Genomic DNA, 144,179 nt, shown 5'->3' with positions numbered 1-144,179 from the left:
TGGGTAAGTGGCGGCGGCGGTGGCGGTGGTGGTAAAAACATTTACTGCAAATTTTGACGCAGGTTTGTTTGGCGCGGAGCTTTAAGGGCCTCGGCCTTACAATACTGGGCCCTGTCCCTAGTCAGGGACCCCAATGGCGGTTGCCGCCGCTCGCGCACGCCGCGTTAAGGCCCTTTTGGCCTGTAGGTCGCAGCAACCGAGCAGGGTTGCCTCCCAGTCCCCTTTGTGCCTGTAGGTCGCAGCAACCGAGCAGGGTCGCCTTCCAGTCCTCCCGGGAAGGATTAGGGATGGGGGAAGGGATGAGTTTTGTTTGCAGGCTCATATCATGCGGTAGGTGTCAGCTACAGAGCGCAACACCGTAACAGTCACTTTGTTAGGAGCAACATGTTAGGAGACCCGCCACTTGTTAACAAAGGGACTCGAATGCCAAAATATACGCGGGGAGAGAGTATAGGGCGACCGTTATATCATGGGCGCTGCCATTTTGTGTATGTGGCGCCATCTAGCGGCCGAGTTGTGAACAACCGCCATGCTGGTATGTGGGGTCACATCCGCGGAACAGGCGACAAGTAGCGGAAATCGGCATTTTGGAGCTTTCGCTTGCAAATGTTTGCTTTCTGAAAATACCTAACTGAAAGAAAAAAAAAGTTTTCAGTAGCGGAGAAGCCATTCGGTAAGAAATTACAAAAAATTATGCTCCTGATCAGGTCGGCTGAAGGCTACAATCCTGATTACAATTAGTGTGTAACTTTTATGTGGCACAGAGAGGCGGCGGCGCACCACTAGCAGTGATGGCAGCTTTTGATCTACTTTTTATTCCTAAATGATTTCTAGAGACGGCTTACCGCAACAATTTGAGGAAATAAAGAAAGCGAATGTAGCCGTTTCATGTCACGTTTAGGAGCAATGCTAATCGCGCTAGATATATTGGGTCAACCGATCATTCATATACTCTTTACTGCTTGAGCGGCTACTGCGGAAGTTCCCACACCTCCATTGGGGTTCTATTCTTAAGTATCCGTTATCCATTTCGGATCCATTTACTCTACCCTGGCTACTTTTGTTGGGTGACAATCAGGTAGGGTGTTCAAGCGTCCACTACCAGGCAATCAGATTTCAGCATTGCCTACATGACTCAACCACCTGTTTGCCGGTATGTGCGGGGAGTGGCGATGGCTTGTCAACAGCGGAAACTGCTATCCTGCAATTTCTCTGACTGGGCGTTAGTTGCGTTTTTCTGACGCTGCCGTTATGCTGACATTAGGATACAAGATAAAATGGACAAACGATACCTATGGAATAGGGACCTTAAATTACGTCTCATCGAAAGTTGCTTTTATCAACAATTATATCGTCCATTTTTCGTCGCTAGGTTTGCTTACTGCAAGCAATCGCTGCTATTCCTACGATCATATTCCCATTTATTATCGGCAGCAAAATCTTACGAGATGCGTGTTTTCAAAAAAAAAAATATTTTAGCGCTGTTTCACTGAATAAGTTGACAACTAATTTATTAGTATATCGTTGTCTTCAAGTGGGACAGGTTCTTTCACACTTGCATTAACCTCAGGTGACTGAATCGAAATAGTTCTTCTTTACCTTACGGTACCTCGTAAATATTTGCCGCAAGGAATATCATCCGCTTGTTGCCCAAAGTCTGCCGTTGTTGCACGGGTATTCCCTTACTCTACAAACACAGTGTTCGGAACTCGCACGAAAGGCTGCCAAAGCGAAACATTTTCGGCTGGGGCTTGAAATTCAGAAGCTGCTCGTCTTCGCCCAATTGAGTGAGTTGCAAGTTGAACACTGTAGAGCAACACATGCGCATACCACCGCTGTTAATCTTTTATCTTCTGTTAATAATCTCCTTTTAGTTGTTATTCTTTTGTTAATGCAAACAACTGAGTAAAAAAAAAAGATTGCGTTAACCGCAGCAGCTCTTAGCAGCTAAACTGCGTCCGGCGGAAATGAAACGATCAGGGAAATGAAGGAAAGAAAGGGGCGAAAAAAGAAAGAACAGGGAAAGAAAGCACATCGCTCACATCGGCTAATCGGCTTAGATACTTTGCGGCTACTCAAGACACTCTGTGTGCAAAAGACTGCAACGTGTGCCCTTTCTCCGTAGAATGCCCTGCCGCCCCCGCTGCTATCCCCGCGTCCCCACATACCAGACAGGAGGAGCCGTGCAGCGCGTTCCAATTCGAGGCTATTTTCCTCCTCGCCGCGAAAACGGTCTATAGGCCGCGCTTTAGAGTGGCAGCGCATAAAATCCCAACGCCATGCGGACTCATGTACAGCGTGTCCAGTATTTATCTGTGCGCGTTGTGAAAAATTCCACGCAAACTACTGGAGTATTCGGGCTCAAACGCCGACGAAAGGTAATTTGCTATAGTATAATCGGCGAAAGCTGCAGTCGTTTGCGGTGGAACATTTCGTCGTGGTACAGTGTTCTAGTACACTATAGTCGTGGTGAGCAGATCAGCCGATTCAACAGGGGGCGCCATATGCTGAACTGCCAGAACCGCCGCGCCCTTTGCAGAATATTGGTTGCCTCACAGTTCGCCAGATGGCGCAGATGGCACAGCGTGTTGAATCGGTTGATCTATTCGTCACGACAAAAGTTCCGCCAGAGGGCTGCAATTTTTCGCAAATTCCAGAAAATGCAGGGAACTTCAGATATTAGCCCTGAGTTACATTACCCAGAAACATAGATTATCACAAGTTATCTTGCGGTCCCCGTTTGAGCCTGAATAGTCCAGTAGTTCGCGTTGGAGAATTTTTCACAACTCGCACAGACAAATACGTAATGCCCTGTACATCAGGCATCTACGTTTGAAAGAACATGTAAATAACATGGGCGCAAGAAAATCTTTTGATCTTGTTGACGGCGTCCTTGACTGCAAATATTGTTCTTTCTGGCAATGTTGTCATATTTAATAAAATCACTCGACCCGCTTTAGCACGTAAAATCATGAAAGCGTACCTCATGAAGAAAAAACGGTTGTATGTGAGCAACCAATTCTATATTTGTACATGACGGTGAGGTGCATGGTTTAATTGCACGCAGTTAACACCTGCGTTTTTGCCTGCTCCTTGATAGCTTGGTCACTTATTTCCTATAGTGTGAAATTTTCAGGTAATACATAATCAGTCGTGAGTCAGCGCTTCATCCTGTGGTCTTATTTTTGCGCTCATTGGCATTTATATTCATTTTTAATTAGAGCTAAATGCTCGTAACTACAACGTCTAATTACTGGAGACGAGTAGTCGTGTCACCATGCACCAGCCAACATAACAACACACAAAGCGAGACGTCGCTGGCTTACTAAGCACCAGTCGCTGGCTTACTAAGCACCAGTTTGACCTTGACTGAGCTTAGAGGTCATCCGGAGATACTAAATTGGTTCCCAAATTCGTACCTGGTGTAGTAGCGTTATTGCTCTGAAAATATCCTATGCCGGCGATACCTGCATTTGATCAGTGCTTTAATCGGTCATTTATACGCTATAAAAGCCCAGTTTGTTGTCAGAACATTCCCTGCCACCAGAATCCGCTGACTTTTCGATATAGATCGGAATCATTCTGGTATTTTCGCAGTAATTTTATGCATCCACCTGATAATTTAGGAAGTTTTGCGTCATTCGCAGCAAACCTCCACGAAGCATGCACCGTGGTGTTGTTGTGTTGCTTCGGAGATATCGGTTCAACGGGGTACTGATGTACTGTCAAAGCAAGATTAATAAGGCGCCACTGCTGCGCGGTGCGGCCCATTTGCGGACGGGCCAACGTTATGCGAATTTGCTAGTCTCTGAACTTACGGATTAGTGCTTTCCTACTAATAATCTCAAGGCTCAACAGTGCTAATTGTTTCACCGAAAGAAATTGTGCAAGGGTTTGGTTTAGCACATTCGTACCACACCTGGACATTCTCGTCTTCAATTACATGAGCAATGCTTGCAGGACGAGCACTTTTTTAGATCATTCAGCTATATATCCATAAGCAGTTGCCTACCTGTGCACCCTGTGGCAACCGTGGCAGCACTCTTGTTTGGCATGAGGCGTCCGCGAAAACTACGGCGCCTTCCTGGACATTGGGCTTTGGAGACTTCCCCATATCGCCCTGTTGCGTCCTCTGCCGGAGGTACCACCGCTGGAAACTAAGGCGCGAGATCTTCCTCCCCAGCAAGACTCTGGATTTGAGTCCGAGGAGCTCGTGCTGCTGCTCCTGTACCACGTACCGGGTCCAACGGCGTTGGTTCGTGGGGGCTAGAACGAATGTATGCCGTAAAGTCATGTTGAATACAAGTGGCAAAAGTAAACGAATTATGTATACTTGGATGCGCAAATATAGAGAACATGATGTCTCGATGAAGAATTAATTAGTTTGTCTGGCGATCCATAAATATAGAATTCAAAATAGTTTAGAGGAAATTAAAGACGTTGTATATCACACACATTTCATGAGACACCTGAACTGTGCGTTAAGAAATATAGATGGTCTCTTAGATATCTCAAGAAGAGAACGACGAAAGCATAACCTTCCTCCCCTATCATTTGCCCTCTCACCGTTTGCCTCTTATAAGCGTTCATTGGAGTGCTACACATAATTATAATTGGTTTACAGCGCAGTATTTATCACTCTTTCTCCACTAAGGATGAGTTTGGACTGTACACCTCGCTCCTTTCTCGTGGAGTTCCTTGGCGTGCGTTCAAGTGTTGCATTGCAGATGGCAGCAACGCTAGACAAGAACAAATCTCGTGGAATCTCACGGAATATGACAGATCTCGCCCAGAAATCTCGTCCACAACCCTCGCACGGGATTGCGTTCCATGAGCCTAGAAGGCTTTTGCCCAAAAGGAAAAGAAGGTGAGAGTGAACCAAAGAGACGCCTTACCGCCGTATTCACAAACACGCCTTCACTAAAAATTCTCCAAGCGGCCCCCGAGACCACTTTTTTCTGGAAACCAGCCTCCACATGGAGAAAACTAGAGAATATCCAGTCAGCAATGACGCTACCATGGGTGCTCCTCGACCGCCATTCTACTTGTAAACAAGGTGGACGTGGCATCGTTCGCTTGCTGTGTGCACTTTGTTCTACCCGTATACAAAACTTTCCACGAAAATGGATACAACCAGGATGCATCAAACCTTTCTCTAAAGCCAAGGCTGAAGCGACAACGATCCAGAACTTCTCACACGTTATCGTTTTGCGGGTGTGGCCATGCCAATGGCCCTGCTACCGTCCCTGCCGCTCAGGCTGAACATGAATAATCGTGACTGGCCACCGACACTAGTGCTACGGTTGATCATCGCATTAGGTTTCTGCGGCACAGGGACATTTCAAGCCATCACTGGACAACTTATTTGAGCTCACCGAGTGCAAAGTTGAGGCGCGTATTTGACAGTAAATGGTGAGCTTGCACTGCGCGATGGCTTTCGCAAACGGCGGCGAAATAGTCATGAAGTAAGCTGGGGTGACCCGCAGGCACGGTTGAGCTGCGCGGACATCTGTGCTGTACCCCACGCATCGATAGCTTCTCCCTCATCTTCATCTTGTACTTCATATATTTAAAATCGTCTAATGAAAAGGCGGTGTCACCTTGGTTTAAGTTCAGGTTTCCAACGAACGAAAAGTGAGACCAGCAGTGCGCCTTCATTTTTCCTCAAAGCCGACTGAAAGAAAAAAAAATATTTAAAGATTGTCGAATGAAAAAACGATGTTAAACGGTGCTATTGCGTTTACTCTTAAGGCGAATCTAGAGAGTTCTCCTAATTACAACCGTTAAACCGTGTATAAGCAGGGTAAACAATACAAAATCATACTTGTAATTAAACAATGGTTGTATTGTGTGTTGGGTTTTGTGAAACTCATGGTAATGCAGTTCTTATTTAAAATAACTCAGTTTGTTTATTAGCTTTACTTCTTTTAAAAAATCAAAAATAGAAGAAATTTCGACAACGGCATTCTCTTAGCAAAAGACTTGGGCAAAATGGAATGTGTTTATTATAGAAACACATCAAATGTTTCCTCCAGATTTCCTCATATTTCGTGCATGATATTAAAATGTGGTTTACTGTCAGTTGTTCATTGCATGTATCACATGTGGGTTTTTCTTGTCCGAGGAGCATGAAGTTGTTTGTGAGATGTGTATGTCCAATGTGGAGGCGACACAGGATCACTTCAAAAAAGCGCTCTTTTTGACTCGATGACTTCCATTCTCATTCTCAACGCGCGCCAAGCAACGCCAAGCGGCGGGAGCGAAGGTGTGCCGTCCAAACACACTTCCCGGAGAAAGTGTGACAGACACTGCGCCCCTCCTTTCCTATAAACGAATTATAATTATAACTAGCACTGAAACGAAAGCCAATTAAGAGGCAAACGCTAAGAGGCAAGTGATAGCAAAGGAAGGGTAGGCTTTCGCCATTCTCCTCTTAAGAAACATCTATATACCCTTTGTTTTTACCTCGACTGGAAGCACCCTGCCCTCATTCAACAGTGATGGGCAACTGAATTGACCAAAGCTTCCATGAGCGTCTGGGTTCGGTGCGTCAGAGAAGCGATCGGTTGGTTGGTTTATCGGGTTTAACCACCGAAAGGGACTGAGGCTTCGACAGACGCCGTAGTGGAGGGCTTCGGAAATTCGACCACCAGTAGTTCTTTAAAGCGCGTTGACATCGCACAGCCCACGGGCGCTTGACTCTTCACCTCAGTCGAAATGCGGCTGCAGCGAACGGGATTCGGTACCGCCCCTTTGGGTTCAATGTCAAGCGCTGTAATCACTGCACCACCGTCGCGGGGGCCGAAGCGATCGTCCGTGTTCACCGAAGTGGGTCCACTTTCCAAAGACTCCACAGGTAAAAAGTACTGCGAAAGAAGGCTTTCTCTGACATGACATCAGCGTCGTAGTGTGCGTGGATGGCACACTGATCCTAAAGTAGCATTTAAGAGCCCCAAGAAAGCTGATTGTGTGTTTAAGGTTGCTGCGCGATTAATGTCATGTTTGCAATGAAAATGGAAAATAAGCGCACTGAACAACAAACGGAAGGAAGAAAACTACAGGACATGACCTAACTCCAATCTCAACTGCCATCAGTCCTGCCGTTCTCTTCCTTCCGCGTGTGTTTCTCAGTGGACTGGTTTTTCCTCTTTCAAAGCCAAGTACCACCTAGCCTAGGTACAAGTTTGTGTTGCGTTGCCAAGTTAACAAGCAAGCATACCATTTTGTGTCGTTTTATAAGCGTGTATGACTGCTTTACGGCTGGCGTTTCTCGGAAACACCTGCCCAAAGCTTTGCGACGCTGTCATGTGGATTTCACCATCGATGCGCGACGACCAAACTTTGCGGACGACGCTTTCGTCTGGAGGTGTTGAACTGCCAGACCGATAGCAGATTGCAGAGTTCTTCGCAGACGAGGGAACCTCAAGCAGCATCGACCGCAATAAATCACACTCTGCTATGTTCACAGGAGCGCTAAATTAGTAATATACTTGGAGGCACCAGCTTATCCTCCACTAACATGCTTGATTAGTAGGCCGAGGCAGCAAACTGAATACCGAATTCACTGATGTCGACTGTAAATGTGACTACAGGTGTTTAAGACGACTTCTGCTTATAGTGTGGGCTTCTTAAACCTTTACTTAAATAAATGGACCTCAGCATCTATTCTTATGTATCGTATTGTTTCGAAAGTTTTGTAAAATGAACCTAAAAACTTCATATAGGTTGTCTGCAAAGAAAAAAAATTACCGACGATTACGTTACTCCCTAATGCGAAATTTGAGCGCAGCAAATAAGCTGTTTCACCTTTTCGATAGATTGAGGCAAAGAAATCGAGCAACACATGTATGCGCTATCACAGATTTTTTTTTTATTTTTCACACGTATTCCTTCAACAAAGACTCCACTAACAGTTCTTGAAAGTCATGAAGGAAGCTTTGTGGTCGGAGAAATAGACTGATATATGTTCGACTTGGTACACCAATGCTTGATTCTCAAAGACGAGATCTATACAAGTGCCTCGCGAGGTTGTCACAGCCGTGGGACGCGTTACGAGCGAGAGGAACGGGATGTTCTTGACCCCATTCCCAACCCCTCGGAGGAGCAGTGGGAGGCTATTCTGCTCAGCGATGATCCTGACCGTCAGCACCGGCTGGTGGGGAGGGCCAGCGCAGCAGCAGCAGCCAATGGACTACCGGACTAGGCGGCCCACCCACATGTTCTGAGAATACTGAATAAATAAAGATGTTTTCAATCAATCAATCAATCAATCAATCAATCAATCAATCAATCAATCAATCAATCAATCAATCAATCAATCAATCAATCCCGCATAAGTGTGAAGAAATTCCTGTTTGTCTTTATGTCAACATTCGTCTCTCTCATGGCTCAGAAAGAACTGGCAGGTAATTTTGCAGTGGCGAACGGCAGCGGCAATTTCGGCTCGGGCGGTGCATACATACAGATCCGCCGCCACCGATCTGGCTCTCCGATTGCCACCGCACAGGGGTTGCATTGGAGGAGGAGCGAAGAAAGGAATTAAGTTCGAGCCGGCGCTTTGACAACCGGAGACTCGCAGGAAGAGGGGGGAGGGGGGCGGCGTGTACACCCAGCGGCAAACGATGGGGGCAGAAGCGCGCGCAGCAAGCGGACAACGCGATAAAGGGAGGAGGGAAAAGATAGCAGCGACTGACTGATGCTGCTGACGCCGATAGTGAGTCAACCCCAGCTGCGGAGTTGGTTTCAGGGACAACGCCGCCAATGCCGACGCAAACAATATGATACCCTCGCTTCCGCAGGGCCAAGAACCAGGTCTAGCCGTGGGAAGGTGGTCACGTATTCGTCGACGTGCCGGGGCCTACGTGAAATAACCGGCGCGTCGGCAACTGAAGAGCACCCTATCCGCCACACAGGAACAGGGGGGGGGGGACCCTCCCCTCCTCTTTCTGCATGGCGGCGACGGTGTTCTATGCAGTCACGTTATCTTGACTCTCTAGCGGCGTCAGCGGCATCCAGCGGTATCAGTCGGTCGCTGCTAGCGCTGGGGGGATGAAAGGGGGGCGTAGCTGGTTACGAGGCCGACGACGACGCCGACGAAACCCAGGAACGGACGCCAAAGAGCTGCGCTCTAAAAAAAACAAATAAATAATATGACCGTGTCACGTACCATCCCAAAAGCTGTTTTTGTCAAACGCGTTGGTGTCATGGTGAGGGCTTTGTCGTAACCTCATATGCTATTGCGACGTCATCAATAGCATAAAATTGATTTTGGAATTATGTCATGCGCCAGAAATGGGAGGGCCCATTTTTTTTCACGCTTATATTAATTTTAACAGCGAGATCAAGCATGGCTTTTTTTTTTAAAATACCATTAACGCATTCTCAAGCAAGCACTCTATGGCCTCAACTAAGTGAGGTGTAAGTAAGCAGCCTCCATAGGAGGAGGGCTCTTCATGGCCCATACATTGTAGGACTGGGGGCGGCCAACAACACTTGGTTTGGTTTTTGGGGTTTAACATCCCAAAGCTACTCAGGCTATGAGAGACGCTGTATGGAGGACTCCGGAAATTTCGACCACCGGGGGTTCTTTAACGTGCACTGACATCGCACAGCACACGGGCACATAGCTTTTCGCCTCCATCGAAAAGCGGCCGCCGAGGGCGGGATTCGATCCCGCGTCCTTGGGCACAGTAGTCGAGCGCCATAACCACTGCGCCACCCCCGTGAGGCCCAACAGCACTTCTTGGTCCCCCGGCGGCCGCTTTTCGATGGAGGCGAAAAGCAAGGCGCCCGTGTGCTGTGCGATGTCTGTGCACGTTAAAGAACCTCAGGTGGTCGAACTTTCCGGAGTCCTCCACTACGGCGTTTCTCATAGCCTGAGTCGCTTTGGGACGTTAAAACCCACAAACCAAACTTCTTGGGCCTCCTTTAAGTTGGTCCTCCTTCAAGTTGCTTCATTGCGTGGCTACGCTACGCACTGATGCTCTGCCATCGGGTTGGGAAACGAATTCCTGCCGGGGAACGCTGACAAGAAGGGCGTTGCCTTGTACGAAAGGAAGTGTCCGTCGCATGCAGGAATAGCATCGTATAAATCCTAGGCCAAATTCATGGCCAAATGACGCGACGGTCGAACTAGCGGCGAAGGAAGTAATGTCTTTCGCTTCTAATTACGCGTTTGAGCTCAGGGTAATTCGCTTCAATTTAAGCGTTTGAGCTCAGGGTAATTGGCAGAGGCCAGATGTATCTTATTTCGCAGTTATGGGCGCACTAGCTCCAAGCTATCTTTTAAAGGCAGCAAATGTTAGGCAACTAAAACGTGATAGTCCTGATGCTAGCTCCGCCGTGTCGACTGAGGGCTCTCGGCTATAAACCTCGACCGAGAACATAGGATTGATCCCCGCAAGGCAACGTGCCTCGAATGAGGCGGATTGCCGCGGTGGTGGAGCGGTTATAGTGCTCAACGTGTGTGCCCAAGGATGTCGGATTGAAACCCGGCAGCGGTGGCTGCTTTTTGACGGAGGTGACAACCAAGACACCCGTGTGCTGTGCATGTCAGTGCATGTTAAAGAACCCCAGGTGGTGGAAATTACTGGAGCTCTCTGGTACAGCGTCTCTCGTAGCCTGAGTTGCTTTGGGACGTTAAACCCGATAAATCAAACCAACCAAACAACCTGAGCCGGACTGCATGTCGCCCACAAATTAGGCGCCATTGCATGCTATATATGCTACAGGCGGTCTAGCATTTCACTACGGCATCCCAGACAGCACGAGTGGAATCGGAGCACATAACGCCATAAACCGCATATAATTTACTCGAACTCTACAGAAACCAGGTTCGTCATGTTTATTTCGAATAAGAATTCTTAAGGTAAAAGACTTGCGCAAAAAGTAGATGAAGAAAGAGACGTGACACCAAGACATTGCGCTCTGTCTTGGTGTCACGTCTCTTTCTTCATCTACTTTTTGCGCAAGTCTTTTACCTTTTGCTAATATGAACCAACTCGCCCAGAAGAAAGTACTTAAAGAATTCTTAGCGTTGCGGAAATGGAATGCCAGGGGTAGAAATAGGAACCAATATGAGCTCGTACATGGTAGAGCTGATAGCCCAGCGTGTTCCTAGTCCGTGTATTACGGCATGCCCTCCGTGTCTATGAACAATGAAAAAGCAATCAAAAGCAAAATTCTTAATTTTCAAGCTCACCGACTATAGTAATGTCTTCCAAGCTGCTAGCGAACTGCAGGCGTTGGTAGCGCCTCCTCCTCGGTAAAAGACTCCGCTACAGCGAACGCGGAATTACTCCAGGCTCTATCCGAGGCGAAGATTGCGAAGGCCCCTCCGTCTCGACTGGCTGCGTCCTCTTACGGAAGTTCAGGCGGTGGAAGCCCGGTCTCTGCGCCGAACGTAGAAAGAATGCGCTGTCGCCGTTGGCCTCTGGCTTCCAGTTCCGGGACCTCGCCTTGACGGAGCTGCTGCACAGAGGTCTCAAGCTGTCATCAACCATAACGACGCCGCTGAACTCGCTACTGTCCCTGTGCGCCTGAGCGTCGCTCTGTGCCTTAATTGTGCAGATCACGCTGAACTGAGTAGCGAAGCGCCGGAAGCGTAAGCAGAGGTTGCCTCTTCGAGTCCTTCCTTGACTGGTGTGTGTACTATGCGACACGTGCAGAACGGAGAGCGTCGTACGAGCGCTTTCGGCAGCCTTTCTATCCGGCTAAATAAATGTTTCTTCTCTCTCTCTCTCTCTAGGCTCATGGAACGAACTCCCGTGCGCGAGATCTGTCACATTCCGCGATATGTGTTCTGGTCTAGCATTCCTGCCATCTGCAATCCCACACTTGAACACGCGAAAAGGAACGCCAAGCGACCGAGCGATGGTGTACCGTCCACACACACTTGCCGATTCACAGGAAGGGAAAGGCACAGTATCTGTAACACGCTTTCTGTAGACACCTGACCCACGCCGCAAGAGAAAGGAAGAGGTGGGAGAGAAAGAGAGAAAGAGGAGTCTTAGTGGAGGGTTACGGAGTACCAGCGGATGTTTGGATGGAGGCGATATGGAGAGGCGTTGTTGTTGAGGCTGTAGGAAGAAGGAAAAGAAAATGCATGGGCCTGCTACTGGCTCTGAAGCTGAGCCACCTTCGCTGCCTTGTACGGACAGAAGAGAAAATAAAGAATAAAGGAAAAAGAAGAGGAAGAGAAAGACGCGCGCCGCCACAACAGCCGTCGTCCACCACCGAAGCAGTGGCGGGTGCAATGACGGCCTACAACAGATACAGTTCGGTGGCTGGCTAGCCCCCGCCGCAAGCGGTGTTGACCTACCGTCCCAGCCCCGTAGGGCCAGGAACTGCCACCCTTCACCCCCTCCTGTCCCCCCCCCCCCTGCTTCTTCCAACAGGAGGGGGAGGTGGAGGGGGTCCGCTATCAGCGGATCACAGTGCGTGCATCCCGTTCTCACTCGCTTCACTCGCTAGTTGCGTCAGTGGCATCAGTCAGTCGCTGCTATCTATTCGTCGTGCAACATTCCTACGGGCCCACGCATTGCTTCCCACAACCTCTCGATAACTCAATTGCTCTCCATTTCTCCGACCACAAAGCTTCTTTCATGATAGCCAAGAACTGCAAGTGGAGTGTTTCTTGAAGGAATACGTGTGAAAAATTTTAAAAAGTTGTCTGTAATTGTACATACGTGTCTTGCTCGAAATCTTTGCCTCAATCTATCGAAAGGGTGCATGCAACAGGTGATTAGCTGCGCTCAAATGTCGCATTAGGAAGTTACGTAATCGTGGGTAATGTTTTTGTTTACGGCTTTGCGGTTCATTTGAAAAGGATTGTGAGCATAGTTAAATGCGGCGACAAGTCTCAGATAATTCCGGACTAACTGAAAAAGCTCCCAAACTAGCAAAAACAGGTAGGGATATCACTAAGTTGTTTTGAACCGAACAGTTTGTACAGCAATACATGCACTGGCGCTCCTTAAGTACCTGAGTGTTAAAGTGCGATTAGGATACCTTATGACGGAGAGACCGTCTCAAGACCTTTAAGACCAGCTGATTGGAGTCCTCCATCAAATATTGACAACAGATGATGATAGGACGCCCGTACAGAGTCTATTAAGGCGGTAAAATTCATGAATCTGGCGGACTCCCGAGCCTGGCAAAGTGCCTGCTGACTGATGCACCTTACTCTATGTCGGCGATGAAAATGGGCACATGTTGAAACGGCAGAGGAAGGTGAATAACCTAATGGACGTTGGGAACCTAGGCCCGTATTCTGAGTTTGCCTAGTTATCGAAAGTGTCTCTAGGTCACGTGAGATAGCGACACTTTCGATAACGAGGCAAACTCGGAATACGGGACAAGCAGCACATGTAGTGATGAGTGCAATAAGAATGCGACCAGTACCATAGCACAGAGAATAGTGGCACGGAGCTCATTTTTTACGTTGCTGGGCATGTCAAAATAAATTTTTTCAATAAAATAATATGTGCAACTTGCTCAGATATCTTGTTGACCCCAAGTGAATATGTGAGTGTCGACGTTTCGATCGGATGCTTTTGCTTTTTGAGCTCGAATATACTAGTTTTAACGTACCGCATTTACTATCGTTGCTTCAGTGATAAATGTAAGTATTCCCTGTTGTTTTCGTTTCATTTAGTGCACCCCTCCAAGGAAGAAAAAGTTTGATCTGTGTTATCATTAAACATTGCGGTTTGTTTCTGAATTAGAAATGGCCCTCAGCAATGTGAAGAAAAGCAGAAAGCGTAAGTGGCGCACAGTCCAGGCTTTATTCGACAGCGTACAATGCTTTTTAAAACAATTTGTCGGCCTATGTGTGAAGTGTCTTCAAAAAGAGCAAAATGAAAGGTAAACGCCTTCTCTGCCTTCCATATTCGAACCACAGAATGGCTTTTTGAACCTGTTTTCGTTTTACGTGCTCAACTGATGCCAGTATTGGACGATGCTTAACGTTTTCTTGACTATACAGTGAAGCTATATCACCTCAATAATATTGCGAAACACGTAGCGTACTTTTGCCTGGCTGCTCCCTCTTGCCGACCGGAAGAGGCCGGGCAACACAAATCCTTTGATTTGTGACTTTCAAATCCCTGGAGCAAAAAATAGTTTCTAGAAGCGGCTATCTCCGTTATTTCTATAGGTGATTTCTTTATCCTACTTGTATCTTACTCATCCCGGTATCGAATAATTAATCGGCGTTGCGAGCATACGACGCACACCACTTTATGATAGGTCACTCTCCGCAGCGCCATTTTTGTTATCATGAGGCGGAGAATCAGTGAACTATGTTTTTCTCCGGGCGGTCGGCCCATCTACTTATCTAGGTACCATACTCACATCTCTGAGGTGTTTGAGTGGCCTGTGTTGTAGTGGGTACAGGTCCACGTCATGTGTATGAGTGGCTGGAGTCATAGAGCTTCTTACTCTTACGAGGGAAAACTGTGCTGCCGTCTATGGGAGTTTACATGGAGTTTCCAGACGGCCAGTTCAGCCACCATGGGCGCTCAAAGCATCATGGGCCGGAGAGCTACCGAGTGCAGAACTACAACTTTTGGCCAAAACTAATGCAAAGATAAACGTTGTTCTACCGTAAATAATGTCCTATCATTCAATATTATGGCTATAAATTGCAAAAAGAAAAAGAAAGAGTATGTCAGTGTGACATTTATCCAATATAAGCGATGGCTCTTTCTCCTATTGGCTTAGTTTTGAGCAGCACAAATACCAATATTTTGCACTTAGTAGGCAAAATTTTAAACAGAGAAACGTTATGAAAATATTTATGGTTGTGCAATCACTTAAGAAAGTCTTTATTGGCATTTCGGGAAACAGAAACCATTTATTGGCGACGTCTGCTTTTGCGCCTTCGCTACTATGGCTTTCGCGGTCTATGTACGCACCTGCAGATGATGATGATGATGACGAAAAAGAAACATCGCAGTAACGCCACTTCACGTAACCGAGAAAAACCGACTGTACCGCAACATGTAGCACACCGGCCCATGATTCTTAGCGCGCCCATGGTGGCTGAAGTGCAGCGCCCTCAGCTTTCCCTCTACTTAGTGTAAAGAATTGTATGGCTGGAGTTGAGCAGTGTTTGCCCTTGGGAGGTATCTGTTGTGGAAAGATCCTGCTGTATAAGAGATGGTGTGGAAAGCTGCCATTTTGTAGTTTGCGCCATTGGGCACCCTCGCGTCTTGTTTGATTGCAGTGTGCGGGAAGATATGCGCATCTTCCCAGTCCGTGTAAGTGTTGAGTAGAGGAGTGTGGGAGATATTAGTGTCAGGGGAAGCAAGGCAGCCGATCGTACACTCGGCTATGCAGAAGAGATCTCGGGTGAGTTTGCGCGCCTGGGCGTTTCCTCTTAGCGACTCATGGGCTGGAGACCAAATGAGTTAGCGAGAGGCGGAAGAGGGGGGAATCGAGAGTAGAATATGTATCGCCTGACAAGAGTTACGACCGGCAGCGTAATTGCGGATAGCCTGATGAGAGTCACAGATGACGATTTCGCTATTAGGGTCGGCTAGCGCTAGCGCAATGAAAACCTCCTCTGCTGCCCTGACTGCTTCTGCATTGCGAATGCTGTAGGCTGTGTATCAGCTGCGGTGAAGCTGCGAGAGCTACCGCCACCGTCACTAGCTTTGAGGGTGATAAGATGCGTTCATATACGTGACGTCCGGACGTCCGCTGAGGCCTTTCTCGAATTGACGTGCATGGTGAATGGTCGGCCCGTCTCTTGACGTGGTGTTCCGGATGCAGCTGCTTGGGAATGGGAGGGATGTGGAGACAGTCAATACCCCGGGGTAAGGTTCGCAAAAATGGGGGTCGGCCTCGGCGGGTAGATTACAGTTGCTGCAGTACCGCTTGGACAGCATCTCTGGGTGAGAGCCGCTCGTATTGGACGGTGAGGGTTGCTTCGATCAGTTCGATCACTGTGTTGTAGGTTGCGAGAGCCATGAGCTTATGAGTAGCTGTGGACATGGGAAGGCTCAGGGTCGTCTTGTATGCTTTTCGAAGCAACGCAGGTAGCCGCTCGCTTTCGGCACGAGTGATACATAGATATGGTGTAGAGTAGGTTATGTGGGAGCAGATGAAGGCTTGAACAAGGTGCAGGAGGCTGCACTCTTGCATACCATAGTGCTTGTTGAAGACTCGTTTAAGAAGGCATCTGGTCTCTGTCACCGACTGGTCAATGCGTTCGAGCGTACTGTTGTTCTGCCGTTGGCCTGTAGGAGCAGGCCCGAGATCCTGATGTGAACTATAGGAGAGACGGGGTTGCCTTGCACCTGGAGGTTGCTCTCAGCAAGCGGCTTTAGAGGGCATCATTCCAGTAGGGGTGTGGGGGGCGTCTGGAGAGTTTCTTCTATCTGGCCGTCACTGCTATGCGTAATCTGAAGCGTGAGGTCGTCAGCAGAAATACTGTGATGTAAGGGGGGGGAGATGTCGGCCAGTAGCTTGGGCAGGCCTATCAGTGCAACGTCAAAGAGCACCGGCGAAAGCGCGGAGCCTTCATGCATGCTACGGTTTCCTGGAGAGATGATGGAAGGATCTCCAGTGCCGGCGTTACGTTGTACTGTGCGGTCGGCGAGGAAGGCTCGGAAATACGCATATGTGCGATGTCCGACGCCGAGAGTCTGAAGTTGTAAAAGAGTTCCTTCTTTCAGGATGTTATCGAAGGCATTGGCAATATCGAGTCATAACTCGTCGGCCTCCGATGCGGCTGTGGCGTGGTGCACCAGCAATGTTGCTCGTGCTCGTGCGAGTCGTCCAGAAGGCGCTCAGTCTTATCAAGACTCAGGCTGTCTGTTTTTGCAATTATGGGGATAGCCCTCCATTCCCATGTTTTGTGATATAATGTAGTGGTGTCGCCGCATCAGACACATTCGCTTGTATGTCATGTGGACCATATCTTGGGATATAGTGCTTTGTTTCGATACGCAATTGTTTAACGGCTACTAAGTGTAGTGGATTACTTTGCCGATAACGTGCCACAACATCCGTCCCACATCTCGTACCACGTGTGTGGGAAAAGTTATGGAGAAGATGGCGCGGGATCGACTGTCTGACTACGCTGAAACACAACACGTCTTCGCAGACACCATGTGCGAATATCGTCCGCACAGATCCGCGCAGGATTTTCTGCTTCAACTACATAGGGAAGTCTTTCTTTCTCCAGTGCCCTTATAACGACAGGGTCGTACTCGACATGGATCATAATGTGGCATTCGACAATTATACTCACTCATTTAAGTGAAACCAACTGCGGCCATAGTGCCTTTCAATACATGCGCCATGTCCTGGCGGACCGCCACTCTTGCATCCGAATTCACGGTTACTAACACAGACTCTTCTCTTTAGTTACCCCGGGAACGCCGCAGCGGCATTGCTTGTCCCCTGCTATTTATTTTGGCCATGATGCACCTGCCAGCCCAGTTGGATGCTGTCGCGCGCTGCGGCATGCTCTGTACGCCGAAGACGTCACCCTGTGGGACACGCAGGGCTCACTTGGGGACATTGAGGGAAACCTGCAGCAGGCTGCGATTATGTGCAATTTCAGCAATCTATGCGGCACCAGGCGGCCAAGCCATAAAACGAGCTAAAGAGGTCTAACTAGCAGACGTTCCTGGCTTGCGCTATGGAACCCCGCTATGACATCGCTCGTAGCTCCGCGAAAAAGAAAAGAAAAAGAGCAAACGAGAAACCAATTTTGCATCCTTCCGGAGTGCGTTTAAGCGCGGGGGCACATAGTTTCATATATTTCATTCGTGCTTAAGCGATCGGTGCCGGGGAATCGAAAATACCAAGACTGTACACAAACTATGTAAACAGCTGTCGTGGCTCTAAATTCTATATTTAATAGATTGCCAAATGAAATCGTGCAGTCGGCTTCTCTTGCAGAAGTTAAACGAGGAGCTAACCACAGGTTGCTTACTCAACCTACTCAGCGCGCAATGTGAACGTATTTTTGCCATGTAGTGTAACTATATCTGAATGCTATAGATCTGGATATCTGAACGGTTTCACCCCTGTTGGCCTTCTGCTCATGTGGACCCACGCCCGGCCAAGGCAAAATTTGCTATCAGGTTTACTTCGCTACACTGAAACTCCAGGTAGCTAAAAAAACGAGCTTCAAGTTTCTGTTGCAGAAAAACATTGACACTGCAGTGGGAGCAGGATGCGAAAGTAATTTTATTAGGAGCTTTTATTTCCTCCAATGTTCGCCAACAACCACGCCAAAGAGCAGAACAATGGCCGATGTGCGAGGCTATAACGACAGAACGGGTGCTTATCGCTTTTTCGTTTTGTGTTTCACGCTATTTTATGGGCTAATACATGCCTCGCCCAGGATCTCACCCCAACAAGAGGCTGAATTTAGCTTCACCACACTGAATAAAACCGCTATCCTTCAACAAGTCCAGCTCGGTCCAAAACCTGCGCTGAACACATTGTTCATCCGCATCATGAACAGGATCGTTCCATAGAGGGCTGTTTTTGGAAGAGCATTCGTTCAGTAAAACCATTTCAACAGGTCGTAACAAGCGAGATGTTGGTAGAACGCCATGGCATCTTACCTCCGCTTTTAAGCGTGGCCGATTAGGCAAGCCACTGCCTTCAGTTATGAAAAATACAACAGTAATGTAAGTATCCCTGCGGTACCAATTAGTTACTTCTCCGATAATCACTCCGTCAGCCTTCTCTATCATTTCGAATAATGTATCAGCGTCCCTCAGAGTCAATCGATACGTTGGTCCCGGAAGAAACTGCATGGGCAGTTTGGAGACAATGCGTTCCATATCCATGTTCCAAAGATGCAGGATGCGCTCACAACAAAGAACAGGGCGCTGTGGATGCGGCTGAACACAGTGACGTAACTGCTCCGCTGCCCTCAGCGACGCACTGGTCAAGACTTCCAACTTTCGAAGAATGAGCTTTTTTTCTGTACTCCACGGAATAGCTTCGCTGCCACCTCCTTCCGATACAACGCCTTGTATCGGCGGTGCTGAAGTTTGCGGTGACAGAGAAGCAAGAAGCTGTAGTTCTTGCCTAAGTGTAGCAAATAGATTTTCCGATATCTGCGCCACCTGGTCTTTTAGGTGTCTTTCGCACTCCTTCAGTCCTCGGTCTACGGCGTCCTGAAGCTTAGATGTCTGGTGTCTTGAATGTTCGACAAGCTCGTTAATTTGACTCTGGATGGCCAGCATCTGGTCATGGTGCGGGTCATTCAAAAGTTCTTTGAGATCCGCCAGCGCGCTGTTCACGTCGTGTATAGTGAGCACGCTGGTCTGCACTGACGGCTGGTCTGTGTTCGGCGAAGCAGTGGCAGCCGTGCAGCCAGCCATGTAATGGGCCGGGAGATCTTTGTGAAGAGACGTCTCTCCGCACCGCGGGCATTCGAGTGCGTGGAATACGCAGTCGTCTTCATAATGACGCAGGACGGCGTCCATGGTGCCCACGAACTCACAGCCATGATCTTCATTCCAACAGTGTGCCTGAAAAAAAAAAAAAAAAGATGTGCGACGCGAGATTTTTATAACAAATCGTAAAATATAAAAAAGCGGCAATTTATAACTGCGGATACAATGAGCAAAATGTTAAAAACAAATTTGTTGCGCAATTATACCCGCAAAAGCAAACTCAGCAAATGACAATCGAAAAGAAAACAAACAAGCGGCTGACTAAAGAAAAATTTTATGAACAAGGCAAAAAACTCCGTGATTGACGGATAAGAGGACGATCGGTTAAATACGGATACGTCGTTGAGCGCTCTGAATGCGTGTCATGAATGAATAACGAATTGTATGTGTGACCAACTCATAAACAGTGACGTTAACGACCTTCAAATGATCTGCTTTTTCAAATATTGATGATAAATTTTTGAACTGATGAATACAAATGATCCCTGTCGAAGTGAAAAAGAGAGGAGAGACATATTGGCCTTTATGTCATCTTTGCTGGCTGAGCGGTGAAAGTTCAAAAGAATGAATGCATACAGCTATGCTGAACACGCTCTAGGTGGTTGAAATGCCATCGTAATAATCCCAGACTGATGCTTACGACTGTAAACTTGGAGCGCACAAGACATTTCTAAAATAGAAGCTTCCGAAAACTGCGAATGTCAAATTACCGTTTGATGAAAGTACCGCTAGGTGCGATTTTCATTAACAATTACAAGGTCAAGAAGAGGCTAGCAACTTCCTGTATTTTATAAAGCACACCTAATATTGACCTGACAACGGATTCAAGCTTAATGTTGTTTAATATGCAGTTGAGTGGTCATCCCAAACGTCGTGGAACATTAATTATTTCGTATTTCTGATGACTTAGTTGTATCCGAAACCGCCTTCATTAAAAGAAGCTACAGGGCTGGCCTGTCGCTGTTATTGTTTTTCACAGCAATCGGCGTATAATAAATGTCAAATGGGACACAGTGGACATATCTTTATGCTATAATAAAACTAATCCTATTAACAGATCATTGGGAGTCTAATTCGTGAGTAAAATTATTCAGCTACTTATGCGTTGGTAATAAATACAGACGATTACAAACGCTTATGAATTCTATCAGTTGAATACCCTGCACTTATCCTTATAGCAACTGCTGTTCTTTGGCAGCAAACTTGAAGGTAACTGACACAGCTGTACCTGCAAGCACAACAAGCTGTGACTGTGAAAGCACACCAAGCAGAAAACACACAGTGTTCTTTTATCACAGGTCCACCGTGTACCTATATAGAACACCTATGGGCCTGACATCACACCTATTACAACAGTGGGTGTTGATCTCGAGCAGTATCAGTGACAGTTAAACGATCTGCGGTAGTGGTGTGCATAGCGAGGAAGAAATATTAATGCACTAACCGTAGCTTTATTTCGAGCTTTAAAGCTCTGGTACTGTGAGCATCAATCATAAGCAGTCGCCTCGCAATGTTTTGCTCACGCTCAGCTTGGTATCAGCTCTGTAATCATGCATGTATGCATGACACCTCTGAGAATACATTCTATAGTCAATGGTAAGGTACGATGTTCCACATGTTTATCGGCGAGAAGGAGAGCAAAACAAACAAAAAAAAGAACTACAATATTTACTGGTGAACCACATTCACGGAGCTGGCGTACATCTAGGTTACGTGACACAGAACGTTTCCCGAACAAAGCATGCTCGGCCTTCAACAGAGAACGATTACAGGAACGCAACAAGGCGCTGGAGTGATTAAAATTTTATTTTGTGTGCTGATAGCATCGCGATTTCAGTATTGGATAAGCAAGCTTAGCACCAGACTCGAAGATGCTGCTCGGAACAAGGTCAAATCACCGCGGGTAAACTACAGCATTAGTCGCTATAGCAGCAGGGATGTCCGAACAGATTACTTCAATAGTTGAACAACTTAGGATAATAAAAATGTGCTATATGATAAACATACTGGCCTGATCCTGCACATGCATTCCTTGAAATGAGTGCGCTGGAGTGGCGAGATTACGAAGCAGGAAGAGCTCATTACAATAACAAGATTCCATCACGCTTGCTCAGACAAGCTATTCGTGACTGCAATAACTTCAAACAAAAGACTAAATGAAATAGTAGTGCCGGCAAGATATTAATTTCTATGGACGGGTTGTAATTGCAGCTATTCCCAGCCTATTATAAAACCGCTATTTCACGTGCGACACAAGTGATCGGGGTGCCCAGATATATTTCTCCCGATAGCCTCCGCGAACGAATGCCGATAAGTGCGACAACAAAAGCCGGCGTGCTAAGCGAAGACTTTCACTCACCCGAAGCCTGCTCGCCTTCCTCGCAGGCATATGAATCCTTTGGCACTCTTCCTCTTCATAGGGTTCCATATCCATGGGACACACTGCAACGTCATCTTGACGACTGGCTCCTAGACACGTCTCGCAGAGAAAGTGAGCGCACGGAAGGAGAACTGTGCCTTTCGGGATCGTGCGGCAGAGGCAACAGACGTGCGCCAGCGGCACGCTCTCGGCGAATCGTATCGGTCTCCAGTTGACACCGCCGACATGTCCGCGCAACTGATGCAGCGCTGTAGCCTGCGCCGGTTCTTGCATGGCGTTTCCTGCGTAAGGCATACCTCGTGCAATGATCTTGAAGGCCGATTCCAGTTCAATGTTGGCGAAGCCTGCTTCAGTTGCGAAGCGGAGATAAATTCATTCGCGACGGACGCCGGCAGTACAGGCCGCTAGAACAATACAATGTACCGACGCCATTTCTGCTCCACGCGCACCCTTCGCCACCTTTCGGCATTCGAAGGAAACGAGCCACGGTACGGTCTTAAGAAGAGCCGCTACAGGCCGCGGTAGTCGGCGCAGCGGTGAAATACCGAACCGCTTTCGGTAGAGCCCTGCAGAGAGCATTCGCGACAAAGCGGTAGTTTAGCTTGGTTAAGCACGTATATATGATACGCCAAAGCGTTGTTTAGCAGTTGTTGAAGGAAGGTGTCGTCTGAAAGGCGCCGCCTAAAAATCTATTTTGCTTCTTTTGTTCCTTCTACTTCACTATCCCGCCGCGGTGGTAGAGTGGTTAAGATGGCCAACTACCCTGCCGGAGTTGCCGGGTTCGATCCCGACCGCCGGCGGCCGCGTGTCGATGGAGGCGAACATGAGGCTCGTCTGCGCTCATGAAATATCCCTAGATGGTGAAAATTACTCCGGAGCCCTCCACTACGGCTTCTTTTTCTCTCTTTCCACTTTCATTCCACATTCTTCCCTTCCCTCGCGAAGCGGTTTAGGTGTCCATAGACGAACTGTGTCAAATACTGCGCCTTTCATTTCCCGTGAACCGTTTATTATTATTATTATTATTATTATTATTATTATTAATATTATTATTATTATTATTATTATTCTCTCACGGAGCCAGCAGCACTAACGGCTCAGTGACGACGGAATGAGAAGCGCTTATTTGGTTTGGTGTTATGGGGTTTAACGTCCCATATCGACTTAGGCTACGAGAGACGCCGTAGTGGTAGGCTCTAAAAATTTGTGGTTCTTTAGCGTACACTGACATCACATACATCGCATAGGACACGGGCGCCTAGCTTTTTGCCTCCATCGAAAAGTAGGCGCCGCGGCCGGGATGCCATCCAGCATTCTTGGGCATAGTAGTCGAGCGCCGTAACCACAGCGCACCGCGACGGGGCAGAAGTATCTTTAGCTGGGGTTGTGGTGCGTGTTCAGGCGGACACACGAGTGCATTAAAAATGTATACGGATATACAAAAGGAACAGGAGGGCTTTAGCTTCTAACATTTTTTAATGCGGAGAATAGCGTTAATATACATTCCATTACCTGTGCGCCTAAGCGCGAAAACAAAGATTCGGATGTGAAATGTAAAACAGAAAAGAAAATTACAAAAGATTGCAGTGTTCCGCGAATATTTTACATCATTGAGCCTTTTTTGTGCTGCTGTTTCTCTGGACGATGAAGTAACGGGATAATCTTGGAATTAAAGCGCGCTTCATGTGAACTAGGGCGACTAAAATCACAGCATTGCACTTAGCTTCACTTAAGAGCTTAATGGCGAAAGCGTTTTCTCCTTTTTTTTCTGCCTCTTTTTTTTGTGTACATTTTTTCTACATCTCACTTGCATATTTGTGTACTTGTTATAATTTCATTTCTTTATTTTCTTTGAATTCGTCGTCGGCAACATCGGTATCTCCGTTCTTCTCTCGCCGATATGCAAGAATGAAGGCATAGTTATTCTAAAGGGGAAATTATATCGATGTCAGAACCTATTGCGACGTCCTGACCGAGGAAATTATGTCGATGCCATATCCTTATCCTACTTGTCGCGGACACATCTCGTGCAATCTCGAGGAATCTCTCGAGGAAGTCTCACGAACGCTAGATTTTCACCATGAAACAAAAAATGCTCTGATATAGAAGCGGATCATGTTTAGGCGGACCCCGCTATAGCACTTTTTTATTGAGAGCATAAGCGACGTGGCTATCTCCTCATGGCAGGGAAGTTTTTATCATGCTTGCGGTAAAGGCAAGGGCAACGTCAGATTATAACGTCAAAAGTAACATTACAAGAATATCGGTTGTTCTTTGGGGACCCACGTGTAGCTCCACTCATGTCTAAGCCGGTTAAGAATTGCGTAACTAAGCCTGGACGGGTTCAATGAGGCCAATTTGAACGTGGTTGGACTTTGATGTAAATAGGCTTAATTATGAATAAATAGTTCTACCATATAAATGACACAATTGAGAGACTTTAGAGTTAATTAGCTGCAATAAGTCTTGTTCTTTGTTTTGCTTTACTTTCCATGCCTTGCTGTTATCAAGAATCATGCATGGTGGTAAAAGAAGCAATGAGAAAGGTAGTTGGCAGAGTCAATTAGACGATTTCGTTAAAACTGCGATGACTAATGGCATTAAGTGCCATGGAACAACAGCAACACCGCAGTACAATTTTCGCAAGGTGTGGCTCAGAGGACAGATACAGGCTGCCGTTCGAGCTCCGCTACTCTGCATGATTAACCGCTTCCGACAAAGGCGACAGTCTGCACGTGTTTTCGGCCAGGGGAGTGTATCAGTACTCTTCCGCGCTAGCTTCAATACAACGCTGTACACTAGAAAGCCGCTCGACGCCGGGCTCCAAAAATGAAGGACTCCACACAGTACACAAGGCACGTGCGGAGTAAGCACTTGCAGGAGAGCGGGTCGTATCCTCGGGGCTCCGCGCAGCCGGTTATGCTTTAGGAGCGTGAGGTCTAATGCTAATTTTCTTCAAGGTCACATTATCCTGCAATTTGGCCCTGAGAAATAAACCGCGCATCAACAGCGCGTACCACGATAGATGAAGCCAGGAGTTTAGTACAACATCCGTTGTCTGTAGTTGTACATATATGTCTTGCATGAATTCTTTGCCTCAATCTCAATATAGTACTAATGGCTAACTAGTGACTAACCAGTACTAATGATTAAGTAGTCATTATTTACTTCTAATTAGTCATTAGTCATGACTAAGTAGTCATGGTTGGTTGGTTTGTGCGGTTTAACGTCCCAAAGCGACTTAGGCTATGAGAGACGCCGTAGTAGAGGACTCCGGAAATTTCGACCACCTGGGGTCCTTTAACGTGCACTGCACATCGCACAGCACATGAGTAATGACAAATGTCTAAGACGTCATCACATGGCGACGTCATGGCCGGATGTGACGGCATCATGATGTCACATACGGCCATGTCTGATAACAGAAGGGATAATTGCGTCACATCCGGTCATGACGTCATGACGTGATGGTGTCACCAGGAGATTCACGCATATACGAAGGTGACCGCGCAGGGCGTTCTATCCAGGCATCCGTGCGGCGCCTTTCATTTGACTCTTCCTGGAACGCCGCACCACAGAGCATATAGAAATAGACGCAGTACAGCAGGCATCAGGGTTCCGCCTTGAAGCTCTTTAGTGAGCCAAAGTGGCCCCTGAATTTTTTTAATCACTCGACTGGCACATTTGCGCGCCAAGATTGTGCTGCTCTCAGCCGTGGTGTCAGTAAATGAAATCAGCTGCAGCAGTAGCTGTAGAACCCCAATGCAGCCGCAGGCCAATATGTCTGCGATTGCTTCAGCCAGTCGGCACACATAACGCTGCAACTTGCGGTGAGCTCGACGAGCTCGTTGCGCCTATCAGCAAGACACCAGCCTGCAGCTGGAACTCCGCCATCGGGTCATGGCCGCAGCTTACATCGTTCACTCAAACCACCATTGGGAGTACATCTTTTTTCCAAGCTCCAAAGAAAACCTGCTAAAAACAAAAATTATCAAGTGACTACCGCATTCGCGCAAATGCGGTAGTCATTTGATAATTTTTGTTGTTAGAAGGTTTCCTATGGACCTTGTAAAAGAGGTACACATGACGCTTTCTTTGCCACAAATAATCGGAATGAGGTTTTCTTTGAAAGTGGTCTTCAATTTTAAAATCACCTTTATTGTCTAAAATAAATATTCAGCAAATTATCCCGATTACATCTTAACAAAATTTAAAGCCTTCCGCACGTTAGCTGGCATTGTAATCAGTTTTCTTTAGTTCAACGTGTTTGATGCAGAATAGAGTTGTGCAGCGTAGTATAGAACGCGTGCTGCTCATCCCAAAAGGAACACGACTGGCACCAGTATGCAAGTGGTGTTCATCGGTTAGCCTTTGGATAAAGTTAGCTGGGACACTCGATGGCAGGACGCCTGGTCAATGGCATTGATTTGACCATCGGCTTTTATAAGACACTTTGTGCGATGATCCTGAAATATAGCCAAATCAGAAATAAGAATTGTTACCAGTGGCAGAAAATGGTTGTCTATAGATCTTCCCTGATATTCCGCAATTTCTAACCTGTATTTAATTCATCGAGTTTTTAAACGCCGCCGTCGGTACATTTACTCAAAAAAGATGCTATTTTCGGTGTAGAAGTCATATGCGACCGAGTTTCTGGGAAGTTACTTCCTTGAGCAATTTTCGAGGTCAACCATGCCGTACGCGAAAACTGAAGCACATAGTCTACATGTTCGTACTAAGGGACGTGGCTTTTAAAAACCTTCTTCTTTAGTTATTGATTGCTTTACGTCTTTTTAATAACATTGTCAGCGTGCTTTATTATCATCGTCAGTGCCGAAACCTGGCTCGGGGCTGAAAAAAATCCAAATACCACACATTCCCTTACAAATCATTTAGTGCATTTATACCTGACAGTTTTTTTGGAGCACGTGCTTTGCTTATGTGCTGAAAAGCAAATTCACAGTAAACGATACTTACATCAAGGAGGCACACACAGTTATAGCGCAGCGAATTAATTGGATGTGTAAATATCGCTACCCCATCGGCGAGCATTGTGGGACTTCTTTTCGGTATCCGGTATCTATTTATGTATCTGGATAATTATTTTAATCTCTAAGTCACGCTATAGATATAGCAAAACTGACCATGATAAGTCTTCACAAAGTTCTTTGCTGACGTGCACCTTGAAGTTTAAGTTTATCGTCATGAAATCCTATCTTAATATTAGTAGCTTGTCATTTTATAGGTAGTGTAGTTATGCTGAGTTTGCAGACTTTTTGTGTGATTTTCTAATGCCATTTATTGTGTGGCTGGGTCAGCTTCTTTAGAAAGCAGTGTCCAGATATAGACTCCTGCCTCTAATAATTTCTTCACCTAAATAAACTAAGGAATCTTATGCATAGTGCCCTTTTTATACAAAAAATGTTTTATCACACTCGCCATGCTGTCATTATCACAGTTCAGTAAACTAAATGAAGTAACGAACCATTTAAAAAGACAGACCACAAGATACATTTCTTAAAAGGAACACATCTTTAATCCCGCCTTCTAAAATCAGTCGCTCCTTTCCACTTCGACGCCACTGGCATATTTTTGGCGTCTTCAGGCAAAGGGGGCACATTAATCCGCAAATGACAGAATAACCTCGTCAGCAGTCTCAAAAATGGGAAACGACAATACAACATCCCTTTTGTAAACACGTAAAAAGCATGCATCAAATATGTACTGACACACACGTTCAAAAACATACATCATAAATGTTATTAAACCAGTCCTTCGAACAAACGTAGTTGGCGAGAATGGCAGGAAAAACAAACAAGGGTATAATGTTATTGTATACTACGTGAACGCAAGGCCAGCTGGCAGAACGAATAAAAAAAAAAAAATTGAACCATCCTGATCCATTGCCGTTCCTGACGACTGTGTCGCGATGGCAAATGCTCTCTGCTACCATCAGTGATAACGAGGACTAGATATCAAGTTCTGACGAATATATTTGAAACCGAGATGCTTGGATGCGCCAGAAATGATTTTAAGTACCGGCGCAGAATATTTCTTTTATGCGTAAGCTCCGTCAGCAACGAGTGTCAAATTTATAGAGCCTTTGCAACTATAATACTTACCGCTGTCGTCATCTGGAGGCGTAAAACAGTGCATGAGCTAAACAGCATCTTTTACATTGCGCTCCATCAAAGGCGCCCTGAAGGCAGAGAAACGCGCCACTCTTTAACGCACTCCTCGATAAAAAACGTGCCTACAAACAGTGCAGTGTTGTCAAATAAAAGTAGCTGCGAGAAGGCTTACTCTCGCGCTTGCTAAAATGATTCAGCCTTCTTGTTATGAGACTTTCGAAGTATCGCGTTAATATGTAGCAGGGGCTCTGGTATAGACAGACGTAGAAAAGTTGGATGCGCAAGTCCTTCCGAGTACATGACTAACAACTGGAAACGGTGGCTTTGAATGATGACTTCATAATATAGCTATTGTAAAGAAGACAAAGAACGGAAAATGCTGCGGCATCGCCATCACCATCGCTTGGCTCCGGCGCCCATCTCTCGTGCTGAAGCTGTGCCCTGCGGCTGGCAATTCGACCCTGCTCTGCCCGAATTACTGGCAGCGCTAGACGTTCAAACGAACTATTAAATCCACATCTCACTTGGTGGAGGTCAATCTGAGGTTCCCTGTACCCATCTCGCCCTGGAACTTCGCAGCAGAACGTTGACTACACCAATGACGGAGCCGACTTCATTGCACCTACCTCCGCCCGTCACCTGCACAGGTGCGATTCGTCAACGGGACCCCGCTACCTTCAGTGGAAGCAGCGATGACGACGTCGACGATTGGCTGACCACTTACGAACGGGTCAGCCGTCACAATAACTGGGACGACAACCGTAAGCTCACCAATGTCATCTTTTACTTGAGCGACGTCGCTAATCTGTGGTTTAGAAACCACGAGTCGGACTTTACTACCTGGGCGAGTTTCAAGACGAAATTTTCTGATGTCTTTGGCCGCCCCGCCGTCCGAAAACTCCGCGCGGAACAGCGTCTTCGGTCGCGACTGCAGCTGCCCGGTGAAACGTTCACCAGTTACATTGAGGACATTGTTGATATGTGTCGTCGCGTTGACCCGACCATGACCGAGGCCGTTAAGATACGTCATGTCCTCATAGGAATTGATGACGGCGCTTTCAACATGCTCGTCGCCAAAGGCCCCACGACGGTCAAGGAAATCTACGACCTATGTCAAAGCTACGACGAACTCCGCAAGGAGCGTGTTTTGATTCGCCAGCCTCAAGCATCACTTGCTGAACTAGCCGCAGAGAGGGAGTCATCTAGCCTCTCTGAAAACATCAAGGCTTTTGTACGTCAGGAGGTCGCACGACAACTGTCCCTGCAGCCATATGTTAAGGAGTCGTCACCAACTGGTCTTGTTCCGGAGCTTCGCCGTGCAATCCAACAGCATGTATCTGAAGTCCTCCCTAATTCTGTTCCTCAATCACCTCCGGTCGCACCCTCAATGCCGTTCCCCACGCCCACAATTTCATCGTCCGGCGTTGCGCCACTGAGCTATGCTCCAGCATTCGCGCCGGCTCCTCCCCAGGTATTGCGTCGCTCATATGCCGAAGTTACTTCAAGTCCACCTCCTGAGCCAGCATATGCCTATGCTTCGCCCCCTATGCGTTCGGCACCAACAGCGTTTGCTCCCCCCTTGCGTCAGACACCATCTCCATGGCGCACTGCAGACAACAGGCCTATTTGCTACCACTGCGGCATCCCTGGGCACACTACACGCTACTGCCGGCGCCGAATAAATATGGCCTTTGCTGCGCGGCCTGCGCCACCTTATTTGGCCCCCCAATTCCCCGTCCCATCGGGTCCTCCAACAGCATCCCCTGACCCTCCGGACTTCCTGCCTCGTCGTTCGCCATCACCACGTCGCCGCTCCATTTCGCCAATGCGCCGACGACCCGCTACTCAGCCGGAAAACTAACCGCCGCAGTTCGCGAGGCACGAACTGCGTATTCGACAGAATTTCAAAGTCCTCGTCTTAATCCCGCGAATGTTACTGCTGTCATCGTTGAAGGTGTTCATACTCTTGCGCTCGTCGACACCGGTGCCGCTGTATCAGTTATCAGCCAAAAACTCTGCCGCTCCCTCCGAAAAGTGACTACGCCTCTCGAGGGACTATCGCTTCGTACCGCATCCGCTCACAGTATACAGCCGACAGCTATCTGCACTGCTCGCGTCGTCATTGCTGCAGCCTTGTACATCATCGAATTCGTCGTTCTCCCCACATGTTCTCATGACGTCATTCTCGGCTGGGATTTCCTGTCCCAGCATCATGCTATCATTGACTGCGCCAGTCCTCAAGTAGAGCTCATTGAATCGAGTGATGCACCGTCTGATGCCCTGTTCCACGAGCCGTGTCCTCGTTTTGCGACCAAACTCCTCGTAGCTCATGACACAACCATCCCACCCGGAAGCGCTGTTCTGGTTCCCCTCACTGCCTCTTTTACCACCGCCGCGACAGTCCTCTTTGTGCCCTCTAACGTTGTCTGTCGCCGCCGCCACTTACCGCTGCCGTTTGCCGTCCTTGACATGAACAACGGCGCTAGCACACTTCTGGTAGCCAATCCTCTTGCGTCTCCCGCTATGTTGATCGAAGGGGAGTGCCTTGGCCGCATCGAGCCCGTGGACCTTCTGTTCGCCTTTGATGATGTGTCATTCCCTGTTTGCCAAGTTGACGCCTTGACCCCAACTCGTGTGGCTTCCGATCCGCTACAGCGGGACCTTTTTGACCATTCTGTGGACAGCGCTCTAGAGCCGCGCCACCGCGAGCAACTTCTTGACCTTCTACACCAATTCCGCTCCTCCTTCGACATCCCGCAATCTTCCTTGGGCCGCACGACGACCATTTCCCACCTCATCGACACTGGCGCTCATCCACCTCTCCATCAGCGGCCGTATCGTGTGTCGCCGACTGAGCGCCGTGTTATTGCCCAACAATTCGATGACATGCTCCAACGCGGAGTAATTAGAGAATCCTGTAGCCCATGGTCGTCTCCTGTGGTCCTAGTTAAAAAGAAGGATGGCTCCATACGATTTTGTGTTGATTATCGCCGTCTCAACAAAATCACTCGTCGTGATGTGTACCCCCTCCCACGAATCGACGATGCCCTAGACTGCTTGCAAGGCGCAGAATTCTTTTCCTCACTCGATTTACGCTCCGGGTATTGGCAGGTGCCCATGGCAGAGGCGGATCGTCCTAAGACCGCCTTTATTACTCCAGACGGACTATACGAATTTAATGTTATGCCATTCGGACTCTGTAACGCCACAGCCACATTTGAAAGAATGATGGACACTGTACTGCGCGGCCTGAAATGGAACATCTGTTTATGCTACCTTGATGATATCGTCGTCTTTTCAACCGACTTCCCGACCCACCTGACTCGACTTCGCCAGGTCTTCACCTGCCTAACCCGCGCCGGTCTTCAACTGAACCTCAAAAAGTGCCGCTTTGGTGCCCGCCAGCTCACAATACTCGGACATGTTGTGTGTAAAGATGGAGTTCTGCCTGATCCTGAGAAGCTGCGCGTCGTCGCTGACTTTCCGAAACCGACCACTTTGAAACAACTGCGAAGCTTCGTGGGCCTCTGCTCGTACTTTCGTCGTTTCGTTCGGAATTTCGCAACCATCATAGCCCCCCTTACACAGCTCTTGAAAGGCACCCCTAACCTCTCCTCTTGGTCGCCAGCCTGCGATGATGCATTCGCGACACTGCGCAATGTTCTAACGTCACCGCCAATCCTTCGCCATTACGACCCTACTGCGCCTACAGAACTTCACACCGATGCCAGTGGTGTCGGCCTCGGCGCCGTCCTCGCCCAGCGCAAGCCTGGCTTCTCCGAATACGTTGTCGCCTACGCCAGCCGTGCTCTCACCAAAGCCGAGTCCAACTACTCCGTTACCGAAAAGGAGTGCTTAGCAATCGTGTGGGCTGTAACAAAGTTCCGCCCTTACTTATACGGCCACTCCTTCGAGGTAGTTACAGATCATCACGCTCTCTGCTGGCTCGCGTCTCTCAAGGATCCGTCTGGCCGTCTCGGGCGCTGGGCTCTCAGGCTTCAGGAATACGACATCCGTGTAGTGTACCGCTCTGGCCGCAAGCACTCTGACGCCGACGCTCTTTCTCGGTCACCGGTGTGCTCGTCTAACTCATCGTCCCCTCCTCAAACACTCTTGTCAGCACTCACCATTGAGGATATGCCTTTCGAGCAACGACAAGATCCTTGGGTTTCTAACCTGCTAGATATCCTTGGCACTACTTCCGCGGCTACGCATCCTCGGGCACTCCGCCGACAGGCCTCCCATTTCGCCATTCGGGAAGGCCTTCTCTACCGAAGGAACTACAACTCAGACGGCAGAACGTGGCTTCTTGTCATTCCGCGCCACCTCCGCTCCGAGGTTTGTGCCCACCATCATAGTGACCCGCAAAGCGCTCATGCCGGCGTCCTCAAAACATATGATCGAATTCGTCAAAGGTACTACTGGCGGGGAATGTACAATTTCGTACGTCGCTACATTCGCTCTTGTACCGCCTGTCAACAACGCAAGATTTCTCGCCACCCTGCTGGCCCTCTTCAGCCTTTACCGTGTCCAGCTCGCCCGTTTGATCGCGTGGGAATCGACCTCTATGGTCCGCTACCATGCAGTGCCGCTGGTAATCGATGGGTCATCGTCGCCGTCGACCACCTGACCCGTTACGCCGAGACTGCTGCACTTCCCGCGGCGACAGCTCGAGAGGTAGCCCATTTTCTTCTGCACCACTTCATTCTTCGACACGGCGCCCCCCGCGAGCTATTGAGTGATAGAGGTCGTGTCTTTCTTTCCGAAGTAGTCCAAGAGCTCCTGTCGTCTTGTAAATCGATACATCGAGCTACAACTGCGTACCACCCGCAAACAAATGGCCTCACGGAGCGCTTCAACCGTACGCTTGGGGACATGCTCGCAATGTATGTTACATCTGAATCTGGAAGCTCGAACTGGGACCAAGTACTGCCATTCGTAACGTTCGCGTACAACACTGCCACCCAAGCAACAACTGGTTTTTCGCCCTTCTTCCTCTTATACGGCCGTGAACCATCATGTACTCTGGACACAATTTTGCCATACCATCCAGATGCCTCTGAGTACAGTGCTTTGTCAGACATTGTACAGAAGGCCGAGGAATGCCGTCAGCTAGCTCGCACGTTTACCTCCAACACTCAAGGCTATCGCAAAGATCAGCATGATACCGATACTCCTGCTCCCACGTTCCAGGCCGACAGCTTCGTTTGGCTATGCGTTCCTGCCACCAACAAACTAGACAACAAATACCACGGACCTTATCGCGTCTTGGAACGCACATCCCCTGTGAACTACGTCATCGAGCCAGAAACCCCTTCTTCCGACCACCGCCGTCGCGGCCGCGAGATTGTCCACGTTAGCCGCCTCAAGCCATATTACAACCCTCTGGTCGTCTCTTCTCCCTGAGTCGCCAGGATGGCGACTTCTTCACGTGGGGGAAATGTAAAGAAGACAAAGAACGGAAAATGCTGCGGCATCGCCATCACCATCGCTTGGCTCCGGCGCCCATCTCTCGTGCTGAAGCTGTGCCCTGCGGCTGGCAATTCGACCCTGCTCTGCCCGAATTACTGGCAGCGCTAGACGTTCAAACGAACTATTAAATCCACATCTCACTATGAAAAATGGCACTCCATGGTCTTAAGTAGTAGTACACACTAGGGACAATTTAGCGCCCGGAATGATATAAAATTTTATATTTGGCGTCGAACAAATGCACTTATAAACATTTTTCAGCCGAAAATTTTCACCATTTGTCCCTGAAAACTTAGAGCTCAGAGGCATTTCAAATAGTAAATGTATCAAAGAGAGTTTTCAATAAATACCAAATGACGATGTCCGCTCATCATTTTTATTCTGAGCAAAGTGGATTCTTGAGTAACCAAGCAATAAACATTACTTCATTTCTTTGCAAACGTGTTAACCGCAGGATAATTCACTTGCTTTCGGAGATGCAGGCCAGTGGTCTTTGCTGCAAGAATGGCGCTTGGCGATCCACTTTATGGCGATCCATCAATGAATCCGATTGTGCTCAGGTTCTTAACGTTACCTTCTCATCAGTTTTTACCATCGAAGACATTAGCTCATCTCCTATCTTAACTACATTTGATGACATCTGCATGCCTGACATAGTTATTAACGAAGCAGTTATTTCAGTTTTATTAAACAATCTCAAAATTACAAGTAGCTCGGATCACCTTGGCTTTAACAATAAGATACTAAAAATACACCCAGAAGCATCTCCGCTTGTTGTCCTGTTTATTCTCGCAGTCGTTATCGAACGGACTAATTCCTAATGACTGGCGTGTAGCAAAGGTAATACCTATATTCAAATCAGGAGATCGTTCCTCCCCACTTAACTATCGACCCATCTCGTTAACCAGCAACTTTTGCAAACTTCTAGAGCATATCATTCATAGCCAAGTCATTAACTACCTCGAAGATCATAACATTATTTTCAAATATCAGCACGGTTTTCGCAATGGGTTTTCATGTGACACTCAACTAGCTGGCTTTGTTAATGACTTACAATCATCACTTAACGCAGGCTTTCAGGTCGACGCAGTTTTTTTGGATTTTTCAAAAGCATTCGATCGGGTCCCTCATCACAGACTTTTACTAAAACTAGCACAGCTTAACATCCACCCTAATGTGCTCGCCTGGATTAAGGACTTTCTTTCTTCTAGATCTCAGTATACCTCAGTTAATAATTCTAACTCTTTTTCGAGTTATGTGACATCCGGTGTACCCCAAGGAAGCGTGCTTGGTCCTTTGCTTTTTCTTATCTATATTAATGATTTACCTGCCTGTGTAACATCTAAAGTTCGTCTTTTCGCAGATGACTGCGTAATTTACCGTAACATTATTAATGACAGTGACCGCCAATTCCTACAATCGGACCTGAACGCAGTAAGCTCATGGTGCTCATCCTGGTTAATGACTTTAAACGTTTCTAAAACTAAACTTATATCTTTCACCCGTCGTACCGCTCGCATTTCAACCACTTACATGCTGAATGACAATGCTGTTGAACTAACAAACACTTACAAATACCTTGGCGTGCACCTTCAGTTTGATCTAACATGACATCACCATATCGACCTCACCCTAGCTGCTACTAACCGTTCACTTGGTCTTCTTAAACGTACTCTCAAACACGCTGCTATCCATATTAAAAGACTTGCTTATATCACTCTAATACGCCCTAAAATTGAATATGCTGCGGCTATTTGGGACCCTGACCAAGCCTATGTTATCACCAACATCGAATCCTTGCAGAACCGTGCTGTGCGTTTTATTTTTTCAGACTACTCACCTTTCACTAGCGTCACAGCATTAAAACAACGTGCTGAACTGGAAGACTTATCATGTCGTCGTAAACACGCTCGGTTAACACTTTTCCATAAGCTTTAACACCATCCACTACTGCGCAGTGATTTGTTTCAGTCACCTGATGTCATTTTTCCACGACTTGATCATGCCTTCAAAGTTAAACGCGCAAAGTGTCATTTATCGTCTTATGCCAATTCAATCATACCTCGCACTATCATTGAATGGAATAACTTGCCATCGCACATCGCTACAGAAACTAACATAAAAAAAATGCAAGAGCTACCTCGCTGTGACGGAAATGTGTAAAATATTTGGTGTCGTTTTTCTTTCCTCTTTTGATGTAATATAACGGTTCTTATTGTAATTGTTGCTAATTGCATCGTGTTTTTTTACAGTTGTATCCCCCCTCCCCCCCCCCCCCCCCCTATGTAATACCCTCCTTTGGAGGGCCTTTAGGGGTAACCTGAATAAATAGATAAATAAATAAATAAATAATTAAATAAATAAATAAATAAATAAATAAATAAATAAATAAATAAATAAATAAATAAATAAATAAATAATCGATGGCAGGTCTCCCACGATTCCGATAACATGTTACAGTCGTCTGCAATGCAGATGAGAAACATCTCTGCCCTGTTTCTGGGCGCATGCGCACTTCTCGCAGTTGCCTTGCAGACGTCTACGTCTGAGATTGTGGAAATGTTTGTGCATTTGGATGTAATTATATTGAATTTCTTCTCCGTTCAGTTAGAAATACCGAAGGGACGATGCAGATAGCACCTGACGAACGTACTGTTTTCCGATTATGGCTGAAAACCGCATCGAAGAGCCCTTTGAAACTGCCATCGGCGTTGAAGTATATTTTTACCTTGATTTCCGTCCGCGTACGTGAATAAACCAGTCCACAAGATTGAAAGTTTCGACGCGTTTGTGTAGTCAATCCACAATCCCAACCACTCTGGAAAGTTAGCAAATACTGAGTTTTCTAGTTCAGCGCCGATGTTTCCTTTACGAATTTTTGTGATTTGGTTGTCAGAACACAGCGTCAGTAACACCTCTAACGCAATAATAGAGTTAATTTGATAAACCCCAGTTTGTTAGCTGCCGTCTGGTTCGTGACGAACTATGCAAGGTGTAACTGAGCGGCCAGGTATTGTTAAATGCATGTGAGGAATTTAGCACCAAAAATAATTAAGGCATATGACTACCGAGTAACAGGCAGACAATATGATATGCACATATTACGTACAAAGATAGTCTAATCAAGCTGAATTGTGAAAAATTTAAATCTATCACGTTCCATAGAAAACGCCTTATGGAGCTCTTGCTCAACGCGATGCAACGCGACATAATAGAGGGATAAAAGTCCCTCTATTATGTCCTGCTGCAAAATCGTCATCATCATCAGTAAGGAAAACGTTTAAAGCATGCGTATTTAAATAAAGCGTTGTGTCAGTCGACAGAAAAAAAAAAGACTAATTTCATGAACGTTTACAGCATTTGTCATTGCTGATTCGTGACTTACAACTATGGAATCGCTATGGTAAGACCATTTACCTTATACGGAATCGAAGCGCAGTAATCCATAAAACCTTTTTGTAGCCAGTTAGAGAGATACCGAATCTGCACACACTTCTTATATATCAGCCGTGCTAACGATAACTTCCAAGCTAAAATCTATAATAATTCTATGCTGTTCGATCCAGAGAATGTGTCAAAAAAATGTTTGTTCAAAAATACAGATATTTTCTGGCAGTTGTAGTGACAGAAATTTTCTGTCCTGCTATGTTTTCTGTTTTTAATTGTTCTCTGAGTTTCCATTTTTTTTTGTTTAGAACTGAGAAACATTTTGTAAATTGACAAAACGTTTTTGTTATCGGCGTTTTGTTTTAATTTTCTGTCGCAGTTAAAACAATGTTGCAATTATATCTTTTTTACTCATCTTTCATTTCATATGTTTTTTTTTTCCTGTAACAGAAACAAAATTGCGGTAAGCGCCAATTGCTTCAATGAACACTATTCTCAAGGCCACAGCCTTGCTAACTCCTCCTCACGAATATCTCTCAGCGCTGGCAATACTCTATGGCACCCAGAAAATTGGCCGCGCAACAGCTGTTGTCTAGAAACAGAAAAGAGGCAAGAGAAAAAACGCACTGTGGCAGGGAGCCAACCAACAACGGACCTCATGTCCAATTTGTTCTGAACACTATGCAAACTTAGACCATTGCATGTTTTCATGCCCTGTCGCAATTCATTTACCTCGCTTTCCCCACCCTCCTCCCCTAACGTGGCGGGCTTGGTTAGCCTCTAACCAGCTGAAATATCAATTTGCCTTGGCGACCCTGGACGAACACTATCTTGAAGCTTAGTAACGCGTTAAGGAAAGTCGTTTACTTCTCCTCCTCCATGGACCTCAATGAGGCGCCACTAGTTCTCTTCTTTCGAATCGAAATTGTTAAGCAGCCGATCGTCGGACAGCGCATTCGGGGTTGTCATACCACTTCGCTTTCTATTCTGCGTTTGCCTACTATTCAAGTAAACATTAGTTTGTGGTAGAAAATGGGATAGTTAAGCGGGCGAGTTGCTGATACATCATCCAAAAAAAAGCAGTGCGAACAAACGGGGACGACAGGAAAAAGCATCAGGAACAAGCGCTGTGTTCCTGTTGCCACTACAGCGCTTGTTCCTGTTGTTTCTTCCTGTCGTCCCCGTTTGTTCGCGCTGTTTTTTTGGTAGAAAATGGAACAGACGACAGATATATGTCGAATTATTTGCCTTCCAATCAAGGTTTCGGCTGGAAAACAGAAAATTACTGTTCTTTTCGTGAATGTAATCCGGTCAATGAAGTAGAACATATTCTATGTACGGGGACAGAAAGTTTCTCTAAAAATACCTCTAATTTCGCACACATTTTTTAGTCTGTTCTTCTAAAGCAAAGGGCTACCGAAAAGCAAGCCAATGCTTAGCGCCATTCGGAGAAGCAGGATGGTTGCATCTTTGTGACTACGCTTGAATGACACCAGTACTAGATGAGCTGTGCTTTATAAACTATCGAAATCATTGCCTGGTGCGTAGAGTAACGGTGCCATAGGCATTCATGTCTTCCTATGTAACGCATCACATTGTGATACCCACTTCTTTATTTAATCCCTTTAAATGGTTCTCTTGCGCAGGCATTACTAATCTATCATGAAGGGGGAGCATGAGCCAGTTCATTTGCTGAATCGTTTTAAAATTTTCCATACAAAATAACCCCAGTGACTCCCAGGTTAACACTAACAATGACAAGAGCTCAGAGCTTGTGCACTTGTGCACAAGTCAGTTGATCTCTGGATTATAGAAAAATAAAATACACGAAGACAACCCCATTTTCATTTTATCAGCGTTAAACACGCATCCACACCAACACTGCCGTATGTACAAAAATACATCACAGCACACGGGAAGAGATCATGACACGCAGGCCAGTGTCTGCAGCAGTAGATTTACCTTATGAAAGCTTATCGATAAATTAGATGAAATCCAGAATTATTTTACATACAGGTAAATGTACGTGTATATACAATGACGAGAAAAATAATGTTTGCCATCCAACCGCTCACAACAAATCGTAGGATTTGGACAGTGACACTGTTCGGAGTCAAAACCAGGAGCACCATTGCTTAGTCGTCATTGGCAGGGTCAAGAAGAAACGCAGGCGACTGCGCGTGAAACCGCAGCAACAAGCAATTCATTTTCGAGTGTCTCTCTTTTCACATCATATTGAGATAACAGCCTTCAGAAAAAACGAAGTTCGTCATGTATGCAGCAACGACGGGCGAACACGCAATTCCAGAAGCACACGGATATTAGCCTATGCTTGCTCTTGACCAGCGTTCTGTTGCATGAGAGCGAATGGACAAGAGTTGATGACTGTTTCTTTCAGCACGCTGTGTTGTAGGCACTGCTTCTTTCTGGGACATGATCGCAGCCATATCATCGTGTTTCCTCAGGGTGCTGGTGATTGCTGAGGCACTCTTTCTTTGAGCCAGTTGTCGTCCGAGAAAAAAAAATGATCACAGACAACATGACTTGTGACGTCGTATTCGTCAATGCACGACCATTGTGCTGACTTAATTCGCCGTCAGGAAGGACGTCTCTTTTGTGGCTGTTTTCAATGTGCTGTTCAGGTTCAGCCCATGGTCTGAAACGGTCATCTCCTGCGATTTCATCGCTGTCTTCGTCGATGTGTTCCACGAGTGCGGTAGCTTTGGGACCTCGGGCGTGCTGGGCACTGGTGAGGGTCTCTGGAATGTGCTAAATTTTGATTCGATATTCGGCTGGTCTGCTGGAGAGTGGACGATGCCATTTATTGTTATGAGAGCTGTCTCCTCACCGGCGTAGGCGAAACGAATGTGAGCCCTTTGGTCGTTAGCCAAGCTGAGGATGGCCGAACTGCGTGACTCGTGGCCGATGCATTTGAGGGGTGACGGGCCAGTGCTGTGGGTCTTCAATATCTGATTTTCCTGGCCGGCGTAGAAGTCGGGAACGAGAGCAGTTACTTGGTCTTCAGAGGAGTAGAACTCCTTGTGATTCTGCTTTTCACCCTGATCGTCGGCGATTATCTGTGTAGAAGAAATAAAGAAGCTATATTAGAACAAAAGGTAAACAGGACGTCTTCAAATTTTTTCAGACAAGACACCCATTTGGAGTTGCGCCAGTTCAAGGCTGAAAAAAGTTCAGGACTGCCTGTTTCACATTTCAAAACATAAATATTTTCTAACAAAATTGAATTCTTTCGGAAGAGTGGCTAATATTTGAACCTACAGATGCACCAAAAATTAAGCGGGACATACGAGCGGCAGCTATACTTCCTTACAGCGCCCTCTATCAGCGGAAGGTCATGCAGAGAGGGAGTGTCCGCGGTACTAACCCTGCAGTTTTCCTGGACTTATCTCATTGCTTGAAAAATAATGACAAGTGAAGTGCCAGCCATGACAGGCTCACGAGGACTTAATCTGAAAGCGGTCGCAAACGTCGGGAAGCCGTACACTTACGGCACGATGTGTTGGAAGGACTAATTATACTGTATGAAGAACTCAAAAAGACTACCCCTCTCCCCTAGAAGGTGAAGATTAAAATAGCAGTGTAGGCCAACCCACTTCCGCTATTAGAGCGCGCTGAGAAGTAACTGGTTTTTTTCTCGCTCGCTCGCTCGCTCCGTTTCCTGTTGGGGACCCTGTGAAACACACCGACAAACAATAATCAGCTGGTCTGTGTTGCCTACATCGAAATCTTCAAATTGTGGAAACGTTGGGCAATGTGTACCTGAAATTTATTGAATATTGTTACTAAAAATTGTGCAAAAGTCGAGATTTGTATTTGTGGCTAGCCGTTCCCAGAAATATTCTCAGCGTTCACAGTATACGGGTTAAAACCATTCAGATGAGTTAAACTTTGTGTCTTCAATCTTAAACCGAAATCATCGTTCTGGGGTGAGCACACCTCCAATTACCCTCTAGAGTATTCAACCGCGTTGGCCAATTTTGCCGCTCCGTGGGCAACGGCCATTATTTAAGAAGCCATCTGCTGGACATTATGGAAATGACAGGACCTAGGAAATGGAGGAATTCATTTATGCTGATGGCAGAAGAATATAATAAATACAATTCACTGCAATTGCTTGTCGTACGTTTACGTACTGAATGTGTTCAATATTTAGCATTATTAGTTCAGCTAATTGAACTTGCTATCCTTATATGAATATTTAGCGATACCTAAAAAGCTGAAGATACGTTATATGTTAAAAGATACACGTATCACTTCAAATATTGGTGGTCACTGAATTTTAGATGGCGTAATGTATTCACAACCACTTTACCTTTGAAGAATTTTTTTTCCCGTACTGTTCGCCAGCATTATTTTTCTTGTCCTCTTTCCGAAAATTGCAGTTCTTCAGAAAACTGTGGACTCCTGGGAAGTGGGACAGTCGCGTGGGACAGCCTTTGACACTACCCGGACCCCCGATGCCAACGCCTCCTTCCTTGTTCTTGTTCCAGTTGTTGCTGTTGAAGACTACGGTGCTCGTGCTGTCTCTGCTGGTGGACGTGACACGCACCATGGACGAGTGACTGTTCTGCTTGGGATTGCAGTTCGTGCACCAGGACTCCGTCTGGTGTCGGTTTGCGCAGGGTTTCTTGAAGGTTCCTGTGGTAATAAGCTGTACCCAGGCGGCGCGGGCTTCAGGATACTGCAAGGTCCGCACTACGAAAATGAGAAAGCCCTGCATCGAGTTGCACACGCAGAAGACGTATTGGTACACGATACTTGCTCCGCCGATAGCAAACATGCCGAATATCCATGTCACACCAAGAAGAGTCATCACGATAAATGCGCTGCGAACTTCAGCCGCGGTAATCGCTGGTCGGTTGACTCTGTCACACATGGACTGGGACGTTTGGTTGGCAGACGGAGGTGCTCCTTCCATGGGGGTCCTGAGAAGGACTCGCGTTGTCATAATGAAGACGAGCAGGTTTATGAAAAGGATGAAGCAGGAGATGCCCAAGAAAGCGATATAGTAGACCACCGAGTTAGGGGAAGACATCACGCAGCTGAAAATAAAAATGGAGACGCAGTCATTAACTTTTACATTTTTTTATGAGCAAACTAAAAAGAATGAAAAATGAAGGATCACACCAACGAAAAGAAATTGCAGCTATACCAGTTGAGCTAAAAAAGGTAATCACAAATCCAAGCAACTTATTTTAAATTTCTGCTTCCAACTTGACAAAGATAAACTTTTGTTGAAATATACTTACTGCTGATTTTGATTCTTGTAAGGCTCCAGGTCTATAAGTAGGCAAGTTCCAACAACAGCAGCTGGAATACCTGAGATTAAAAAAGAAGCAGAGGAACGAGTTGTGAAAATTTGTAAAAGAAGCCCGTCCCAAAATGTACAAGCTCAATTTTTATTCGGGATTTCTCAGCCGTCTAATGAGAAAAGAAACGCTCACCATACTGTCATCATAAAACATCTATTCCACGAGTAAATATTAAGAATACTTTTTCAGGCTTTCCCATTTTCTGAAGGTAGGTGTGTTTCGCTTCATGAGTTTAAAATAATCTAGAAATGTCCAGCTGCAAATGTGCGCACCTAACGAATACTTCGATTGAGTTCCCTATTTTACTGTATAGTGTGAAAGAGTATGATACGGTATGGTATGGCATCAGTTGATGTGGAATCGAATATAGTGATGGCCTCAACGACCGAAGTTGACATAGAATATGAGAAACACCCTAATGGTATGCTTCAGATTATTTTTGACCATGCTGGTGATTTTTGCCTTCCACTAACCACGTAGCAAACGAACAGCTTGCGTTTAATTAGCTTCCCTCGAAATGATGCCATCGCAGTCTGGGTAGCGCCCACGTGCATGCACTCAGCAGTCGAACACTGTAACCGCTTATTCACTGTGGCTGGCTAGACGTCGCTATAAGACCGCCGTAAGCGGGACATAAAACTACAGTTTGATGGATGACTACAGTGCTCTCGTTCAGATTTGCAATATGTTGTTACAAAGTGGTACCCTTATGCTAACCAGAAGAGTGCTCTAGCGATGACTAACTTTTTCGGTTCAGCTTATATATGTTCTATATGTGTTCGCCGATTCCACTGCTCCACAATCGCTACCAAAGCGATGAAATAACTGCTGTCGTTTGCACCACAAAGATCATTAGGTTGCTCTTGTTGAACTGAAAACTACTTACTTAGGTAGTGCTAAGGCTGAATTTACATCAATAACATCACCTGCGATCTAACCTACTAAAAGTTCTGAGTGTCTGTACTGCGCTGTGTGACGCGATAAACTCAGCAAAAACTGCCCTCGTGATGCTACCCGATTTTCGCCGATGATTAGACTCCAAAGTAAAGACTTCAACGCGCATACTTTGTTAAAGCATTGGCTACTGCAACGATCGCAATGGCCGCATGGTCACGTGCTTGGCTTTGGTAGAGTGGGTGGGCAACATGGTAACGTGTGCGTAGATTCATAAGACTGATGCCATGGAATGTTGGTGGCATACGCCAAACCCGTCTGGTTGATCTTTGTTCTACACATTTTTCTGTAATACAATTGTGAACGTATCAAATGCTAGCTACTGCGAAGGCGTGTATAAACTGCGCTGATTATATAATATAAGAAATCATCCTCCGAAGTAATCTAAAATGCCGCTAAGCAAAAAGTAATGCCAAACGCCAGCGGCGCCCTTACCCCAGGCAATGAGAAGGCGTTTGAGCATGAAGCAGGTCTCAGCCGATGCGACCATATTCAAGAGCAATTGGTACATGTTCACGGCCTCGACTCCCATCCAGGCGAGGCAGGCCAACAGGAAGTAGTGGGTGGCCACAGCAGAGCCTAGGCACAGGTCCAGCTTTGGCAAATGTTCATGCTGAGAGCCCAGCAGGAAGGCCACGTTCAGCAGCAGCATGGCCGAACATAGGTTGAGTAAGATCTTGCCCGATCGCTCCTTGTTCAAGGAACTGCACGACGAGAGGGTCGATGGCGTAGATGGAGGATTCTTATTACGTGTTGCTTGATATGAAAGAAAAATGTCTTAAAGTTCGTGTGCACGTTCGTGATGAAATACCATCTTGTAATGGATGCAGAAGTTGTTCTGTTTATTCCACCAGCCTTTCTTCACCACTTATGAGCTTTTTCGGCTTGTAATGACTACAGGGGTTTAGGAAAGCAATAGGGAAGAGGCGAGTTAGCGAAGGGAGACCAAGGACGCAGCCTCCTAATCATGCAGCTACCATATGACGGGAACCATCTGTACAGATTTACAGGCCATCAGTTTTGTTTGGGAATTGTACATGTTGCCTTATTTTCCAACACCACCCTCAAATTACGCTGAGGGCTTAATTCCAATGACATGTATATTCTTAAGAAAAGCGTGTCATGCTTAAGAAATCTTGGCTAGCTAAAAAGAGAATTAGGCATGAAGAAAAAGGCTTGGTTTCGTTTGGATATATTAACTTCACAAAGCAACTCAGGCTGTCACAGATGCCGCCGTGGAGGACTCTGGAAATTTCGACCACCTGGGGCTCTTTAGCGTGCACTGACATCGCACAGTTCAAGAACGCCTTCCCTTTGACTCCACCGAAAAGCGGCCGCTGCGACCGGGATTTGATCCCATATCTTTCGGTTCAATAGTCGAGAGCACTAACCGCGGAGCCACCACGGTGGGGTGCTTGAATGAAAACACTGTCAAACATAGAGACATACCACATTTTCGGTGTATATGCATATGCGTGAAAAAAAAAAAAAAGAAGCCTTTCAGGCATTAGAAATATAGTTGGCCTACAACCGGTGCTTGCATGGCAATTTGCTATTTAACGTAAGGATGGTCGCTAAATGTAAAGTAGCTCCAGAAACCTCAGGGTACACGACACCAAGGTGTCGTGTAACCTGACCCTGAATTCGCGACATAGTGTCGCGAATTCGCGACATAGTGTCGCGACATAGTGTCGCGAATTCGCGACACTATGAATTCGCGACACGAATTCGCGACATGAATTCGCGACATAGTGTCGCGAATTCATCCGAAACACCTGGAGCCACGTGTGCAAGTGCGTTTCTTTCTGTTTTAATGACTCAGAAACCGGTGATCACACTAGTGCCTGTTCATAATGAGCTTATGAGCTTAACGGATTGCTTTTTATCTTAAATAGCTACAACTTGAAGTTAAAGCTGGACATTTCACGCATCAAACCACGTGCAATGACGTTCTCAGGGCACCAGTTCTTACCTCACGAGGTGCGGCGTTGTGTCATACGTGTTGCATGAGCTAGAGATGTTTAAAAAAGCTTCCAGAGTGTGTTTAAAAAATCACGTTAAATACCTTGCTCTCATCACAGCCTCAAGTATAATGAATGCCGCCTGATATCGAATACTTTTCAACCGCGTGAATTGTTAAGGTGTACATGCTTTCCGCCATGCTGTTCTAGCAACTTTTTGTCGCGGAGTGTGTCAGCATTTTGAAATGTTGAGAACAAATGCGAATTGAATCGAAATTGAATTGGGAATAATGTGCATGATTAATGAAGAGTTATGAAACCCGTGCATATTGTAAATTTTTGTTTGGCAGAACCCAGTTTCGAAACACAAGAAACTTATGCGTAAAATATTTTTCGCGTCGAAAGTTTTAAGGCGCGCATATGAAGCCAGTTAAAGTCAGAAAAATAGCACTCAACCGCTGGTGATGCGACAGCGCTAAAGAATTGTTGATGCCGTATTTTTCTTACTTGTGCTCTATGGAGCGCTACCAAGTAAAATGTCTGCTGTACAGTTCTTGAAGAGTGCAACCACTATCAAAGCAATAAACGTACCATCTCTCAATTATATTAATTATTTGTTTTTATTTTATGAATAATGCTTGCATAGTTATTCATTACTTATGAGTTTACGGCTATACGCTTGTCATTTTAATGCTGCAGTAGACGCGTTGGGTGCCAAATAAGGATTTCCCCTTCGCTTGTCCTTCCATTTGGTGTCATTCGCAGACTGACGACCCCGAACGTAGACGTCCCTGTTGCCTTTAGTGTAGTTTCGTAGGATGATGAATGGGAAGGTTTGCACTTTTCGGAGATGCAACTATTTTTTTAACTTTTGTTAATTTTGTTTATAGCGACTAGCCAGAGTGCACTTCATTCAACCTTGTGCCATGATGTCCTCTCGAATATCACGGTAACTACAAAGCGGTCAACAGAGTTGCCGTCCGTCACAACGACAATGATAACAAAGCAATCCTTTACGGGCAGGTAAGACGACGGACAGTAAGATATCTGCTCGCGCCACTGTGGTAAAAGTGCAGCTACTTGTCATAGTCGCAGGGCAGGCTCACCTAAATAGAGCGTAGGTGAGTATGGTGAAGAACAGACCGACGACCGACACAAGACATCCTAGGTATGGTATAAGCGAGAGGATCCGGAAGTTGTATTGTGCCGTCGACCTTCCGGGAGCTGGGTTCTAATGAAAGAGAAAGAATGAAAACGTAATAATAAAGCTTAACATAATGCGGTTTCGAAATCAATTACCCAGAGTGCAGACACAAAGACTTCAAATTTACGAGCAGTTTGGCTACCCTTCGCTGCCATGTCCTCTGTATACAAAACGTGGACCCTTGGCTGTATTGGGTGCCCTTCGGTGGCAGAAGAGTAGCAAATGGAAATAGGAGGTTTTAAATGTGAAACAGCCATTTGAGCCTAGGTTTTGATGCATGGTGAATATATTGCCGCGAAGCATTACACTTCATGTCATCATGCTCAAAGCCAGTGCAAAAATTTTTACGTGACGTGCGACGCCATGAGAACATCAAAACCTGCTCGAATTTCATGTGAGCCTCTAGTCGTGAAAGCTGTGCTGGTAGGCGACAAGAATATCCTTTAAGGGGAGTAAGTTGTTTAAGCCTCGATTTCAACTATATAAGAATAGTATCACGAGAAATGCTTCAGGCCTCATTTGCAGTTCTTTTAACATCTCACTAAGTGCATTTGCCTGCATGAGCAATGCTGGTCTTTCTACCTCATTGCATAACAGCGTTGCACTAAACATATAGTTCATGTAAATGTTCCCGTTCATAGTTCATTTTATTTGGCGTGTTAATGATATTATTCAGTCGGTAGGTGATCACGGTAGTACATCTGTTCCCACCAAAAGGCTGTGATTAGGGTGACATGATTGGCACCGCTATTTAGTTTTTAAAAGCGGTAATTCAGGATTCAAAAGCCTCGGTGCACGAAAGAATCTGTTATATACACAGTTAGGTACGCCGACGGAGCTAACGAATGAAACTTTGTTTTCTTTTATATTGGCACAAGGACAAAAAATTACAAGGGTTCAACGCTGCTGAACCAAATATTGAACGAAAGCATTAACAGCGGGTGACCGAGCGTTCTTTTTTTCTTGTTCCTCAGCCCACATATAAAGCCCCGCTTTAACCAAGCCGTATGAACGTCCCTTAGTGGCCTATAGGGGTAACATGAATACCAGGGTCCTAGCAGGCTGACTCTGACATAACCGTCCCATGTGAAACGAGAGACCCAAGTTGGCAGCTCCTGCCTACCGCTTGAGTTGGTAGCCCAGCTCTCACTCTAGTGTAACATGGGGTGTGACGTCACAGCGTCACGTGGGTAAGACATGGCTACTGGCCGCGCTACGCTGAAGGCCCGAAACCTAGAGTAGTAGTGCTTCCGCAATAAAATGCGCCAACTACATAGGTTGTCCGAAAAACGACACAGTCTGGGCTCACCGAGATTTAGTGGAGCAGATTACACCCCTCTCTGAATTTTTTTCGCTCGCCTTGCGACATCTCTTCACGTCAATGATTAAGAACCTCAAGTTCTCCTCACGTTAATGCGGGGCCGGTTTAGTCGTTATCTCGAAACAAACTGAGAAACTGCTATATTACGAGATTTCTCAGATGACCCGTACTGTGTTATGGATAAAGCTGCACACCGCCCTTTTGGCTCATGAGTTCCAGCCAAAAGGCACCTATTTTCTTTCCTTTCTTGTCCCCTTGCCCTGCAACCGATTATCAGTGTAAACCAATGTTTAAAAATTGATTATAGAACATCAGAGGTGGCGAATTTCTTTATTCCTTTCCCGAATAGTCTATCATGAAACCTGGAACAAGAAAAATGATTACGTTGGTAGTGCTGATGATGTGGATGGCAATACAACGTATAAACAAGTAAGCCGTAACTAGAAAAGAACAATATGAAGCAAAGCGAGTACCAGCAGACCGCCTTCAAAGACGCTGTGAAGGCAATACGGCAAATTAGGCAAGGAATGGAAGCATTAACCTTGCGAAATTACGTGAACTGAAGCATGAATTGTTACCCTCAACTAAACGGCGGCTTCTTTCCTTTTTGAAGCCTTGCTTAGTTCAGGTGGCCATTTTGTGTGTGCAGGGTGCATGACACATGACTGCGGATATTGGAAGCTCTAATGGCAATATAGTTTCCATGTTAAATTTACAATGGCCTTGATTAGGCGCAGTAAGCTGCTGATCTCTAGAAAGTAAACATGAGCTTTTCTGCAAGACCCTGCAGACCCTGTTGCTGGAGTCCTCTTCATGACTCAGGAGCTCTTCCCTAGGTTCAGGAATTTCCGTTTACTCCTTTGTTGCGTACCTTATCCCCAAGCGATACTTTCTGTCATCTTAAAGTGAAATTTACCAGGAAAACTTCCGTGAGGAAAGGCACTTACCAGTACGTACGTAACTGCATGCTTATTCTTACCGACTATTCGTTTTTTAGCGCTTTTAAGTAAAAAACCAAACAACTACGAGATGAATAAACTAAGTTGAAAACAACACAGCATTCTGTTTACAGTGTTTCAATGCACATACAGTAAATCGGCGTGAACACGCTCTGAAAAGATTCCTAGCTTCGCTTAGCCCGCTTTAAGGCTGTGGTCCGCTGTAACAAATCCTGCTTTCATGCTTGCTTTTTGCTGGCACAAAACATTCCGAACAATGACATTTGTCACTAAGCATTCCGAGATTTTAATATCTCGTTTTCTCAGAAGTACCGTTGCTGACGCTTTGCAGCGCTTGTGCGAAACCTTTCTTCTGCTCTGTTATCCACTCCGTTATCATACCTTATCGCTAGCACTTATAGGGCTAACGAAGAGTAGTGACAAAATAAGCAGACAGGGCGTATTAGTGTTTAGGAGCGTAAGGTCATACCAGAAACAGCGAAAATGCAGTCATGTGCGTCGAGCTGCACACGGTCACGTTCCCCGATTGGTTGGTTGTGATTCCAGCAGTCGACCATTCCTTTCCTGTAAAAAGGAAACATTTCCGAATGAACGATAAAGGCTGAGCTTTACTTTCCTGAAACTGTTGTTCTTTTTAGACGTTAGTACTGAACAATGAGCCATGTTAACATTTTCAGTTGCTTATAATTGTTGTGTGTGTGTGACACTATGTGAAAATTGCATAAATAATAATGTACTTCAAACCCACAAAGCACTGAAGCTCAGCGATTATTTCGTTCGCCATCTTGCACTATTTAGTGGGCTCAAGTCTTCATATATGCGCCCGCGTTCTAACAAAGGCGAAAACAGAAACGGCAGCTTTTGCGCAATGTCAGGGCACGTGAATTCCACATGAATACGGTGTAAAAATTCCCGTGTCAAATAACGCTTCTCTTATAGCTTATGTAAACTGAGGACGCTAAACAAATAACGCTTCTCTTATAGCTTATGTAAACTGAGGACGCTAAACAAATAACGCTTCTCTTATAGCTTATGTAAACTGAGGACGCTAAACAAATAACGCTTCTCTTATAGCTTATGTAAACTGAGGACGCTAAACAAATAACGCTTCTCTTATAGCTTATGTAAACTGAGGACGCTAAACAAATAACGCTTCTCTTATAGCTTATGTAAACTGAGGACGCTAAACAAATAACGCTTCTCTTATAGCTTATGTAAACTGAGGACGCTAAACAAATAACGCTTCTCTTATAGCTTATGTAAACTGAGGACGCTAAACAAATAACGCTTCTCTTATAGCTTATGTAAACTGAGGACGCTAAACAAATAACGCTTCTCTTATAGCTTATGTAAACTGAGGACGCTAAACAAATAACGCTTCTCTTATAGCTTATGTAAACTGAGGACGCTAAACACTGCATGCCAATTTCATCAAGACTTTGTCTAATACGTAATCAGACACAGCTGCAGTGAACAGCACAAAATTATCAAACTTTCTAAAATGCAACTGTTGTCTGAGATTTGCTGGTCTTCACGCAACGAATGGACGTCGCGGGCCTATGCTCTGTACTACGCCAAAAAAGCAGACTTAGATTTCAATGCCGCAATACAATTCCACAAAATATCTTATTTACTGTTTGTGGGAATCACAAATAATGATTAAAACTGATAGCAGGTGTCAGCCTAGATGTACTCACGTTGGTTGTTCCAAAAAGCACAGGTGTATCTTTGAGTGCTGTGCGTCGGATATGAGTAGACCAAGGGATCGGTGAGATTCTCGATGATGCTTTCCCCAATCTTGGCCGATAAGACGACTTGGCCTATGATGACAAGAAGAAGCAAACACCGAATGAGCTTATGTCATTCGACGCAAATAAGGCTATAATGTCCAAATCACCAGTAGCTAGGGCTGAAAATTCTGATTCCGCACCTACAGAGTGCACATGGGTTTAGTAAAGTTCCAGATATCGAACACTGTACAGCCCCTTATATGCCACGCGCCTGACCCTGTTCTGTCTCTAGCTGGCAGCAGCAGTACTGCTGGATAACCGATGCGGCAGACACTGCAGACTGTTCGCGTGTACGAGGGCGAAAGCATTAGCTGCTTCTAAATCCATTCATTAATCCACTGTAATTCACAGTAATCCAGTATCATCACTCTTAATCCTTCAAATGTGATCTAACACACTACATTCTCAGTTGTGCACGATCGACTGTAATGAACCTCAGGCCTCTAGGTTTCACGAAAATGTACCTTAATTTAAAGTAATTACGTTTTTATCTACCCGAATCTCCAGAATTTTGCCCTTATTCCAACGCAAAATAATTCAGAGCACCTTAATACACTCTATTGTGAATGACAGTGAATTTAACCCACTTTTAATCCACAGCGATCTACAAATATTCGCACTTATCTGCACTAAATGTACTGCACTACACTGCAATCTAAATGAATCCACTCCACTCCACCATAAACTACTGTAATTCAACGAAAGTCGTCCTTAACCTTCTGCGATCTCATAATTCGCCGTCGATTTACCGCAATCGGCATTAATTCCCCATAAAAACTTCTAACCTAATATAAAGTAAGATTAATCCACTCCTAATTCATGACATTCCCCTAAAAAGCATCAATCAAAATTATTCAAACATAATGAACCATACCCTAACTAATGTGGTGTCATCCATTATAAATCACCGTAATCCATCAGAAACTAACCTCAACACACCGTTATCTACCATAATGCATGTAACTTCACTGTAGTTCAAATTAATCAGACTCAACCTACAGTTCATCCTCCGCAGTGCAGCTTTATTCCGCAACAGTGCCGAGTAATAAAATTATTGTTCCCAAAGCTGTTGCCGTAGTTTTCGTTTCTACTTGTTTCTATAATTACGACTCCCCGATGTCTGACACGGAGAATAGACAAGATTATAAGCGAGCTTCTTTTTTTGTGACATAAACCTCAGGAGCCCTTAGCGACTAAAAGCCGCGCTGGTAACTAAGCGTTACTGCGGACAACTCAGCAGAAAGGTGTTTAACGTGGCGCACAGCTTGCATGACTGCCTGCAAGGCGAAATAAGCGTCCAAAGATGCGAATAAAAAATTATCATGCGTTCTATGGCCTAGCTGTCTGCAAATTGGCGACGTGAATGCATATTCACAACACACTTTTGAGCAAAAACGTAATAGTATCAAGCCAGCTAGAAATGCCATAAGTCAATGGTCCATAACAAAATTCAGCCATAACAGCCAGTAAGGTTGGTCCTGCCGCTATCATCCATGAACTGTCACTTTTGCTTTGCTTGGATGTGCCACTACGCCTCCTGCATCGGTGCTGCCAGATGGTGTAGCTTACCGATGACATATACTTACCCCAGCTTCCGAATCGAACCAGAACTATGGGTGCATTTTGGAACGAAGTTTCTCAAGTGACTTTTATGAACTTTGCAAGCGACCTACTGCTCACCTGCACTGACCAGTGAAGTGAGGCTGTGCCGAGCGGGCCTGAAAAACTTGTCGTTGCGGTACGAAGCGAATGCTATGCATGGCCCTTTCTCCACCTCGTGGACAGGGTGGTAGGGGTCGCCAGCTGCCGGGAGCGAGTGATTGATCGCCATGGATAGCGCTTCGAATGGAATGGTGATGATGATGTTCTGCGAAAGGGGCATGAAGGAAGGGACATCGGTCACGGAGAGAGAAGAAAATGCAAAAGAGCTTCCACACTTTTTTATGTCACGCGGGAAGTGTAGATACTTGTATGACATTTTGTGTTATCCAAGTCTCAGAGAGGGCCATTTGTAAAGAAATGTTGGAAGGAGGAGAGCCTTCTTTCCTTCGTTTCTAGATATGAACTTTATCCCGAAATTTGTGCTGAACCCTAATTTGTCCAGAAAAAAGTATGAGACATATGAGACCTCTTCTGCAACATGATCCAAAAATTCATCATTGATTTCACGCCTTGGCGGAAAACGACTGCATGTTAAAGAAACGGAGGAATAACGGTTTTATGCCAAGAAAGCTAGCAAGCTCGGCTAGAGAGACTTGCCATTCGCCTTCTCACCTGCTCCGGAGAAGAAGATAGCGGAAGCAGAGAAAGAGATGCTAGAGATGAGAGAGTTAAGCCCCGTTATGCGTTTCAGTATTAGGGCCGAGTTTTGTTTAACATAATAAAGAAAAGATAGAAAGCAGATGAAAAAAAAAAAGATGTTTAAATATAGCTGTTAGTTTGCGCGCCCACATAATGCAGTAACCGAGTAACTTGTCGCCGAAAGTGATCAGGAGACGCCCGTAGTTTAAAAGAGTAAACAGCGCTGAGTGCGAGGAACTAAAATAGACAAACAACGCTGTCGTTCTTTAAGCGCTGTATATTGGTTTCCATTCGTTCTATTGCAACGCGCAACTCTTACAACGTTCGTCCAAACCGGCCCTTCTTGTTTGCAAAAAATGGCTTCATCCGACATAGAAAACAACTTTCCGCATAAATTTTCACCGCAGAGACAAAGTGAACGAAATTATTTTTGTTTTCATTCATGATTATTTTTCTTCCATATCAGGAAGACAAGACGGTATCAGCTGTTTTCATTTTAAGCCAAATTGACGTTTCAAAGCATGCACTTAGACGAGCTAATGAACCTTAGCCGGCTTGGAATGGGCAGTTGTGAACGCATATGCTATGTTGGGCACTGTTTTATTTATTTTTTGATTTTTTTTTGGTGTGGTGCTTTACCAGATTGGCTTCAGCGAAATGCGCTTGCATGCAAAATGCTCACCGATCGCACTCACATCTCCGTCCTCCTGTTCGTCGCCGTCACCGGAAAATTCCTCGTGTAAGTAGTGGTCTCCGCTTGATCGAAGCGAGAAGCTGAGGAAGTCCTGGCCCTGCGACAGCAACTTGGGGGACCAGGCCACCGCCTTGACCACCAGGTTTTCGTTCTCAATGATGAGAGCCCCCGGTCCAAGCACCACTTCGGAAGTGAACCTCTCAACGACAGAAACAAGCCTGCGTTGTAGCCAAAGGGCACCACGTGATGACTCTTTTATGAGATTGAAGGCTATTCCGCGAAAGTGCGCAAAATGAGTCTCATAGGAGAAGGCTCCCCGTAGCACTAAAGGCCGAATTATCATCCAATTTCACCGGGCTCAATTACCTGCTGCACTAACGCTTCTCTTGATGGCCTTCATTCATGCTGTGTACGCCCGACACATGAGAGTTATTTTAGCTCATTTTGTAACTTTATATTCCAACCTATTCTAACTTTTATTCCGATATCATTTTCTATTTTCTTCCTGAGCCGTCGGTGTAACAGGCCAGTGATAAGTATAGTATAAACTCAGCGAGCGGAAAAAATAAATTAAGTAGAAACCTCAATGTTTCATTATATACTATTACCAGGTTTCATTTATGCACACCTAGACACTTTATATGTATATACGTAATGTGCTCGAGAGGGATTACCAATAGCGGGAAAGGCTTACTTTTGGACGGCAATTCTATTTGGGTCTCCTTGCTCGATGACGCTGTAATTGAGCGCCAGGAAGTTGCTGATGACGTGAATCATTTCTTGCGCAATCTGAAAGGTAATCAACATGGTTTATTGTATTAAAGATCTGCTGTCTTCCCCAACAGGGGTACGAAAACGCCCGCTAAAAAGGAGCCCAAGAACCTCATCTGTATATCATCTCAGAAATGCAAGCGCCTTCGGGAGCCAATGGTGACCTGAGCCAGTTAGATCAGCGCACTTTGCATACGTGTGTCGCTCCGCACCCGATGTCCTGTGATTGACGGCTTAGTCATTGGGAAGGAAAAAGAGCTGCTGCGCAGCGGACGGTTAGCAGATATCGGCCAATGGGGTGGATGACTTGTTTGGGAATGGCGGTGCACCACTTGCAGCTGGTCTGCGCAGTGGATCTGTGGCGCGGAGTTTCTTTGCTGATTTTACCGTTAATAAAAAAGAGCTTTTGTTGTGTATTTCAAAGAAAACGGCAGAACACTATTTTTATCACTTCCTGCTATATTCGTTTGGAAATAGTTCAACGTTGCGGAAGTCACTTGAGAACTATTTGATGTGCTACAGCAGCCTTCGTTGGACGTTGCAGGTGTGAGTTCGACAGAGTTGCAAAATCTTGTGTGATGCAGTATATAAGGATTTTTATTCGAAATAAGCCAAAGCTTCAAACAAATACGATAAAAGTCGAAAGTTTCTGCAATCCAAAGCACATCTATATATTGATCCCCTAAAGAGACAGTGAAATCAGAAGCTGCCCCGTAACTCCTAAAAATCTGCGTGCAAACTCTGTGTCAAACCAAAACTGAGCGAGATATTGCTTGTGTGCCCTCTATTATCAAAATGAATCAGATGCACTCATGAGAGCCATTTTTGTGAGCTTGGCCCTCATAGCTTTACCTATATCGAGCATGGTTGCATTGATGGTTTCCCGAATGTACTTTAAAATCGATTACATATTATATGAAGAGTCCTTTGAGAGTTTGGGAGAGAAGAGCGGAGATTTGGCCGGTACATAGGGAGGTTGCCCCGTGCGCGGCCGTCATCATTTGGTGCTGTTTAACATGATAATTCTAACAAGAATCTTGTCCTGTGAATGCTTTTCCTGTCTTTGTTTTGCGTTACATCGTTTCAAGTAAGAATCTCCTCATATCAATATACTCAGGACATCGTGCTACAGTATAAACTATTGCCGGAATTGGAATGCAGCCTAGTGGACAATTTGTGAAAAACTAACGAGACTCGGTGTGCATTACTGTGCGGTGCACAGTCGGTACCTTGACGGTATTATATTTTGCACCCAGTGAAACGTGCTGCCACGTTGGCTTATCATGCGCGAGTTTTGTGGAAAAATTCCGCAGCTGCTCTACCACCACGGCAGTTAACAGGCTACGTTAAGAAGTATATTTTGGACATTAATGGTGCCTTGTGATCATTTGGGCTATATGAAGATTTGGACTACCTACATTGCTTTGCGACTAAAACTTCAGTGGGAAAGCACAACACGAATGAACAAAGAAGTTACCAATGCTCTAGCACTCATCCCAGTATTCTTGCTTTGAGCATTTTTTCCAGGGAGTTCAGCACTCGGTTCGAGGTTGTTAGAACACAGCTCGTCTACGAGCGACGACACGCCCACCTTGATGTCCTTGATGGCGTAATCCACTATAGGCTCAATCATTTCGGCCAAGCTCTGCAGCTGGTCCGGTCGAATGCTGCTCGGGTCATGGGTCAGGAACTCCAGCTCGGAGGTCATGTTCTCCGCAGCTTGAAAGCTCTGCGGTGAACGAAGTAATGGAAAAACTAATGAGTGAAGGTTTTAATCTTGCCAAAGGAACAGTAACTTTGCCTTTTTTAAAACGAAACAGGTAAAGTTACTCGCCCTGCAAAGTCATAACTTGTTTTCTGATGTCGTATGGAAAAACAGAAATGCCTACATGATTTAATGCGTAGGCGCGGCCAGAGTAATACAGAGCACAGGACCGCCGGCAAAAATATGCAGAACTGCTTATGCGCGCTGCCTAGCAGTGCTATTGGGAACTATCTGAACTGAGACGCGCAGAAAGGGTGCCGGCAGCATGGACACATGTTTTCCGCAAGCCTAGCAGCATCACCGCTTAACTGATATTTTGCTGAAGCATGCGCTTCCTTGTTAGCTTTGTGGAGAGGCTCGCGCTGGGAACGGGCGCAAGACGGCCGTCTAGCGCCGCGCGTTATCTCGCTCTCTCATGGCCGTACGGCCATCGCTTGCAGCTGCTTCGATTACACACAGTCATTTCAAGACAGCTGACCAGCCATCTGCTCTGTATCGCTATCAATCGAACGCAACTGCACAGATTCGCCGCTGGAGCTGATAATCGGATCCTAAATCACTGCCCAAATTTAGACCCGTTCTGTGGGCATAGAAGACACAGAAATGTCACTGCGACGCGCAAAGGAAGATGGCGGCGCGAGCGCCCCTGGAAGTTTGGAGGTAGAAAATGTGCTTGTCGATACAAGGAATTTCTAAGCGAGAGAAATGTCTAATGACAGGACGCTCAATGACAGCGATGAACCGAATAATACAAGCATATCGGGATGAGCATGAAAGATTAGGAGACGCTCCCCGGACAGGAAGACATCGTTGCACGTCTTACGAAGAAGACCGCATAATCATAGCAGCAGCAGTCGTGGACCCGTTTATGAGTGCCCAAGAAATTCGAGACACTGGATATTAGTGCCAGTGTGAGAAAAACTCGGCGATGGCTACAAGAGGCTGGATTCCAGTCATGCGTGGCTGCTCAAAAGGCTTGCCTAACGGAGCGACAACGACGGCAACGCCTGGACTTTGCCTGAGCTCATGCAGATTGGAGCATGAGCGGATGGGGCGAAGTAATCTTCACGGAAGAAAGGAAGAAAGCAAGCACATTCAGCTCACGTTGGGATCAGCATCCACGAGTGTGGCGACCGTTCAACTCAAGGTATTTATGACTGTAGCAATGAATACATATATGTAACTTTTCTTGTCTTTTCTCTTGCACGTCACATCAAGCATTATTTGGTGGTCAGAAAGACGTGATTTCATCGCCTACTGTATGCACTTACCAACTTCCTTATCTGCCAAGTGTTCGATGTCTAGTGCTCTTGGGTGTTTGCAGATTGTCATGTGTCACCTCGTGCTCGCCCAATTTTCTCATATTGATATATAAGGAGAACTCTTGGAAGGAGCTATAGGGTTTATAGCGCGGGGCTGCCTTGTTTTCACGAAATATTAGGGTGCTTTTGTTAGAGAATGTGTTTTGCTCGGTAGAAGAAGGTTGGCTGCCATTTTTTAAATCATTTACTTGCCGCTAAATATCTTTCCTAAACCTGACCGGTATAACTTTTCAGTGTCCTATTTTTGTCAGGTATGATAACGTGTTCGCGTCAAGTGCCCTCAGCAGTGGCCGCTGAAGCGTAAACGTTTGGGGCGTGGTTAGCCTCCAAGGCCTCAAGCCGTTAGTGCGACTATCACATCATTACAACTCGGTTTCATACCGTGGCCTCATTGAGGAGATCCTGATACCATACGCTCTACACAGACCTTTTGAAAACGGGTGCTTCGTTCTGCAGCACGAGTACAGCCCCATTCACTGCGCCAGAGCCGTTCAATCTCCTATTGAAGAAAGGGCTGTGCGATTTTTGGAATGGGCTCCGAAAGGAGCGGATTTCAGTGTAATTGAGAATGTATGGGGGGTAATGAAGTCAGAACTAGCGAAAATGACCCTGAGGACAGCCGTTGCCGACGAACTTTGGACAGCCTTTGTCAGAGGGCTGGGTATGTCGAAAGCCTCCATGAGTCACTTACAGATCGCATGCAAAAAGACATTCGTGTGAACGGGGCTTTTACCCATTACTAGCTGGAAGCAAGCAGAACAGCCAAGTTCTGGTTTTCAACTATTTTGCCTGATGGGAATCGTTGGGCAGCTACATTGATGATGCCTCATTGCTTCGTCTGTAAATTAGTTGAGCCTCAGCAGTAATACAAGTACTTCGAAATACATCTCAGGATGTTACCTGATGGAAAGGAGGAAAGAAGTTCACGAAACGAGGCCGCCGAGAATACAGGAGCTTGAGTTGAGCTCAGTGTTCTATTAAATCCTCAGTACTGTTAAGGTTAGTGTTATTTTCCTGTTTTCCAAAGTCAGGGAACTTATTTGTACAAAGAATAATTTCGTAAGAGTAATATAAGACAACGTACGTCTTTTTGTTGTTTTCCTGGACCAAAAATAAAGTAATGGCCAAGCGGTTGTTTTTTAATTACTGAAAGAGTGTGCGGCAATAAGCTCGGGCAATAAACGTCTTACCGTATTGTTCCGTAATATTTTTGTGGTGGAAAAATAAAGCGTTTGTCTTCATGTTCTTAAAACCAATGCTGCTCTCAATAAGGATCTGTGTTGAAATATGCTATTTTAAAGTAAGAAACAAGCGATGTAAATGTAAAGATCACTAGAAATGTATTTCGGCATTGTGAATAAGGAATGGTGTATTTCTGGCCAGACGGCATTTTCACAAGTAAAGCTAATTTCTGGGCTAGTTGGTGCATTATGCATAAAAGGAAAGATTCGCAGCGCTAACAAATAGCGCCTTGTGTGTCTATTTGTTAGCGCTGTGAATCTATCTATTTACGGGCATTTTGACAATATTGTTAAAGTGTGAACGCCTGCTACGTGCCAAGCTTCGACTGCACGCCTCAGTGAATATGCACGTTTTTGGTCAGAGACTAAGAAAAGACAAGCTTGCGTTTCATAGCGCAGGATAACTTCGCGCTACTCGCGTGACACCGACGCTCAGCTGAGCGCGCTTGTCCCAGCCCGGCCTATTTAGAAAATAGATAACGGCAGGGTTGCAGCAAAGAGGGAGGGTTTGAAGGCGGGCGCTCTCTCGGCGCGTGGAGAACCCAGGGCTCTTTCTCTGGATTGATAGGTGGCGCTTTGAAGCAGCTTCGCATTGCGCCGCATTTCGCGTGCTCCGTATTATTCTGGCTACACCTGTACGTGTTTTATATACATGTACATGCACAGCTACCTTCTTGATTGCTTTGTAGTTATTAATAGGTAGAACCAGAGTTCGTATAACGTTCTTAGAAATATTGTGTGCCAGTTATTCTACTTGTATTCTTTAAGTTTTTTGGTGCATGTCTGAGTAATAGCACTGCAATTCCTTGTAACCTGCATACCTTAGCGATTTGCGCTTGTTGTCTAACGTGCAAGGCCGGGATAAGGTCTCGACAGGTGACATTACAAACTCCTTTTGCCTTCCTAGTGGGCATACATCACACTAGGAAATTATGGCTCAAGTAAATAAATGCGAGGATAAACTAAAGAAAGAAATGCTCTTACAGTAACTGTTCCAGACTGCTAGACTTCTGCCGCTATCCTTACTACCTTCTCTTAGCGCTACGCACTGACACGTTAACGTTCATTTAAATGGTGTGGGATTCGCGGATAGCCAGTTGCCAGAGCTCTTCACAAGCAGAATCCAGCAAACGTCTGGGTTAGCCTATCGACGAGTGAGAAGACATCTATCTACACTTTTTTTGAGGCGTTACTATAATCCGCTCAGTGATGGCATCAGCCCGCTTTCGGCGGCGCTTACCTATTTATTTCCTAGTCCCGCATCCTACGCAAGGCTCAAGCCAGCCTGCTCGACACCATGGCGCGTCTTTACCTCTGCCATTTCTGTCGTCATTCTAACTCCTGAAGCTTTCTCTCTCCCTGTATTCTAATATACGGCGCTGTTTTCCGCTTTGTCCTACCGCATTCTCTCCTTGCTCTGAGGTTTGGCCTAAGCACAATTGGAGTACAACTGGAGGACAGTGGAGGACAGCTGGCCCTGGCCCGCTCAGCCGCCGACACATCTACATTCTAACTACTCCGAGATCAGGATAAATGCCTCTTACAGTCTTCCAATCAAATGTGCCTTGTTCCAGCTGCAGCACCCTCTTCATCGCAGTGTTTATTATTTCTCCTGTTCATCTGTCTATCTGCAATTACCTGCAATGTTCGCCTTCCCTTACGATCCAGCCAGGTGCCTGTACCGATCTCAGGGTATGTCTTTTGCGTAACCTTCCGTGCCCATTTGTTCTTGATTTCGGCTGCAGTATTATCAAGTTGAGTTTTTCCCCTTGCACATTCTGCTCTCTGGCTGTCGCTTAGCGGTAGCCTAATACATTTCGTTTCCATAGCTCGCTACGTCGTATTCGAACTTTTGTTAACTTCTACGTTTGTGGTTCGCAGATGAGTATCAATCATCATCATCATCATCATCATCATCATTATCAGCCTGATTATACCCACTGCAGGGCGAAGGCCTCTCCCATATTTCTCCACTTAACCCGGTTCTGTGCTCAGTATCAATAAGATACCTGTTATACACTTCATTCTTGAAGGGTGCTGGTAATATGTCAAGTATACTCTGTAACTGCCATTGGCACTTCACGGCACTCTTACGTTTTAGGTATTCTGCAATATTTTATTTATTTCTCTCGGTGCATATTTCGGAACTTTCAGTTTTGTGAAATGCCCGAAATAGCCACTGAATTTGTACAAATAATGCACTGCTTAAATAAAATATGTTACTTTTATCTGCATGACGGTATACAAAGCAATTCTCCTTTCGAGCCACACACACACAAAAAAAGAAATTTCGAGGGACTTTCTACCTGCCTTGTATCGGCAGTGCTGGGCGGAGACCTTCATCCAGCCGGTCTGCCCACCGGCGAGGAGACGACACTTTCGGCGCGCCCACTTGTACTCGCTGGCCGGGTTGTACGCTCCGTACGGGCACTCGACCTTGGCCACCGATCCATGCGCTACGGGCTGCCAATGGAACGTTCCCTTGTCCGTCTGCTGGAACTCTTCTTGGCATGAGTCTGGTTGAGGAATGGCCGCGGAATACACAGTGAATGATATGCGGCTGAGAATCTGAAGTGCATAATAATTGCATATGCGCAGACACAGTCAGCCAACAACAAGACACCCAGAGAAGTATCACGGATTCCCTTCGTGCGAGGTTAATAATGAGCTACTGATTTCCCTATATTTATTTTCCTAATAAAGTAGGAATTTTTGAACTTCATTTCCCGAGCACCGTGTTTTTCTTACTTTTCTTTTCATCGTGATCGATATAAGATGATTAGTGATTAGAGTATAAACTGCGCGCATGTTGGTCACGGCTAGTTGGTACCCCAGGATTTCATGCTGAGTGCACGAAAAGGACGAATGAAAACAACAATGCAGAAATGCGTTGCCCAGACGAAGACAAGTCCACTTGTCGAAACGTTGGCTCATCTGCGACCTGAGGCGTACCCTATTTACCCTTGTTCAGTTCTTCTTTTTTATACCGTGCAAACCATCTTCTTCCTTTCGTTCTACCTGAATCCTTGTGAGCCACCTAGGTATTTGTGTTTGAATCCGGTGTGCTATTCATTTTCGCATTTCTTCGTTCTGTCACATGCATGTTAGGCACGAACAACTGTATTGGCATGTTCCGTTTTAGTTGCCCTTGGGTTTGTTCATTTGTCCGTGATAATCAGGCCCGCATTTCTCTGGCGTTTATGCTGAAAAACTGGGCGATTAGTGAGTCTGAATAAATCTAGAAAGTGCTAAATATACCGAAATATGCTGAACTAACGGGAATAAGCTTCCAGCAACGAGCAGGCGTTACATAATTTAGGGCACTGGAGGGATCACAGTTATGGGAATGCATTTCTTTTTTATATTTACTGAGCTTCATGGCTGTGTGGTATTAAAGGAGTTTTTAAGTGTAGTCAGCGATAAAATTTCCAGGGGTGCACTCAAGTCTGCTCTTGCGCACTAATGCGAAAGCATTTCTCTTTCTGCTGCCGATTACGTTGCGGCATGTTCGTTCTTTTTTGCCTTTGCTGCGTCCAACGTGTATCTTTCGCTCCAAATCGAACACAATTTGAGGCTCGAGGCTCATTTTCTGCTCCCTGCCGCATGAGACTGCTGTGCTGTGGATTTCGTCGACCTCGCTAGATGGCGCAAAGTGTAGGTCTAATGGGATGCTCGTTGTCTGTTTCGCTTTTAATTTTGCATGCGTATGTTTAGAAAGCATTTACGTTGCTCGCCATAACCTTTACGCTGGAAAACAGTTTTAAATTTTTGTTCACCTTTTACTTACTTCACAACTGTCATTTTCCTGAGCCCTCAGGCGTCTTTAGGCGTGACAAGCGGAACTACGACTTGTTTTCAGGCCGTCAGCGTAGCGTAGTCTTTCGCGCGCAGAGCTGAGGAGTGGAATGATGGTAACTCGATTTCTTGCGGGGATACGAGTTTCGTTTCTAAAATGTCAGCTTCTCAGGACACAATTCCCGACAGGCTTTGTCCACAGCCTTCGTCCACACTCTTTGTCTACATCACTCATTAGCCAAGAAATGCGTTCGCTTTAAAACAACAAACATCCGCGATCTTATTTGTACATATTGAAAATTCTAAATACATGCACGCAGTTAATGGAAAGCGTACCTCTGTTCTCGCACAGATGACCACCGTATCCCGGCGGGCAGCGGCAGGAGAAGCTGTTGATGCCGTCTTTGCAGTCACCGTGGTTCTTGCATGGACTAGACAAGCACTCGTTGATGTTCTCTTCACAGAGTTCTCCTGAAATACGAGAAATATTTGTATTGATTGATCAGCACCAAGAAACATTTAATTTCTCATATTTATGAAGGTGATAGCAGTACAGGATCTATTCTCTGCATTGTACGCCACTGCCATTATGAGCGACAAATCATGGGCATGATCTCAGCAGATGGGTATAAGCAGCTGACATGGCTGGACAATGACTGGTATTTAGTTTGGAGGGGCGTAGGAGACCATATGACATGGCCGCTTTTGCAGGAGCTGGAAACTCTGCCTTTTCTTTTCAAATGGAGGGGTGAGGCCAATCGAACTTCTCCAACACCTTTGGATACCGAATCAGAAAGGCTATCCCTATGTAGTGGAAAGTTTCTGCCAAGCGTACAAACGGGCATGTATACAGACCCAGTCGCGTTTTTACGGCTAGTTTTAAAGGTGTAAAGCGATCCCTACAGCAATCGTTACTGACTACGATTGTTCAAAATGCAAGCTATGCAAGCTCGCTGCAGAAGTTTCGCGACGTCGCCGGTAAACCCCAACAGCAACTGCAAAACAAAGATCTTTTATTCAAATCATTAAGCTATTCTGCATCATATACTACACTGTTGTCTTTTTCGAGCAATGAATTCGTTCCATGGCTAAAGCATATAATAGCATTAAGCGAAGGTGCGCTACTTAGGGTACTGTAATTATTCCTCTGGCGTCTGTTGTTCAGCAGCCGCTACTGGCGGAAAGAGTTTCTGCACAGTAGGCGTAGTCGGCATTGCAGTAAATACGAGTTGAACACTTGTACGCTCTCCTATTAGCAAGGGAGTATGTGATCCAAGACGGCAGTTAGCTAGCGAAACGCTTATTTACTAACTTACATCCTTGAAAATTATGATACAAAAAGTGGTGCGAAAAATGTACAAAATCCATGCCCGAGAGAGACTTGCCTCTCTCGCTTTGATGGAAAGGGCCTCTGGACCGGTATTTAGGAAGAGGCGGTAGAGAAAACGCTAAAACAGGCGGCATAAATTACGGCCCTTTCTCTCCTTCTGTCAAAATTACTTGAATATGGCTTTACATTTTTGTAGCCATGCTCATGCTGTTACATTTAAAATCCCTGATTTCACGCTAATTTAATAGGTAATGGGATGCTTACCCTCGTATCCCGGCAGGCACTGGCAGGTGAACTTGACGTCGGACTCGTTGATACACCGGGCTCCATGCAGGCACGGAGAAGAAAAGCATGCGTCATACTGGTGGCATGTCTTCCCATAGTATCCGTCGACGCAGAGGCAGATGAAGACGTGCGACGCATTCGACCGGCACACGCCGTTGTGGAGACAGGCCGAGGGCTTCAACAGGCAAGGATTAAAGTCTGAGCAGTTGCGACCCGAGAAGCCCGTGAAGCAGTCGCAGCGGTACTCGCCGTGGGTGGTGTTGACACACGAGCCGAAAGTCTTGCACGGCTGCTCCGAGCACGGGTCAAAGTGCTCGCACGCCATGCCGTAGTAGCCCGGGTCACACAGGCACCGGTACCCTGGCCGTTCGCCCATGGTCTCGCAAGACCCGTGCTTGCACACGTTCAGCAGGCAGTCTGGGAGGGGGATGGAATAAATGATTCACATACGGAAGCGCGATGAGGTTTATAGGTTTTAAAATCGTTTAAAATGACTGCCTGCAACCTAAACACATAAAAGTATTTCGAATGTCTGGAACTGAGCACTTGTAATTGCCTCGTGTTATTACAACATCGACCTTTACTGTGCGGAATGCTGGATGTCATACTTCTTCCTCCCGTACTCTACTACTGCTGTACACACACTAATAACACTGCGATCACTCCAGCATCCGCATTCATAGTGCAGTTACACTGGCACTCGCATTCCTCACTGCGGTTCGCCTAGCTTGCGCCCTCCTCACAGCGGCCAGAACACGTGAGTCGCTCGTCCCGGATCTTGTCTCCGGTAGCCGAAACAGCTTAGAGCACCCCTTTCCTGGCATTAGATTCACCCGGAAAGCCCATTGGTACCGGTGTAGTTCCTGCCTCATTTTTATTCTTGTAGTTCTTTAACTCTCTGCTTCTGATTTGTGGTCACCACCTGAGCTAAGTAGATGCATAATATTACCACCTCCTGCTCATCGCTTTCGTATTTTTTTTCCCTCCGAGATAGTTAAAGTATGATTTAGCTTTCTGCCTATTGTTTTGCGAACCACAGATTTTCTTTTGCAAAAGAAGGCGATGCGAGAGAGAAAAAGGACGCGCCCTTGTCTTTTTGTGCTTTATGCTATACCAAAATGAGTAAAATCAGCCAACTAGCTCAAGAAACGGCCTTGCTCCTTTGCATGTCTAGGGCATCCATTATTTCTCTGCTTTGCACACATGGCCGAGCATTAGCAGGATTAAATACAGCCTTGCCCTCATGCGCATCACCACTCGTTAAAAAATCAAATGATGGATATCACCATCAACGATTTATAATTGGCTGCTGGACTCACTGATCGACGCATTAATTGAGCGACTGCTCGGGTGAGTGACTGATTGATTCTCACAGTCGATGCGTGTGGCGAAACGATCCACGGGACTCCCGATGCCTTCCTCGCGGTCATTCCAGGCGTGTACGCGGTACTCGTACTCAGTCCAAGGCCTTAGGCCGTGAACTGACACGCACTTGTCGCTGGCACCCGTGGTGACGTTAACGAAGGAGGTGACGTTCTCCGCCACCGCCGTGTACTTGAGTACGTAGCCCGACACGTTGCCGTACAGGGGCCGCTGCCAGCAGACGCGCACACTCGTCTCGTTCACAACGACGGCACGCACGTTCTGAGGGTCTGCAAGGAGGAAATAAGCGGAGGACAGGTATACATAAAAGAGGGACACATTATTTGAGTAGGCATTGTCGTGCCAAAGACACGGTAAGTGATAAAGCAATGACTATGCGACCCCCCACATCACACCAAATCAAACCAAAATCAATTTTGCGCAGGATCCTTAGGATGTAGTTGAAGTGCTTTAAATGGAAAGCTACACGAGTTGTAAAAACATACCTAGTAAAAAGTGAATACCATGCAAGAAATCGGGCGAGCTACGCGCGTGCTTTATAGAAAGGTGTTCACATTAATGGCGCTTTCACGAGCTTCCAATGTTTCTAGAGTTGTTCCCCGCATCTAACGCGGCAACATGCATCACTTCAGGCCAATGAGAACATATTCAATGCAGCGCAGGACTCAATTCAGCTTGAATTGAAAAATATTTTTACTACGGCCTAATGAAGTGCAATAGCACAGAATAATTACATTAGCCAGACATGCTAGTAGTTATAGTAGGCTGCCTCTTTCTCATTATCTTTTTGCTGAGTAGTATAAGTAAGTGAGTGAGTGAGTGAACGGCAATGGCTGAGAAACGATTGTGAGACGAGAAAAGTGATATAGAGGGCAAAGTTTCAAATTCGTGGTGAAAGACAACGATGACATTTCTCCTTTTTCTAAATTGTATCGGAGACCTTTTCAAAAGTGTGCATTTTGATTCTGCTCGTGGCTGCTGTATCAGCACTGCTGTATAAGCAGTGCTTTCCTACTTCTTTCCTTGTATATTTGTACTGTATTTTATAACGTTCCTTCGTTCGTACAGAAGGAACAGTACAACGTTTTACCCGTTTTTTATTTGTATAAACGTGTTTAGCTATAAACATGTGAATTGATTTTTTCTCCTGTCTGCTGCTCTGCCAACCTTGTAAGGGGGCCAGGACCCCGTCAAACTGTTTTTACAGCTTTTAGTTCTGGCCCCTCCTTTTCTTGCTAAAAGGAAATAAACTTGAACTTGAACTACATTCTCATCGCTTAAAGCAAACCCCCAACCAGCTGTGAAGTGTCTAGGCAGCGCTGCCCATTTTTTTTTCTTTCAGCGGGCAATGAAAATGAGCTGTGAATGCAATTTACTGCTGGCTTGAGAGCGGTCCTTACGTAAACGATAGAGAATAAAATTCCGAGAAATATGAATTACCCCTTTTAATATCAGAAAAAAAAAATGTAGTTTTTGTAGGGACAAGATTTACTTTTATTCAGGTTGCTGGTGAGCTCTCGGTTTGAAAGTTATGAAAATAAATGCTGTCTGTTCTCACTAGTACACTCGTTAACCAGCATTGCTTTCGCCGCTAAATGAGAGCCGAAGAACAGGGTAAAAGTGATAACCAGGCATGTGTTTAGTATACCCTGAATATTAGCGCCATTAGCGCTTTCTGTGGAATTGAGAAGAACGTCTCGCACATTTATTGGCGTATTCTTGTATTTATCGATTCGACTTTTGGACTGCTCGTTGATTGACCTTTTCTTCTACATGTATGCTAAACGTATTTGAAACCGGTTGTCAGTGAAAATTTTTGCCTCCTCGTGTTATTACTGCGGCACCTGCCCAAAACTCCTCGTGCCATTTTTCACTCTATACATTTATTTATTCCCGGAGGAAGCACGAAGAAAAATTACTGCTATCCGGCAAAAACACCCAAAATTTAGGTGGATGCTGGGTGATCATAAGGTGTTAATTATGACATTGAGGATGCTGTTGAGGATCCAGTGGTGGACAACCAGGTCCAAGCTGATCACTGTGACCTCGGTCGGCTTAATATAATGAGCTGGTAATGATGTTTAGGCGTATCAGTTGGTCTAGCCCGTAAGACGTTAGCTCTATATTGGCATGCTGGCAGCAGTTGGCGCAGTCTGGACTATAGCTAGACTAAAACATGGCGGCATAAGTCGCCGGCTTAGGTAGAGATATCGCATGAAGCTATCGCCAAAGGACTGTTCTAGATTTTGGGATTGGTGATCATTTTGAAAATCGGATTCGTTCGAGTTTAATTATTTGTCCCCCTTTGTGGCCTATTTCAGCTGCGTGAAACAAACCTTCTATTTTACATTAGTCTCTCCATACTACTTTAATTGTTACTTTCCTCTAGACAGACGAGCAAATTAAACATTTTTTTAACTTTATTTCTGAGAGTCCATTGTATCGTTACTTGTGTGAAACTAACCGCTACCGCGCGATGATACGAAGCGTAATCAAATGGCATTTCATAATTTAGGGCGCGATGAGTAAGAAAATAGAGCAAAATTTTGATCTTCACATATTTACAAAGGTTACCCTAATTATTTAGGTAGTGCAATCAGGGCACTATTATAGATGACAGTCAATATAAACTATGAGATGTAAAGCTTAGAATTAAATGTTGGCTAATGGATAGCAGATAGGGAGCCATACATAATTGGGCAAATGGCACTAGCGTGCCCTTATTCGCGGTAATGGTCGGCCACCCTACTGCACATAGGAAGAAGTACTGCTTTATGTTTGCTGAAGCCTGGCACGTAGCTGGAAACATCGGAAAGAAGGCTCAAATTCAGATGCCGGAAGAATACATATAAGGGTGAATGTTATAAGGCCCGCTAAGTGTGTGTGACTCCGAAGTGACGGAAGTATCTCGCCTATTATTAGAATTCTCCGTACATAATTATTGTGGGACGAGATTGAAAAGGCACCTCGGCACGTTTGGTACAGTATCATTCAGTGTTCAAAAGCTGTAACGCCCATTACCGACACGTGCACAGTAAACATCAGTGCTCATGCCGCTGAGCTCATCCCTCGAGACTAGCAACATCATTTGGTACCATATCTATTAGATGAACCTAATAACTAACCTTTACGTGTTCTACACTTATTCATAGGTATCTGATGAATATTCAATCTCTTTTGGGTTCACTTTATACTCGTGATTTTATTTGCATATAATTTAGCTGCATATTCTACTGTATGCGTTTAGACCAATTTTGTGTCGAAAATTTCTTGCCTATTTTTTGATGTCTTATTATTACGCTCGAGCCAGCGATACTTGAATGTGACTATGTATTTTTTATTCTTAGTGTTAACTTATTACCTTACTCCCATGTACCCTTCCTCGTGATGCCTGTATGGTGCTTTTCATGTAATTGCTCTAATGTTTTATTTTGTTGCATTCCTTGAATATGTATCACACAAGTGCGCCTTATTCTTTCAGATTTGTACAAAGGAGTAGCTGGAGCAGCTACACCGCACATAATCTCTCCCCACATATACATGTACATTAAAAAAGAAACGCGTTGTAGAAGCGGAGATTCCGCCAGCATGTACTTTCCGTTTGAGGCGAATATCACAGAGTTCGGCACACTGCGTGCTGGCGCTGCACACGAAAACAGGCGAACACCGAGCGCACTGTTCAACACAAAAAAAAGACCGATGACTCCTCGAGAGTAAACTGTAATCACCACCACCTGTGTAGTGGCTTGGTCGGCAGCACGTCTTTCTTACCTTGCGTTTCACGCTTACACCTACCCTCCACATCCAGATCGGGTGTCAATATTTCCAGCACTCAGAAGATGAAGTCCAACGCAAAAATTACACTTGCACGCGATGACACCATTGGTCACTATTTGGAAGAATAATATCGCATAACAGCATTGCAAGGCGTACTCTGCAATGCGTAAAGAACATCATGTGGCTTAGCAACTGTTCACAGCGGCTTTCTTTTGCAAGCTCCACTCTCTCGCACTAATCACTCTTGTCGTCTAAGCCTTCCCTGAAATAAAGCCTACACGGCCAGGCATTAGTGCATTTTGCAATGTAGCTGAGAAATACAAATATCCATTACAGCATGCAAAAATATCCAAACGAGTAGATAAAACGGGGAACAGGATAAGGCGGTAGGTTCTTTTGCCATTAGCATGGCTTATGTCGTGGACGTCATTAGTAAGATTAGTGTCGCCCCCAAATGTCGGGTGCGTTGTGACACCGACCCCTTCGATAAAGGGCAGAAGTCTATTAGTGCCTAAGATGTCTCAAAATATTGCGCCACTTTTCACTCTTGCGAACGCTCCTAAAGCTCGTGCTCGAATAGCGGGCCTCTATAAGTAGACACAGGCGCTATTTGTCTTGCTCTTATTGCGCTGTTTCACAGCGATTATTCAGCTCAGCTATTCTAATGACGTTGTCAAGCGCACGCGGAGAAAGAAGTGCAGCTGGATTTATGGCGCCGTATTTTTTACTTCAACTGTATACATGAGATGCCAGGGACCTTAAAATCATGTGCTGCAATATGTTCGCTCTGTGCAGCCATCCTATGCCAAGTTGTGCTGTACGGATACTAGTATGACGGTTGGGAACTATAAAACAATTTTGTTAGCGAAACCCTATCCTATTATTTTCGTGAATACGTACTGCGAGATGTTACGACATGCTGTCGGGTAGAATTTCAATGAGGATGTCCTTTTCGCACCAATCAAGATTATTATGTGCGTTTACCGGCACAAAATAATAAATTGATTGAGTTTGACGTTTTTTATCAGCGCCAGATAATACGTGGGAATGGAACATACTTAGTATGCTGCGTGATCGGCAATTAATAATGGTTACGAAGCCTTTACGTGCTGTTACATACGTATGGCTACTGATCGCTTTCCGCATATATTCAAGCTACTCTCTTAAAATGAGTGTATCCGACTTCATTAAAGACTGATCAACAGGTGAAGAGCTCTAGCAAAGTAGGCACGTCTCGTGAAGTACCGGTTCTAGCATTGAGATGAATACCACTGCCCTTATTTCCCTGCCCCCCTTTCTCTATTACAACGCTCACGTGGCTCTAATGCAATACAATCTTCATTTCCTGTAAAGGAACATAATTTTTTGTATAATCGGTATGCTATAAAAGAGTGAATTTAACTTACAAAAAGATTAAAATAAACATTTAAATCGCAGCAGCTGCTTGTAGTAACGCATGCTCAAGCGCTCCATGTAGTCGTGTGTGCTTTAGCGTGTGATCGTTTATTACGCATGGTCAGTAGTTTTACCATGCAAGTTTTTTTAACACGTGGTGGCTGGCAGCACAAGCATATTTTTTTGTCTTTAAGGATTTGCACACGTCGCCAACTTTCGCTGACTATTGTAGAAATTTTTATCTTTCACTTTATTAGATCATAGAAATTACTGACAGCTGTACACAGAGCCACTGGTAGCCGCTTGTTGCATGCAAGGTCTTAATGTCAGTATTAGCGTTAAAAAAAAGACAAGCATGGAAATGTCTGATACTTCTGATTCTTGCCTTCCCTGAGACCTCCGTCGGCAAACAGAAAATGTCCAGTATAAGTTTCGTTGTGTGCTCACAGCTAACACGAAACTTCGTCGTCATCAAAAAACAGTTCAATTATAGAAACATGCGCATACCTGCAGGTTGCAACCGGATCAAACTCTCCAAAGTTAGTCAATCCAAGAAAACATTCCGGCCTACCTTGGCAATGAAGTCGCCGTTAGGTACTGAAGACAAACATGATCTTTCATAGAATAGCCATCTGCGTTACGATATTCGCAATATTCTGCGCGGCATGGCACGTCCCTACCGCGGCACCTCTTGCCCTCAATACACTGGTATGAACATTTAATCTTAATCTATCGATGCGCCATACTTCCGCTTGTGGCGCTCCTGTCACGCTGCCAAAATGGCCACTCGAGCGAGGGACATTCATGACTGCCGAACACGCCCAATTTAGCCTTCTAGCAACGAGGGGACAGGCAGTGCGGTATGCGAAGGCAAACAATAGATAGATAGATGGATTTATTGAAAGGAAAAGGCAGAGAGGTTGGCTCGAATAATTCAAATCTGGCCTGCAACTCTGCACTGGGGAAGGGGAAGGAGAGAAGAAAGAAGGTCATGATAGGTGACGATGTGGGAGAAGGCATATGAAATATATATACAGACACAGCAGCTTGCTTTACAAGCGCGAATCAAGTCCGCTGGCGCTCAAATAACGGCAAAGAGCACGCACTGCCTGGAGGCCCTTCCCCTTGGCCTGCCAAGCGCCCAGAGGCAGTTCCTCCGACAGAGGCCTCTTGTATAAACGCTTCAAGGAAGCAGCTAGCACATGTAGGTTGTAGGTTGTCAATGAAAGCTTATCTGTTGATTGTCATAAAACCAAATGTCCTAATTGAAATAAATGTCATTTCTTTCAAGCTCTTCACACGTAGCTCACAAACAGAAGTAAGCGAAATAACAGGGATGGTTGAAATTACGTTCCGTACACTTTCTGAGAGGCCACTTTGATACCTCCGTGAAAAATGACTCTTTGTCCCGGGGTATTACACGATGCATATTTCCAGAATCCCGTTAAATGATGAGGAATACGAAATGCTGTGTGCGGTGCGCAGGCGAGCTAAAAGGAAATCTTTGCGCACGAAAACTATTCAGAATCTTCGGGCCTGCCGACGGGTACAACGACATATTCAGCGCTACACCGAAAAACTTAGAAAAGGTACAGTGAGAGGTTCGGTCAACATTGTATGTTTGAAAACCGGCACTCAGAATTTGGCGCACTGTGCGTGGAATGCGCATGTCTCCTCACCAGGTTCACCTTTTCACCGCCTTATCTCTGCATGAAGGGCAGTGTCTAAAAGAAACCGCGGAAGAATACTGCACGCTTCAATCAGCAGGTATGTAGCCTCCGCCTCAAAACATAAATTGCCAATCGTACCTGCTACACGCAGCCGTACCAGCAATGGACCAATCATTCACAATAATTGAACCAAACACGGCTATCGCTGAGTCAAACAAGAGACCATCTCCGGGAAATGAGAAGGTGAACTATGAAGCTCTTGCAAAGCTACCTCGAAACTACCGGCTTCACCTGCTCAAATATTTTACAACTCTTCATGGCTTACAGGTGAGGTATCTGCAGAGTGGAAGCTGGCTAATATTGTTCCAATTTTAAAATCCGCAAAACAGCCAACTAGCTACTGCTCCTTCCGTTCCATTGCTCTACTGAGTTGCGCGGGTAAACTTATGAAGCATATGATCCACAAGCGCGTAATATGGTTTCTCGAAAGCCACAATGAGTACCCAAAGAAATGAACGGGTTTCATCGGCAGAAGTCTGTAATTGACAATGCTATCGCCTTCGTTACATCATTTGAAGAAAACCTTGATGCTGGTTGCATCCCCATCACTGTTTTTCTTGACGTCTCACTGTTTTTCTTGACGTCAAGGCTGCTTTTGATTCTGTTTTCTACCATGCCATTCTCTCAGCCTTGGGGAGTATTGGACTTGGAGGCAAGTTGTACAAGTGGATCGATAACTACTTAAAAGAGCGAAAGGTATTTATGAGTACCCCAGACGGCCCAATACTGTCTCACGCAGTGGAGAAGGGCGTACCACAGGGTGCTGTGCTCGGCCCCCTTTTGTCCGATATCACCCTAATACAACTAACATGAAATCTAGCTCAAGGAGTCCACGTCACGTTTTATGCAGGTGATCTCTGACTCTGGAGCGAATCCAGATTGCGCCATGTTACGCATCGACGTCTTCAAAAAGCATTGCTAAACATCTTCACTTACGTGGCGACCCAAAGACTTCATCTCTCTCAGGAAAAAAGTGTTGTCATGGCATTCACTAGAAAAAAATGACCAAATATACACTCTTGGTGGGAAGCCGCTAACTTACGTACATACACAAAGCGTCCTCGGTTTTGTCATCGACCTTAACTTTTCTAGGACACCCCATGTAAAAATCTGCGTGGGAGAATAGCAGTAACATCAGAAATGTTTACATTTATGGCTAGAACAAGTTGAGGCTGCAATTGTCGCTCTATGGCTCTCCTACAAAAGGCCTACGTAGATGGTTTGTTGCAATACAGTTCACCAATCTTGCCGAAAATGTAAAGGCAGCGTTATTTGGCATTTGAAGGTAGATTTTTGTAGGAGTATCCCCTCTCTTATATTGCCTGGTAATTCGTATAGCGCATATGCACGAACGTGGATGGGAGGGAAAGTTAAGTAATTTCCGCATATGCGTAGCCCAGCTGCTCTGATATCCAAGGCTGGGCTTATGAGAAATAAAGGAAATCTGAAGTGCACAAACATGATGAAGATACTATTTCTGGCCTTTTGCACTGTACAAAGAGGGACACCGTTGAGTGCTAGCAACAAGAAATTGACAGACCTTTGGTGCTTAATTTCCTCTGAAATATACCATGCTGTGCAGGTGACATAGGGCGAAGTTAGCATGAGGCTTTGTGAAAAAAGAAGTCTAAGAAAATGCTTCTAATTAATTTTTTTCTCATAGGAGATTCCTGCCCTTTGATGTCGCTTCAACGTGACATCGATAAGAAAAATATAATAATACGTTCTTATGACCCTAACTTATCAGTATACAGCAATCATTGAACCATTGCTGTCACACAAGAACTTTGCAAACGGAGTATCCATCACATTTATCTATCAAGCGAATTTCGTGAGCAAACTGGATTCATAATAAATGACATGCTTCAACGCATCTAATCAAAAAATAGTACTTTTGTACAAGCGTATCACAGAAAATGGTATTTTGTAAAAGATAGACTCATCAAAGACAGGGACCTGTTTAGTAGTACGCTCGGAAGAGCTAGCTTTATTTTACCGCGTAGGTAAGAAAGAAAACATATACCTTTCCTTTGATATCAACTTTGACGCTCTAGTAGACTACACAGAGCTTATCTGCTCAATGCTTTGCCCTATATGCACCAGTTTGTTTGCTCTGAGGTTTTCAGATTTAGCATTATTAGCGTCTCTTCGGATCCACGACTGTTTATTTGCACCTAAAACTTCGCTCCTTGCATATATCTTTGCTTTTGCTCTGTGGGCCCACCCAGCGATTATTTATAGGTTCCTGCGTAACCTGTGTCCTCGGACCCCATATTCAGGGGCCTGCATTGGATGTGTACAAATGCGGCTAACGAAAGACGGAGCTCGTTTCGGTGCTCGAGCTTTTCTCACGCGACCTGCGTACATAAGACATATAGCTTCAGTTTTCGTCCCTAATATCCTGCAGTGAAGATCAATTTAGGCGTGCACATGCCGGAGCTGGCACTGCCAACCAGGGTGGTCGTAATGAGCGCTAGAAAGCCAGTTCCCACTCTCTTTATTTTTATTTTCATCTGCTATTTGCCCTGCTAAAAAACTGCTTTTGCTAAAAACTAGGGAACGTAATCAAGGATTTATTCACTCAATTTTTAGTATCCTGCTAATTTTCTTATAGTCCTGCTGGGAGCCAGACACCATTTCCTGGACGCGACTAATTTGTAAATATGTAAAATAAGCAATGTCTTAAACAACTGCTACACAAACCAGAACACATACTCCTTTATCGGCGTCTAGAACCGCGTTACGCACTCACAATCTCACACTGCCTTTAACTTAAACGGGCTTCATTTTCGCTTTCGAATGCGTTGTAAAAAAATTTTGTGTAAGTGCAGTAAAAACGACGTCATAGAGGAATGGTTTGTCAAATTTGAACTCTTTATTCCAAATATTGGTACAATGAAAAATCCTCTTGCAGGCAAGATGGCGTAACGGACAAAACGCTTCATCGGCCGTTACAGGGCTGCAACATTTGGGGCTCGGAGTGAATATGTCCACTCAGTTGATACTTACGGCGTATAGATGTCCAGCTGAGACCTGTATGCGCTATTGAGCATTGTTATTACTCATTTTTTGTCTTCGCCCACTTGTAAACTCGAGATAAGCGTAAGGTAACAATAACCACATAACGTGCGGCTTTGTTGTTTATTTCTATTTTCAGGGACAATACAGACGCCAGTCGAGACATCTGCCTGAGACGAACCGTTGCTTTAACTCCCACCTGCGAAACGTTGCGCCGTCAACTAAACCATTTTTTCATGGAACCGCTTTTCTACGATACCCAAAAGACTTGGTCTCTGCAGAAAGTCTGTCAGATTCCGAGTGGCAACTCATAGATTTGCACTCGGATGTAGTGCTGCTTTGTGTTCTTCCGCCATCTTTTCCTTTGCAACAGAACGTTTCTCTAAATGATAGCACTAGGCTTATTGACGCATGATACAATGAGAATTTAAGTTTTTTTCTTCTTCCGAAGAATGCAATGGAGTGCCTCGTGTAGACATCGTCTATCGAAGTGTTCAAAGGCAAACACAGTAAAGTCCGGTCTACGCTGAAGTTGTCCGCGTAGGCGACTTATTCGCCAGTTTCAGTCTTAAAACGGACAGCATATTTCATTTCGCATTGACAAAGACGATCAAATTTGGATGTGTCTTTTAGGTGCGCAGCTTCCAATGCTACGAAATAAGAGCAATCAGGAAGTGTGAGATGAGAGGAAGCAAGACAGGTAACGAGCAGCGATTCGCTGTTATAAAACTCAGCTGCAGGTCGGAAAACGTGCTCTTCCAAAGCATTTAGTCCCCTGTTTGCGCTGTTATGTCAAAAGAGCTAATGTGTATGTCCAGGAAGAAGTAAGCGCACACAAAACTAGCTGTGACGTGACTGAACTGTTCTCCACAATAAATCCTTAGAAACAGAATGCAACCACCAGTAACCAGTCGTGTTGTGGACATTCGTGTTGTAGGTTTACTTCTACTCCTCTATATTGCCGCTGACCATTCAAATGTTTGTTCCTTTATCAACAGCCGCCAGCATGTGGTCTTATCACTGTGATTGTAGCGTTGATTCTAGCGCACCGGTCGATTCTGTACTCTGTGTTCGTGCTCGTTGTCGCGAGACTACACTTTATCATTTTCTCCGTCGTGTAAGATGCGCCGATATGTATTTCGAATGGTTCTAGCCACTCGCGTTTGTTTCTACGATGTTCCAGGTTATGGTATACTCACCGTTTGCTGCCTTATCTAGATGTTTCTTCGCTTCCCTCAAAATTAGCTTTGACGGATGTAATGCTCATTATTAAGACGGAGGAGCAAAGGAAGTCCTCCCCTCCCCCTTCGCTTTCCATCTAAGCGCCGAACCTTGTTGCCGTGCATGTAAGCATCATTTGACAATGCATGTCCATGGTCGATACCGACGCCCGACGTGCTAATTGGAGCGTACTTTCTTTTTACCAAACAGTGCATTTACTGTTTAATTAATGCGCACGTTTGGTTTGCGCGTTAATTCTACACTTTCTTTTGAGGGCGACATTTTAGTTTTTAGATATTTAGTAATTCGCAAGAAAAGTAAACCCCCAATATTTCGCAACGTGCATTAGGTATGGAGTGGAAATAAGGTTCCAATGACTTATTATTTTTTTACGCGTAAAATTTTTCCCAATATTCTTAATTACTGTCGAGAGTTTCTAGGTGGATGGAATAATATTTTGAGGGGTGGCCGAAATTCCCCGCGCATGGACAAGAGTAAGTCATACCTGCAGAAGCGACGACTCACCTGAGATGGTCTTGACGAGGATTTCGACTCTTGCTCTAGCCTGTTTCTTTGGCGAACCGCCGTCTTCGGCGATGACGGTGAAGGCGATCGTGGAGTCGGCGACGTCCATGAAACTGCGGTTCAGTATCACCTCTCCCGTGATGCTATCTAGGGCAAGATACCTGGAACAATGCGTTACGTTAGTTTGAGCTTGGCACAAGAGCCCTCGATCCAGTTTAGACCTACAGCTCAAATACTCTGTTCAGAAAGAAACGTTGTTCATTCAGGAGACTGGAAGTAGTCGGAACACTCGCCATGCCCGGTCCGCATAGAAGGATTCCTAACGCAACTAAGCGCTTGAAATGTTATAGTGTAAGCACAGTCTCAAACGCCCAACGGTCCACACGATTGTCCGTACATGCATACCTCGTGATTTCTGGATCTGCGGCGAGATTCCAGGTTAATGGCATGCTCGATTTCCAGGTACTTTTCTTTCAAAATGAAGACCCAGAAGAGCGCGTTTGATAGAATAGTAGCCATGTTTACAGAACATGTAAGTTTTCGATACCTTGGGCATGCATAAAGTATAGTTGTATTAATCTTACAAATAATCTCATCAATCTCCTACTGCTACGTATCTATGAATAGATAAGGGTGATATATTTATCATTGGGCGAATTACACGGCGCACCAATAAACCTCGACTATTGTGACTCTGATCGAAATATTTTCGACAGAGGTGCCTTCCATTTACTATTGAGAGCGCCTGTACACCAGGCGCTTCGAAAGGGTATAAAGGTAACTTTCTATTGTTGAATTATAGTGCGGAATTGGGTGCGTGACACACCAATTAGGTCATGGCCCAGAACGTTTGTTCGTTTCTAATACAGAGAACGCGAGAATGACCCTGTGGGCGCTAGTAACATCTATTGGTTACAAACTAGGTTGCGGAATAATAGAGCGGACGATATTTTCCCTGCGCATTAACAAGGCCTCGCGTAATGTTTTAACGCATACGTTAGAGAGATGGAAATTTTGCTCTTGCAGCAACAAACAGTATCAAGATAGTAATAAATCATATAACTAAATATTAAAGAACATTAGGCCACGGGTGGCGCTTAAATCACGAAAATTACAGGCGGTGCTATTCAAAGCAATTTTCATGAAAACAAACTTATCTTAAGGAGTATAAATATCCATCAGTGTGGTGTGACTACGAAATAAGGGTACGTCATACATGTTTTAATTTCTTTATAATATCGTACATTCGCGTACAAGTGTGGTTACGTGAATGTAGATGCGAACCTTCTTCTAAGCCCAGCTTTTACAGCAAACGGGCGATGCTGGAATACGTCTGTATAACGTCCATAAAGTGAGAGCGATACTTCCTGGGTACGGAAAGAACAGTACGTTGAAACAATGGGCTTACTATATTTTTTTTAAAAGGCCTGAGTGGCAACAATATGTAAGTCGAAGAAAATTCTATGCAATAAGAAGCAGAAACTACGATTCTCGAACTTTTGGTGGTTGGCTTTTCCTCCCTACTATTCGCGGATTTCCTTCAATACTGCTTCTTCTTGCATACATGAGAGTTTATCGATTTTTATAAACGCGCTAAAAACGCTCAACGTCGAGCTGCCCCTGATAACCGGGGTTAATGCATGCAGCGTAGGAGTGGAAAAATCATCTCATAGTCGTGCAAACATGGCTGGATCGAAGACATCGCCTTTCAGACGACGATCAATAATGTGAACAAAGAAAGTAATTCGGGTATGCTGGTTGCCTGAAAAGTGGAAATGGAATGTTAAAGGAAAATTATAATTTTAAAAAGTTATTTGCGACTTGTGAGTCCTATCAGAGATTATCGTGGCTGCAGAGGCACGCGACCCATTATCGCTTTAGATGCCCATATTAGCTAAAATCTTAAGCTCGATTTGCCAATATGCTACAGACTTTTTCCCAGAATAAGTCTAGCTAATACGAATAGTCATACTTCAATTACTCTATAAGTAATTTGGGCACGTATGTGAAAATAACTGTAATGGATTTGTTAATCTCTAATGGATCTGTTAACAGGAGCAACTTGGCTCCTGTTATTTACAGACAACAATATTGAGCCCATTGTACTGAGACATTTAGTAGAATATAATGCGTCAAGATTAGTCAGTAGGATGCTACATAGCCGGGTCTATGTCTGCAGATACCCCATCTGTATAGCTGGATGTATTTTCTCGGCGCAGTAACCCTTTCTCGCCCCGCTCACGAAAACGTGAACATCTGGCCATATGTAAAAATTTATTTGACAGCATGAAGCAGAAACGTGTGTGTTCCGGCCCAGACCATACGTTTGGAAAGATACAAGAAATAAACCTACCTTCTTAACGAAATAAATAAACTAAAGCGGGCCAGTGATGAATTAATCAAACAAGTTCGCGTTATACTACTTCCTACATGACAGTCGTGGTGTCTTGCACGCTTCGAGAAATGTGAAGAGCAAGTGTGGTTTTGAACAAGAGCAGAACAGTTAAGAATTTCATTACTAACTCTAAGTTTGTGCAGCTTGAAAGTCTCTAATGCCTTGCGTGGCGACAGTCACTTATAAAATGCACACTTGCACATATTTCTAACATTATTTCTTGTATATAGGAAAATTATTCTCTTATTTTTAATGCTAAGTAATATATCTGATGATAATTCTGAAGTATAATAATTGCGTGCTCAATGCTTTCTGTAATGAACTACACGAGAATTTACGAAGACGATGATGAAGTAGGCGAGGATATCACGAAGACGAGGATAAGGACGACGAAGTGCCGCTGCGCTGCTCGAGGTCGCTTGTGGAGGCCTAGACTGGCTGTGTTCGTGTGTGATTCGCCGTGCAACTTCGAGAGGGCTATTATCCCTGTTAAAACACAGTAAAAACCCCCTTTCATTTCAAACAGTGTGGGCATGGTTCAAAAGAGTTTAGTACGTATTTGAATTATTTATCAATCACATTGATGAGAATATGTAACACCTATTTTCATTGCAATCTTAAATCTCTGTTGAGCAATCTGATCACTGCAGACAAAGTTGCTTATATTGGCCCACAGGACTTTAATTTCGGCTCTGTATCTTGCATCAAAAGAAGTAATAGAATTTAAACAATTCCTACATGCTAGAGAGCCTACGTGGAGAACTAGGGTTTGGAAAAATATAAGCATTACACACCGTAACCAAACGCTACCTCGGCGTTAAAATTTGTAGGAAGCCTATGAGTATTCTTGATTTTCGTTCTCTAAGACCAACACTTCGAGCTCCCCAGCTATTTGTTCTAAGACGGCGAAATGATCAATTACAATGACTATATGCTGCTTCCTCATTATAAAAGAAACTTAGCGCACAGAGATGACTCATTAAAGAATACTTCATGGAAAGTAGCCAACCTGGTACTTAAGTCGGGCATACCTTGCCAAACCTGCGGCACGCCCTGACAGCTCCTTCCTAGGGATGACAGCTGGTGTCCTTCGCTTAAGACCGAAACATTCATAGGGAACGTTTGGCACAATAACACGCCTTGTTATTGTGGCCAGTAAAGCTATCGTCAAAGAGCTCGGTGGGGCGTAGCTATCGCACATGAGCTCTCCACAAGCAACCAGAGAATAGGGCTGTCGTTTACACAGAAAATACTACTCGGAACATGTAACTGGAGAGCTGCTTCAATTCTTCAGGCCAACCTTCCCTCGTGAACACAAAAAATAGAGAGAATATTAAAAAAAAAAAGTCGGACGGAGGAATACGCAAGTTCCGCTTTAACGGTATGACGCTAAAGTGACTACCTGGTGTGCCTCCCCTCAGAGATATTGGGCTTAGACGTGCAGTGTGCACTGCGAAAGCCGGTTTGGAACTTAGAAAGAGGAGGTGCTGTATTCCTTGGAAACCGCGTATCAGGCATTGCTGGTGTATCGGGGGCCGCATTCCGGCTCCATCGAAATTTTCCCCACACGTTCTTTCCGCGATATCCCTGTCAAAATCGATGGCATTTTGGCTGAACAAGCTCTGCCCGCTGTCTTCTAAAACTTAATTCGGAGCATAGGCGATCTAATACAAAATATCTGCGTCTGCTGTGTGAGTAGTATACATCACAAAATTATTTTTATAAACATTAATCTATATAGTAACAATTTTAAAATAAATTACATTCGCGGTTACCGCGCACAAAAGTAAGTTATTTGGGATAGCTCAAGGGCCCTTGAGTGAGAGCTTTATTTGAGGTGTGTTAGAAACGCATTACCATGGAATTCTGTCCCAAAAATAATGAATTAACTTGTAAATTGCTCAGCCTATTTAGAACCAAAGAATAATAACCGCGTAAAAGAAATGCCAAGTCATCAATCGATACGTGAAGCACATATCCCCTGGTCTTTCTGCCCAACTCCGCCAGAGAGAAGCTTCTTGTTTTTACAAAGAATGGGTTGTATTAGGCTATAATAAACAAAAACGAAACAACAAAAGCAGGTGCGTGGCCAAGTACTCGTTACTATTGCTCTCCCAGGCCACACAAAATGGGGCTGAGCACTTACGTCTTGATTCCCGAATATCTCTGCACCATTTGAACCATGCGAATTCATGTGTGTCGTGTATTCCTTCATACCTGTCGTACATACAGGGACGGAGACTCGACAACACAGGGGGCCGATGGTCTGATATGCACGATATCTGGAAATTATTTTTTACATGTCGACCTCTTGTCATTCGCGGGCTTACCAACAACGTATATGGTTTTATACGAGAAAACAAAGCTTTGCTAAAAGAGAGTGAAATTAGGTATTTTAGGAAAGGTTACTTGAAAAGCAACTGATTTGGTTTGGGCGAGATCACTGCCTGAAATGAATGATTGCACAAGAAAATGACTGCAGCATACAGTAACTGCCTCAAACATTTAAGAGGAAAGTAAATAGTCTACAGTAACCAGAGCAACATCTAACCAGAGCCGCATCTAATTGGCAAGGAGGCTGTAGAAGTAACACAAATATTGTTACGCGCCGAAATATGCAGTAACAACCCGAATACAAAGCACAAGCCAATAACAGACTGGCCTTGGTTTAGCTCAGCTAGGCCAAGGTATAAGTAGCGAAATCATCTTATGCCTGGCGCTGGGCAGCCCACTCCCCTCCAATCCAACCTAATCCCATCCTATTAAATGTAATCAAATCCAACCCAGTCTAATCCAACCCAGTCCAATCAAGTACAGTTCATTCAAGTCAAATACAATTAAATCTTATCCTGTCCAATTCAATCCGAACCTGTACAGCCGAGTCCAATACAATCCTGAATCCAATGCTGAGTACACGCTCGCCCGAAATGCGCTATTGAATATCTTATATCATCAACACTGCTATCCTTTTCACGCTAGAGAAGGTTTGGTTTGGTTTGTGGGGTTTAACGTCCCAAAGCAACTCAGGCTATGAGAGACACCGTAGTGGAGGACTCCGGAAATTTTGACCTCCTGGGGTTCTTTAACATGTGCTGACATCGCACAACAAACGGGCGCCTTGCTTTTCGCCTCCATCGAAAACCTAGAGAAGGAGAATTCAGATGCGCTACTCACGATATGGTGCGCAGGATCAAGCTCCTGCCTGGTTACGTTTATTAGATGCATGTATATGTCTCACGGAATTTTGATGTGTGGGCAAAGTGAGAGCTCGATTCTGGTGCGACTGTGTATGAAGGCTGCTGGATACGACCTGGTTAAATCGGGCATGAAGTACTTCCATGCAGTAAAGAAAAAAAAATCCCGGGCGTGACGCAGTTAGTTAAAGCGCTAAGCAGGAGATCCAAGGGGTGGAGGTTCGACTCTCGGTGGAGACGAATTTTGTTTTTATGAGGAGACCAGCCCAGCATAGAATTAGTAGTGGCCTAATTTGGCTACGGCATCCTAACCCTGATCGCAAGTCCAGTTTACTCTGGTTGCCTAGGTATGTTGTTGCAATAACGAGCATTTCTTCTTCTTCTGGTTGCTTTTTGATTGCCAGATGGCGCGGCGAGCGCGTGGTGTCCGCCAGCTGCGGCGGTTGCTAGGCAACGGCTCTGTGCCTTTTCGGAGCACCGCCACAGCGAAATCACAGGTTTGTGGCCAATATTGCTTTCGATACAAAACACATACTGAGCATAAAACCCATCGAACAGTTACGCCGCCAATTGCAATTCCTTCTTTTCGTCGTCACATAATTATTCGTAGCAATATGAGAAAATGTTTTTAAGGGTTTACATGGGAGAAAAAACACTGAATTCTTCAGCGCATATATAACCGATGACTACTGATCATGTAACGTTATTTTCCGATGACACCTTTACTCCACAACGACGATCTACATGATCCTGAAACACTGCCATAACGTGTTCTTACTCCGGACAAGAAGCAGGAGATATCGTAACTCACCTTAGCGCTATGGTGGACTCCGGTCCGGCTTCTAGGGTGTAGTACACCTCGGCGTTGTACGGCACCGGGTCCGGATCCTGGGCTCGCATTTGCAGCACCCGGTATCCAGGTCGAGTGCGCGTCTTATGCACCTCGGTGCGATACGCCGAGTGCTCGAACCGGGGCGGATACTCGTTGGGCACAGTCACCTCAATCTTCATCGTCTTAACCTCTGTCACACCCTGGCTCACTGCGGCCACGATCACCTGCACCAGAAATGGAAAGAGAGAAAGAAAAGACAGGGAAAATGGTGAATTTGCATTGTTCTGTTTCCATTCAAGGTGTGTCATTTATTTTCATTCATTTCGATGAACTCGACGGGCCCTTAGCAACTGATTTTCCGAAGGGGCTTCCACGTGCAAGTTGCGATGCTCCATCACAATGCTTAACCTTTAGGAAGGAGTGCAAACTGATATGATAAGAATGCAGCCTGTAAAAAAGTAGTCATGGAATTTTAAGTAGAAGGCCGAACTAATGCATACAAGAGCTAAAAGCATTAAGGGCTGTCATTCCTCAGTCAATATATGAACCGGAAATTTTTAAACCTGAAATGACAAAGGGAACAGTCCCGATTCATGAGGGGATTCCAGACAGTGAGGCTGCTTATAGGCTGCTAAGCACTCATACAGAAGTATACTTATTTTTGTTGGAGCCATGTATGGGGCGGCGAAGTACACGGCCTTCGCACCTCGATTTCTGACAAACGTTATGAGGCCACTTCGAGGAGAGAGAAAGAAAAGCAAATGGGAGAGGTATTAGTCCCATGTTCGAGAACAGAAAACAAAAGATGCAGACAGCCCAAAAGCGAAAAGCACTGAGGCGAAGTGTGTAAGCATCGTGATTTCCACTTGGCTTCCGCAGGAGCCTAAAATATACTTTTCAGCTTGTCTTATTTCGGTCCTTCTAGACGATAGCGTGGACCCGGCAGTGTTAAAACTGGGTCCTCGCCGCGCTTTGGCAGTTGAACGGCGGTGAAGGTGGCATGCTGTTTCAGACTTAGTATCAGGCGGGGCAACCGGATAAAATCTCTCGTCTGTTAGCGAGAAAATGGCAGGCTTAAAAGCATTGCCTCAGGGTGATCCTCCGTTCGTCAATCGCTTCTTCGGCGCCGCCGACACGGTATCCGCTCTCCGGGTTAAGTTGAGAGATTCAGTCGTTCTCTCAGCCAGTGCCGCCTTGCCGTATCGCCTACCCTATCGGAAGGAGCTGGTGTAGGAGATACGTTTTAAAAAAGATTTGACGTGCTGGGTTAGACTTGCAGCTCCAAAATATTGTAACTCGCCAAGAGGTCTGGCGACTTCAACACGGCCCTTGTGTGTATTGGAGGCCTTTGACCTAGTCTCCGGTTTGGTTAGTAGACTGCATAGTAGAGGTAGATAAAAGTTTTGTTTAATACGAGTGCTTGCTGTACCGGATTTAGACAGCTTTGAATTATTTAAGCATTGTCATAATGTTAATATGTAAGTACAGTGACGTAAATACATGTGAAATTTGTCTGATTTCTTGGTACATGAAGTGCATATGTATGTACTCAACGTTTTGTCAATGTCCGTGGACCAAACGTACTTCCACAATTGATCGTCTCCTTTGTTATTCTGCTTTCCCCGTTTCCCCAGCCAAGACTCTGATAGCAGAGTGGGCGACTACTAGCCTTGCGCATTCCTGTGGAAAAGCGAAATATAGCGCTAAAAAGCGGAATGGATAGAGTAGAGATAAACAAACTAGCCAGAGTGAAGTCTGTCCTCGAAACTGTAGACATGTCTGAAGCTCTGTCTATAGCACTTGCTCTGATTGGTGCAACCCGTTGATGCAGGACGACGTAGGCACTTTGAATTGTTTTCGCCATCTCAACACAGTGCCTCAAATAGTGTCAAAACGGCAAAGGTTGTAGCTTTACCTCCATCAGAGGAATTTATTTACAGTCTTGAGTGCTATATGTCAAGTTTCGAAACATGGGTGGTCAAAACATTGAATTATAGTTTCGATTGTACTCCTGCAATCCATGGATGCAAATATGCAGAATTTCGAAAGCACCCTATCCAAGACGTACACGGTTCTATCGGGCCATATGTGACTCCCTGTGACAGATTTGTTATGGTTTGGTTTGGTTTGGTTTGGTTTGGTTTGGTTAGCTTTCTGCTTCCATCGAAAAGTGTCAGCCGAGACTAGGGTGCGATCCCGCATCCTTGGGCACAGCAGTCGAGCAGAGCGCTCTAACCACTGCACCAACGTGGCGGGGCAGATCTTTGTTACTTTCGAGGAACCTACCTCGTATTTGCCTCCGACTTTTCGTGTGATGGGCCGTGCGGTGGTCATGTTCCCTGTGATGTGGTTCAGGTGGAAGTAGCTGGAGTCCTTGACGTCCAGCAGGCTGTAGGCGACCGGCTTTCCTGGTGCAGACTCATCCAGCGCGCGCACGGTGGTCACGTGAACGCCAGCCGGCGCGTTCTCGTGTACGCGCGGATCATGGAACGGGGACCAAAACACCAGCACACCTGCATCACGAAAAGAGACAAGGGGTTCGGGGAGAAAGGAAAACGGACATTTAGTGCATGTCCCGGATACCGGGCCTTTATTGCACTCCGGAAGACGAGTATTTTTGGAGAAGTTAACGAACATAGAGAAGCAGAAATAGAGCACCTTGTATTAAAGAATACATCGGGATTGATAATATTATATTAGAAAATAAGAGGTGATAATAGTTTGCCAGAAAAATCTCCCGGAAATACTAGGCAATTGATGGACTACTACAGTGATAACGATTGACGCTATCCGAAGAGAGCGCAGAGTTAGGTTAATTGCTGTCATTAGCATGTTTACTTCATTTCACAGTATTAAATGTTAGAAGCGTACCCGCCGTAATCCCTCAGAAAAATTGCTGCTTGGCTGCTGATCCCATATTTGCAAAATCGGTTCCCTGCCGGGGCGGCCGCTTCCAGTCCCACGCTCGTGCATTCCTGAGGGCACAGCGTCTTCTGCCACAGAAGCTTTCAGACGGTTGTAACAGCATTAGGAATCTAATTGGCTTCGAATATTGTCGCGACCGTTCTTATGACGTACCCAGCCTTTTCGGGGCGATTTTCTGGGCAAATCTAATATGGATCTCAAAAGGCCCTATTCACCGAAAGTCGGGCCGTCAGTGTTGGCGCTACGAGCGAAAAATTACGATCACGGCGGTGGCAGGCTGTAGCTGACAGCTGATATTACCGAGCACTGACTGCACGCGGGGAAGCTTGACGTTCCGTTTGGCTGGAGCTGCCAACTCGTTCCCCATTTTTCATATTGGAGGGTGATGTTGTTGTTGTTGTTGTCCAAATAACTTATGGCACATACCCACAGAGAGGGATCGGCCAAGAATTGGGTAGCAAAGAATAATTTTTTTTTTAAATATACTTGCATAAAAAAAGATGATTTGAGGGATAGAGGAAAGGAAACAAAACGGGAAATAAGTGAAATATAAAATGAAAAGTAGTAACACTCACGGGAGATTGACACTACAATTGTAGAACAAGTGATGTTTAAATATTCAGCAAGGCAAACGATTTGAGTCCAGCAAAAAATTTTGCATGGCGGTGATATCACAATCAAGACCCATGCATTCACGTTACTCCTTTTTCACGTAGGCACGTTCATGCGGCTTTGTTAAAGTGGATCTTTATAAGTGGGCTGGTAGAGTACGCTATTGCGTCATACTCTTAAAGGCGCAGCTTAAGTGTCCACCATAATTTTGTTATTTCGAGAGCTATGCGATTATTATGTGCGCTTTGTGCTTGGTCTAATGGTTACAATATTCATGTCGCAAACTCCGAACTTGTGCCTCAAGCATATTTCATCGATGTTTCGAAAAATCATTCGTTATGTAAGAGTCATTATTTTGTCCTTGTTCGCTGTGCTTCGAAGTCATGAATCAGTTCCGCTGAAAGCAAGGCTAAAACAAACAAACACCGCAATGGCTCACGGTCCTTTTATTTTAACATTATTTTACTTGCTCTTTGTTTTTTTTTTCATATACTTAACCCCAAGCGGCAATACGTGTAACACTTAAAAAATAAAATAAACACTAAAACACAATGTGTGGGTCAAGCTCACAGTTTCAAATCTAGGGCAATGCTGATTTCAATACATCTTTTCACGATAAGTAGAATCAAGCAACAAGGTAAACGTGCTTTTTCTTTCTTTTTAGTTTCTTCAAGGAGCTTAGTGAGCCACTGAAGAACAAAGCTGGCGAGACAGTGTTTTCGCCGCAACAACTTGTCTATTGCAGTTCTTCTTCTTTTTCTTCTTCTGCCTTGATATTTGGCACATACTCGCGAAGGGGGATTGGCCAGGGTTCAGTGTGGACTACCAAATGCCCTACACAAACTGAATCAGTGCATTAAAGTAACTGACAACTAAACAAAACATAAGATTTAAGATCACAAAATTGATTGAAAGAAAAAATCTGAAGCAAAAATTTGGAATTTTGTAAATTTGGAATACAATTAGCAAGGGAATCTGTCCGTAGCTGTGATGTAGTTATGTAAGTATTGACAAATTTGAGGCAACGCAAATCCTTTCGCACTCGCACCGAAGGAGAGTAGAAGCGGAACCGACAACGTAAATACCGAGCGTGCAATTGGAGTTTCTAAATGCACCCTGCTCTGATGTGAAAACCTTCGGCAAGCGAGAAGGAAGTGATCAATATTTTCAATCTCACCGCAAGCCTCACAAAGGTTTGTGGGGCTGATCCCGCATCTACATAAATTAAGATTTAGGCGAGTAATCTTGCATCTCATGAGAGTCATCGTTACCTCACACAGCCGTGACTTACATGAACGAACTTTCCAAGAGTATATGAGATGCTGGTATTCGTTCTAGATTACGTTACGCCTCTACTCTTCCTTTTCACATAAAAAAATGCATGAGAAACACGAAGGATATGTCTAGTACAGTGGACGCAACAAGCATGAAAGGAATGGAGAATCCTACGCACCTATCTTACCAGACAGTATATAAACGTAAAAACATATCTACATCACGACACTAAAGATAAGAACACAATCACATTATACGCGCAGTGAGCAACAGCAGGATTAAGGAGGGAAGGAAGAAGATGCGATAAGGTTAATAGCATAGCGATCCACGAATGCAAGGTAAAATTAGAGCGGATGGCCAATAAAATCGAGACAGCCGGTCGGGCACGTTTCCAAGGGCAACGAATGCCGCCCGCTCATTAGTACTGTCTGGAACGCTACTTGCAGGAAGAGCCAGTGGATGGCTTTTCAAAAAGAAGAGCCAAAAATATAAATAGAACGCGTGCCCTTCTCGCTAAGCTCACAAATCATCTTCAGAGAAACTCGATCCGTAGCCTCCCAGAAGATAGATAATACGGCATACAACAGGCCGGTGCGTACCGCAGAATGATCTTATATAAACCAAGAACTGTTGCTTCCCTAATAAACAGTGCCCAACAAAAGGACTCGAACTACGATACACAGTCAAACAATTAATTAGTACGGAGTAGCGAAAGTTACGCAATAAGATTAGTGTGTTACGCAATAAGATTAGCGTTGCGCGCCAAGATCAGTGGACGATGCCGGGCAAGATATGATTAGTTCCGATATAATTTATGCTGCCACCTTATGTCTCCTGGCTATAACAGTGCTTCTAAAGACAAAACGGACGTCGATCATTCGTGCTAAAGGGAGACGTTGCTGCCCTCTGCGCCGAATCACGTATTGGGAACGTTAAACGCCCCTAGTAAGTATTCATAAGTCAGCTGGCGCTTAGTCTTTCTCTCTGTTCCATTTTGTTCTTGAATCCAGTTGTTCGCCCATTGTATTTTGCTTTATCCATCACTGCGCTTGCTGTTTACTGTACAGACCCTGAGAGAAAAGCAATTAGTTTCACGGTTGCGATCTAACCAGACCGATTTTTTAAACTAAACTTTATTTTATTTCCAATGTAGACATAAAGACGGTCGAGGGAAAAAGAGCTCTCTGGTTTAGAGGGCAGCAGGTAACATCAAATTCAATGATTATAAGGTAACAAAAATCGATAGCTGGATGAAAACACGCAATAATAACAAAGAACAAAACAGCAAAGAAACACAAAAATAGAAATACAGACAACGGAGAGAACTTGTTGCACAAAATACACGTCTGATGTACTAGACAGTCGCAAATGAAACGCAGCAACTCCGAATATAATTGCGCCCTGCTCGTGATACATCAATATTTTCTGCATGAAACCTGTTTAACAGACAGGGCACGCGTTTGCTAGGCGATGTGCACCGTAGATTGTCCGATATGTTGAAACATTCCGCAGATCGCTGCGTCTCCAAGCGTATACGTATCCATTGCCCTTGACGCCGCCTTGATGTAATAGGATACACATAGCTGGTATGAAATTGCATGGGGATGCAATGTTTATGATGGAACGACACGCTAGTAGCTGAAAAAGTTGATTGGAAGTTAGTGGGATGATAGAGGCTTAATGCGGCTAAGGACGCCCCTTAATGCTGTTTCATTCTGATTAACATATAGAGACAGCCCTAACTCCCTGAACGCACTGCACATCATCGAGAGCAGAAGTAAGGAGAAGCAAGAATTATATTCAATGTTATGCAAGCGCGTAAGTGATGGGCTTGTGTGTCCACAAATAACCGGCGTTAAAACGACGACAGGCTGCCCTGCTTAGCGTCACGTCTCGTTAAAGGGATTGAAAATACTTCAGCGAGCAGCAGCACATCGCGTTCGTTATTGGTGGAGAGGAAGACTTAAATAAGTTGGCGTTGTAATTAAGCTTACGGAGATACTTTGTTGGGCGAGTTGGTAAACATCCATTATTAATTTAAATAGCGGGAACAAGAAGAAGACACAGGACAAGATAAAAGGAAGCCACAGTTCAAGTGCTGACTCACAACTATTCCTAAGCCTTTACTCCAAGGCCCAGATAAAAACTAATACGACGAAAACGAAACAGTTACGTGAAACAACCTCTGGGTTCACCTGCTGCATATTTTATTTTATTTCAGCGGACAATAAGTGTGTCAGTAAGACGTCTCTTGCTCTTTCAAGCAAAGAGGTGTTTTTTTTTAGTTACTTTTTGTGCAGCAGGTGAACCCAGGGGTAGTTTCACGTGATTGTTTCGTTTTCGTCGTATTTGTTTTTATCTGGGCCTTGGAGTAAAGGCTTAGGCATAATTGTGAGTCAGCGCTTGTATTGTGGCTTCATTTTATCTTGTCCTGTGCCTTCTGGTTTGCGCTGTTTAAATTAATAATCGTTGTAATTAAGCTTTGCTCATGTTTAGTTTATCTTCCTTCCTACAGGTAGCAAGAGACAAGAACGGGGAAAGCTTAGATTTCTACTTTCCAGACAGGCTTCTTCTACATTACAGATTTTAGTAAGGCTGCTGTCAGGAGGTTCTACTTGTGGTGCATTGTGCGCACGTGCCTGGCACTGCAGCGACGGGCCACTCCGTTGAGAATGTTTTAGCAATGGTATCCGTTTCGTGGGGTTTTATCGATAATATTCGGCGTGACGCAGCGAACTTATTAATGCAGTGGCAAGTTTTACTTTAGGTCTACACCCGTATTGATTTCGCTCTTCTTGAAAATCTAAACATTGATATACAAAATATAAAAAAACATGTTCATCTAGATTGTTTCTTTATGAAGAATAAGAAACGCCTCCGCCAGATACACTTTATAACCCAAACGACCATCTAGAGCCGGCAGGGCGCATCTTTCATCAAAGTAATAACGAGCATATACTTGAGCATCTTTCGACGATGTTCCTGATTGTTTAGTCGAATATAATTGAGAAGCAAATAGTTTATACCTTTCTTTCTTCCCCTCGTGAACATATTTTAGTAGATCTATTTTCTGCATTCAACGACACCTGTAGTGCTGGTAGTGATGCGCAAGAGTATCCCATGCACAGGCGGCACACAGGACCCATTGCCGAAGTCATGTCACGCCTTTAAAGACGGAGCTTAGCTGTATTTCCAAATGTTTTCAAGCGGGACTTGTACGGGAGTTTGGTGTTAGTGGCGGCATTGCTAGGATGAGGTGAAAAGTTGAACATTTTTACTTTAAACTATAAAATCCTGTGAGTGATGAGACCGTATTTCTAAAATACCTCCCTCCGCGATTCATTCTCTTGACTCTGTGAGCGGTAGGTATTCCCTGTCATGCTAGGACCGATATAAAGCATCACAAACTCAATGCAGTCAAAATGAGTACATAATACGCCATATCGCGTCTCGTCAAATCCACATTCTCAACACATGCAGCAGGTTTAAAATGTTGATTGCGCTTATCTCTAGTTTCGCTGCAACAGCGACTTGCAAGCTCTAACCAATGGAGTAAGTCCCGCATCGTCTCTGTCTGTTTCTTCTCAGTCCGTGTTGTGTTTAGCCTGCCCTGGTCCAGAGAGCTCGGGCAGCGGCGGCGGCTAATGGTGTCTCGGAATAGGGTCTGCCACTCAGCTCCACAACCATACGCACCTCCCTTTCCCAATGCATTTCATTGTAAATAAATGTTTTCTCCCCATCCTTTAGCGCTATCGAAAAACGTAAAACCCATTTCTTTTATGACATCGCTTTATTTTTAACTATGTTAAAAACTGGCAGCAGGTTAACTCGGCTATGCCAGGATATAAATAGCAAGAGGTACGTTTCCCAATCTGATCTTGTTGTGGTCTCTGCATGATTAGCCATAGTATACTGAATTATCGGCCCGATTAAATTATTATTTCACATAGATCAACATAACAATAACACTCTGGGTTGGGCACATTTCTCGGTGTGATTGGTGATTGCCGGTTTGCATTGTATGTCTGTCCAGAAGTTATAGTGCGTAACATTAGCCAACATTTACACATGGACTGCATCCATCCAGCAACACAATGAGCGCCGCCATCGCGAGCTCTGCTGCTCCAGCATAGGCGTTTGAGTCGTGCCGTCGCAATAGTCGCTAACAAGAACCAGCATCGACGATGCAATTGCTGTTGCAACGATATTGAAGGCTTCAAATTAGTGGGATCGCACCGACACCGCTTGCTAATAATTGTCATCCATTGGTAACTGTAACACGTTTCTCTGTGAAGAATGTGGATTAAAGTGCGAAAACAAGGACATCACAGCACAACACAGGCGCTGTGTGTATTGGGACGTCCTTGTCCTCGCGCTGTTTTTATCCCCATTCCTCGGGCACCAAATCGCCCGCAAGATGCTCTCTTGGACATTTCTCCGTGATGTGCCTTTCATAAGTCGCCACGTGGAGAGGCCGCTATGTCAGTATAAACAATCCGGGAAGAGAGAATCCAATTCAAAGTGCGTCAGTCTGCTTCAAAGCCACCGTGAAACTTTTCTTCCTCTTTTTTATTTTCGGCTTTAATCTCTTTCACGTTGCCAGCCTTTGAGGCATTGCAAACCAATCTCATATTTTCACGAGGAGCGCCGTTACTACGTTGTTTCTCTCTCAATGATGTTATTGTGAAAGCGCTGGCATCGTTTAGACATTGAAAGCCCAGTTAATGTCACAAGCCAAAGCTTTAGGGAAAGAAGGAAGAAGGGCATACAGGGGATAGTCTTTCGACCACGCCTCATACGCGAAGTCTTTTTTTATTTCACGCAGTAAATCATTTTTAAACCAGAACATATATAATTGTAAGGAGGTGAAATAGGAGCCCAGTTTTATATGTGCATGGTTTTTAGACGGGTTTCATAAGTTTTCGAATGATTCGGGTAAAGCTTGAAATCTGTTGAAGAACAGTGGAAAAGAAATGAGACGCGCGTCTCTTGCCAGGCACCAGCTCCGGAGTAAACAAAGGGCTCAGGGATCTGTCAGAAAAAAATAGAGTCAGAAAGCGCATTGAAACGCGGAAAGTATAGGCGCGGGCAAAGAAATCAAATTTTTTCTTACAAGTTAGACCTACCTTTCGACTTGGTTTTCATTTAATCCTCGTCAGATCAACTGAAAGGCAGTTAAGATGCCATGAAAAATCTCCCTTATTAGTCGCAAATGGCTGGACGGTTCAGAGGCAAATAATGTCTGTAGTTGGTTTCCTGCGGTGAAGTGGAAGGGCACGCAAGGACGAAGTAATCCATTTTAATTAGAGACGTTCGGATATTTCGTGAGCAGTTCTTTCTTTCGCAAAAGTAAAGTGGTAGCCGTGCGTCATTTGATTGAGTCACTGGAGCCTTTTTGTTTTAGGAGGTGGGGGGGGGGGGGGGGTGAGCAAGTCTGCACCAATTGTATTCGGCATTTCCCATACCGTTATGACCAAACTTGATATCGTCAGGGCATCAGTTCTGCTTATTAGACGCGAGCGGATTATGACGTCACATCTGGTCAAGACATCAGCAAGTTATGAAGTGACAATCTCGTGGTATCCCATAGAGCCTCGCGGACACTCCTTGGGAATTCACGGACACGCTGATGAGTTATGAGCCATTAAAGGTTATGAGCCATTTTGCCTTAAAGAATAGTGAAATACGTTTCATGCATCAGAAGATAGGGGCGAAAGTGTCGTACCAATAAACAAGGAATAGAGCACGACAATAAAAATGACACTTCGCAAACAGCCATCGATGCACACGAAGGATGTAGTGACAGCCAAAGACAGGAACAAAGGGTGCAGACAATAGAGAGGGAGGCAGGGAGAGTGAGTACACAAGGGAAGCGCGTAGGGCGAAGAACATAGCGCCCCGGGGAGACTGCGAGTGACACTCGGCTAGGCGACCGCCAGGGTAATCCCAATAAATTGCCGAGCATATGCAGGAGACGCTAGTGGTTTTTTGTGTGTGTGCGTGTGTGTGTGTGTCTGTGGGTGCGTCCGCTGCAAACTGTCAGCAATATCCAGAGAAAGTTCCGCGAAAGCTACTGCTCTAAGGGCATTATCAGCAGAAGTCATTGTGGCTACGGCGTTCTAGAGGCCCCCTTCTAGGCTTTTTGACATAGTCTGCCTGTCGCTTGGTCGCTCTCTGTTTCTTTTAATTTAAAGTGGTTTCTATCTGACCGCTTTTGTTTATTTTATTCCGAAGAGAAACAAAGTACTAAGTCCCAATAATAACCTTGTGGCTAAATAGCACCCATCAAAATACTAGGGTAACCTAGAGAACTGTAGGGATGATTATTCTCGTAGTTCGGTGATGTTGGCGCTACAACGTGTATGTACTGCTGTACCAAGCCAAACCAAACCAAACCAAACCGCACCCAAGATTTCTAAAATGTCGTCAAAAATAGTTAACTGCATGGTTTTAAGTGAGTAGCTTTTTTCTTCTATTGCCGGCAGAGCTCTGGAGCTAAACATCAGCCGGAAGGCAGCGAGTTGTACGTTACTCCTCAGACTGGCACGTGACGCAATACCCTGCAGGGGGACTAGTGGAACTGCGTTTCAGACGCGATATCTTCTTAGCAAACAGCCACAGCTACTTGGAAGTGTTCGTGACAAAAGCATAATGATAGCGTGAGTGACAATCACCGTCCTTGCATGAAGTCGAGCGCGGAAGTGACAAAGCTAGTAGCCAAACAACTAGCACCAAGTACTGCTTCTATCGATGTGAAGCCAAGGCCCCCATGTGTTTCCAATGGCCCTCCAATAGCTTCGGTGTCAAGTTGGAACGTAAGCCATAACCACTTTGGGTAGCGATGTTTCCACCAAAGATCAAGGTCAAATGTCAACTGACATGGGACGCAGCTTAATGCGTGAGCAGCTGCGTAGCGAAGCTTTGGATTGGATTGGTTCTGAGGCTTCCCTTTTTTTACCAGGTAGACCAGACAGGTCCTAGCCAAGTCAATTCCCTACTGTGACGAAGTCTGTCCCGCCCTGGCGCAACGCCACTAACACTATTTCCCTAGTATGCCTTATCCAGTTGTCAAGGCGTCGTTTGGTTGTCTCCACAGCCACAGCCCTCTCGTCCCGCTTTGTCGCATCACTGTCCACCGCAGCGAGTCCTTGCGGCTGTCCAGACGTGAACCCCAGCACCTGCGGCACATGATCGCTGACATCAATTTTGAGTATGGATATAGCCGCGCCATGGACCCGGATGAAGAGAAACTGAGCAGCAGTGCTCGTTACGATCGCCGATTGGCTGCGTCGGACGATGCGGAGGACATTGCGCTGCGATTTGGAAATTTGCGGAGGAGAATAGATGGGGCTAAAGCCAAAATAGCGCTGGAAACGTTGGAACTACTTGAGGAGTGTTTTGCGAAACGCCACCGCGACGCGCTGCATTGCGTGATCCACAAGCGGACAGGTATAGATGGTCGCCCCAGCTATCACTTCATAATAGGTTTAACCGAAGCCAATTTTTTTGCGTTAATGTACAAGTTTAACCGCTGCGAAGTTTTTCTCAAAAGTTATGGTAACGTTTCTTTTTTTTTTTTCAATCCTGGTTGGGTTAGGTGTTTTATGCACAAATGGTCTGACTCACACTAGGAGCGTCTGATATGAGCGAACAAGAATGCACGCGCTAATATATGACCGGAAGCACATTCTTTCCTCCTGCTTCTTCTTTGTTTTTCCTTCTCCTGCACGTGTCTTTTCTTTCCAAAGCCATCAGAGAAATTTTCTTATAGAGCCTCAGGAAACAGGAATCTCTTCCTTTCGGCGTGCGAAAATACGGAAGCTTCATTGCAGATTGTTCAGAATATAACAAAAATGTGTATATTAGTGCATTGGTATGAAATTAAGAAAAAAAAACGAATAAAATGTATCTGCATCATCAGAACATGAAATGGGCTTAGCAACTAAAAGCCATAAACACATTTCCAAAGTTTGCACTACGTAATGCTAATGAAACGACGAAACCATGTAAGTTTCAATGTATTGTTCAACCAAAAGTGGAGCAACGCGAACAGCTGTATCAAGCAAGGGGCAATAGAAGAGAAGAATGGTAGGTGCGATGAAGTAAAAGAAGGAGTGCTCTCGGAAATGCCAAAGAAAACAGTCGACAAAGATAGCCTCACCATGGTTATGTGCCGTTACGATTCAGGGCATCATCATCATCATCAAAAGCATCGGGTCCTTTCTCATCAGAAGAACGATGAACGTATCGGCTGCTTGTGACAAACCCAGTATTGGTAGAAAACAACTAGCTCACAAATGCGTTGAAATAGTTGTGCTTATGTGAAGAGGGATAGAAAATCGGAGCTGTATGAGGCAATGCGGCGCAGCCCGATGTCTCAAGAAGTGAAAGACGGCCGACAGGTGTCGCCGCACCATCGCCCCCGGTTTCCGCATTCATCGAGGGAATGCCTAACCGAAATTACTCGCTCAAGTGCAACTTCATTCTTTGGTCGTCCTCAATTTTAACTCACTTTTGCGTGTTCTGTCCTTTTCCATTCGTCGCCTTTTATTCTCTTCAGAAAAGCCCGTCGAGCCATCCCCACTTTCGTTCATCCAGCGATTACTTCATACGATGCCGGCCACTCATTACCGAGATTTGCTGTCGCGCGACCGTAATGCCACTAGTCGGTTCGTGAGCACTGACACGTGTCAGCATATTTCCACCATCACCGCTTCTGCTTCTTCTGCCCATTTATGTCGGCGTGGATATGTGCGCAAATGCACTTCCTCTCTTTCCATTTCATCCTGGTTGCGGCCGCAAAAGAACGAAAACAGGACGAAAAGAGAAGCAACACATCCCCAATGGGGATGGATGCCGTGCTTTCCCAGTCGCCTTTTTTCTCTCTCGTCCGCTTCTCGAAAAAGCACTCTATTCTGCTCTGGCGCAATCTACCAAGAAGATACCTGCGTTAGCGTTCTTTACTTGCGTTATTATGCCTAATTTGAAAGTGCGTTCCTGGCGTCAGGTGAGCACAGTAAAATGGCATCATTATGCAAGCTGTCAGTACAAATAAGAGCGGATGGGGAGCTCCGGCTCAATGTAAAATTGCCGAAACAATGTAACTTCGCCTTTGCACTGTCAGAGAATAATAGCTGGATTCAGTTAAATGCCTGTAGAACTCGCGCAAGGTAGCTTCAGACTTAATTCATTACGCGCAAAATTTTTTAGCACCTTTAAAAAGAACATACTAAAATGATTCCTAAAGATATGTCTCAGGTAACCTCTTCCCCGAGCTTCCAAAAAGCACCGGGAAATATAAAGAAGAGCGACTTACTATTTTGCTGCTCTGAATCGCACGTAGAACGAAGGTCGGCTGCTATGAGAATATAGCCGCCACGAAGCAACATGGCGTTATTCCGATTCTTCGAAATATAGCGTTTAGGACTGCGTAAGAAGAGAACAGCTTTATGATTCTGCTTCAAAGGGGCAACAGTCGGACAGGGCAGTGATTGACGCCCTGACTCGACAAAAGTATGCAGAGATCAATGTTCATGGCCTGTCTATCTTTGCCATGGCATATCCACGCCAGAGTAGACATTTTTTGCCAGTGGCCCTTCTGGGATTAGCACAGGCACTCCCTCCCCCCCCCCCCCCCGCCTTCCGCCCCAATCAATTGGCTTCTTTATATTCAGCGGACAAAATCTTTCTACAGTGTAATCAACGACTGCGTTAGGCATATTATGCAGGGAACACCTTAACACGTAGTTTCCGAATGTGTTCAAAAATGTGACACATTACATTGGCGTCTGTAGCAACTTTAAAATATTGAAGCATTAAAATTAAACACTCAGTTAAGAGGAAATTAAAAAAAACGTCGGGTTTCTTTACGATACTGCCCGTTAATTTAAGTGTAATAAAGTGACACAGATGCTGAACATTTTCTTTTCCCGAGAACTGAACCAACTAAAGCCATTTAGCACTAGCCAAACCCCGTGTCAGTTTCCCAATGGGCAACCTCCAAGCGGCGGCTGCGTTTAAATGGAGGCAAAACGGAGTGGTGTCCGTGGGCTGCACGATGTCAATTCCGGTAAATAATGTCAAGTGGCCGAAATATTTTGAAGTTGTCCACTACGGCGTCTCTCATAACCTGAGTCGCTTTGGGACGTTAAACCTCACAAAACAAAACAAACCAAACCAAACCAACCTTCAAGCAAAACTATGGGAAACCATGCCGAACAGTGTTTTCGCATTCTTGTTCACGTTTAGAGGAGTTAGAGGAAAGCTGAAGTGGTATAAAAATTAGTTCTGGAAGTCATTCTGCAGATATTTGGCTCATGAATCCAACTATCATCATATATTGTCCCTCAGCAACGATTTGTATCTTTATATTGAAGAAATAAGCAGCAATGGGCGCAAGCTCTTCAGTGCGTGCAGTTACCGGCCGTGATTCTATGAAGGTACGATTACGTGATCGTTTCCATCTTGGCTGTTGCTGCTGCGAGGCGCTTAATCGGAAAATGTCTTATTTTTCCCTAACTAAACTTTTAGACGAAAGTTGGCTATTCTGGACTATATTTACACTCGGAAAGATCTCTGGCCTTCCGTTCGAGTAATGCGAATGGATCACAGAACCGACCAATGCCGGAAAACTATAGTTTCGTTTGACGGTTGCTGCACATATCAATGGACGCACAAAGCGGCCGACGCATTTATGAGAAGGTGCATTAAGCACTACAGGCAAGGGTCTTGCGTCTGCTCCTTGTCTCGCTGCGATACATAGAGCGAACGCCCGATGTACTGGCAAAGGTGCATCTATGTTCTGTTTCGTCAGCCGAGCAGACGTCACGACGATGTCCACCTCAAGTATAAATAATAGACGCTGGTGCCAGTCCATGCCACGAAATTGGTCTCAACAAAGCATGCCATTTCTTGACGGCTTGATGCTCCGTCCCTTGACAGCCCAGTCGAAAACAAGTACAGAACTGTGTCAAAAACAGGACAAAATATCCTGTAGTTCTGTCGTAACCATCAGATTTTTTTGTAGTTTTGTAGTACTTTTCTGTAGTTCTGTAGTTTTTCTGTAGTATGTTTTTGTTGTCTGTAGTTCTGTAGCACTTTTCTGTTGTAACTACAGAAATTTCTGATGCTACTACAGAATGTTCTGTTGTCACAATAGGCTTCCTGTCAAAAACCGACAGAAATCCTGTCGTAACATCAGAAAATTTTCTGTAGTTTTTTCCGACTGGGAGATGCAATCCAAAGGGCTGCAAGTGCCTTGTCATTGGAAAAGTGGGGTAACACAACATCGTCACGGCCACGTTTGCTCGTGCAGCGCTACGTCGCGGAGAAAAACGGAATTCTGAACGCATAGCATTGCTGAAGTGCCTCGTCCGCATGATAAAACCCCATGTAACAGAGAAACCTGAATGCAGAGAAACTTGAATGCAGAAAAATAGCGCGTGGACAAACCTTCTACACTTGTGTTCCTCGCAGCGAAACTACAGTAGGAAGCGGGCTGACTCATTGTGAGGAATGGTGACGTCGTTTCCAGTTGCCCCCGCTTAGCATTACCCACTTCCGCCGCGCGCAGCGCCTTGCGAGAGGCGGATATCACAGGAATTTAATTGAATATGGTGTTAATTTCTACACGGACAACCGTTAAAAACTTCCAAGACAAAAACGTGCGATTGTTCGATGCTAACTGTCAAATATTTTCGAGTTTCGTAACCTGCTCTGCTTCCCTTTAAAGCGTGGAAAACTTTACGTAATAGCCTATAGAGCTTGTTCCGCAGAGAGGGCTCGTTTGCAGTGACTTGGAATCAAGTCAACAGTCGCTAACGGGATCGAAAAATCATGCACGCAATGTAGCGTCAACTCTTATTGAAGCGCTAAGCCTCTCAAAATATTTTATCTTCCCAAAATAACGGCTTTGCGCCGCGACAGTCCACAAGCGAGCATCATATCAGATTTGACTTGATACATAGTATGTTTTTAGAAGCAGAGAACAATTTTGTCAGATTTTGTGGAAACAAGGCTGCGTTAGGGTTTGACACATACTTGGTCTTACGATGTTGTTAAAAAGCCTTCAAAAAGCACCCCGCCGGGGTGGCGCAGTGGTTACGGTGCTCGACTACTGTTCCCAAGGGTACGGGATCGAATCCCGGCCTCGGCGGCCGCTTTTCGATGGAGGCGAAAAGCAAGGCGGCCGTGTGCTATGCGCTGTCAGTGCACGTTAAAGAACCCCAGGTGGTCGAAAGTTCCGGAGCCCTCCACTACGGCGTCTCTCATAGCCTGAGTCGCTTTGGGACGTTAAACCCCACAAACCAAAGCAAACCTTCAAGAAGCCCCAAATGTTTCGTTATGGTATAGTAAGATTTGCACTTTTGCCGCAAAATTGTGCCCTCTGTTGCAGAAATCACCACTGTTCGTGACTCTCTGACTCTACAATAAGACAAGGATCACACCTAAGACGAGTTGCTAGAGAACGTCTTCCCCAGCGGAGTCTAAAGCTGACTCGGAGTGAAGTTTACGAAGCGAGGGAGGTGGTGAAGAGTGGCAGTTCCTGGTTCTACGAGGCTGGGACGGTAGGCCAACGCCGCTTGCGGCAGGGGTTAGACCGCCACTGATATTTATCTGTTGTAGGCCGTTATTGCACCCGCCACCGCTTCGGTGATGGTGGAGGACGGTTGTTGTTGCGGCGCGCGTCTTTCTCTCCCTCTTCCTATTCTTTCTTGTCTATATTCTCTTCTGTCCGCACGAGGCAGCGGAGGTGGTTCAGGTACAGAGCCAGTAGCAGGCCTGTGCCATTCTTTTTTTCTTCCTACAGCCACTACAACAACCGCAATGCATGTGACCTTACTGGTGAGCATCAAGCGTTCACCGAAGCGTTAAGAAAGTGAGTAAATAAAGGACTCACCTTGGGCACGTCTTTTATTCAAAATTTTGATCTGGACTGAATCTGTTCTAAAAATGGGGCGACATTCGCGAATACTTAGCATACAATGAGTCAATAAAACAAACCATTCATTGGACTAGACGTTTGGTGCAGGTCGGAAACGGAACTGAGGCAGCGCCATAAAACAGGGACAGATTTTCGAGCACGTGAAGGAAATGCCCGGCAAAGCGACCGGATGTGCCAAGTCTGCGTACTAAAGGCAACACCGCCAAAGCGACTGGCGGAGCAACCGAAACACACACACACACACACACACACACACACACACACACACACACACACACACACACACACACACACACACACACACACACACACACACACACACACACACACACACACACACACACACACACACACACACACACACACACACACACACGCACACGCACACGCACACACGCACGCACGCACGCACGCACACGCACGTACGCACCATGCAAATGATGCCTCGCGGTGTGGCGGCGGCGCGGCAGTCGAAAATCGAAGTCAAAGAGATAGACTGAATAGACGGAAAAGAGATAGATCGATAGAGAGAAATGAAGAGGAGGTTTTCCTCCTCACGCCTATACCTCGGCCTCTAAGGCTGAGGAGTTTCCTCGAATTAGCCGGGATGGAAGTGTTTAAAAAAGCTTTGTTAGACATTAACATGAGCGGTGAAAAATGACCAAAACTAATAGCGTACCCAGTTGAGAACATGGGACAGTGCTCATAGCATACCTTTTTTTTTGTTTATTGCCAAATTCAAAACCAGATAATACACATACAGGCTATTACGCAATGAACAAACAACATGGGTTAAAAACCAAGCGAGCTCGGGCGGCGTGATCCATTAAAATTCAGGCATGTATAGCAACATTTTCATTGTCGGAAGTCACTCAGGCACTCGGTCTTGGATCTTGAAAACATCCATAGCGCTAGCCACTGATTCTCGAAACCACCCCCGTACTTTTCTCGCATCAATGTCTGCGTGCCCTAAAGCCATTCTGAATCGCCAGACACTGTGCGGGCCCAATAAAATTATTATGTCCAGCTTGAGGCCATCATCATCTTCAATTGGTGAAAGCTTAATTCTGAAGGCACCCACGAGTAGCTCTTTTTTATTCGCTCATTGCATAACATATCTCATAACGAGGAAATACATCACAAATGACTATTTACGTACATAAAAAAAATTGGCTGCTCGTCATGATGATGCGTGTAAATTTTCACACTCTACAATGACGCCGAATAAAATGAATATTATCATCTCGCCATTCCCTTCGTCCATGAACTGTTATGTGAAATCACTATTTACATGAAGAACAAAATTCGCTGCTTGTTATGATGATAAATATAGTGTACACCGAAGAGAAGTTTATTAAAACTATTATACATATATACTCATATAGTACTCGTATACATGCCCATATACACACTATATACTATACACTGTCCAACACTATATCAAACAGTGATATACAAGATGCAGGTCCGTCCTGCACAACGACTATTGCACTAATGCCAGACTAGAAAGCACACAACTTGCACGCGTTCGTGGAAAGGCGCGGCAGAAGGAATGGAAGCTGAGAAGAAAGATGATTTGTTTTCGTCTGGTTTGTGATGTTTAACGTCCCAAAGTGACTTAGGCTAGGGAGACGCCGTAGTGGAGGACTCCGAAAATTTTGACCAATGGGGTTCTTTACTGTGCACTGACATCGCACAGCACACGGGCGCCACTCAGCTTCGCTTCCATCGAAACAAAGCCGTCGAGGCCGGGATTCGATCCCGCGTCCTTGGGCACAGTAATCGAGCGCCATAACCACTGCGCCACCCCGGCGGGGCAGAAGAAAGATCCTTCGAGTGAGAACGTAGGGTGGCGTCTATAAACAAGAAAAACGAGAGTAGGTAGTGGTTCGTTGAGCGGCAATGTTGTCGGCGAAGGTGACAAAGGGGAGTAAAGAATCCCAGTTGTGCTGAGGGTGAATGAAGGTGGATAGCATATCAGAAACGGTGTGATGAAAGCGTTTTGTGAGGTCATTGGTCTGAGGGTGGTAAAGAGATGTAGTTTTGTGCACCGTGCCTGAAGCATCAAGCACTACGGGGGGGACGGTGGAGAGGAACGACTTGCCATGATCACTGCGGAGGAGGCGAGGGGCGCTGTGGCGAAGACGTATGGTGTGAATGAAGAAGCTGGCGATTTCTGAAGCGGAGCCGAAAGGAAGGGCTGTGGTTTCAGCGTATCGGGTGAGGGGGTCAAGGGCAGGAACGGCCCAGCGGTTGCCAGCTGGAGTCGAGGACAGGGGTCCATACAAGTGTATTCTGAGGACTTAGAAAGGCGTGAAAGGACATGGGAGGGATTGCCAGAGAGCGGAAGGAGGCTACGTAGACCGACTGCGTCGTTGAAAAGGGATGTAAGACGCTACATATTTCAATACTGAGGTTGAAAGGCCAGGCCAGAAGAAACGACTTTTGATGCTGTCGTAGGTTTTGTGGTATCTAAAGTGACCTGCGGTAGGGTCGTCGGGAAAGGCTTGTAGAATTTTAGGACGCAGTGAAGAAGGAATTACGGGCGCCCAGATGTGGTGCAGTGGGCTGTTGTGCCAAAATAATGTGCCATCCTGTAACTTGAAATTGCTGAGCCAATGACGGGGACGGGCATCTGCAGGTCTAATAACACCGGTGAGAATATCATTCAGCTTTCGCCAGTAACGGTCAGCACTCTGGTGGTGAGAAGAATACAGTATATTTCCAGCGTGGGAGCAATAGAGGCGGCGCTCAAAGACTTGATAACTCTAGGGTTTAAATGGCATGACTCCGTTAGGACAGGTGAGGAATGCGAGGATATGTGTTGCGACGGCAAAGCTATAGGGCAACGAGAAAGAGCGTTGGTGTCCTTGTGCTTGAAAGGGGAGGATCCACCAACCGTGACGACCGGACAAATGTTTCAAAGAGGATAACCAGCTTAGGGCGCGGTGGTTAGACGACCGTGAAGTCACAGCCGTGCAAGGACGAAACTTCTATAGTGATACTAATTATAATTAGTTCACAGGGAAAGAAAGGCGCAGTATCTGTCCCACTTTGTTCTCTAGACACCTGAACTGAGCCGAAAGGGAAGGGCGGAAGGTGGGAGGGAAAGTAGAAAGAGGAGCCCTAATGGAGAACTACGGAATAAATTCGACCAAGTGGAGACCTTTAACGTGCGCTGACATCGCCCTATCAGGACCAGGAGCAGCAACCCACCTTGCCCTTAACGTGCGTTGACATCGCGGGGTAGGAGGGTGGCTGTTCATGGCACTAATGGGGCTGAGACAGGCAAGTCACCGCCGCTTAGGAGGTGGTGAAGGCTGGAAGTTCCTGGCACCTACAGGGCTGGGACGGTAGGCCAATGCCGCTTGCGGCGGGGGCTAGCCAGCCACCGAAATTTATCTGTTGTAGGCCATGATTGCACCCGCCACAGCTTCGGTGGTGGACGACGGCTGTTGTTGCGGAGCGCGTCTTTCTCTCTCCCTATTCTTTTATCGCGATAGCGTTAAGGGCCCCGTGTCGCAGAAAATTCGGTGTCGTCGTCGGCGGCTGCCGTCCCGCGTCGTCCGGCGTTGGCCGTGAGCGAAAACTCCCAGAAGCATTATAAATAAAAACGAGTAGGAAAAATCGCCAGCCTGATGAATCGAACGTGGGCCTCCGGGGTGTGAGACGAGCAGGCTAACCACTCCTCCACGTCAGCTAGGTGGTTTGAAATGAACAAACGCGCGTCTATTGATTGCGGTGTCGTCTCGGAAATGTCCCTTAATGAAGTGTATTGTGGCATACAATAATAATTATGAGCATTTAGATTACAGAATTACAGAACACGCAGCTAAACAATTGGCAAATTACTTTTCCGCTGTACTTCCTCTTCGCTTGATGTGCACGTAGCGCCATGATGCTTGTGGCGCACGGAATAAGCTAGACAGGGCATGGCCTCCGAGATCTTCATCGCGCCTGCTCGGATCGGCAATAATGTTGCCGACGAACCACGTCTGCGACGTGAGGCCTGCGCGTTTCGTCAAGGTGGCTGGAATCGGTTCTACGTCTCGGAAGGATTAATCAATAAAAATGAATAACTTTGGACAAGTTAGAGTGTTGTATCACGTGAATTACGTCTTTGTGTCACTCAAAAGCGCGACAAGCAAATTAGTAAACGGTGCGAACGGGGTGAGATAACGCTATCGCGTTCCATTCTTAACGGCGAAGCTTAAGCATCCTTCAAATTTTTTAAATCAAAATTTTCACCTGCTCTATAAGGCTAACGCATGTTGACGCATGCGTCAGTAGTTATGCTGTTATTCCGTTCCGTCCTCGTTTGTATAGTCAGCTATACAAAGATCCACCTTGCTTTCAAATTTAGTTTTTTGGCGTGCAGCGCTTCACCTGTAAAGCGTGCTGTGTCATAATTGAGAGTTTGTGGCAAAACAAACTTCAAATTACGCTGTTCGTTGTCAATTGCCTAATGTCGATGTTCGGAAGGCACCCAAAGCCTGAGTGTTTAATTACTTAGCCATTTTAAGACAGCTGTATAGATGTTATTTAAGAGCGGAACTGCGTAGTTGGGCACGATTATGTGAAACGTATTTCTGTTTTAAAAGCTTATTCGAAGCAGAAGCTAGCACGTAGGGTTAACGTTGTTGCTGCTGTTTTTATTAAAATTCACATTTCAGCCATTTATAAAGGCTAACGCATATTGACGCATGCGTCAGTAATATTGCTGATATTCCATTCCGTCCTCATTTGTATAGCCAGGTAATTAAAGATCCACATTGCTTTCAAATTTAATAATTGGCGACAAGCGCTTCACATGTAAAGCGTGCTCTGTTATTTTAATTGTGAGTATGTGGAAAAACAAACTTCAACTTAATCTGTTCGTGGTTAATTGCCTAATGTCTATGTTAGGTAGGCACCCAATGCCTGAGTGTTTATTTACTTAGCCGTTTTAGAACAGCTGTATAGATGTTATTTAAGACCAGAATTGCGTAGTAGGGCACGATTACGTGAAACGTTTTTTTTTTAATTTTAAATGCATATTTCGAAGCAGAAGCTAGCTCGCAGCATTAACGTCGTTGTTGCTGTTGTTTTTATCAACATTTCTACTTGAACTATATGCAAAGCCTAACACATGTTGACGCATTGGCTAGTAATAGTAGTGTTATTCCGGTCCGTTCTCATTTGTATAGCCAGCTAATTACAGGTTACATTGCTTTCTTAACAATCTCGCGATTAGCGCTTACCTTGTAAAGCGTGCTCTGTCACTATAATTGTGAGCATCTGGCAAAACAAACTTCAGCTTACGCTGTTCGTTGTTAATTGCCTATGGTCGATGTTCGGAAGGCAACCAATGCCGAGTGTTTATTGCCTTAGCCGTTTTAGGACAGCTGTATAGATGTTATTTAAGACCGACGGTGCGTAGAAGAGCACGATTAGGTGAAACTTATTTTTTTTGTTTTAAAGGCTTATTTCGAAGCAGAAGTCAGCGCGCAGCGTTTACGTTGTTGCTGCTGTGTTAAAATTCTCATTTGAGCCATTTATTACTGATACATGTTGACGCATGCGTCAGTAATAATGCTGTTATTCCGTTCCGTCCTCATTTGTATAGCCAGCTAATTAAAGATCCACATTTCTTTTAAATTTAATAATCTCGCGAGTAGCGCTTCCCCTGTAAAGCGTGCTCTGTCATTATTTTGTGAGTACGTGGCAAACCAAACTTCAACTTACGCTGTTCGTTGTTACTTGCCTAATGTCGGCGTTCGGAAGGCACCCAATGCTGAGTGTTTACTTAGCCGTTTTAGGTCAGCTGTGTAGATGTTATTTTTGACCGTAATTACGAAATAGAGAACGATTATGTGAAACGTTTTTTTATTTATTTTAAATTCTTATTTCAAAGCAGAAGCCAGCTCGCAGCATTAACGTTGTTGTTGCTGTTGTTTTTATCAATATTTTTACTTGAGCTGTATCCAAAGTCTAACGCATGTTGACGCATGCATCAGTAATAATAGTGCTACTACGTTCCGTCCTCATTTGTATAGCCAGTAAATAAATATCCACATTGCTTTCAAATTTAATAGTCTCGCGAGTAGCGCTTCCCCTGTAAAGCGTGCTCTGTCATTATAATTGTATGTGGCAAAACAAAATTCAGCCTAGGCTGTTCGCTGTTAATTGCCTAATGTCGATGTTCGGAAGCCACCCAAAGCCTGAGTGTTTATTTTCTTAGCTAGCCGTTTTAAGACAGCTGTATAGATGTGATTTAAGACCGGAGGTGGGTAGTTGGGCGCGATTATGTGAAACGTATTTCTGTTTTAAACGCTTCCCATATAGCACGAAATGGGCTATGACGTGGGGGCCCACGTTGGGCCCGTGGGGGATGCCCACACGGGCCCCATGCGGAATTTGCAATACGTACCCAGGGGGGGCCCGCATGGGCTGCCAAATTTTGCCGCTATTGGTCCCAATCTGTACCCGTGTGGGCAGCCCAAATAGGGCTGTCCGCATTCAGCCCAGATAACTCAATATGGGCAGCATACTAGAATCATTAATGGGTCTTACGTTTATGAAGGCAGTGCCGCCCCATTGATCAAGGTTTTAATTTTTGTGTCGAGTGATCCCTCCAATACCTCAATTGTTCCAGCGCGGGCTTTGCGGAGGTCATTCCATTTCGGGCTCGCCCCCGTGCTGCCCTCATGTGTTGAATCTGGGATTTTCGGGGCTGCCCAAGTTCCATTAATCATCAAGTATGAAACATTGAGCACTATTTAGTTATCTTGTATTCGACACTCAGTAACATAAAAGAAATTTATTCCCAATTCAGTACAGTTGTGTGGGCTGGCCCACATCACCCCCCAAACGTTGGTTTTAATATTTATTTCGGTGGTATAAGATAGAATAATAATGGCGCAGGAAAAATTTTGAGGTAGTTCAGTACATACTCGTAAAACGGAACAGTTACTGCTGCATATTTGCTGTCAATACTGCATACGTAACGTAGCTTTTAGAGTAAAATTAGAGTCTTTATTCATGGCACGGATATGCAAAGAATGGTTATGTGAAAAATCCAGAAGATGCAATTAGCGGCCATTATAAGATGGATTACATAAATAAAATGGAGCCTGAAATATAAGTTGATGACGTTTCAGAGCGGTTAGCCCGCCTACGGCCAATTTTGGGCCCACTGCGGCCTTTCATGGGTAGCCTCAATTCGGCTTATCTTATTTTTACCACATGAAGTACGAATATATGTTGCATTTGCCCGCAATTAACCCAAGAAATACCCATGTGGACGGCGTGCAGGCATGCCCGCTTTTCAGCCCGGATGCAACCCAAGCGGGACCTATTCAGTTTTTGAGTGGGCAGCCCCATGTGGCCTAGCCCGTTTAATACTCGCTTTAGGCCCACATTTGCATCGGATGTGCCCAAAGTGTCTCGCAAGAGACTAATGCGGGAAGAAGCGGGAAGGAGCACTATCCTGCCCCGCTACAGGCAATGGGGAAATTATCTAGGTTTTTGATGGGCAGCCCCATTCAGGGCAGCCAAGGAATTTTCTGCATGAAACCTACATTTCCGTTTGACCTTCCCTCGAGAACCCCTCAAGGGTCCCATGTAGGAAATGCGTGGGCATACCCGTATTTAGCCCCGCCACGGCAAATGCGGAACCTATTGGGCTTTTGAGCGGGCAGCCCCAATTAAGTTAGCCCAGGCTTTTTCCACATGGAGCCTAAATGTTCCTTGCATCGGCCCTGAAATTCCCCAAGAGGGACCCTTGAGGGCCAGATGTGGGAAAATGTACTCAGCCCTTTCAATGCCTATATGATGCCCAGATGGAAAAAGCAGGGGCTAGCCCAAATTGGGCTTGCCCACTTTATCCCTAAAGGGGGCTCTCATGGGTGTTATCGTGGTTGCCCAAGCCCAACTTGCCCATACGGGCCCCAGGTGGGCCACGTAATGTGTGCTACTTGGGTTATTTCGAAGCAGAAGCCAGCTTGCAGCGTTAACGTTATTGTTGCTGTTGTTTTTATCAAAATTATCACTTGAACTATTTGTAAAGGCTAACGCATGTCGACGCACGCGTCAGTAATAATGCTGTTATTCCGTTGTGTCCTCATGTGTATAGCCAGTTAAAAAAAGTTCCACAGTGCTTTCAAATTTAGTATTCTGGCAAATAGCTCTTCACCTGTAAAGCGTGTTTGTCATATATGTATGTGGCAAAACAAAATTCAACTTTCGCTGTTCGTTGTTAATTGCCTAATGTCAACGTTCGGAAGGCACCCAAAGCCTGAGTGTTTATTTACTAGCCGTTTTACGACAGCTGTATAGATGTTATTTAAGACCGGAGGTGCGTAGTAGGGCACGATTATGTGAAACGTATTTCTGTTTTAAAGGCTTATTTCGAAGCAGAAGCTAGCGCGCACCGTTAACGTTGTTGCTTCTGTTTTTATTAAAATTCTCATTTGAGCCATTTATAAATGCGAACGCATGTTGACGCATGCGTCCGTAATATTGCTGGTATTCTGTTTCGTCCTCATTTGCATAGCCAGCTAATTAAAGATCCACATTTCTTTCAAATTTAATAATCTCGCGAGTAGCGCTTCACCTGTAAAGTGTGCTCTGTTATTATAAGTGTGAGTATGTGGCAAAACAAACTTTACCTTAACCTGTTCGTTCGTAATTGCCTAATGTCGGTGTTCGGAAGGCACCCAATGCTGAGTGTTTATTGACTTAGCCGTTTTAGGACAGCTGTATAGATGGTGTTATTTAAGACCGGAATTGCGTAGTAGGGCACGATTATGTGAAACGTTCTTTTTTATTAATTTTAATGGCTTATTTCGAAGCAGAAGCCAGCTCGAAGCATTAATGTTGTTGTTGCTGTTGTTCTTATCATCATTTTGCTTAAGCTATTTATAAGGGCTAATGCATATTGAGGCATGCGTCAGTAATAATAGTGTTATTCCGTTCCTTCCATTTTGTGTAGCCAGTTAATTAAAGATCCACATTTCTTTCAAACTTAATAACCTCGCGAGTAGCGCTTCCTCTGTAAAGCGTGCTCTGCCATTATATTTGTGAGTATGTGGCAAAATAAACTTCAATATACGCTGTTCGTTGTAATTGCCTAATGTCGATATTCGAAACGCACCCAATGCCTGATTGTTCTTTACTTAGCCGTTTTAAGGCAGCTGTCTAGACGTTAAGACTGAAATTGCGTAGTAGGGCACGGTTATGTGAAACGTGTTTTTTTTCAATTTTAAAGGCGTATTTCGAAGTAGAAGCCAGCTCGCAGCATTATTGTTGTTGTTGCTGTTGTTTTTATCAACGTTTTTACTTGAGCTATATGCAAAGGCTAATGCATGTTGACGCATGCGTCAGTAATAATAATGTGATTCTGTTCCGTCCTCATTTGTATAGCAAGCTAAAAAAGATCCACATTGCTTTCAAAATTAATAATCATGCGAGAAGCGCTTCCCCTGTAAAGCGTGCTTTGTTATTATAAATGTGAGTATGTGGCAAAACAAACTTCAACCTATGCTGTTCGTTGTTAATTGCCTAATGCCGATGTTCGGAAGGCACCCAATGCTGAGTGTTTATTTGCTTAGCCGTTTTAGCACAGCTGTATTGATGTTATTTAGGACTTAAATTGCGCAGTAGGGCACGATTATGTTAAACGTTTTTTTTTCAACTTTAATGGCTTATTTTGAAGCAGAAGCCATCTCGAAGCATTAATGTTGTTTTTGCTATTGTTTTTATCATCACTTTGCTTAAGCTATTTATAAGGGCTAACGCATATTGAGGCATGCATCAGTAATAATAGTGTTATTCCGTTCCGTCCTAATTTGTGCAGCCAGCTGATTAAATATCCACATTGCTTTCGAAATTAATAATCTCGCGAGTAGCGCTTTTCCTGTAAAGCGTGCTGTGCCATTATATTTGTGAGTATGTGGCAAAACAAACTTCAATATACGCTGTTCGTTGTAATTGCCTAATGCCGATGTTCGGAAGGCACCCAATGCCTGATTGTTCTTTACTTAGCCGTTGTAAGGCAGCTGTATAGACGTTAAGACCGAAATTGCGTATTAGGGCACGGTTATGTGAAACATTTTGTTTTTTTTTTCAATTTTAAAGGCTTATTTCGAAGTAGAAGCCAGCTCGCAGCAGTATTGTTGTTGTTGCTGTTGTTTTTATCAACGTTTTTACTTGAGCTATATGCAAAGGCTAACGCATGTTGACGCATGCATCAGTAATAATAATGTGATTCTGTTCATTCCTCATTTGTATAGCCAGCTAAAAAAGATCCACATTGCTTTTAAATTTAATAATCATGTGAGAAGCGCTTCCCCTGTAAAGCGTGCTCTGTTATTATAATTGTGAGTATGTGGCAAAACAAAATTCAACCTATGCTGTTCGTTGTTAATTGCCTAATGTCGATGTTCCGAAGGCACCCAATGCTGAGTGTTTATTTGCTTAGCCGCTTTAGCACAGCTGTATGGATGTTATTTAGGACTGGAATTGCGCAGTAGGGCACGATTATGTGAAACGTTTTTTTTTTCAATTTTACAGGCTATTTCGAATTAGAATCCAGCTCACAGCATTATTGTTGTTGCTGTTGTTCTTATCAAGATTTATACTTGAGCTATATGCAAAGGCTAACGCATGTTGACGTATGCATCAGTAACAATAATGTGATTCTGTTCCGTCCTCATTTGTAAAGCCAGCTAAAAAGATCCACATTGCTTTCAAATTTAATAATCATGCGAGAAGCGCTTCCCCTGTAAAGCGTGCTCTGTGATTGTAATTGTGAGCATGTGGCAAAACAAACTTAAATTTACGCTGTTCGTTGTTAACTGCCTAATGTCGATGTTCGGAAGGCACCCAATGCTCAGTGTTTATTTACTTAGCCGTTTTAGGACAGTTGTATAGATGTTATTTATGGCCGGAATTACGTAATAGAGCACTATTATGTGAAACGTTTGTTTTTGTTTGAAAGGCTCATTTCGAAGCAGTAGGCAGCTCGCAGCGTTAACGTTGTTGTTGCGGTTGTTTTTATCAAACTTTTCACTTGAGTTTTTTTTAAAGGCTAACGGAAGTTGAGGCATGCGTCAGTAATAATGCTGTTGTTGCGTTCCGTTTACTCTTGTATAGCCCGCTAATAAATATCCACATTTCTTTCAAATTTAATAATCTCGCGAGACGCGCTTCCCCTGTAAAGCGTGCGCTGTCATTATTTTGTGAGTACGTGGCAAACCAAACTTCAACTTACGCTGTTCGTTGTTACTTGCCTAATGTCGGCGTTCGGAAGGCACCCAATGCTGAGTGTTTACTTAGCCGTTTTAGGTCAGCTGTGTAGATGTTATTTTTGACCGTAATTACGAAATAGAGAACGATTATGTGAAACGTTTTTTTATTTATTTTAAATTCTTATTTCAAAGCAGAAGCCAGCTGCAGCATTAACGTTGTTGTTGCTGTTGTTTTTATCAATATTTTTACTTGAGCTGTATCCAAAGTCTAACGCATGTTGACGCATGCATCAGTAATAATAGTGCTACTCCGTTCCGTCCTCATTTGTATAGCCAGTAAATAAATATCCACATTGCTTTCAAATTTAATAGTCTCGCGAGTAGCGCTTCCCCTGTAAAGCGTGCTCTGTGATTATAATTGTGAGTATGTGGCAAAACAAAATTCAACGTATGCTGTTCGTTGTTAATTGCCTAATGTCGATGTTCGGAAGGCACCCAATGCTGAGTGTTTATTTATATAGCTGTTTTAGGACAGCTGTATGGTAGTTATTTAAGACCGGAATTGCGTAGTAGGGCACGATTATGTGAAACGTTTTTTTTTCAATTTTAAAGGCTTATTTCGAAGTAGAAGCCAGCTCGCAGCAATATTGTTGTTGTTGCTGTTGTTTTTATCAACATTTTTACTTGAGCTATATGCAAAAGCTAACGCATGTTGACGCATGCGTCAGTAATAATAATGTGATTCTGTTCCGTCCTTATTTGTATAGCCAGCTAAAAAAGATCCGCATTGTTTTCAAATTTAATGATCATGAGAGAAGCGCTTCCCCTGTAAAGCGTGTTCTGTCATTATAATGGTGAGTATGTGGCAAAACAAACTTGAACTTACGCTGTTCGTTGATAATTGCCTAATGTCGATTTTTAAAAATAATAAATATAAATATTATTTAAGTATAATAAAATAAATTTTAAATTAATATGAGAATTGATTGACATCATATTAGCCACTTTGTGTTAAAAAATGATACATATTTTATATTCAACCAGCCGCAGTTCTCCAGCGACGCTGGCCAACCTCGTTTCCTCACTACCTCCAGGATGCTTGAGTCAACGCGGCTATGGTCCACTCTTATACGCTGATAAAAGGCAGCTTCATCTATTACAACACTGCGGTGTACTTGTGTGCGTATGTAGCGAGGCTTTTCTCATTTGCATCGATTTTAGCACGCCCACATCGCACTCTTTCCGGACTAAATAACTTTCCGTAATTTAATTTTTCTCGTTTTCCTTCTAGCTTTTAACAAAAAGAAGAGGATCAAAAGTTTGTTATGGCACTAATGGCAATATAACTGCTCAGTTCTCCAAATGCGTGCAGGTTGCACCTTTGTATTTGTATGTATAACCAAGTGCTCACAGGTCGGTTCGCAAGAAGAGCATTAATTTAAAGGAATATTTCGCTAGGCTGCTTGCGGAAGCAATCGCCTAACTATACCTATGGCTTCAATTCAATGTGAAGCTCTGACAAGGACAGCTGCCCAAATAATAACTCCGTGCTGGCGTATTCGTTAAGCCATTTCAGTAAATCTGCGCTAATGATCTAAAGATTCCAGAAAGCACGGTAGAATTTCCTAATGCCGCTTATCGTATTACCACCTTTATTATGTTAGGATTTCAGCGATGTATCGAAGTATCGGCGATTCAGTACCAAGTATCTGCATCTAAGCTCAAATTCAATCCTGTATCTTGTATCGGCATCGGAAATACAATTTTTCAGGGTATGAGTATCCGTAACGAAGATACCTTTTCGAAGTATCTTGCGTAGCCCTGGACAGAGTTTTAGATTAGAAGAAATTTGGAGGCCGGGGCAAACCGACAGAAATCATAAAACCTGAGGAATAAGAGACTACGCTCTTAAAACCTATAACGGTCGTGCGCATAGCCTCCGCTTCAGGCGCTTCCGACTTCTGCCAGATTGTCACGTGGCTATGGTAACACCGCGTGACAGGAGGGACGCCGTACCGCCAATCCGACACTTAAATGCGCGCTGCAACAAACGCGCGTCAAGGAATGCATCGCGACTGCAGCGATGGTGTACCGTCCAAACTCACACTTCCAGCAGAAAATGTAATAGATACTGCGGCTTTCCTTTCGCCTAAACTAATTATAAATACATATAGCACTGCAAAGAGCCCGCACCAAATGAAGAAAATGGTTCAGCTGTCCACAGAAACAAGTGTGACAGATACTGCGCCTTTCCCTTCCTGTGAACCAAATAATATTATTAATATTATTCCATCAACTTCCACAGGAAGATCCATACTGGAAAAACTAGGGATCGACACTTGCGGAGGCGCCGAGCCAAAATTACAAATAGGCAAGGCTGCACGGGACAGGCTATGGATACCCCCGCTTCGAAATAATATGCAAGCTGAATACCATAAGCAGCGTCGAGAAAAGAGAGCTCGAATGTTCACTAAAAAATTTAGTGGTCTGCCTCCGGAGGAAGTAGCCTTCGTAGATGCGGGCAAGCTAGGTTCCCGTGCTGGTCCTTTCGATCTGTTTAAGGCGAAAACTGCGAAAGCCTTTAATGGCTCATACTCGCCGCGTTTTTCCGTCCGTGCCTTGGAATGGCTCCAGCTGTGGCCTCTCTCCCGCAATGGGCTCCTCCTCCTCTCTCCTTAGAAAACCGCTTGTGTTGGTGGGCCTTTCCCTTGCTATAAATCAATCAATCTGGGCGTATTTCTGTTCCCCGAAAACTGCAGCAACGGAAGTGCCAGATGCGTCACTCAAAAATAAAACACAACATAGTGTTTTTTTTTCGAGCATAACGCGCAGTACGAAAACTGAAACGCAATTATAATAATAAAATAGTTTTATGGACTAAACGTACTTGCTGTAAAGAGCGTAATACATCGGTGGCGTTCGTCGCGCCGACTTTGAGACGTTGGATAAGTTAACCTGAAAAATCGTGGCGTAAATGCGTAAAAAAACACTTTAAAGCATGTTAAAAGGCGATTGCTGCTGAGAGCTGTCTCTGAACGCAACCCAAAGGTAGCATGCACTCACTGAAGACAGGGATTGATAACGGTGAAGGTAATTGTAACCGTTGTGATACCTTCATTACAGTGAACTACAATATTCTAGTTCACTGTACCTTCACATCCTAGCTGCGTTTGCGGCTGGTTTTGCTGCTGTTGACAGCAAAAACATCCCAGGTAGCACAGAATGTGGGGCCCCAGTAGGTCCGATGTAGGCAAGTGGGGCTGGGGCAACCATCATAAAACCTGCATCGGTCCCCGATGGGGCAAATGTGGGCAAGCCCCACTTGGGCTTGCCCCTGCTCCTCCTGCATGGGTCCCATAGCGGCGTTTCTTGGGCTAATGCAGAGCACATTCCTGCATCCAGACCACAAGGGTCCCTTGCCGGATATTTGAGGGCAATCCAACCTAAATGTGGGCTTTTTATGGGAAAGCCCTCATAGATCCGAAGTGAGGCCGCCCCCATTAAATCTTTGTGGGACCAACATCGGCCATAGTGGGGCAAGAAAACGGACATACCCACATGCTGCCCAAATCGGCCCCTTGTAGGTTACTTGAGGGCAGGTGAAATATGAATAAGGGCTCAATTTGGGCAAGCCCTCGTGAAGCCCAAATGAGGCAGCCTTAGCTAAACCGCTTTAGGTCCCACATAGGCTGTAATGGGGTTGGAAGGCGGGCGTGCCCGCATGGTACCAAAATCGGTCCTTTGTGGGGGCTTTGAAGGCCCGTGCAACAGCAGGTGGGCTCTAGGTTCAAAAACAACGTCCAGCCCAATTGGGGCTGCCCACATAAAACTGCTTTATATCCCACATGGGCCGTAATGGGGCTGGAAGGCGGGAGGGCCCGCATGATACCAAAATTGGTCCCTTGTGGGGAATTTGAAGGCACGTGCAATAGCAAGTGGGCTTTAGGTTCAAAACCAACACCCAGCCCAATTGGGGCTGCCCACACAAAACCGCTGTAGGTCCCACATCGGCCGTAATGGGGCTAGAAGGCGTGCGTGCAATTGCGTAATCATTGTTTCCAACTTTTATTTGCATTAGGTATTGCCCTAAATTACTGTTATAGATGATTTGTATAACAGTTGTGGCCATGTTTAGTCGATTAGAAATTTACATGGCTTTAGTTCTCGCGCTCGTGCAAATTGCGCTACATATGCAAAAACAAACTGATTGCTAACTGTTGCCTCTTATGTGGTTGCTTTGGACAGCCTGCAACTCGCAGTACAATATTAATGTTCAGAACACACATCTCCATAGCCTGAACAAGATGTACATGAAGTCCTTTCGGCTAGATGAATGTTATGAATTATTGTAAAATTTAATATTGTGGCTGTTTAGAAAGTGCAGACATGTATAAAGTAATTACTTAATTATGTGCCTAAATATTGATTGGGAAAACATGGACTAGGGCTTTCCATCAATTTCCTACGTCGGACCCCTATGAGAATAATGTGGGCAAGCCCAAGTGTGGCTAGCGCTTTAGAACCCGCATTGGTCCTATGTCATTTTCTGAGGGGCTAACTGAAATAAAAAAAAATGTTCCTCCAAAGCGGCTGCCCAAATCGGTCCAAAGTAGGACCATCGCGGGGAGTTGGCGGGATGTGCCCTTTTAACAATGCCGGAAAAATGTGGGCAGCCCCGCAAGGGCTGCCTGCATCGGCCCCTAGTGGGGCCAATTGGGGCTTTGTCGACAGCCCGCTTCGGGCCTACGTCGGCCCCTCTTGCAGCACCCACATTGAGCCCACCGGGGCTGTCCTGCATTGCCTACATCGGGCCCACCGGGGCCCACCCTTCATAGCCCACTTTGTGCTACCTGGGATGGTACTAGCAACCTAAACGGGAGCATACTCCAGGAAATATGGTCGTAATTTATTTGAATGCTGCGATTAAAAAAAAAAATTAGTGACCTACAGGAATGAACACACATTTTTACAATCAGGTGCGGGTTGTTAATTCATTGCGCCACAGAAGCGACGGGAAGTGCGCTCCTTGATTGCGCTCTTATTCGTGTTCATTGAACGTACTAAAGATGGCGCGACGGACGCCACTGGCATGATCAGATTACTGCCAGGAATATTAATCCAGCAAACTATTTTACTGTGTATGGATATTTATTTATGCAATGCAATGTATACTCAAAAACGTATAGCTTTATTTACTTCCTTTTTGTTGTGCTTTATTTTTTAGTGACTCCATCCGGCACTTCCGTTGCTGGAGTTGTGGCCCCTGCAATCGGCTCCTCCTCCTCTCTTCTTAGCCACCACTTGTGCTGGTGGTGGGCACAGCTGTGCATGGCAACCATGACGTCACGTCCGTAGGCTGGGTCAGCGCCATCTGGCGGGGCGCTCGTGCGTCGGCGAAAGCAGCAAGTGCGGCGACGCTCCTACAACAGGCGTCTGGGTGCAGTCGAAAGAGTGAGGAAGGTGGCAGTTCCTGGCCCTACGGGGCTGGGACGGTAGGTCAAAGCCGCCTGCGGTGGGGGCTAGCCAGCCACCGAAGTTTATCTGTTGTAGGCCGTCATTGCACCCGCCACTGTTTCGGTGGTGATGGATGGATGGATGGACTAAACTTTAATGTCCAACAGATAAGGTGATCTACCCACCCCCCGACACGCAGGTCAAGGGGCGGGTGCCGCCGCCTCAGAGGCAGGCCAGGAGGTCTTGGGTCCCAGCAGCCTCTTCAGCCAGTTGGACGAGTAGGAGCTGGAGCTCAGGGTCCGAGCTGTGCAGCAGGGTCTCCCAGGTGTCTCTACAGCCTATATTGTTCGTCCTCCTGGGAGAATACGGGCATTCCCATATTATGTGGTCGAGGGTCCCTGTCGCCCCACAAAGACTGCACTTGTCACTCCTAGCCTCGGAACATGTGGTTCGCCATAACCTGGTGCGGATATGTATAAGTTTGCAGTCGCCTCCACGCGACTGCTTGTCTGCTGTTTAATTTCGGGTCTGGTGTGGGTACCAGTCTACGATCCAATCTGTAGTGCTGCGTGATCTCCGCATATTTTAGCAAGCGCTCTCCGCTCCCTCGGTCATCAAATGGCCCTGTAGCGGCTCGGCGGTAGAGATCTCGAGCCAGCTTGTGGGCCGCCTCGTTGCTGGGGACGGCTTCGTGCGCAGGAGTCCAAATTGTTTGAATTTTCCTATCCAACCTTTTCTGGCCCGTATTTTCTTTTCCTTCTTTGTACAGCCCCAACAATAACAACGAAAGAGTGAGACGCATGGCGTCGAAGCGGCGTAGTTATTGTGCGGGAAGTGACTGAGTGACTGAAGTGACTGAGGCGGCAGAATACGCGGCGCAACTCGCGGACGCTAACTGGGTAGAGAGGTGCAACGCGGCAGCTAGGCAGATGTCTGGCAAAAACACATGGCGTCTCTTCCGAGCGCTCATAGATCCAAACCAGACGCGCACCGAGTCGCAGAAACACCTGCAGAGAGCAATACACGCGTTTCAAGGAAATACGGCCCAGTTAGCGCTTAAGCGCCGAGATCAGTACTTGAGCACGACCCAAGACCCAAGGGGAGAAGCTTACAGGTACAGTGGAGACGAAAATGTTGAGCTAGATGAACCTTTCAAACTATACGAGCTCAAGGCAGCCCTAGCGAGAATGAAACGCGGGACCGCGCCAGGAAGGGATGGGATCACGGTAAAACTCCTAGCAAACCTACCAGACCACGCGTACCAATCCCTGCTAGAACACTTCAATTCGATCTGGACGGGCGAAGTTCCTCTTCCCACCGAATGGAAGACGGCACTCATAACTTTCATCCCAAAGGCAGGCAAAGCCATAGATACGGACAACCTCAGGCCCATTTCCCTCACGTCGTGCGTAGGCAAATTGATGGAAACAATGGTCAGAGACAGACTTTCCCAGTATCTTGAAAATAAGCGAGTCTTCGCCGACTCGATGTATGGCTTCAGGCCAAATAAATCGGCTCAGGACGTCCTGCTACAGCTTAGCAGAGAAATATTGAATCCAATAGAACATCAGAACGGGGATAAGATAGTGCTGGCCCTAGATCTGAAGGGAGCCTTCGATAATGTGACGCACGAGGCCATCCTGACACACCTTTCAGAGACGGGGTGTGGAAAGAACGCGTTCGAGTATATAAAACGCTTCCTCTCAGACAGACAGGCCTACGTGAGGATCCAGAACGCAGACCACGGTTCCTTTCTATTAGGCACGAGAGGTACACCACAGGGAGCGGTGCTATCCCCGCTTCTTTTCAACATGGCTAAGAAAAATCTCCCGGTCCACCTGGAGAAAGTCTGGGGTGTGCAGTACGCGCTGTACGCGGACGACATCTCCATATGGGCCACGCAGGGCTCTCTCGGAGAAATGGAGGCCAGCTTGCAGGAGGCAGCCACCGCTGTAAATGAGTACGCGAAAAAATGCGGCCTTCAGTGCTCACCAAAAAAATCCCAATTCGTCCATATTCGTCCCTCCAAAAAATGCACAGACAAGATAGAATTGCAACTTGGATCAGAACCAATACTCGAGAGAGAGGAAATTAGAGTACTGGGCCTTTTCATTCACCAGCGTAAGCTAGCGACGACCACGCTCGACAAGCTAAAAAAGGTGGGAGACCAGGTGGGCCGAATGGTCCGCAGAGTCTCAAACAAAAAGGGGGACTGAGAAGCAAAGATGCTCTACGGCTGGCCAATGCCTTTGTAACAAGCAGAATCCTGTACTCGACCCCCTATCTCCACCTCAAGAAACACGACGAGAACATCCTTGAGGTGATCACGCGCAAAATAGCGAAGAAGGCCCTCGACCTCCCTATAACCAAGTCGAACCTGAGACTCCAAGGTCTAGGTATGACGAACTCGTTCGAGGAGCTGAGAGAAGCCCACCTCACGAGTCAATACACGCGACTATCGCAGACACCGTCGGGGCGTCGCCTATTAACCCGTCTACGTATACAACACACGACTGTAACCGAGGAAAGAGTAAGGCTTCCCCAGGAGTGGCGATACGCCCTGCACGTAATACCACTCCCCACTAATATGTCCAAGGACGACTATGAGGGTAGGCGCATGGCCAGGGCAGAGGCCTTAGCTCATCACTACGAAGGGAAACCCGGAGTGTACTATGTGGACGCGTCCGGCCCGCACCAAGGCGGGTGGTACACAGCGGCAGTGATCCACGAGTCCAAAACGGTAAACGGGCTCACATTTAAAGCCCGAAGCGTAACACAGGCAGAGGAGGTCGCCATCGCGTTAGCAGCAACACATTCTGATCCCAAAACAATCATAACGGACTCCCGAGGGGCGTGTAGGAACTTTAAACAGGGCTGGGTCCCGTACCTGGCCTACCGGCTACTAAAAAACAGCTCGGACCTGACCTACCGACTACTGCAAAACAGCTCGTACGTGGAAAGTCCATCCCGCCGCATCATAGTCTGGGCTCCGGCCCATTCTGGGCTAGAAGGAAACGAGGCAGCAGATGCCGCCGTCCGCGCGCTTTCTAACCGGGCAACCTCGTCTCCTTCCTCCTCAGAAGAATTTACACCAGCCTACACATTCACAGAAATTACGCACCTGTACCAAAACAGACACAATATTTACCCCCACCCGTGTAAAGGGTTAACAAGAGCGGAGGAACGCGTGTTTCTTCGCCTCCTTACGAATACTATGATGTTCCCGGCGTCACTTAAACACTTTGACAGTGCCTTCTCCGGGGAGTGCCCACACTGCGGGGAAATGTCCTCGGACCTTTTCCACATGGAGTGGGCGTGCCCCTCCAACCCTGCCTTTGCACCTAACCAAAACACCACCCGGGAGGACTGGGAGGCGACCCTACTCGCCTGCTCCGACCTGAAAGCCCAAAAGGCCTTGGTCAAAAGAGCAATGGCGGCAGCGGAAGCCACTGGGGTCCAGTACTAGGGACTCCACCTAGTGTTTGTGAGGGGAAGGGCACTAAGCCTGACCCCAGAGCAACTTTCATGTAACTCCATGTTTTATTAAACGTTTTCACCACCACCTTTGCGGAGAAGTGGAAAGAGGTCAAGAAGACGGTGACAACGTTGTTGTTGTTGTGGCTGTGGGATGAAGGAAAAGAAAATGCATGGGCCTGCTACTTACTGACTCTGTAGCTGAGCCACCTCAGCTGCCTCGTACAGACAGAAGAGAAAATAGAGAAAAAACAGCGACACTGTCGATAACGACGCAAACTCGGAATGCAGACCGAGAGGCAGTAGTAGTAGTAGTAAAAACATTTATTTTAACAGAGGAGTTCGGGGCGAGCAGGCCCCTGGGCCCCCGCACGGCTCCACTACACTCAAACGTTCACGTTCCTACGGTTCATGACGTCGGCAGCACGGTCTGTGGCGGTCTTTTGCCGGACCGAGTCCATAGAGCGAGAGGCAGACGCAGTAAAGCAGGAATAAGAGTCGTCTCAAACAAACCCTTTCATCTCATCGCACTTTAGTTGTCCAAAAGTGCCACACAAATTTTCAAAATGTCTAATAAAAACGGCTTGAGTGCTGCAAGCGATATGCCATTTGGGATAGCAACTTGGTGCAAGAGAAGGAACGCCATGTGGGTCTTGCTAAGACTTTTTGTTAAATAAAGACTTTTTTTTCTGATATCAAAACAGTTTCGTACCTTCGTTGCGTATCTCATGGAAATCAGTTTTGTGGCATTCTGGCCCACTCGAGCAAACGGCGGCTTCGAGGGCGGTTCCTGGAGATACCGTGTGGGTTTTGTCAGTCGCTGATATACGTGACCTTTCATCCGTACGAATCAGTGAACTACAGGTTTTCCCTCTGAATTTAATCCTAGCGCCAGCGGAAATAATCTGAGCGCCGACTGATATAATCTAAGCGCCATGTAATTTAATTCAAATGCCAAGCATTTAATCATAGCGCCAGCATATTTAATCCAAGCGCCAACTCGAATAATGTCCGCGCCAACCAATTTAATCCGAGTGCCAACGCAATTAATACAAGCGCCAGCGAATTTAATCCGGATGCCAACCAATTTAATCCACATGTGAAAAATGAATCTAGTGGAGGGCTCCAAAGCATGAAACATGAATTCCAGAAATAAATAGAAATTTAGATCACATTCCAGACCATGCGATGAGTAAGCGAAGCGTTAGTTTATGGGATGGCTTTCGTCAATATTATGACAAACGCACAATTTCGGCACTGAAATACTGAAGGGTCCCAGAGCTGTGGCTTACTGGCTCTATATTCCAAGAGGACAATTTATCCCACAAATGTGCGCACTGCTGATTACAGAATATATACAGAATTAAAATGTCTTCGATGAAACACAATTATTTTATCACACAATTAAAAAACGTTTTAATCAACCGTATGTAATTTAGCTGTATGTAATTTCATCAGCCAAACATTACACAGCCAATGCCAAAAAGTTCCAAAGCAGACGGCAAGTTTTCCACCTCCGTTTACTCGGTGCCGAATTGTCATCTGTTTTTTGCTCTACGCAAGGAGAATGGATGAAAGCACGGACACGTGAATTCACTATTAGAAATAGGTGTACTTTATTTTGCAAGAAATAGAACTGTTTTCTCAAGAGCATAAAACAAAAACTGCTAGAAACGCAGAAGACAAGAGATTTCAAAGCAGGCGGTAATCTTCGCGCCTCCGTTGTGTGGCCGCGTTGTCGTCTGCATTTGCACGACGGAGTAGAGCCGGACGGTGGTGGTGCGTACTCGTATATTAGGCAGGTGGTAGTCTGCGTGTTTTCATTAATTTCGCATGAACTTTAACGCGCATTATTTTCTTCCAAGGAAGCTGATGAGCAGTGCCCTGACATCCTCATCGGGCACCGAAAACGGGGACCGCCGTTCAAGCCTCCAGGTGCACCAAGAAGAAAGAACAGCAAAGTCTCCGAGCATGACAGGGCCAGAATTCTCGAAGTCTCGAGGCATGGAGGAGATGTGAAAAAATTGGCAGACACGCTGAGCAGCAATTTAAAGACGGCGAGATCCATTGCAGCGAGCTATAGAGAAGCGTTGAAGAAAGGCGGAACATCGAAGAAATTCGGAAATGAGGTAGTAACGGCTCCAAAGAATATTGTGGATAACAACCCTGCTTTCACGCTAAAGCAAATAAAGCAAGCAGTGGAAGAAGAATTGCCGGGAATCGCCATCAGTACAAGTACCATTGATCGCCTACTGGATTCGCACGGTTACGCTATGAAGTTGATGACTCAGAGGCCGATTGACAGCAACAGAGACGACGTGAAACGCAGCCGCAAAACATACGCGCAATGGTTGCAGTGTGAATGACCTCGCTTGTGCAGGTTTTACATCGATGAGACCAACTATAACATATGGTGTTCAAGGAGCTTCGGCCGTGCAGTGAAGGGACAGCCTGCGGTGCAGACGACGACTGGCACCAAAGGAGCAAACCTTAACATTCTCGCCTGCATGTCCGCAAATGGTGTCATTCATTGGACGGCCGTAGACAAGGTTCACTGGGTCGTTTTCAATGAATTTTTGAGCGACATATCAGCCCGTGTTGAAAGTGAAGAACCTGGTTCTGAAGCGGTTTTTATTTTTGACAATGCTCCAGCTCACAGCCGTGCGGAACAGTCAAGCCTGGCCAGTCAGACGCACTCGATCAAGCGGCTGCCTCCTTACAGTCCATTTTTCAACCCTATAGAGGAAGCCTTTTCGAAGTTCATGTCGGAAGTCAAAGCTTTCCTCAGCGAGCGGAGAGACCTGGTGCTAATCACTCCTCCCGGAATGACTAAAAAGGACCATCGGCGCAGTTTCTTGCTCGACGCTGCCCGACACTCTATGGAGCAAATACAAAGGGTAGAGTGTGCTGCTTTTGACCGCCATAACTTTTCTTTTATACGGGGAGCTTTGCATGAAGACGATATGTAAAACGTTCTTAGTTATACTTAGACCTGCCTAATGTCTCCTAGAAAATAAAATTGCATTTCAGTCAGCTACTTCTGTGCTTGTACGTGCCTATAGTTTATTAGCAACCTACGCTGCTAGGATTGCCGCCCAGGCAAATTAAGTACTGCTGCTAAGGTGACCGTAGTGAGAAGCCAGTAGCTATTCCTAGCCTCGGTTGTAAGCTCCGCTGTACATAGTTTCATTCACTCTACCGTGTCGCGGCCAGACTGAAAGCAGGGGCGCGCTCTCTCTTTCCGTGGTAGCGTTACTCTAAGCCTTCACGCCGAAACCAACTGTGTGTTACACTGATTCTTTTCTGCTAGTGGTGTTAAATCATGATTAGAAACCCAAATACATTTCTGCACCGGTTGCAATTTCTAAAAACAGCCGGCTGTTGTGTGAAGACCGCACTTGCCATCAGCATGAAGATTCAGTGCATAAGACAACCCATGATAAGCAGTGCTTAACCAAACAATTAGAGGATGACAGGTATATTTATTCACTTGCCATGCGTCTAAGCTAAAAGCTGCAAGAGACGTGTCACAGACCATTTTTTTTTTTCAGCTGCACACATGGTTCTTGGTTGTTGCAAAAATATAAGAACAAAGCGAAATAGTGCATGCAGATGGGACGCTTACTCGTCGCATGGTCTGGAATGTGATCTCAATTACTATTTATTTCTGAAATTCATGTTTTGTGCTTTGGAGCCCTCCACCACATTCATTTTCCACATGTGGATTAAATTGGTTGGCATACGGATTAAATTCGCTGGCGCTTGTATTAATTGCGTTGGCACTCGGATTAAATTGGTTGGCGCGGACATTATTCGAGTTGGCGCTTGGATTAAGTATGCTGGCGCTATGATTAAATACTTGGCACTCGAATTATATTGCATGGCGCTTAGATTATATCAGTCGGCGCCCAGATTATTTCCGCTGGCGCTAGGATTAAATTCAGAGGGAAAAACCTGTAGTTGCCGTTCGCAGGCTCTCAGCTGATGAGTAACGTGACCCCAAATGGCGAGTGTGGCGAGCTTGTCGGCTGCCAAATGAATTGAGATATTTTGACTGGCTTGGTGCTTGGGCCTCCAACTGCGTTTGCATCCGAGAGGCTCTCGCCTGCTTTTGTTTCGAGTCTGTAGTTGCGAGAATACTGTGGCGGCTCACATATAAGCTGTTTAACGTCCGTATGAACCCCGGCGTCAGGCACCGCGTTACTTTCGGACATCTTGTGTTGGCTGTGCTTCTGTTTGTGTTGTAGCGTCGCAGGTGCCTCGCTGAGACGCGCCACACACGCGAGCGCGCAATGTACTCAGCCTTGCAGAGCCTGCGCCTTGTCATCTGGAATATCTGTGTGACCAATTTCGAGGCCCTGTTTCTGCAGCGCTGGCACACGTGCTTCTATGCTGTACGAGGGAGCAGACTTGAGATGCCAGTCGTGATTTATTAGAACCCCCCTCTTTCTATTGTTTTCCCTTCTTTGAAGAATCACGTATTTTAGCTTATTTTATATAAGTACCTTATAGTGTTTTGTAAAGTGCTATTGGTCTGTGGGTAATGTACGTTTTTTTTTTTTATTTGTAAGTACACAGTAAATTCTCCGAGTTTGCCTTTTTCTTTGTGGGCTCAGAATATCTGGTCTGTTTTATTGAGCAGGCGCTGGACTGCATACGCTGTAGTAGCAGCGGTGGCGTAGAGGTAGAACATCCCCCCCTCCCCCCACATGCAAGAGGACCGCGGTTTGAACACCGGTGCCACGTAATTATCCACCGGATAACAAAAAGGGCACGTGTCGATGGAATTCCATAAACAGATGGGTGTGACCTGAGTCCTTTCCCGCAACAGTAAATGGCCACCCTAGTGCAGTAATTGACCGTAAAATCGTATGAGTAGTCCTAACATTGTCCTAATTCAAAAGAAAATGGGACGCTAAGGACTTGAAAAATTGCAGACGATTCAGCTTACTATCGTTTACATATAAGGCGTTTATTAAGGTAATCGGTAAAAGGGTCAGCATAATCTTAGACTTCGACCAAGCAAAAGATCAGGAAGGTTTTCGGAAAGGCTACTCTACTACTTTCACAGCTTTCTTAGAGGAAGTACTTAGAGACTTGGAATGGGAGCAAGTAGGGATAAAGGTAGATGGAGAATACCTCAGTAATGTGCGATTCACTGATGACAATGCCTTGCTAAGCAAATCAGGGAACGAACTGCAAGGAATGATTGATGACCTAGAAAGGAAAAGCAGAAAGGCTTGAAAATCTATATGCAGACCACTCTGGCAATGTTCAACAGTCTCGGGAAAGAACAGCAGTTACGTTAGGTAGCGAAGCATTGAAAGTAGTAGGCGAATATGTGTGATTAGAGAAGGTAGTATCTACAAATCCGGACCATGAAAGGAAAATAACAAGAATAGGTTTGGGTTGGTAAGCATTCGGGAAGTACTCACAGAATATGGCTAACAGCTTACCGGTATCACTTAAGAGGAAAGTATCCAATAGTCGCATCTTACCTGTACTCACCTATGGGGCTGAAACGTGGACGCTAACGGAAAGGGTTTTACTTAAGTTGAGGACAACGCGGAGGGCTATGGAACGAAAAATGATAAGGATAACATTAAGAGATAGGAAGCGTGCAGAGTGGTTCAGAGAAATAACTCAAGTTACTTACATTCTAGGGGAAATCAAGAAGAATAAATGGACATGGGCAGGACATGTAGTGCGAAGAGAGGATAACCGATGGTCGCTGAGGGTAACAAACTGGATTCCAAGGGAAGGAAAGCGTAGCACAGGGCGGCAGAAAGTTAGGTGAGCGAATGAGTTTAAGACGTTTGCAGGGGTCAAGACGATGAAGCTAGGACAGGGCAGGGTAAATTGGAGGAATATGAGAGAAGCCTTCGCCCGCAGTGTGTATAGTTCGGCTGATGATGATGATGATGATGATGATGATGATGATGATGATGATCAAGTATTTGAAACATGGGGTTTACTGCATCACCGACAAACTTCGTTGTCGCTTGTAAATTGATAGGGTAGTGTAGTGTGTAGTTCTATGACTTTGTAATGACAATTTCGTGTTTATATTCAAATATGGCACATTATTTCAACAAATTTTCTTTGAAGCAATACGGCAGCCAAGCTCCTTTAGAATTTCAAACACATCCCATTGCACCTGTCTACATCCAACCCAGGCGCACGCCGCAACTCGCTGAAATATTTGAAAGGTTTCACGGCAATGGCTTCATGTAACAATGTATCATGCAACAGTCTTGTTCTATTGTGTTATTCTTTTGTACCGTCGAAGGGTGATAGTAGCCGTTTGAAAGCATCGAGTGAGCGCCCTAGCCGATAACGACACAGGGGGCACAAACCGCGAGAAATGGCTTCCATGCACAAGGTGGGGTCCATGCTCTTTGTGGCGCTGTTTTACCTTGTGGACTTCCCGAAAACCTCTGCTTCTCCACAACTAGTCTTACACCTGCACAGAACCACGAAGAGCATGAAAACCACTTTCTGCTTGCAAGCCGTTTTTTGTTCTTTGTGTCACCTCTGTTTAAGTCGGCTAGGATGTTCAGTTCATGCTTTCAAGCGGCAACTGTAACTCTTCGACGCGATAAAAGAACAAGCTTGTTGCGTGATAAATAGCCACCATTGCTGTGAAGCTTTTCGAACATTTCGGGGAGATCCGGGGAGTAGCAGGGATGATGTGTAGACGTGCGGAGATATCTAATGACCGCAAGAGCACCCGCATTAAGCGCTCAAAATTCTAAAGGAGCTTGGCTGCCTTATAGCTGACGGTATCTAAATTATCGCTATAAACAGCCGAAATTTTAAAGAGGCTTGCCTGTCATATAACTGAAGGTGTCAATATCATGTCGAACAACCGCTTCCCAGCCTTCTTTCCCGCGAGTCGGCCGCGCAGTAAATATATGCAAAGCAGATAAACGCCGACAAAACGCTGTAAAAACACATCCAGAAATTGCATTATGTGACGAAAGACCTTCGCAGAGCCGCCTTTCACTCGAAATTGGCCGGAAAGCCGTAAACCTTATTCCCATGAGATACACAATAAGAGTTCCAAATTGCTTTTAATACCAGCAAACGTTCTTCACTTTGCAAAATGACTTAACGTCAGCCACATCGCGGTTCTTTCCTAGTACCAAGTTGCTATCCTAAATGACATATCACATGTACAGTAAACTTCCTAATATGAGACATTTTGAATAAGCAGTTCTGGGAGACTAACATGGACATCTGCGTACCCTTCTTTTTCTATCGCAATTTCTTTCTTAGCTATTTTGACTAGGAATAAAAGGAACCAAATATGAGTCATTTTCGTTCTCCAAAATGAATGAAGACTGAACACTGAAAAAATCTGAGAACTGCAGCAAAAGGAAACAAACGATATATACCGGGGCTGGCAAAAATGTTTTCCTTCCTTTTTTTTTAGTCGATATTTATTGCCTCAGGGCATCAGTAGGTTATGAGATGAAGGATGAATAAATGATTAAATGAATGGAAAAAGGTTGGCTGATTTTATGAAGTCCAGAAGTGAGCGATGATGAGGTCCCTGCGTCCAAGTGACGTATGAGGCAGGATTGGTTGCTGAAAGGCCAGCTATGCTCAGGTGCCGGATTCGTGTTGGCTTGAGTGTTGGGCAGTCCCACAGCAAGTGGTGGATGTCGGCCTCAACATCTTCGTTGTTACAGATCGGGCATCCTGGGCGAGGATATAAGTGTTGGAAGTATGACCACGTCCTAGTTACAGCTGGTGTAAGGGCAACACCGACCCGGATCCTCCTAAGCGCAACCTCCTCTGCACGGGTGAGACCGCGGGGAAGGGATATCGCACACGGAGGGATAAGTGCACGTGTGCGGCGCCGGAGGTGCTCCTTTCTTGACAAAAAGAGGGTAGCGTCGTTGACTTCGAGAAGCCGTGGGATTGATGCGTCTTTGTTCACGAGGCGGGTTGCAAAATCTGCTTGACTTTGAGAAGGCAGCAGATCCCGTGGGACCCACTCAATGCGTATTGATTGTGGGATGCGCGCCGCAAGCTGGTGGATGTCCTGGCAAATTTTAGGGCAGCGGCTGACACGTCGGAGCAGACGTACTGCTTGAAGTGCGTCAGTGCGGATGACAACGCGGGCTGTAGGGAGCATGGTTATAGAAGTCACGGAGCAGAGTGCCTCCTGAACTGCCAGAAGCTCAGCGCAGAAAGATGTAAGTGGTTCAGAAAGCTGAAACGTAGTTGTCTGATTCAGGCTAGGTCTCCGTGGACAGTAGATTGCCGTTTTGGCTTCACAGCCTTGCAGGCTTCCATCTACGTACACTACTATGGAATCTTGAGGCAGGTTAGTATCTTGCTCTTCAAACCTCTGGCGTAGCAACGATGCAAGGTTGGCAGACGTCGGTCTGCGGATGTCAGTTGGCTTGTTGTCTCCTAACTGTATAAATTTCCAGGGAGGAAGAACTGGCGCAGGTGGCTGAAGAATAATGTGTGACAACAACAACAACAACAACAGAGATTTGTTTGCACAAGTTGGCCCTAGCTTCACTGCTCTTACTATGGCGCCAGGTACCTCAAGATGCCACAGAGGGTAGACATTCGCCATAACAACAACCGGTAGTGCTCAGGACAATAATTTAATCTCAGCCCCACCGGGTTGGCGCAGTGGTTACGGCACTCGACTACTATGCCCAAGGAAGCGGGATCGAATCCCGCCCTTGGCGGCTGCGTTTCGATGGAGGCGAAACGGAGTAGCGTCCGTGTGCTGTGCGATGTCAGTGCACGCTAAAGCCCCAGGTGGTCGAAATTTCCGGAGTCCTTCACTACGGCGTCTCTCATAGCCTGAGTCGCTTTGGGACGTTAAACCCCACAAACCAAACAAAACCAATTTAATCTCACTTGTTATTGGTAGTTTGGGCGAGGATGGCAGTCAGTTCAAAAGTTGAATACCTGTGGCGACTAAACGCAAAGGTGCCCATCTGCTGTGCGAAGTCAGTGCATGTGAAAGTCCCTGTGTGGTCGAAATTATTTCTTCCAAGCTCAGGATATGCAGGCTAAATCATGCTGGGCGGCGCTTGACCGGCTGAACTAACGCTTTCGTAGTGAACGTTCCGCACTAATATAAAACAAAAGGACCCTGGCTTAGCTCGGCTGAGCCCGGTTATGTAACCGAATGCTTTGTTATGAATGAGTATACTGTGTTCCTAAGCCCGGTTAGACAGGTAAAGGTAACCTAGTTTAAAGAGCTGACGCTCTATTAACACGTTTCATGTGGTTTAACTCCTCCATGGCTGTCTGCGAACCTGATGGACACCAAAGCTGAGTATATATGACAGTTGTTGTTGTTGTTGTGGCTGTAGGAAGAATGAAAGGAAAATGCACGAGCCTGCTACTGGCTCTGTAGCTGAGCCACCTCCGCTGCCTCGTGCAGATAGAAGAGAAAACAGAGAAGAAAGAAAAGGAAGAGGGAGAGAAAGACGTGCGCCGCAACAACAGCCGCCGTCCTCCACCGAAGCGGTGGCTGGTGCAACGACGGTCCACAACAGATAAAAAGTCGGTTGCAGGCAAGCCCCCAGCGCAAGCGGCGGTGACCTACCTGTCCCAGCCCCATCAGGCAACCTATATGACAGCAAGGTGCCGAGGGCATCTTAAAAGGGTGAGGTCCCAGGATGCTGGCCAGTTGGGCAGCATGAATGGTGGAAGGAAGGTTCAGTTTGGGGACTAGAAGACTTTGTGACATTGTGTCAGACAATGCTGTATATATGTGGAGTTATGTAGATATACAAATAAAGTAAGTTTGTCAGGTATGTGAAAATGAACAACAGGATGCATGTGTGCCAAGTAGAAGAGAGCAGAAGAAGATAGCGCCTAAGGCTCCATGCTCCGCATGCGCAAAGAAGCGCGGCGCCGGTTCCTGGTATCGCACCTGGGGTCAATTGGCCGGCACCGATGAGCTGAGATCGACGAGGAGGAGGATTTATATCTTTATTGGTGTCCGGCAGGGTTTACGCGACCGGGCCTAGGTCTCCCGCGTGGGAAAGTCAGGAACGTGTCTCTTCGCCGCCACGAGGGCTTGCTAGACGGCCCAGAGTTGGTGGTTAAGGCTGGAGCTGCGCAGAACGGCGGACCATCTTGACGAAAGGGCTTCGTGATTAACGCCCATCAATTGTGCCTTGCACTCCCAGAATATGTGCTTAAGCGTGGCGATGTTTGTCTTGCATACCTTGCAGACCAGTCAAATGTTTGATCTAAAATGGCATGTTAAAGCACCCTTTGAGGGATCAGCGACCAGGCATGCGAACTGTGCTATCAAGATCTGGAGGGCCAGTTATTAACCAGGCAACATCAAGATTGTTCCTCGGCTTTTCTCTTTTCACTGGTAACCTAACTCGAATAGGGCAACCAGCAGGCATCGTTCAAAAACCGTAGCTGCGAAGAAGTCTTTGGAGCCCATTTTTACTCGTAATTAGCCTAGTGGACGCATGAAACGAACGTCTAGACTGTTTTGCAGTTGGTAAGCGTTTATGCCAGCACATTCCTATCTATGTCTTGTAATTGTTTTAAAACTGAACCATCGCTTAGATAAATATTTCTGCTCGCGCTGCCTCAACCGCTTGCTTTGTTGTGCACTAATTACTTAACCGCACTGGATTAGAGCACATAGGGAATAGAGACAAGGAGAGGATAATCGTTGTTAGGTAGTTTTCTTTCATCGTCAAGCATTCGTTTAGTAATACTGAATTAGGGAAGCGAATATCAACTTGCCCAACTATACAGTTCTGAGGTCAATTTAGAAGAGGCGCATTCTTGATTCCCTAGTGTCGTTCTAATGATCCGTCGTTGTGGTCTTGTTCTAATCTCGTATATTTTGCCGATCGCTTCCTATCGTGAGGCTCGATCTTAGAGCAGGAAAAATAATACACTTGCCACGCTCCGCACAGTGTAAGATATGAAGCTTGAGACGGCAAAAAAAGCTTTCACGGTGGAATTTCGCGCACTTAATCAGTGCAGCAGCAGGCTCTGGCTTAGTTCTGATTCGACAGAATTTACGCGCAGGTGTTGTAAGCGTTAAAACGCAACTCCTTTTTTCAGTGGTATATTGAAATATAGAGTGATGTGGTCATCCACAGAGTAAAATTTGGTTGAGATTTGGGTTTTGAATATTTCATTTTAAACAAAACTCTATAATTGCGTGGTCACGAGAGTGGTTGTAATGTTGTTTTTGCCGAAGCCGAGATAGTTCAGAATGCCTTAATTATATATTTTAACCACGGTAGTAGAAACCTTTGACGCTTTAGTTGGAGTACAGAGATGAACACGGACATCCGCAAAACGTAGAGAAAAAAAAAACATTTTTGTTTGCTGCAGGATGAGTAGCTGAAAGCGACGGCAAAGTAAAATGGTACTGTACGCTGAGGAAATAATGAAAATAGCTGGCGTTCCCTGCCAAGAGAAGGTACTCGAAGGACGTCAGTCCCTTTAGAAAACTGAAACGCAGCTTGCACAACGTTATAAGCTCAAGTCGAAACACATGGGCACCTTTTGTAATCAAAGAGCTTTTCGAACGTGACGTCTGAAGCTGTGAATCAGCAGAGCTGGCCGCCAGCAGACGACGGCCAAATTTCGCAGACGGACTCGCGGTTGAGTTACGTTCGTTTTGACAGCGTGCAATTAACATTTTATTCGCTTTAAGTTAATATAAAATCATCATCATCATCATCATCATCAGCCTGATTATACCCACTGCAGGGCGAAGGCCTCTTCCATATTTCTCCACTTAACCCGGTTCTGTGCTAGCTGCATTCACTTGACCCCAACGAACTTCTCAATCTCATCCGCCCACCTAACTTTCTGCCGCCCCCTGCTACGCTTTCCTTCCCTTGGAATCCAGTTTGTTACCCTCAGCGACCATCGGTTATCTTCTCTTCGCACTACATGTCCTGCCCATGTCCATTTCTTCTTCTTAATTTCTACTAGAATGCCGGTAACTAGAGTTATTTCTCTGACCCACTCTGCACGATTTCTATCTCTTAATGTTACCCCTACCATTTTTCGTTCCATAGCCCTCTTGGTCGTCCTCAACTTAAGTAGAACTTTTTAGCCTCCACATTTCAGCCCCATAGGTGAGTACAGGCAAGATGCAACTGTTGTATACAAAATGCTGTTGACTGCATACATAGAAGCTTCAAGACTGAGCCTTTTTTAGAAGTGCATAACGTTTATCTTGGCTATACTGGACACCCAAGTTTTCTTAATGTTTCGTTTGCCATCATACATATTATATCAAGATCATGATGTTGGTTGAATGAAGGATTGTTTTTAAGCTTTCTTCTATGTAGTGAAGAAAATTCTCTATGGACAAATGCCGCCCGTTTTCGTCTATTGGTGTGTTTTAGATAAAGGCACCTTTTTGCAGCTGTAGACGCCCCTGATGACCCAGTTTAGGACGACATAATTCCAGGGCTTAGCAACCACTCTTGTATCCTTCCACAGTCTGAGCCGCCACATCTGTCTTACTCACTGCGTCGCCTTGCACGAGACAGAAAAGATTGTTGGCTTTCATAATTGCTCACTTCGGCCTTGCAGCGATAATATTTTAAGAATGTCATGTTTTCCAACTGGTAAACCTAGGATGTTTCATTCTCCTACGGTTGCAATAGTTTGCTCGTTAAGATTGGCAACCATATTAAGAATAGTATGCAAATGTATTCATGGGACAACACGGATGCACCGCTGACGACCTACGAATTCTTATTATATAGTTTTTCATGCCAAATAAAATGCAATTAGGGCAGGAAAATAATGGTGAGCCAGAAAACAAGGACATCAGCCGGAAACGGACAACTATGACGATAGTGAAAAAGAGAATAAGAGGATGACAAACAACGTGCAGCAAGCGCAACCGACCGAGGCGGCTCTTAGAAGCGAGCATGCAGAGTACCCCTATAGTGGGTTCCAGAAGTGCAGGAAAGCGATCGAAAGGAACGCCACAGAGCGGACAGGATAGAGACGAACAGAAAACGAAGTACCGCCTTAATTAATAATTACCCTTTCGAAAGTAACTCCACGAAATCACGCTTCGCAGCTTCCTCGAGCCCGACTTACCCCATCTAATTACATCAGAGGCAAATGCAAGCCATGGACGCCGCAATGTGCCTGTCAACTTCGGTCCGACACTGTCCACGCTTACTTACTTTCCTCCTCACTCCCCCCCCCCCCCTTCCTTCAAGTTTGAGTTCAGCATTGCATGTAAATTCCGCGTTCCCTTCTAACATATCGACCGGTAGGACGATGAGAGGCAAGGAATTTCTCTAGGAGCGTCTTATTGAGGTGTTCACTAGGAACAGGAGCAGAGCTTTAAATTAGCATGCGATCTTGTCAGATAGAATTGCCGATTTCTAACAAATTAAATTTGATCGTTCTAGCCGGTACTTTCTTTCTTGCCATATACTCTCGTTACGTGTAACATTGCTACTCTCTTGTGGGAATTTACGTATTCGTTTCCTCTTTGCTTCTTTTTCTTTTCCAGCTTAGTGTTGTTCGACTGGGATGTTCGGGGTTTCCACCCTGCTTCTCTCTCCTGTTCTGGTTAATTTTTAGAGCGTTAGATCTAGAGCCTTAGCTCTAGCTAGTTTCGTGTCATTCCTTCATCGACTACGTGACCAACCTTAATCACGCAGTATTATGTATATAATAAATAGGTCTGCATATCTCGTAACCTCTGATACAAAGAAGATGTGAAAAACATTTGCGAAAATACATTGATTCAGCTGGGTTTCGAACTCGTTCCAGAACGAACAGATCAGCTACACTGGCCACGCGCGAAAGCACTATCTCATTTCCGCTTTCGTTTTATTGGCATCATTTCACAAAAACTACTGATTTGTTTATATATTATAATAAAAAAAAATATAAAAAAATGAGAAATTGTTCACTTGTTGTAATATAATATTAAACTCAGGTACATATGACAGCTTTCGGAACAGCGTCTGTCGGCCAGAATACCCAATTGCTTTCGGGTAGTTTTGTCATCAAGATTCCGCATGGCGAAATGTCTTTCGGCGTTTCTACATACTTTGCAAACATATTAGCATTATCATGTCGTACAGAACTCCATATTCATTTTATACAGCTGTGTACCGAATTTTATTGAGGTTTATAACGAATTATTTGTGTAAAGTTCACTGAATAAATTCCCAAAAGAAAACCCAACCCAAACAATCTGTAAACACATGCTCATGTCGCCCCCTATTTAAATATAATACAGTTGATATTCCATGCTGTGTTGTTGTCCAGTCTTCTTTCACGTCTTAAGGGTGTGCTGTAATCTTCTAGATATGAATTACCAAGTGACCCGCTTTACCCCAATGCAATTCAGGCTATATGTTTGTCAGCACATATAGGTATACATCTTTCCCCTAGTGCTGCGCTTCTAAAGCAGCCAGGCACTCTTTCCGGGCATTCTCGTACCAGTGCAATCCGTCAGTAGGTAAGGATTCGAACTCAGTACATTCAGTCGGAAAAAATACCCTAACTGAATCACCCTTTGTAATCTATATTGTTGCGTGGACGGGACATTGTTGTGATGCTTCTTCGCGTTCATGTCGTCCTCTGTAGAAATCTCTGGTGCACCGTTGAAAACATTACGCATAGAAATTATATCGTGAGAATTTCGATACGACGTTTCTAAGAAAACTTGAAGCAGTAAAACTCTATTGTGCTAATTACTCGAGTACTGACCAGCATACGACGCCACCAGGAAATGCAGAAGAGTGGCGCACTTGGCATTGAAAAGGAAAGACTCTGTTTTGGAGTCGGGCATAGGACAGCAGAAGCTTCAGGTCAAGTAATGAAATTCCTGCATTATTTAAATTGACGTAAGCTAGGACTCCATCTTACATCCAAAAATACTTAGCACGTTGGGTCAGTGAAATCGGATGCTTATGATAACGCGAATATCACTGAAAAACAAAGCAACTGAGGAAAAAACCCACGAACATTGGTAAATTGGTCACGTTAAGTGGTCATCCCGATAGCTGTTCATTTATTTTTGTACCCCTCCACTCCCAGTCAGAAAAAACTACAGAAAATTTTCTGATGTTTCGACAGAATTTCTGTGCTGTTTTTGACGGGAAACCTGTTGTGACAACAGAACATTCTGTAGTAACATCAAAAATTTCTTTAGTTACAACACAAAAGTGCTACAGAACTACAGACAACAGAAATATATTACAGAAAAACTACAGAGCTGCAGAAAACTCTGATGGTTAGGACAGAACTACAGAATATTTTGTCGTATTTTTGACACAGTTCTGTAGTTTTTTTCGAAAAAAAAGCAACAGAAGAATAAACACGCTGAAGGTCGAAATTTTGTAACGCGCTGTCATGGAATAACATTCACTCACCACCGACCGTGCACTAAAAACGCCTTCATTGATTGATGCTCCCTGCAGGGCCAACGAAAGCGCGAAAACGTGCTGCTCAAAAGATAGCGTAGAAAGAACAGGAGAACTGGAAAACACAACAGGAGCAGCAAATGCGACCAACGAGTAACGGAGCGGAAAGAGGATGACACCGAGGAAGAAGAAAATGGATAAATATAACAAAATGTGTCTAATGTGTCATTAGGACGTCTAATGCTGGTGAAAGAGTGAGCATGCATCGCTTCTCTTTTCATCCGAGTTAAGACCCGTAGTTGGTAGAAGTGCATGAGATCATGACGTCGTGTGTGTCTGTGCGCGCCTGTATGTGTCACTAGGCGCCCTCCTATCCTTCCCCCTCTCTCCCTTCCGCTCCTACTCGTGTGTGACAAGCCACGGTGCTTACTGATTCACTGTTCGCACTGAAGGAGACAGTCGCAGCAATTGAGGCCATGATCACGTTGCCAGCGGTTGTACTAGCCGTTTTCCCATAATCTGGTTTTACACTTGGGTTGTCGTGCTTTGTATTAGCCTTCGTTTATTTATTTCCTGGTTTTGCCGAAAACAACACGCGCTATCCTGTATAGCATTGCTGCTGCCCCCATCTAATGGTCTAAATCTTGGCTGCGAATTCGCTACAGTGTGTTGAGTTTAGGGAACCGCTGTATTAGAGCACGCGGTCATGCTTCGGCTGACTTCACGACCCTCAACAACGGTTCGGTCGGTGTTGCGCGTTCATAGCAGCGGTGGCCGTGGTGGCCATTTGTTAGCCGCTCAGTGCTGGCCAATCTGGGCAGCTTCGCTGGCCCAGAACGAAAGGGCTGTTTAGCATCCCAGGTTCGGGAACTTGCGACGGGTAGTAATATCCCGTAGACTGGCACGGTGTGCGCGCGGGGGGGGAACCACATGTCCCCTTTTTGTTGATTGCATACATGCTTTCTTTGTAAACATAGCAACCCCGGCTGTGATACATAGGTGGTCTGAAGATAAGTAAACAAGGTGCCAAACTTCGAAAGGAGTAAACAAACATGTGGAAAAAGGTTATCAATGGACGAGCTCAGAATATGAACAAGAAGGGAAAGAGCAACATTGGGCGAGTTACATACTAAGCGCCAGAGTACTCAGCATGCACTGAAATGAAGAAAACAGGAAAATACAGAAATGCTGCTCTCTATTAGAAAGGCAAACAGAAAACATATTAACATAGAAAACAGAGAAGCAGAAATAAATATACGAAATTCTTCTTTGCTGAGACTTTTAACAAGGTGCTCAAGACAGAGCATCTTTTTAAGAACGTCGTAAACATAGATGGACACACTAGACAAAACTGATGAACGAGGGAAGTGCTGACCATAAGCGAAACGTTTTTTTTTTCTTTTCTTTCTTAATTAGAAACAGAATGACAATAAACACAAGCGCAAAATGTTTAAGAAAGAATTGGAGGAAACACAAAAAATATAAAACAATCAAAAACAACAAGCACCCCCGAAAGCGACAGCTCTGTTTCTTTAGGTTACTGGCGGCGAGATTGGAGCGGGTGACGGCGTTTTTCACGCTGATTGACGTAACCCGCTCACTACCGCTACAAGTAAGCGACAACGGACGCTTGTCCGAGGGTACAATAAGCCCAAAACATGTTTTTTGTAGGCGTATATGCGACACAGCATGTTAAAGTGGCGCTATTTCATAGCATTGCCTGCTAACCTTTTTTTTTGCATACTGCGAACAGATCTGAGCATGCAGTGGAATAGAAACTGATACCTTACACTGGGCGAAATCCTGACTACATCCACTTGAGGGCCAAAACCTCTCCCATGTTTCATAAATTAACCGCGTCTTCTGCTAGTTGCTGGGGACATCATCAGAAGAAAGCTGCGAATTTCAATCTTCACCTGTCTGCGACAACCTGCTGGGTTACAAAACGAAGCCAGTCTGTTAGTCTTAACGAATAATAAGTTTGGTCGAGAGGACCCTCAAATAAAACGTACTTTCATCAGAGTTGTCACTTTATTCAGCCCTACATAATCGCTCGCTATTAGGCATATGATACTGAGTCCAAATCAGCAGCGTGTAGTAGTATGCAGAATAGTCAGTGCCGGGTGGTCTCAAGTCTACACCTAATTCTATCCCATGTGCCAGTGCGACAGCATATAGTCTCGTCCACGCGTGTGGTGATTCCCAAGAGCCCTTGTCGATAGTGTGCTCTGGTAGCCTTCCGGCAGGACGAGTACATTAGTCTACATGTATATTTTCAAGCGCACCTGCTGACTTCGGGCTCGCCCTAAACACGCGGTGCAGAAGTTATACTCCCCGCTTATCACTCATATTTGTTTAATTTCGGCGCCGGATTTTGCTGCATGATACTGAAGCTCTCAATGTTTAAAGAGATCCCATAATAGGGAAGCCAGTTAAATTGAATCCCCCCCCCCCCCCCCCCCCCCCCCGAGCAAGGGTGGGATAGTGCTACCAACTCAAGAAACATGTAGACGCGTATCCTTTCGGCGTCTCGCTCGACAGTAGTTCAAAATGAACCGCGTAGCCCTGCCGGGCAAATTTATTGCTTCCATTTCACCAACCATCCTCCCTCTAAGCGTTTACACCGTCCCCCATCACAACCCAAACACATTTTGCGCGCTATGTGACATCACGATCGCGAGCTAGAAGCCGTGCATCAGGTGGTTGTAGTTTCTTATAGTAATAATAAAATCGGGGGAAGAGGTCGCTGTTCTGAAGATGGGAGGTTACACGGTTATTGCTTTTTACTGCCCAGCGAAACAGCGAGAGGCCAGTATTCTAAGAGTGAACACGATTTCCGAACACAGCGAACAGAGCCGCGTCGTTGGCCTACATATACAGAACGGTTCATCCTGGGGGCGTAGTCTTTAGAAACCAAAAATGGTTCCCTTTGTTATGCATCTAACTGGAGGAAATGCGAAAAAATCTGCTGTAACTACATCCTCCTCCTTTTTATTTTATTTGTTTTCCCTACGAAGATAGCTATCACCGCGCAAACGAATTTCGAATCGGTCATCTATCCGTGTATTGCAGGCCTACGCCGTTAAGTGTATCCTCCGTAATGGCTGCGGGATTTCCGGGGTTCTTATCATTATGAATTTAACGGCACGTTTTTCGATCCGACCAGCTATCGGTAATTGTAGATACTGTTGTGTCTATAGGTACCTGCACGCCGCTACTTGAGAAAGACTGACATCATTATGGATTTTATTGCATAAGCAATACTACTCTAGGTTTCAAGCCTTCAGAGTAGCGCGGCCGCACCCACGTGACGCGGTGACTCCACACCCCACGTCACACTAGGGTGAGAGCTGGGCTACCAACTCAAGCGGTCGGCGTAGCGTGCCCGCGCCCACGCGATGCTGTGACGCCACACCCCATGTGACACTAGGTTGAGAGCTGGGCTACCAACTCAAGCGGTCGGCATAGCGCAGCGCGTGACGTCACACCCCACGTGACACAAAAGCGGTCGGCGTGGCGCGCTAGAGGCGCAGCTGGTGCTCACGTGATACGTGACGTCAGGCACGTTCATACGGCTTGGTTAAAGCGGGGCTTTATATGTGGGCTGGCAGGAGCTGCCAACTTGGGTCTCTTGTTTCACATGGGACGGTTGTGTCAGAATCAGCCTGCTAGGACCTTGGCATTCACGTTACTCCTATAGGCCATTAAGGGAACAGGGTAGGCAAAATTTCCGAAAAAAATCGATTTTTTGTTTTTGTATAATTTAAAATCTCCATTCTTTCCTTAACATAGCCCAGTCTTTCATTTGCGCGCACGCAAAATATTTACCTCAAAATCAACATTTTTCGAAACCTAGGCAGCATCCAGCCACACCCCCTTTGACACATGCTCGGGATCTGTGCCTTTCCTAAGCTAAAAAAAAAAAATTTTTTTTCAACGGCTATTTTTTGTCACGTTTAGCGGAATGGCAGTCACTCATCTGGCAACAGTGAAAACCTAGCTAGCATACTTCACTTAGCCAAACGAATCCTAAGACGCAGCTGGATTACTCGCAACGCGCGGCATTTTGCTCGTGTTTCGACGTGTTTTCGCGGACATGCGAGTTTGTTTATACCTTTGTGCTGGTTATTTAGCGGTAATGCAATGACAAAGTCAAAGAAGTGCTTTAAAAAACGTCTCTTCTACGGAAACCGGCATAAGTCGGATCTCCAATGACGCCAATTCTCCGCAACACAACCCAGGAGTGGGCGCCGCGGCCACCACATCTGCGTCTGCACCACGTGCGCGTCTGCGTCTGCGCGTCTGCAGCGGTCCTTGAAGCAGTGAAGCCGATGTTTCAGCAGCTCTCAAAGCCTGAGCTTCTCCGGAAATGTCTCCATGGAAAAACACAGAATGCGAATGAGGCGTTCAACAACGTTGTATGGGAGCGTGCTCCGAAAAATGTCTTTCTTGGTCTCAAGACGCTGAAAATAGCGACAATGGATGCTGTGCTAACTTTCAATGATGGCAGCATTGCTCGAGCCGAGATTCTGAGGTTATTCAGAGTTTCTCCAGGACGGTTTACAGTCCAATGGTTGCGCGAAGCTGACCGGCGGCGACTGTACTTTGCAGAGAGGGCTACACGACTGGTCACTAAGGAGACCCGGAAAACAAGGCAGCTAGCGCAGAAAAGAAGTGTTGATGATGGAGGGGACTACCAGGCTGGTGGCTATTTAAGAAATGCGTGAGAATTTGTTTCTATAGTCCTGTATTGCAATAAAGCTTTTTCTTCCACTTCAAAGCCAATTATCTCAAAACACCAAATTTTGCTGCATTTGACCATTTAAAAAAAAAAAAACTACAGGCGCAAGGGAGATAAAATTTTCCAGACATTCAGCAAACATTACAGATAGTCTACTGTCAAAATTTCCGGAGTCCTCCACTACGGCGTCTCTCATAGCCTGAGTTGCTTTGGGACGTAAACCCCACAAACCAACCAACCAACCATTTTTATTTACAGGCTATTTACTGCAGATTATGGCTCTAAAATTTGGTGGGTCGAGTAAAAAAACGATAACAAAAAAACTAACCTTTAAAAAGAAATTATCCTAGTTCAGTAACACTACCTAACATTGCTTATTACAATGCCACCATTGTTAATGTTCTAACCACAGCAGATCATGAGAAAAAGGGTCACGAACATAGCCTAAAATGCATGGCAAGAATAGGACCTACCCTGTTCACGTTTATACGGCTTGGTTCACGCGGGGCTTTATATGTGGGAAGAAGAAAAAGAAAAGAAGGCTCGATCACCCGCAGCTAATGCTTTCGCTAAATATTTGGTTCAGTAGCGTTGAACCCTTGAAAAATGTTTTTTTTTTTTTTTGCACGAAAATTGGACAAACCTCAGACACGGCATTCTTAGCTCTAAAAAGTAATTAGAAAATTCAGGACTAATTATTTTTTAAAGAAACAACAAAATTGCCTAGGTGTTTTCAATAAAACATGCTGTAAGTAGTGCGGTACTCCAAAGTCCAATGTTTATTCACCGAGCGATAACAATAGATAATAATCAGGCGCTATTGCCGAATAGCCATTCGCTAACACACTACCAATTGAAATAGTCGCTAAATATTTATGATAATAACGCTAATACTGCTAACAGCCCTGCATTATCATGACTACAAATAATTGCTCAAGGCCTCCTTATCCTGAAAATCCGGCGTCCTTTTTGTCTACGTCGGTGCTGTGAGCGAAGGACCACTGGTGGCATGGTGTCGGCAGGCGGTATCTGGAATGGCCGAGCACTGATTCTTCGACACTTTATGAGACTTAACGAGGCCACATAATGTCAGAAAGGTGGAAGGGGCTACCAACTCGGGTTTCACATTTCCCTTGGAAAAGGAGAATAAAAGGGAAACTTCCAGTGCACTTGAATGCCGAGGCAATCACGTTGTCCCTAGTTCAAACAGGCACGTTCATATGGCTTGGTTAGAGCGGGGGTTTATATGTGGGTTGGTAGCCTAAGCTGTCGCGTCACACCCTTTAAGGCGAAGCTTAAGTATTCCCCATAATATCGGACGGAGGCATGAAAAAAACAACTTGAATATGCAGAACAAATGAAATGCTGAAAGAAAAGGTAGCTCTTTACGTCAACATCTGCATTATGTGTCGATATTTATAAGTGTTTCTCAATACGCGTTCTGACCTTTAAGCACGTACTGAATATTGATTAAAGGTTTAGTTAGTGTCCACTTCACGTTTACACTTTTTTCTTTATAAGCGCTAGGAAACACTTCACGGCTCCCCCCCCCCCCCCCCCCCCCCAGATTTTTGAGAGGAAGCGTAAATGTGCAGTAGCTTGATGCCTGAAGCATTTCATAATAATTCCGAGTCACAGTGCCAGTCTACGCAGTCAAATGTATTCGGCGGACTACATATTGAAAGGAAACGATGGATTTATTTAATTATATGAGAGTGTTAGGGCGTTTTACATGACGCAGAGCGTAATGCAATCAAGGCCTGATAAAGTTCGAAATCCTTGCAAATTACGAGCGCTGCGACGGAGTACAACACGTTGTTCTCCGTCGCAGCGCTCGTAATTTGCAATCATGTACCAACTAGCTCAACTTTCCGTATAATCGAAGTTCTTGTGGTGACATGCTGTTGCATATCTAAAGAGATATTAGAATCCATCCTATTTTGAGTCGGAGCCCTATATTTCCGATAACTTATGAAAGATTTACTTATTTTACAGACAACATTATTTTTATCTTTCTTTTTAAACCAAAGGCTAAAAAAACGCGCAAGATAGGTCAGTGACTTCATTTTTTGTTGCATGCATGCCATCGTACCGGCGAGCAACGGCGCAGTATCGAGAATCAGTCTTGCGTCATACAACTCCTCATTACCAGAAAAACTGTCTAAATAAAAAACATGAAAATTGCCTTCGGGTAGGTGAGCTTATTATTCGTAATAATTCTAAATCGACTGGTTAGACATTGCGACTTCAACAGTTCCTGGCGGATGCATTATATCATAGTTCCTTATGTGGCAAGAAATCTCATATAGCTAAGTTCCTTGAGAGCTAAGATTCCGGAATTCCTGCCGCTGCAAGAGAAGGATGTGTGATACCTTAAGTAGGGCAGTGCAGTTATATATATATATATATATATATATATATATATATATATATATATATATATATATATATATATATATATATATATATATATATATATATATATATATATATATATATATAGGGAGGGAGAGAGAAAGACAAAGACACCGTTAAAGATGGAGGATTGCCTCCTTTATTATGATGTCTGCGACTGCATTTTCACGGCGCCCCGAAGGCCGGCTTGCGCGCCTTCCCTTTAGGGAAGTGAACTCTAAAAATCGCAGCTGACCTCTCAACGACACTTCTTCGTAATACAGAGCCCACTTACCTCGCCTCGCTAAGACGTTCTGGCACAGCAGAAACATTCCGATGATCTGCAGCGCTGCCGTAAATCCAAAGGGTCCACATCGTGTGAACACAAAACACTGCATTATGGCACACGTTGGATGAAGGGACGGTGAGGTATCGAAGTCAACTTGATGCT

General features: G+C 45.3%; 2 protein-coding genes and 1 pseudogene across 2 annotated transcripts; 1 reads left to right on the top strand and 2 right to left on the bottom strand.

Moving 5' to 3' along the window:
- Window positions 1-18,186: 18,186 nt before the first annotated feature.
- Window positions 18,187-22,266, bottom strand: LOC146178955 (uncharacterized). The gene is made up of 2 exons (XM_084578670.1): window positions 21,790-22,266; window positions 18,187-19,505 (listed from the first exon to the last, which is right to left on the bottom strand). Exons 1-2 carry the CDS (start codon window positions 22,102-22,104, stop codon window positions 18,366-18,368), a joined length of 1,455 nt encoding a protein of 484 aa, XP_084434796.1. The 5' UTR covers window positions 22,105-22,266; the 3' UTR covers window positions 18,187-18,365.
- Window positions 22,267-38,451: 16,185 nt separating this feature from the next.
- Window positions 38,452-86,588, bottom strand: LOC146178954 (uncharacterized). Its single transcript, XM_084580081.1, is given in 19 exon segments — window positions 38,452-39,877; window positions 41,134-41,863; window positions 42,071-42,140; window positions 43,523-43,791; window positions 46,155-46,279; window positions 49,002-49,096; window positions 50,230-50,352; window positions 52,003-52,189; window positions 53,319-53,535; window positions 54,012-54,106; window positions 55,680-55,817; window positions 60,727-60,932; window positions 62,548-62,682; window positions 63,806-64,243; window positions 65,200-65,478; window positions 76,876-77,036; window positions 83,276-83,520; window positions 85,583-85,809; window positions 86,522-86,588. Coding segments are annotated over 19 exon segments (4,323 nt in total). The 3' UTR covers window positions 38,452-39,361.
- An 8,749-nt stretch (window positions 86,589-95,337) lies between these two features.
- Window positions 95,338-124,176, top strand: LOC146178953 (uncharacterized; annotated as a pseudogene).
- Window positions 124,177-144,179: the final 20,003 nt, after the last annotated feature.

The sequence above is a fragment of the Amblyomma maculatum genome, chromosome 9 (assembly GCF_055883805.1).
Source record: "Amblyomma maculatum isolate TAMU_Amacu chromosome 9, ASM5588380v1, whole genome shotgun sequence".
In the NCBI taxonomy this organism is placed as follows: domain Eukaryota; kingdom Metazoa; phylum Arthropoda; class Arachnida; order Ixodida; family Ixodidae; genus Amblyomma; species Amblyomma maculatum.
The sequence above is the reverse complement of the archived record's forward strand: the minus strand, read 5'-3'. Positions and strand labels throughout refer to the sequence as shown.

Coding starts and splice junctions, on each gene's coding strand:
- LOC146178955 (XM_084578670.1), bottom strand. CDS start 22,104: ATGCCTTACGCAGGAAACGCCATGCAAGAACCGGCGCAGGCTACAGCG. Junction 19,506..21,789: donor GGAAGGCGAGCAGGCTTCGG/GTGAGTGAAAGT, acceptor TTTTTTTTTCAG/GCACACTGTTGGAATGAAGA.